A 144,179-nucleotide genomic window follows, 5' to 3' on the forward strand; every position below is an offset into this window, starting at 1 on the left:
GGATTGAGCTTGCTACTCTGCCCTTGCGTGCTGTCGGAGTTTAGACTGTTCCCCCAGGTGCATTTGTTGCGATTGGTAACCTTAGTGACCATTATCTTTAGGATTCTATCGAGGTGACGGTGGAGGGAAGGTCCCACTGTACCTGGAGCAGACGTCGGCTAGACTCACTTGGATTTTCTGGGGGGTTCACTTCACTCGAGACGGTTAAAGTGGAGGAACTTGGTCCAGTCTATTCATTAAGCAGGTTGTCGGGGTAACTGTTCCACCCGCCACTTCTGTACTGAATCCAGCGAGGTTGGGCTTCATCACCAACTAGCGCTTTCGGTCTGGAAGGCTACTACTTGTGTTTGGTTTGACGCCCTAGATTCTTTAGGCGTGTGATTCAAATTTGTTTGGTTCTTTAGAGACTTTAGGTGGTTTGATTTGAAATTTTATTTTGTTTTCGTGTGTAGTAGTTAAAAGTTTTTAGCTGTGGCAGAATTACCGAGACAGTCCCGTAGACTTCGGGGCAAGTCACCTGAAATTGTTACCGGAACAGATTTGTTAAGAAAACTCCGTAGATCACGGGGTGGATCTCCTGAAGACGTTCTGGGTCAGTACGAAGGGTTGAAGGTCCTTGTAACTCCTCCTAGTGGCAGTAGAGTAGGTTCACCTGAAGAAGGAGAATCTTCCTTGGTGGTCCATCCAGATTACCAAAGTTTAGAGACAGGTTATAATCCCGAAGCTGTTACAGTTTCTGAGCTGGTTGGTAGTTTTTCGTCTGCTAGTGATACAGGTGAAGAACCAGAAATATCTGAACCTGTTACTCTGACTTCTAGTGTTCCTGATTCACCGAGAATAGAAAGAATTATCACCGAAAATCTTCCTACTGGTTTGATTGCTATTGAAGAACTTGCTCCAGAGGAAGAAATAGGCGTCTCTAACCTTGAAGATCAACTTACTATTGATCTAAGAGAGCGTGAATCTATCTTTTACAGTCCTCCTAGAAGTACTACTTGGTACCTTTCGTTAACCAATTATTTAGACAACTTTGGGTTACGTTTTTCCACACCTCGTACTCCTTTTCCACCTGGAGGTATTCATACTCCTGTAAATATGTCTGGTCAGTCGTCCGTGTTTACACAAAGTCCTGAATCTTTCTTACACGGCGGTCCTTCTGTTCCCACTGGGTATCAATCTCTTTCTGGTACCTTTGCGGGGGCATCTCCTCAACCCGTTGATCAAGGGTTATTAGTTGGAAACAATGGTAATATACCATTGGGTGTAGGATACATTTACATGATGTCAGGTTCAGTTCCCGTTTCCCAACCTCAAGGTGGCCAATTACCGCCTGGGGGGCAGCCTCAGTTAATGCCTGGGGGGCAACCTCAAGGTACATCATTTGTCTCTGGGGGCAACCTCAAGGTCAGTACGCGCCTATGGCGCAATACATGCCTCAAGGTCAACCCCAGCCTCAATATGTACCCCAAGGTCAACCTCAGTATCAATATCAACCTCAAGGATGGCAACCTCAAGGATGGCAACCCCAAGGGTATCAACCCCAAGGGTATCAACCTCAAGGGTACCAACCTCAAGGTCAAGGTCAACCCCAGTACCCATATTTACCTCAAGGTTATCAACCTCAAGGTCAATACTCAGGTCAAGGTTATCAACCACCTCAAGGTCAATCATATGGTCAAGGTATGGGAACTGCACCTTACAGTTATCAATCCTATCCTCAATCCGGCTATGGATCTCAGTATCCTCAACCTGTTATGGGTCAATACCCTGGAATGTTAGTGTGGGATCCGTCACAGGGTCAACAGGTGTTGCAGCCAAGTATACAGTCGGTACCTCAAGCTGGACAACCCGTAGTTTCTGGTCCACCCCAGCAACCGCAACCTGTCCAGTCAAGTGTTCAAACTTCTGTAACTTCGGTAGTTACTCAGCCGCCAATTGCACCTAGTACTCCATCTCAAACGGCTGCTGCAACTACCGCCACATCTACCATACTTACTTCTGGAGTATCGACGGCTCCGGTTTCTACTGTCTCTGTAACCACTCCTCAGACATCTTTACCGTTGTCTGGATCTACGATTCAAACCACGGTCCAGATGCCTGTAGGCCAGCCTGGTATAAGTACGGTTGTCACTACTCAACCTCAATTTGTTCAACCTCCGTACCAGGGACAGTACCAACCTGGGCAAGCTGTCCAACAACCGGTTTACCAGTATCAACCGTATCCTGGGTACACTTATCAACAACCCCAGCAACCCCAGTACGGTCCGGTTAATCCTGGTTTTCCAGGAGGATATAATATCCCAAATGCAACTCCTGTTCCTAGTTATCCTGGATATCCTCCTCCTGGGGCCGGTATTGTGACCCAGAGTTTTAGAGATCCTAACCGGCAGTTACCGTTTATCGCAACTTTGGATTTACCAGACTTGACGCGCCTAACGAACGATCCAATTCAATATCTTCCGTTCTGGCCGCCAATGCCAAATAAGTTGCCCAGCGATATACCCAAGTTCGAAGGTAAGTCTGGAGAGGATCCGTCCAATCACGTGATGACTTACCACCTCTGGTGTGCTTCAAATTCTATCTCGGATGATTCGATCCGCTTACGTCTTTTCCAGCGTACACTCATTGGTCTCGCAGCCAAGTGGTACATTGAGTTACCACGGGCCTCTTTTTACAATTTTAGCCAGTTAGCTACCTCGTTCTTAACTCACTTTCAGTTGCCGGTCAGATACGATAACGGCACGTAGTTATTAACTTCACTAAAACAATCAACGTCCACGTATATTTCTGATCACATTCATGAGTGGAGACGTCGAAGAAGGCTAGTGAAAGTTTTTATCCCGGACCAAATCTTAGCTGAATGGTTTGTTAAATCATTATTACCGAAGATTACTGAAGATGTAGCTAAGGCCAGAGTAGTTACTGAGGAGCAAGTCATTGCTCAGGCACAATACCTTGACTTAGTTTACACTCAGTCGGGTACATTACACGAGAAGATTCCGGATCTTCCAAAGTCGAATCAAATCGCTGCTGCTCCTTCGGGATCTCATGCCGCTGATGGTATGATTGGTATCGTGAATACAAAGAGCAAGAAGAAGTCTTCCAAGGCTTCAACTACTCCTATTATCACTTTGCCCGATTCCCCGACAGGAGAGTCTTCTCCTGAACTTACCGCCGATATTCACGTTGTAGAGTCATCTACGGCCAAATCAAAAAACGGCGGAAAGAAGAAGGCTAAAGCAGACAAGGCTCCGAAGGAGAAAACCGAAAATTCGGAAACCAATGACGAAAAGCGCAAACCTCGATATCCTTGTCTTATTTGTGAAGAGGATCATTTTACGAGAGATTGCCCTCATCAGGCCGAGGTTGTGAAAATAGTCAAAGGTTCTCCCACTCCTGCTGTGTTAAAAAATCCATTTCCGGAGCAGGAAAAGAAGATGATAGGTTCTTCCTCAAATGCCAGTGAAGAACCCATTTTGATGATGTCTCATGTGAGGATTGCGACTCGATCGCAAGATTATGGTAGTAAGAATCCTGTTGATGGTAAGGAAGCAGAATCTTCTCACTCTAACCCATCAACCTCAACTCCTGGTTCCGATCCACTACAGATCGAGAAACCTAACCCGGACTTAGTAATTAAACCGCCCGCCAAGGGTGTACTTCGAAGGTCTGCTTTCAATCCACATGCGAGAGCAGCCCAGAATTACAACATTGTTGAGGACTTAGCTGTTTCACCCTCAGCAATGTCGGCGTTAGAAGTGCTGCAATCATGCCCAGCACAACAAAAATTGCTTTTGTCGGCTATAGGAGCTGTTGATGTTCAGGACCCGAATCTAATAATCTTCGATCTAGAAAATAGTACACCGCGTCTCCCCCATCAAATGGCTTTCCAAATTCCAGTGATAGTCAAAAACAGGCCTATTCATAGGACTGTGATTGATGAGGGAGCTTCTACGTGTATTATGTCGATTCAATGTTGGAGATCCCTTGGTTCTCCTTCGTTGAACCAATCCCCCACCATTCTTAAGGCCTTTGATGGCCATGGGTTCCGTCCATTTGGTATTCTACAGGAATTGCCTATAGGGGTAGAAGGTAAAACCGTTAGTCTGGATGTGGAAGTGGTTGATGCCCCTCTAGACTACAACCTTCTTTTGGGTCGAAGTTGGTCATATGCTATGACGGCAGTCGTTTCATCGGTCTTCAGAGTAATTAAATTTCCACATAACGGTAAGATCGTGACTATTGATCAGCTAACATACTTTTCATCCGACCCAGCCTCTTCAGAGAGTATCCAGCATGTCGGTAAGACGACAATCCCTTATAGGGACGTTGGTGTAGGTTTAGTTAAGGATTCCGGTTTACTGGGAACTTTTCCTCTCCCTCCACTCAGCGTAGAACCTTCATTTGCAACAATTCATATGATTACATCAGAAAACATTATTTATGATGATCCTTGGATTGTCCCATCTGACTCTGAGATAGACTCATTCGGTGATGCTATGCCCTTGAGTCCATATGAAATTGCTTATGAAGCTCTCATGTCTTTTACCGACTCTCATTCAACCGAGATCAACCAAATGAATGTGGTCAGTGAAGAATCACTTTTCACCTCAACCTTAGAACGGTTATCGTTTCCCGAAGTCGTGTCATCTGACGAACAACTTCGCGAAATCCTAAGTGTAGACGATCTACCATGGGAGGATCTCCATCACAGATCTTCGTTTTTACCTAAGGATGAAGCATTTGAAAATGATTTTTCATCTATCTTTACCGCTGAATATGTCAAAGACGCTCAGGATCCAACGAAACATTCTGATTCAGAGTTGAATTTAGGGAATATTTCTCATACTATTCCCATTGATATTTCAGTGAAGCCCGGAATTGAGGAGAACATTCATATAGGTGCCGCATGTACAGACGATAAAATCCAAACTTACAAGGCCCTATTCCAAGAATTCCGCGATGTGTTTGCCTGGTCTTACGAGGAAATGCCGGGAATCGATCCTGCCATTGTTGTTCATGAAATAAAAACCTACCCGGATGCTAAACCCTTCCGGCAACGGTTGCGTCAGATTCACCCTCGAAAAGCGGCTGCGATTAAAGCAGAAGTCGAAAAGTTGTTGAAAGCAGGTTTCATTTATCCGATCCCGTTAACGGATTGGGTATCGAATATTGTTCCGGTCAATAAGAAACAAGGAACAATAAGAATCTGTATCGACTATAGGGATATCAATCGAGCTTGTCCAAAAGACAACTATCCTACGCCTTATATCGATCAAATTATTGATGATTGTGGCGGAAGTGAAATGTTTTCCTTCATGGATGGTTTTTCGGGCTATAATCAAATCAATATTCTACCTGCCGACCAACCAAAAATGGCATTCATTTGTCCATGGGGGACATTTGCTTATTGCAAATTACCTTTTGGGCTTAAGAATGCCGGGGCCACTTTTCAACGGGCGATGTCTTACGCATTTCATGACATCAAGCACATTGTGCAACCGTATCTCGATGATTTGCCTGCTCATTCATTACATCGAGCTGATCACCTTGTCCACCTACGAGCAATCTTTATGAGGTGTAGGCATTATCGAATTCGGTTGAATCCCCACAAATGTGTTTTCTGTATAGAAACAGGTCGATTGCTGGGATTTGTTGTTTCAAAAGCCGACATTCGCGTCGATCCCTCGAAAGTCGAGGCTATCATCAAATTGCCTCCTCCTTCGAGTTTGCGCCAACTCCAAAGTTTGCAAGGGAAAGCGAACTTTTTACGCCGATTCATCCCAAACTACGCCGAGGTCACTAAAGGTTTTACACGGTTGTTGAAACAGAACGTTCAATTCTTTTGGGACGAGATTGCCCAACAATCTTTTGATGCAATTAAACACGCGTTGACCCATGCACCGTTGTTGCATCCTCCCAACTACAACCAGGACTACTTCTTATACCTCGCAGCTTCGCATTCCACCATTGGAATGGTGTTAGTTCAAGAAGATGAATTCGGAGCGGAGCATGTGATATATTATCTCAGTAGGACCTTAAATCCCACTGAGCTAAAATATTCGCATGTGGAGAAATTGGCCCTGGCAGCCGTTCAAGCTGTCCAGCGTTTTCGTCACTACATTCTTCTCCGTAAAACTACAGTTATTTCGGATTGCAACACTATGATTTACATTTTGACAAAACAACTGCTAGGGGGCAAGTACTCTAAATGGATCGTTATCCTGCAAGAGTTCGACTTGGAGTTTGAGAAGTCCAAGTCTAAGAAATCCTTAGTTTTTGCGGAATTGATGTGTGACTTCCCGCGTACTGACACAGAGACTGTGGCGGAGGAGTCCATTGCGGACAAATCTTTGTTTCTTATCAGTACTTTAGATCCGTGGTACGGGGATATAATCATCTATCTCCAAACCCAAACCTTTCGGCCTGAAGCTTCAAAGGCAGAACGTCGAAAAATTCGGTTTCAATCCCAGCAATACAAAATTATTGGAGATACACTTTATCGCCGGGGGGCAGACTTAGTTTTTCGACGTTGTTTAACTCACGAAGAGGCTGAGAGGGTTTTGAATGATTGTCACTCTGGAGCATGTGGCGGTCATATGTCTGGGTATGCCACAGCTCAGAAGGTGTTGCGCGCTGGTTACTTCTGGCCATCTATGTTTAAGGATTGTATCATTGCAGTCCGGAAGTGCCACAACTGCCAAGTGTTTGATCGAAAGATGCACACACCACCTGCTCCTCTCCACCCTATAATTGCCGTTGGTCCATTCGCCAAATGGGGTATCGACTTTATTACTTGTAACCCTCACTCGGCCGGGGGGCATGCGTATATCATCCTCGCGGTTGATTATTTCACTAAATGGGCCGAAGCGATGCCTACATTCGACGCAAGCGGCAAAACAGCTGCAGTTTTCGTATTCAATCATATTATAACTAGGTTTGGTGTCCCACAAGCAATCATTACTGACCATGGGAGCCATTTTCGAAACATCATGATGACTGAGCTTACAAGCCAGCTTGGTTTGCGCCACGATAGCTCCACTCCTTATTATCCGCAAGCCAACGATTTGGTTGAGTCTATCAACAAAGTTCTAGTTATCATGATCCGACGAACCATTGGTATTCATCGGTCGAATTGGCACAACATGTTATTTTTAGCGCTATGGGCATACCAAACCTCAGTGAAAACCTCAACAGGGTTCACTCCTTTCCAGCTAGTTTATGGCTTGGAAGCTGTGTTACCCATTGAATGCGAAATCCCATCACTTCAAATGGATGTCGAATTACTTCCAGCTACTTCCGAAGAGGAGAAACGTTTATTGTACTTAGCTAAATTAGATGAGACTCGACGTGACGCTGCATTGGCAATCGAGACTCACGCAAAGCGAATGAAAGCTCAGTATGATAGAAATGTGACCCCTCGAAGTTTTTCGGAGGGAGATCTAGTGCTTTTATATGATCAAGCTAACGATAAGCTAGGTGCTGGAAAATTCATTCCTATGTGGCATGGACCCTATATTGTAAAGCGAAAACTAGCAAAAGGGGCTTATGAGCTGGTAGATTTTGATGGGGACTCTTTGGGTAAACCCAGAAATGGACTTTACTTAAAGAGGTATTATGCTTAAATGGTGGGTATGGAGAAGTTTTAGTTAGGTTAGGTTTTCTTTCTAGCTAGTATGTTTGTTAGTTAGTCAGTGTGCTTAGCTTAGCGAGTGTGTTTTTTTGTCGTTATTTTGGCTTATCTTGGTTTTACTCTTGATATTGCAGATGTCGACGACTCTCCAAACATACATTGGATTTGCTGATGGTGCTTGTCGTAGTACACGGAATATCTCTTCCACAGCTTGGGTTATCTATTCACCCTCTGACGAGTTAGTTTCTATGCATGGGGTAAGCCTCGGTCAAACAACGAACAACATTGCAGAATACAGTGCAGTGGTTGAATTATTATCCGAATCTATTTCATTTGGAATTCGACGTTTGATAGTGAGGTTAGATTCTGAACTTGTTGTATTACAGCTTAATAGAGTTTATGCCATTAGAAATCCTGTGTTATTAAGGTTGTTTTTGAGAGTGCGTCTCTTGGAACGGGAATTTGATTGCATTGAATATCAGCATATTCCAAGGTCTTTAAATACATTAGCAGATGCATTTGCTTCTCGAGTGTTGGACAGACATTTACGATAATCATGCAAGTAAATTTAAAAACATTTCATCATACATTTTAAACAAGATAAGTCGGTAATAGTGATATATATAGATAGGAGTGTGTCAAAAAATATACATCGTCTTCGATCATAGGTTGAAAAACACTTTATGATCGGCAAAAATGATAAAGTACAAAAAGTCAAAAATGTCACATGTGTCTACAAAGTGACTAGCCAATCACTGGTGGTGCTCCCTATATGACACCACTGCACGGGCTACCTTACGCAAAAATCTCCTAAACGGTCCAGGGACCGCGACTACATAGCGCTGAAGTCTGATAGGAATATCATCCATAGTAGTCTCAGGCATATCCGCCGTCAGACGCTCTAGATCATGCTCCAACTCAGCTAGTACCTCTGCAGCCGCCGCGTCCTGTGGGGCCGGTACCGGTGCAACTGGATGTCTTCTCTCAAAAGGCCGGAGGTTGGCTGGCCGCTGTGGACCAACATCTGCATTTTGAAAATTTTACTATCAGTTTTGAGACGATATATATAAAAAACAAAAAAATGCATAATTTGAAAACTTGTGAAAAATAAAGTACCTTTGTCATCCCATTGTTCTCCCTGTGGAAGAACCATGTCCGGATCACCTCGAAAATCTACTCCGGCATACGGAAAGTCCTGGATCAAGAAAACCTGGTCCTCCAACCAGTGAAAGTAACTATCAGAAAATCGAACAACTGCCGCGCCCTCGTCAGGATGCCGGGCCATCACCGCAACCCATCGTATCAGCTTTGGCTCCCGAGGACCCAAGATATCAACAGTGAGTTGCTGAGGGATCAGCATCGGAACTCTCTCTAAGGCAAAGCTCACGACTAAAGGCCCATATCCAAAAGTTTTCAGTCGTCCGTTCTTTGCCTTAGTCAGTTGGCTCTTCACGTTAGCCGACACAACATCACACCAGTTGAAAATGGTGCCTTGGTAACAGTCAATTGCCATCCGCATTTGGGACCCGGAAGCAATGTGTAAAGCGGCCGCGCCGCAAATTCTGGTAACCGTGAACGCTATAACTTTGAGTTCGCGCAGAGAGATGTGTTTGATCTCCACGCCTTTCGAATGGTGTGCACCAATCTTCCCGGAGACTAACAAGGGATTGGCCACCCGGCCTAGTCCCGGCTAGATTGAGTTGCTCACCTCTGTTTGGCAAGCCAGTGAGAAAGTATACATCCGAGGGCTCTATCTCGAGCTGGTGCCCTCCTATGTAAAAGCATTGTTCTTGAACGTTCCATCTCTCAACCAGCCATTCTAAGAATCTTACCTGAGCCCTCATGCCAGGTATGGCCCAATATTTATATAGCCCGCATTCTTTTAGGGCATCAATGGAAGGTTGATGTTCAATTGTAGCTAAATCAACGTCTTCATGCTCTCTTTCTCTCCAATCCAACATGGTGAGTGCCCTACACACCAAGAAACAATGCTTAGAACTGATTTGGGGAAATTTGAATGGTTATTTGTAGAGATTGGGATTTTAAAATCTGCCTTTCACGGAGGACGCACCCCGCGTTTAAAACACAGGGCGTCCGGACGCAGGTGGGCTGCGTCCCCCGACCATTTTCCTGTATAAGAAAAAGTCGGGGGACGCAGGTCACCCGAAGGGCACCTGCGTCCACCGAGGGGCGCATTCTAAAACCTAAACCCCCCCAAAAACCAAAACTAAAACCTAAAAATCAACTTTAATCGGATGAAATCGAAGAGTAGGATGTTGTAAAATACCTGGAAGAGACGGCGTTCGATTCTGACGGTTGGATTTTCCGCAGCGACCATGGGAAGTTTCTTGCCAAAAGCTCTTTTTTCAACCTCAACAGTCAAACGGTAAAAATGACATGGTAAAAAGTCTTTTTATAGGTTTTTTGGATGAATTTGTTCATTTTTCACCATGGACAGATGTTTTTCGATGTATTTTTGCCTATCTTAAACAGGTATGAGTAATGTATTGCTTTTGTGCAGGACAAAGGGACTTAGAGAAAAAATTGTCATTTTTCACGAACCAAAATATCAGAGTCATCTTTTAAGCCCTTTTCTGACTCCTAAAAAATGAAAAGATTGCCGAGCGTTTCTTTTACACTCGTTAAAACGGAATTAAAAGACGGTCCCCTTATAGCTCTTTTCTGACCGTAAAATCAGGAAAAGATTGTCGGGTTTTTGTCGTTTCAAACTCGATACGGAAATAAAACGACGTGTTTTTGATCGCTTTTTACTTTTCAGGTCAGTGACACTAATTATGAAAGTACTCCTTGGTCGCAAGATCAAGCGGTTCCCCCAGGTATTATTTTATACTTTTTCGGGCTTGAGGGACACAAATCTACGAAAACGTTCAACTTGGAGTCTTCTTAAGTTTTTCAGACTCTCTAAAATTGAAAAACGCCGAGTTTCTCCTATACTGGGCTCGTTAAACATTTCATAGTAAAGGACCTGTTCAATTACAAACAGGAACGAACCACTCCTTCCTAGGGTTCGAATCAAAACTAGGTTGGACTCATCCGAAGGATGAGCTTATAATCAAGCATATGTTATCCTCCTCAAGCTTGTTAAAAATAAAGAGGTACTTGCCAGAAATGGTGGGGGAAAAGAGAGAAGAATGAGCCTATTTTTTACCTTTTGTCTCAGAAGAAACTTTATTACTACTCTTGAATACGACACTCTTTCACCTGGGTTGGGAAATCCTTTACCTCACAGTTGATCAAACCACTTTGAAAGTCTTCAGTCGGGTTCCGGGGATTAACTTTGAGTTATTCAGCACCAAGCCATCTGTCGTGTCGTTATGTGTTCAAGAGGTCTGCAAGCAAAACTTTCATCTGCAAAATACTTGTCATCCATTTGACCTTCCCTGAGTCAGTCCTTACAACAACATTTCTTCAACTTGAACAATGATTTCGTGTTGTGGGCTTGCCTGCAACGGGTCGCTTTCTATCGACATCAGCACATTATCTAGAGAGATGACTTAGAAATCTTCAGTACCTTGAAGTCTGCATGCATCAATGGCAGGTTTCTCGCCTTTGACATCAGTTTACATCATTGACTTTCGATCGAAGGATTCCGTGAAATGTTCGACATCAACTCATTCATTCACATCTCATGGATTGTACTGGGTACTTTGAGAACCATTGACATTACTGGTGGTCTCTCTCACGCTTGTTAACAGTTCACATCATCGACTGGTAATCAAGTGGTTTCTACCATGTTCGACATCAACTCATTTATTCGCATGGCTAGAATCGTACCAATTTGAGAAGTAGAAATGAAGACCCTGGATCGAGTCTTTACCATCCAGGCTGCGAGGAGTTTTGTATTCATTATCTAAGTAGACTAATCATAAACAGATGGTTGCGTCCATACTGTGTCTACAAAAGTCTATGATTATGATGTACTGCAAAATCATTCCTGTATCAAAGTAGTTAGTCTGTTAGTTAAAGTTTTAATCTGAGTATGGGAATGCCTACCTCAGTGATGATATAATCTTATACATGTATTTTGTGTTGAAAATTGCAGGTTCTGACCAGGCTCTCCACGAGATAATCCTTGAAATGATAAAGCGCTTCACCCTTCCTAGATAATACAAAACCCTAATCTATTCCAGGCTTCGCACTTTAGGGGGCAATCTGTTACACTAAAAAATGTCACCATGACTATTTACAGTTAGGATGACTCTATCAACAGTCATACTACCCTCTTAGGCAAGTCTTATGCCTCTGCTCTCCATTTCAAACTCCAAAAAAGAGAGAAAGTCTTTCTAAATGTATTTATCTCTGGGGACGCAGGTTCTCTCAACCTTACCTGCGGGGACGCACCCAAGGTTCACAAAAGCTGCGTCTTTGGACGCTCTGTATGTAAAGGTGCAGGTGCGTCCCCCTGAAAAGGTTAAAATGCACAAGTTTCATCTTTAAAAAGTCACTTGTGGTCATTTCTAGAGCATTCTAGAAGGTTGTTCGACGTGTATTGAGCGCCTCCATATGGTTCATGCACTCCTACCAAAGAGGAACTTATCCCATCAATAGGGGAGCTATCCCAACCAAAGAGGGGATTATCCCATTGATGGTGGACCTGATTAACTTCCTGTTGAACACTATAAATACAGGCATTGGGCCAGAAGGAGGGGAGGTTGAAAGCTATACATTTCTAAGGGTAAATGCTGCAGGAATTAGGACCCCCATTTAGAAGCTTGTGAGGAGAGATTGTCATCTTTGCTTGTTCTATTTGGAAGTGGGTGAGCTTTGTCAAAGTAAAGGAGAACTCTTGTGGACCCTGGAAGGAGCTTGCACAACACCAAGGCTCAGGTTGTAATGGTTCCTTTTGATTACCTTTAATGCAAATTAGTCCATTCTTCTCAATAACTTGTTGTTTATGAGTTATTTCATGTACTCCTTGGTCTATATGTTGAATATGCTTTGTTTTATGTTATAATCAGGTGCTATTTAATGGTTTGACTGTTGGTGATTGCAGGTTTTGGAGAAAAGGAGGAGCTCATCCAGATCAACAAAGCTTGGAATTCTACAACAGCGTTTGGACAAAGGTAAGAACAAAACACTTGATTTCTCATATCATAATGCATGTTTAGAGAAGGATAGCTCTAGTTTGTTTTGTTTGTCATTAGAATGTCTTAGACTTCTAGGAAGGTCGGTTGTGTCCGCACTATTGACTGATTCCGTGTGACAGCGAACACAACTCAAACACAACCTTCAACATCACCAGTATGAGGTTGCAAGCATGACATATCAATCAACATGCAGAAGATGACAGTTGGTCGAACAAGTGAAAAGAAGCAAGATGTGTAGAAGAAACACATGAGATGACTTTTCGCATTTGCACACATGCATGTTATTGAGGACATGATGATATGAAAATGACAAGCAGTCTTGCAAACTCAACTAAGAGGCGTATTTCGGAAGATGTTTTTTACTTACCATACTTACCCTCAAGATGATCATGCATCTAGTGGAGTTCGCATGCGGTCTTGATCTTTTCCATTACCTGGTTCCTTGGTCCTTCTCCTCAACTCCTTGGAAGCGATTTTAGCATGTCACCTTTTCCTGTAGTCATTGAGAGGTAGATCTACATGATTTTAGCAGACAATGGCTGCTTCTGGAATGGGGCCCTGGGAAGCCTGTTTGCACAGTTTTTGCATGCAAGACAAACAAGACAACTTGGAAAACACTGTGTAGTTTTGAGGCTCAAGGCACTGTTGCAGGAGAGGAGTCCTGGGAGGACACCTTTGTGCAATTTCTGAGTGTAGTGCAGGCTAGGGCCTCTATGGACTGTGGGGTTTCAGCAGGCAAGGGAGGTTGGTGTCTATGTGTACTGTGGGGTTTCAACAGATAAGGGAGGAGATTGATGGTTGTAGAAGAAAAGCGCATAGTTCCGGGAAGCTGGATGAGGCTAGGTTGATTGGGAAAATGGCTAAGTGTGAGATCATTGAAACATATGCAAACATTGATAGGACTTGACTGTGATCACACACTGACACTTAGTGACACAATGTAGACCATCCAGAATACACAAGACATACTTTGCTTGATGCAACAAATTTCATGACATGAGTGCATGAGGTGAGTCTGAAACATGTTTATGTGATGACAACCACTCATATGAACACAATTCCCTTGAAGCAGGACAAGATTCCCTTTACATGACAAAAAACATCCCCTATGCTAAAATTCGACACATGTTGCATGAAGATGAGAACATAGACAACTCTTGAGATCAAGGAGGGGAGCTTGAAATCATCAACTTACCAACAAGCGGCCAACGACAATCGATCATAGGATCCGAGGTAGGCTCCGAAATTTGCATGCGAGACAAAAGTTTGGAGGGTGTTTGTAGCCGCTACAACACTTGGCGACAAACTGGTAGAACTCTAGCTCTCTGAATGGACCTTGTTTCATGAAAAGCGAGTCTAACCCTTTCGGAAGTATTGTTTGATTCTTTGATCATCATGGCTTCCACACTAGATTGATTGAAAGATGTAGTCCCTACCATTCTCTTGATCAATCAGTACACATTCCAAGCCAAGTCAACTTAGTTGTTTCGATTGGGGATGAGGGGTATATTGGTGCACAAGTAATAAGACAGTCAGAGTTTAAGTTTCATCTCTCGTGTTTCTCCGTTGCCAGTAGGCCTGGACAGTACCCCAGCAGAGTCAAGTAGGAACACAAGCATTGCTCTGTTGCCACTGAGCCTGGTCAATACCCGACGGAGTTACTTGCATCACCTCTCTGCACAGGAATCCTTTCTCTTCTTTCGCCTTATTCATTTTTTTCAGAATTTTCATGTTTTCATTTTTTTCATTTTTCAAAGAACTGTGCATAAGCACTTATTTATTTCAGAGGCGAAAGAGGGATCCTAACTTATTGAGAGCATAATAGGTTGTTCCTTCAGAGAAGTATGTTATGTATACCTCTGACATACTTGTTAAGGATTTCCCCCTCACCTTTCTCTACTTGACTGAGCTGACAATGGTTAAACCAAAACAACCGACTAGAGTAGGTGGTGCTAATTAGAGCGCAAGCATTGTGTTTTCACCAAGACTCACTTTGAACAGAACCTATTTTTCATCAAGGCATCATCGACCAAAGACAACAAGTTCTTCATAAGGGAGAGGACAACAGATAACCAAATGTTGATAGTTGTACAAGTGCTTTTATATTCGTCAAAATTGTCTCAGGAGCCAACACGGTTTCACAAGAGGTTAACCTACAGGTACAAGCAAGCGAAGAAAGAAAAAAGGAAAAAGTAGAAGTAAAGGGAAGGAAAAACAAGTAAGTAAAGCAAGCAAACAAACACACAAACAAGAAAGAAAACATGCATGCAACCAAACACTACTCCTACTCCTAAGCTAAAGAGTGCATGGGCCTATTTATGTTAAGTGATACTTCCAATGCAGCCACCGACACATTGGTCGACCCATGTTGGTGAAGGCATGGTTCACGAGAAGCACAATCAAGTGAACTAGCAAACACAAAAGATATAACAATGAAGACCAACACATTCTGAGTTTAAACGCATCCATAGAGAAAAGATGAGTGTAAGCGCATGACATGCAATCCATGGACTTACCATGGTTCTATGCGAAAATGCGTGCAGATGTTAAGCATACGCATAGTCTTGACTGTGACATGCAAGCAAACGAGAGAAACAAAGACAACTTGTGCCGTGCACATGTGCTTTCTTTGTAAGATCATTCCAATGCATGAGCGATGGGATCGTGTGGTTTGAGTGGAGGAAGTGAAACCTCAGTGTTGGATTGATCTTCAATGTATACATATGAGTGATGAGGAGCCTTGAGTGTTTCTCAAATTTTCTGAATAGAAGTGGAACTAACCTCAGGACAGCGAGGGCCTAACATAACCATCATCTTAGGCTGAAGTGCCTCAACAACCTGTGGGGTTCCCACTTTGTCAATAGATAGATCATCGAAGACCAGTGTCTTAGACAGATTAATAACGAGTGAATCAACATCGTGATTAGATGAAGAAGTACAGAGATAACGACAACCAAGATCAAAAAATTCAGGATGTTTGTCGGCATCCTCATGATTTGATGAATCACATAGAGGGGCAGATGGGAAGCAAGAATGTTCACCCTCTGCGTTTCCAGAAAAAGCAGATGAAAAATCGAGTGGATGTTCAATGAATGATTTTTCCTCTTCGCTGTCAATGATGGACTGACATCTGGTGTGTTATGAAAATAATAAACAATGAGTGCATCCGTATATGGAGATACACATGAAAATCAGGGATAACAAAATCATCGAAGAATTCAGGAAAAAGAAGTGGAGGCACGGATAGAAGGGGATCATCCTTTGTCACAGGTTGATGTTCAGGTTCCTAGTCATACTCTTCATGAATGAGAGCGCATGTTGGTTGTGCAACACCAACTCCGTTAATGGCTTGATCCTCGCTCACAATTTGTGTAGAGTTCGGAATGGAAGAACACAAGACAATGCAATCTGGAGGATCAGCAGAACACGAAGACGGAGGTTGAGGTAACAAGTGAATGTGACAACTCATGGGCTTCGCAACCAAATCTGCGCGAAAAAATGGGAGGAGTGATGTTGGGAGGATATGACAGTTGAATAGATACGTGTGCATGTTCTCCTAGATCACTCTGCAGTGGTGAAGTTGTTTGATGAGGGGACAACGGACAATCACTTGTGATAATGATTGTGTCCATTTGTGATTGTATAGCTCCATCACCGAAGTATGCTGAGCAGGGTTTGAACTTCAACTTCATCTTGGGATTGAGAGATTTTTTAAGAAAATATTTGAATCTGTCCCAAAGATATTGAAACTTCATCTGGATTTTTGGAGCTTCAAACTGCAATACACGGAAGTGCTGCCAAAAATCCATAGGAGATTCTTGCGGAGTCTTCCATTGTTTTAACAATTTTTTTTCAAGAGGTTCTAGATCAAAATGATGGAAAGTATATTCAATGAGATCACATAACTGGTCAAGTGAGTGCACACTGTCGGGAGGTGGGTTGTGGCACCATCATTGTGGGGATTCGTGAAGTGTGTGTGAAAGAAGCAAGTTGGCCTCTTCATCAGAGAAGTCATCTGCATCATCAATAAATGCATAGAAGTCTTGTAAGTATGCAGGCCAGGCTACTTTGCCTTCACCATCATACATGAATTCTGACAAGAGATCAAAAAACTCCCTTGTGATGTCCACAGGTTTAGCATAAGACATTGAAAATAAATCACAAATCCATATAACCATATGCACAACAAATTAACACACAAAAATTAAACTGGCAGAGAGCCATCATATGGTCTCTCATATTCATGTAATTCTCATTATTCAAATAATTTAATAATACATTTAAATACATGATTAAGTGGTCTTAAGATAGTGCGTCTATCTTAGACTCACTTGGTTGAGACAATTTCTCAACTTACACACTAATTTAGGAGAGCTAGTTGGAGAGAATTTCTCACCCAAACTAGAATCCTTGGTTTGAGGAATTCTCATGATTTTATTTATTTAATTTAATAATTGGATTTATTACTGACTTTTAAGAGAGTGAGGCTAACATTCCCCGCCTCAATGATAAATCCAAAACGAGCAAGGAACCATCTTCCAAGTTCTCAAGTTGATCCTCAAAAAACATTTTCCTGAAAAACGACCAAAGCTGGATGTTGAAGAAACTACAATATGAAGATACCATGAGTCATCTGCATGACTGATTCATCTCTAAATGTCTCTTGACAACTCCATCATGTGCTAAGCCACAAAAGGATCCAACTGTCCTTTGCTTGAAAACAATATCCGGTGTCTACTGACACAATTTTATGAATGCCCACTGGCATATTTGTTGATGATGATCGCCCATTGGCTGATGAAGATGCCCACTGGCTGCTTCGTTGATGTTGTCGAGACTTTCAATATGAAAACCATTTGTTGATTTCATTGACATTTTCCCCCCTTTGTCAGCTGAAAGGAGAGGCAATCTTCTCCAAATTATATCTGAACTCTGAACTCCCCCGCTTCAAGTGTAGGAGAGTTTCACTGTTGTACTCCCCCATTCAACTGTATGAGAGTACCATCTTCATTTGACTGTTGGCTGCAATATGTGTGAGTGAATCTGATTGTCAAACTTGTACAATCTTCTGGCTGTGGATGACCATTCCCAGGGATCAATCCATGAATAATTTATACTCAATCTGCTTGATTGGTGTTGTTTGTTGCATTGTGTTGATGAATGATTTGACTTGCCATAATGGTGACAAGGATGGAGATCAAAACAATGATTTTCCATATGACTAGTTCTTTGACAATGAAGGCATTTTGCTTCGACTGCAACTTCAGTTTGTGCACATGGTTTTTTGTCTGCAACTTTCTCATGGCTTGTTGATTGTATTTGGTCAAGAAACCCTGCACTGATGAACTTGATCGGCCTAGAATAATCAGGGATATGCAAGTTGTTTTCATCTTGGTCATATCCTAATCCTCGTCGATTTTTGTTACTTTGGATTTCTTCCCATGGCTTGATGATTGGTTTGGAAGAAAGTTGAACTGGATCAGGGACCACTTTGACACTTGAAGTTGGTTGGATGAATGAAGTCGAATGATCAGCTGTCTCTGGATTGGTCAAAGACTTGGAAGCAACACGCTTCTCTTGCAACTCATTTCTCTACAGTTGCGACTCCAGTTGAAGGAACTCAATTGTTTCATGTGCTTGTTGCAGATTCAATGAAATATCAACAAGAGTTGATTTTCTGATTTGTACCATGTCTTCAGCAGTTGAGAGGATCAAATTGTTAAGAATATTTAACAAATGAATGCTTTTCGCCATGTGAACGGAATTCATGCTCACTTTCTTTTAATACTTGTTGGATAGAACTCGCTCGCTTGATGTTTGGTTGATTGCACATTCACTTTCTTTCACACTTGCTTGCTTTGATGGTTTGAATGATGATTGCTTTAAACACTGGCTTGATTTGATGCTCACTTGAACTTGCTTGATTGATTACTGACACTTGTGATTTCTTAAAAATACTCACTGAATGTGACAATTTGTAAAAAAAGTAAAGGGTGTCGAACACTGTCGAAAATGCACCCAAGATACAAATGACAAGTGAAATCTTGATGACTCAATTGAAGACTTACTTGACTTAATGTATTGACCTTAACAATTCAAATTAGGGTGTCGGTTATGTTATGCCCCTATACCAATAGGTGTCATATATCATGATTGACTTGATGAGCTATGTAATATGTTCATACCTTTACTTGTAGCAAAGGTTTTCCATATTTGTAAAAAATCAAAAAAATTAAAAAATGTAAAGAGGGTATACCCTAGAAAAAGAATAAAAGGGTAAAAATAATAAAGAAAAGGTCAAAAAATGAAAAGAAAATAAATGAACTCAAACAAAAAGAAAAGACCATGAAAGTGTGCAAGTCTAAATGCCACTACTATTTACTTGTTGTGTAATAAAGATTGTGTGCAGCTTGTCACCTATGCCACAATCCATGGTAACCGAACAATTTAAACTTGGTTATTTCATGTTTCGAATTTCATGTTTTAGAAATAGAGAATAAAGATCTGACCAAACAGTGTAAACTTGGCAGATAAGTAGATAGGTAGAGTGAAAAAGGAGCTCAACAGTTTAATCTGAGCCCTTGGATGTAATAAGTGTAGACTTAGATAGGCATTACCATGTAAAAGAAAAGAAAGTTTGATAAGGGTTTGCTAGTCTAAGTGCACCCTAATAAAGCAGTAAAAATGTTAGGTTAAGTAGGTAGGGTAAGTAGATGATGGTTGCAGAATAACATATGATGAATGATAAGTTTAAATGTGTAAATCTTTTACTTTCATCACAAGGAAAATGACATGTAGCACATGGAAGACATATCAAGCAAGAAAAGTCAAAGTAATTAACTTCCCTACTCATTTCCCCTAAACTTTTACTAATTTCCCCTAAGTGCCAACGTATTTATCAAATTAGAGGGGCTCAGAGTATTTCACTGACTTTTGGAGGGACCGGACCCTCGGCCCAATAATTTATAATGCCTAAGTGCTTAAGCCCATTTGTCAATCATCACACCCCTTCATAAATCATTCATTCCCTTTATAAATTTTTTCCTAAGTAAAATCTTATTTTACTTAGGGAAATTAAAACATTTTCCATAAGAACCCTCATTTTTCACTTAGCATAAGTTTTAAATATATACATGAAAATGCTTTAGAATTAGCGCTTACTTCACTTGGTCATATTAACTACTAACTTATATTACTATATATTTCCCCAATAAAGATTTCCCACTCCCGTATTACTTTAACTATGTAAAAACCCCAAAATCTTATATATCCCGCCCCTCGGTTAAAATATAACCATAATACATTTTTAAATGGGATTAATTAGTTAATCCGTAACTAATTAAGAACCCCGACCCCTGCAACATTAAAAAGGATTAATTAACCCCCATGGTTAATTAATAACTTTCTCGACTAATCCCGTTGCTGCCGATATGATTAAAAAATTTTTAATTATGTTGGGCCTGCCCTCATTAAACTCCGGCTATCTCACCTCCCCAATAGTCATTCGATCAAGCCTCCCAGATCCAACGGCTATCGTGCATATCGCACGACCCTCCACGACTGAACGTTAGCATGCGATCACGGGTTTTGTGAAGAATTCCCTCACCACGCGTCACTCATTCTATGGAATTGCTCGCTCAAGCCCAAATACCGCCCCCCCTCCATAAGCGATGCGATAGAAACTGCTTACCGCCTCCCACTAAATGAAAAAACATTGAATCCTCCCACTGACACCACCTATCCAAATCCCGAAACCTGCAAAATTCTTGACTTTGTATAAAATGCAAAAGAAATCATTTCATCATTCTATTCTACAAACTTGTACATCCATGCAAACATAACGACGAGGTCAACCAGCTTGTGCTCCCAGCTACCAACCAACTTCAAACTTTCCAGTCGACACTATCCAAAGTCCTCCATTCATATTTAGTGTACCTACATTCTGTTGCTCGTCCCTAAAAGCAGGTATTTACCAATTTCCCGTCAAGAATCCCTCTGAATACTTGCTTTCGCTGCAAATTTAATTGAAAAGAATCCCAATTCACCATAATTCAGTTACCATATTTGAAATTCAAGTTCCCGGACTTGCTATTTCATCATTTTCACTTAAAAAATCTCAGTTTCCTATCTGAATCCACAAGAACCAGAATGGAAACTCTGTTAGCCCTAAATATTGCACCCATTACCACCTCTCACCATGATTTAGACTATCTGCCCCTAGCAGATGAGGATTTTCAAATAAAAGTTATAATCACTAATAAAGACCATCTGAAATTTTTTTGCCAATGCCTAGATAATCACTTGAGTGGCTATGATGCCATAGGACTGTGGGAATCCAATATCCCAATGTAATTTCTACACTTTGTGCACGTTTTTCCTAACATAATCTATCAGTGCCATGAAAATTATGATCCCAACCTCAGAGCAATTATGTCTCCCAATCAAACAATCCTCTTCACAATAACTGTTGACTCAATCAATGAGATGCTGCAATTTCATCCTCGTCAAGCCCTCACCCCCATTTCCCTTGGAAATTTGCTTGAGAAATCAACTAAATTATCCCAATCTGAACTCAATCGCGTCTGCCAAACTTTCACATTAAAAGAGCATCAACCTAAAGATACCCCTCCTTATATGTAATTTTTCTTCATGGATACAGGCAAAATCATAGTTGATATGATATCTGCAGTCATGGGATTCAACACTAGTGAGTATGTCGATGAATTGACCCCAGTGTTAATGTCCATCTTTACCCTTGGCCAGCCCCCTACTGTCAAGTACGATTATGCTTCATTTATTGCTGAGAAAATCCATGATTAGTTCATGAGACTGGAGAACGAAAAGGTTTTCAAGTATTCCACCTTCATATATCACCTCATCCTCTACTATCAGTCTAACAAGTTCCCATTTTCTGTCAAGAAACTTGATACAAAGGGTAATCCAAGGTCTGTCATCTTTTGGACTTCTATCTTCCATGAATCTTTTGCTTGCCCTTATTCATATAGTGAGTTCATTGACCAGTTTGTCCACCCAGCGACCACCTTGCTGACAGGAAATCCTCCTCCTAGAATTAATGATGAAATCAAAAGGATCCTTCAGCTATCAAAACAGTATAGGGTAGGTGATTGGTACTTGTACCAGAATCACACAGAGATCAGGGTATATGGGTGTGAGCTTTCCCCATTCAAGCTACCTAAATATGTTCCAATGAGGTTGTTTGCATTGGAGTATTATAGACAAATGATATACTCATATCTGATTCATTTTACTAAGGCCAAGAAGAAAGCACAACTGAGGATCAAGGATTACTTAGGCCTATTTGTCTGCAACAATAGGGAAGCGTGGAGAGTAGAACAAATCCTAGAAGACCACATGAAATTAAACAAAAGTTTTATTTGGACTCCATATGACCCCCATAGTTTCATCTGTGATAGGAGAATGAAAAATAGGCTATCACCATATTCTCATCACAGAATTCCAGAGATTGAGCAATATGCTAACATGGATGAATGGAGGGAAGGGACTCTGGTAGAAATGGATAGTGATTAGGTCAATGTAGAAAATGTAATGAAAGATCTAGAAAAGACACTTGACCTGGATTCTTTTGGACAGGTGCAATTTGAGACTTCTCACAAGCCAGCATCAGGGACTAGTGCCTCAACAGCTGATACCTCACAAAGGAACTCACAGGAGACTAGTGCACCACTTGCAGAAACATCACAGGGAAGAGAACAAGATACCAACACTCCAGCAACAGAGCAATCAAGCATGTCAAAGCAGCCTCAAACCTCTCAAGAAAAGGCTTAAACATAGGCCCACCCAACTCAAGTTAACATGGGAGATCCACCAGTTTTATAGACTCCTCTGAATGAGGAAAATAGCTTAAAGAGATACAGAGAAGTAGCTACCCCTGCCACTGGCCTTTCAGATTAGCCTAGTGCTAAGAGGCACAGGCTAAGTCCACATTCTGAAGAGGAATTTTTTGAAGAAACTACAGAGAGTCAGAGAAAAGAAGGTGCAGACAGTCAACATACTTTGCCAGCAGGTGGGACACCTTCTAGCTCACAAAGACAAAAGCTGGAAAGACAACAAAGTGCTGAAGTATCATCCTTCAGGCCTTCAGCTAATAAGAACCTAGACATTAAAGAGAAATTCAAAGAAATAAAGGCCAGAAATGAACCACTAAGGGTCCAGGTCTACAATCAATATTTGAAGATGGTTCCCACAAATCAGAATAGGTTGATGTCAGCCTATGACATCAAGGAAGGTAAAATCCAGATGAGCTTCTTTAAGCCCAAAGTACAACAACCTCAGTCAATTGCATACTACCTCAAAATTGATTTTGAGGTCACGGCCAAGGACATTCACCCCCTAGATCAGATTGAATTACATAAGCAGACAAGGGAAATGGTGTATTCAACATTGACAACTAAAGCTATGATGGCCCAAAGATTGGAAAACTCATTAAACAATACCACTGCTCAACTACAGCTAGAAAGAGCCTCCTCACAGGCTAAGGATAATAGAATCAAATCATTGGAGGAGTTGGTTATTGGATTGGGTCATAAACCAAAAGATGTAAAGGCTGCAGAGGCCTTGATAAAGAAGAAAGATGAAGACATAGCTGCTTTGAGAAAGCAGTTAAAGTTGCCTCCATCAAGGCATCCATAAACTGCTGAAGTTATTCAAAAGAAATCTGAAGAAGAGCTTATGGACTTAGTCCTCAAGCTAAATGAATAGTTGAAGGAGACTGAGCAGGAATTAGAAAAATCACTAAAGAGCAGGCAAAGTGAGTCGACCTCTCAACCTCAGAATGTGATACCAGTGGTCTCCATGGCAGTCCCTTCAACACTTGCAACAGCTTTGGCACCAAATGTCCCCTTGGTCACAGCAGAGACAATTACAGGTACAAGCACAGGTACAGTACAGGCAGAAACTTCAGGTCAAAGCACTGAACAATTAATCAAGTCAATGGAGGAAATGAAACTACAAGTTTCTGAACTCCAGAAGGTAAAAGAGAAATTTGTCACCTTAGAGCAAAAATATGATGTTTCAAAGATTAATTTTGCTGAAGAGGTAAGGAAGAATAAAGGCTTGGCTCAGCGGGTAAAAACATTGGAAAAAGATCTCACTTTTGAAAAGCCCTTAACATACATTAGGAAAATTCTATGGACCAACATCACTCAATCAATAAATGATGTTTGGTCATCCATACAAATTATTTTTGAACAGATTGACTTGGTGAAAGTGGCTCTTCAAGAGATTCAAAAAACTAAGGAAGAGCTAGGGGGAAAGCCTGAGGAAGCTATTAGGCTAATAAACTTTTTGAATAGTAAAAATAAGTACCAGCTAGAAGAGCTGAATATTGAGGATAGAACTGGGACTATCCTAGAAATCAAGAAGGTATTGACCAAAAGGTCTCTGATGCAGAACTTAGAAAGAAAATGTTAGAACATGCAAGAGGACATTGATGATTTTATGGGAAAGTTTGGCATTTTACAGCACAAAGGATTTCCCAGTCCTCTAGTGATTAATGATAAATTGATGAGGCATAAAGATTATGTCAACAAATTAGGTCAGTATATGAATAACCAGGTCATTTCATCAGCTAGTGCATCTGCACCCAAGGCACTACCTACAGGCAGAGTTCTCTATGACAGTCTAGAGAACCTTTTCTATGTTGAACATGAATTAAAACATTTGTTTCCAGTTCAGCCTAATTTTGTAAAATACACAGAGGCTGATGAAATCTTCAGGAAGCTTCAAAGGACCAGGATACCAAAGGAAGATTGGTGGACAAATATGACAGAAATTTTATAATTTACCTTGGTAAAAAAGTAAATTTTTAGTATTTACCATAGTCAATTTTGGTAAAAGAAGGTGAATAAGGATAAAGCAAGTAAAGAGTATCAGAACAGGTCAAAGAGTATCAGTAAGAAGATGAAAATCAAACAGCCAACATAGAATTACGAGGAAGACAGCAAGATGCTCAATCATAGGGCCTACCTCCAGCTCATTCACAAAAAACAGGGACAACAAGCCATCAGTTCATTCTTAGCTGCTATCTTCGAGACCATCTGTTTCTATTTTAAGTAAAATGTAGTTAGTCATCCTAGATTATATCTCTCTCAGTTATGAGATATTTTATTGTAATTTTTTGTATAATTACTTCCTCATTCGGAGTACTTACTGTGGATTCTTAGACATTTCTGTAGACTTATTCTTTTGGAATAGAAGTGTTGTTGAACAACTCTTGTATGGCTGGCCGGATGAAGAAATAAAGCAAAGGACTTTTTACAGGATTCATTTGTCAAACATTGGAAAAATAAGTATTCTATATCTCATGTGTTATTGTTTTCTGGTTTAATATTTCACTTGTGTTACATATCTGAATAATAAAAGAAAAAGTATATTTCAGAAAGTGCTTTATTGCAATCTGTCTTTTTATTCTAAATGTTTTCTTCTAAGCTATCATAGGTAGGGAATACTTAACTGCTCCTTGCTTCTTAGTTTATCATTGTGGTCATTTAATAAGAAATTCTTAATTGCTTTTTATTAGTGATCATTCACTTTCCCTCCTCTTAAAATTTGTTGAATGATTTTTAACTGCCCTTCTTCCCTTTTAAGACCATTCCACCCTTTCAAGTTACCATTTGTCTCATGTTTAGCTCTCTTTCCCTGTAAATTCCTCCTTTGTTGAATCAGCCTAATCCAGTTAATCCAGCTGCAGTTGACTCCATAGCCCAATGGCCTGAGATACTCTGTTCTATCCATCTGCTCCTAAATTCCACCACCAAACACAATCAAAACCCCAAAGCTTTCATAACTAGCCTAATATCTTATAAAACAAAGCTAAATCTTAAAGAGAGAGCCCTCTCTGAGTATAGATTGGCTAGATTCTATACTTAAAAGTTGGTTTGTGGTTACCTCGGACCCCTTTCCTTCTTCTTACAACTTCAAGGAAAATCTGAGTGATAACATAGTGGCAACTCCACTGGGGAAACCAATTCCTCAGTCATAATAAATCTTTAAGAAAGTTTAAATCCTAAATCTAAAGCATCTTAAAGAAATCATAGAAGTTGTTTGTTGATATCAATTAAGAAAAACCAAAAACAAAACCTAAAAACCTAGCTTCAGAAAGGACTCGTTACACTAGAGCTAATCCTGATCCCAATCCACCACAAGTGTTTGAGAACCCCAATCTGATCCCCAGAATTCTTAGGAGACAAGAAAGTCAAGAAAGTTCTGCTAGTTCTTGGCCCACCTTTAGATCATCATCCTGTCCTGTTAGGTGGATTTATCTTGAAGACCAACCCTTTGACGAGTACTTTGAGACCTCTTTGTTTAGGACTTCATCCGATTCTGAATTAATTGACCTAGTCCCAGACCTAGTATTCATCGAAGAATTACAACTTCAAGCTGTCAATTTGTCAATTGATAGACATTTGCAGAACTCAATAAAATCTAATCTTACCACTAAAGGAACACCCAATCCCTCTGTAATCACTTCTGCCTCTGCAAGCTCATCACCATTTCCTCATACATCTCAACCTCAAACCACTCCACATCAGACCACCCCTTCTAGCCCTCCATCCACAACTCAAACACCCATTGTTATCCAAACCCCAGTTGTTGTTTCATCATTACCTACAACAATGGCAAATAGATATACCCCTCTGGTACTACCAGCAAACTTAGGTGCCATGCCCCAGGATTACCAAAGTAAGATCACTCCATTTGACAGTGCTAGTACCTATACAGCTCAGCAACACACCAAAAAGATGACTGGTTACTTTGAAATTTATGAAATAGATGCTGATGATGTGCGAATGAGAATATTTGTTCAAAGTATAACTAGGGAAGTAAAAACATGGTTTAGAGCTCTAGCAGTAAACGGTAAAGATAGTGTAGAAACTCTCTATAGACAATTCCTGAACCGATGGGAGAAAAAGAAAGATCCTCTTCAAATTCTATCTGAGTATGAAAACCTAAAGAGAGGAACTCAAGAAACTGTGCAAGATTATTGCACTAGATTCAACAATGTCTATAAAGCCATCCCTCAAAACCTCAAACCCCCACCTAATTTAGCCTTAATCAAATTCCTAGATGGATTTGATTCTGATATGGCTTTTCAGCTGAGGGAACGAGCCCCTCATACTTTGGAAGATATGCAAAGTATAGCTGTTAGTGTTGAAGCCAACCTGATGTCTAAAAGAGCCAAGGTTAGGAGAGAAAGGAGAATACCATTAAAGGAAGAATCCTCACCCTTTGAACAGAAGCTATATGCCATAATTAAAGGGATGGATAGACTAGGAGACAGAGTGGAGAAAATCGAGAAAAACACTCCTTGGGATGGTCAGCCAACCAACACAGGGAAAAATCCTAATTTTAGAGAAAACCAAAACCAGAACACTGGGAAGACTGGTCCAGACCAAAACATTAGACCCTCTTTCTAGGAGAATTATGCAGAAACTTCCAACTCTGAAGATCCAGTAGAAGACACTCAAATAAATTTGATGGGACTCAGTAATGAAAGAGAAGTTTTCTTGACCCCAGAGGATCAAGAGGCCCACATTCTTAAACAGTTTCAGACTCAGTCAGGTGAATCATTCGAAAGGATATGACACAGCCATCTATGAGGTGCATAAGCAATACAACTTAAGAAGTAGGAGAATTGATGTTCCTGAAGCAAACAAACAAAAGGTTCCAAAACAGCCCATAAAAGGTAAGACAGTCACCACACCTGTACATATTCTTTCTAGATCAAACAATAATCCTTCTAACCCCATAATTGAAGATGTCTCTGATAATCAACCAAACATTCAACAACCCTCCACTTCTCTTCCTTCCAAGGGAAATGTGGAAGAACCTCCAGAAGTTGATTTAGGAGAATCAATGAATCATAACCCCACTCCTGAAAAGGAGAAAAATACAAAAAACACAGAAAACAGAGAGAATATTGTTGTTCGAAATCCAAAATCCCAAGTAGAAAAACCCTTTAATTTGGAAACTGAAGTAGGTAAGCTAAAAAAATTTGTTCCATTATTTGAATTAGCTAAACATGATGCCTACCAAACTCAGATCAATATATCACTGAAAAGTACTAGAACTGAAGATTTAGTTAATGTTTTCGATGACCAGCCAGAATTAATCTTTGGTCCATAAGTGAATGGAAAACCATTAGAAGGAGGGATTCCTCCCTTCTATGTGAGCTTAAACATACATGATAAGATTCTTCACAATCCCATGTTTGATTCTGGGGCATCTCACAACCTCATGCCCAAGTTTGTAATGGAAAAACTAGACCTAGACATCACTAAACCATACAAAGATCTCTTTTCTTTTGATTCTAGTCAGGTGAGATGTTTAGGATTGATAAAAGAATTGTGTGTCTCATTGGTTCAATACCTTGCAAAAACAATCTTAAGGGATATAGTGGTAGCATATATACCACCCAAGTATGGTATGTTATTGTCCAGATCTTGGGGTGCTAAGCTTTAGGGATCTCTTCAATTGGATATGTTATATGCTACTATCTCGATTTTCAGCCAACCAAAGAAACTATACAGAGAAACATTGATGAAATATGTAGTAAGTAGTCAGGAAAAACCCCAAAATTTCCCCATCTACTCAATACACTCTGATATAGACTCATTCATTCTTTACAATGTAGAAACCAATCCTTCCAATACTTTAGAATTTTTAGCAGCAGAACCAAAAGAAATTAAAAAAGAAAAATCAAGTGTTCAGATTCAGGAAATATCAGATACCAAAGAAAAACCAGATGAGAATGAAAAACCAGATCCCACTGTTAAACAAATTCCTACCACCCCAGACACCAATTATGAGCATGAGATTCTTTGGCATTTAGAATTTGATGGCTCAGTCAATAAACTAGGGGCAGGAGCAGGAGTTTGGGTGTACAATTTAGAAAATGATCATGCTGAAGGCCATGCCTACAGATTAAATTTTAAGTGCACCAATAATATGGCAGAGTATGAGGCTCTCTTGCTGGGTCTTAAACTTGTTAAAAGATTAGGAGAAATCAAAGTATTTGTGGTAGGAGATTCAGAATTAATCATCAAACAGATCAAAGGAAAATACTTTACCAGGGATCCTAGATTAGGATATTACAGAGGAACAGTCATAGAGATTCTCAACACTTTTTTGGAAACTCAGCTTGCTACAATCCCTAGAAAACACAACTTGCAAGCCCATAGCCTGGCCATGTTTGCCAGCACCTGCAAATTATCTTTCGAACCTAATCATCAGTTTACCACTGAAATTAGGCATAGACCAGCCATCCCTGATAATCTGAAGAACTGGCAGGTTTTTGATAGTGATGAGTAGATTAATAACTTTTTAACTCTAGATGAAGAGTTTTCTAACAGTCACATAGATGTTGATACAATTTTTAATTCTAATCAAATAGATGACATAGAAACAAACATTTTAAAAGAAAGTTCAATAAATATGCTTCATCCCACGAAATTCACACAAAAAGAAGTTCAAGACCTGAAACAAATGGACCTTGATGAGATAATTGAAGAAGAAACAGAGGTTATCAACTTAAAAGACAATCATTTACCAAAAGGATTGACTCCTCTAGAAGATCTATTTGATTCCAATGACATTCCCAAGAAACCTAAAATGGAACCATTAAAAGCAGATATTGAGGAATACAACTTAGGTACAGAGGACAATCCAAAAATGATAAAACTATCAAAATCTCTACCTCTTGATCAGAAGTTAAAATATGTTGAACTTATGAGGGAATTCCAGGATGTCTTTGCTTGGAGTTACGAGGATTTGAAATCATATGACACCTCCATAATACAACATACTATACCTTTGAAAGAAAATCAAAAGACCTTTAAACAAAAACTCAAAAGAATCAACCCTATATTATTACCACTGATTGAAAAAGAAATTAAACGCATGTATGAAGTAGGGATTATTGCCCCTATTAGATTTTCAGAGTGGGTGTCTAATTTGGTACCTACTAGGAAGAAAACGGGGGAAATAAGATTATGTGTTGATTTGAGAAATGTGAATAAGGTTTCCCTAAAAGATAACTATCCTTTACCCAAGATGGACCATATTTTGCAAAGGGTAGTGGGTTCTTCTAGAATTTCACTTTTACATGGGTTTTCAGGATATAACCAGATCCTAGTTCATCCTGATGACCAAGAGAAAATTGATTTTACAACACCATGGGGCACTTTTATGTACATTAAAATTCCATTTGGAATTAAAAATGCAGGAGCAACCTTCCAAAGGGAAATGGACATTGCATTTGCCAAAGAAATTCATGATTTTCTTGTTATATATCTGGATAATCTAATTTTTTTTTCTAAATCAAATCAACAGCACTTGGACCATCTCAGAAAATTCTTTTTAAAATGCAGAAAATATGGTATTTCTTTGAATCCAAAGAAGTCCTTGTTCAGTCTGGAGGAAGGTAAATTTTTAGGTCACATCATATCCAAGGATGGCATTCGAATTGACCCTACCAGAAAAGAAGCTATTCTACAGATACCTCATCCAAGAAGTATTAAAGAACTTCAAGCTTTCCTAGGGAAGATAATTTTTTTGAGAAGATTCATTTCTAACTTAGTAGAACTCATTAGATTACTAAATAACATGCTTAAAAAGGATTCAAGTATCAAATGGACAATAGATGCAAAGCAATCATTTGAAGAAATCAAAATGGCCTTAACCAGAACACTGGTCCTCACCAGTCCACAATTTGATAGGGACTTCATCATTTTTTTTTTTGCATCAGAACACACCATAACAGCAGTTTTATTACAAAAGGATGATCAAGGATGTGAGAAACCTATAGCCTTTTTTAGTAAAGCACTCAAAGATGCATCATTAAAATACAAAATAATGGAGAAACAAGCTTTTGCACTGGTAAAAGCCATTAAAGACTTCAGAGTCTACATATTATACTCTCATGTGATAGCCTATGTGCCTAATGCAGTTGTCAAAGACATCCTAACTCAGGATGGAATTGAGGGCAAAAGAGGTAAGTGGATTGCTACCATCTTAGAGTATGATATAGAGATAAAACCTACAAAACTGATAAAAAGACAGGGATTGGCCAAACTCATCGTAGAAACTAATTGCCAAGCCCTGGATATAAATGAACTAGATGACGAATAGGAGATGGCGACTCCACAAATCAGCCAGGCCTTTTCATACTCACCTTGGTATGCTGATGTAATTTATGTTTTACAAAACCTGCAGGCTCCTCCAGGGTTATCCAGAACAAACAATAGGTTTTTAAAAATGAAAACTTCAAAGTTTTGTATCTTAGATAATAATCTTTTTTTGAAAAATCATGAAGGAATTTTATTGAATTGTTTATTAAAAGATGAAGTTGACAAATCTCTCTAAGAATTTCATGTAGGAGACTGTGGTGGACACCTCTATTGGAAGTCAACTGTAGATAAAATCCTAAGGGCTGGATTCTATTAGCCAACCTTGTTTGCAGATGTGAAGAAATTTGTAACTTCTTGCCATAAATGTCAAATTTTTGAAGGCAAGAGAAAGTTGTTACCTTTACCCTTGAAACCCATTTCCACCGAGAAACCTTTTCAACAATGGGGTCTTGACTTCATTGGAGAAATCCATCCACCCTCTTTTGGCCAACACAAATGGATACTCACTACCACTGACTATTTTACCAATTGGATAGAGGCTATTCCTTCCAGACAGGCCAATGACACAGTGATCATAGGTTTCCTAGAGACCAATATATTGTCCAGATTTGGTTGCCCTACTAAAATCATTACTGATAATGCTACATCTTTCAAATCAAAGAAAATGATAAGTTTCTATAACAAGTACCACACTACACTAGGCCATTCCACAGCCTATTACCCTCAAGGGAATGGACTGGCCGAATCTTCCAACAAGAGCCTCATTAATATCATCAAAAAACTGTTGGAAGAAAATAAGAAGACTTGGAATAAGAAACTGATAAATGCATTGTGGGCAGACAGACTTACAACCAAAAAATCCATTGGAACCAGTCCTTATGAGTTAGTATATGGCATGGAGGTTGTTTTTCCCTCATCATTAGGAGTTCCTGTTATGAAAATACTCCAAGAAGCTCAAGTGGAACCTAATGATATTCAAAAAAGGATAAACTAGACCATCAATTTACAGCAGACCAGAGAGGAGGTGTACCAAAGATCCCAAGTGTTGCAGGAGAAGCTTAAGAAGATATTTGAAAAAAGAACCAAGGCAGAAGATTTCTACCTTGGAGATAAAGTGTTAAGATGGGATTCCAGAAGAGAGGATAAGGGGAAACATGGGAAGTTTGACTTCCTATGGAAAGGACCATACATCATCTATGCTTTCAAAGGGAACAATGCATATTTTCTTAAAGAGTTAGATGGTACAGAAGCAGAAGAAGGACTAGTTAATGGTCAGATGTTAAAGCATTACTTTGATCCTACTTACTAGTGTTACAATACTCTTAACATGTACATATTATATCCTTTGTAATGTCACAATTTTGATTGGACAATCAAATTTTGGAGTTGAAGCCCGAAGAGAAGGCCCTAAGCTTCAGAAGTATCACTGTCATACATACAATAAAGCAGCAAGCAGAAGAAGATTGCAAAGAACAGTCAAAGTCATTCAGAGGCCTCTGATCTACTGTTCTTGACTTTCCACTAGGAAAAGCCATCCCCAAGTGGAGCCACTGTTATGCCCCTATACAAATAGGTGTCATATATCATGATTGACTTGATGAGCTATGTAATATGTTCATACCTTTACTTGTTGCAAAGGTTTTCCATATTTGTAAAAAATCAAAAAATTTAAAAAATGTAAAGAGGGTATACCCTAGAAAAAGAATAAAAGGGTAAAAATAATAAAGAAAAGGTCAAAAAATGAAAAGAAAATGAACCCCAACAAAAATAAAAGACCATGAAAGTGTGCAAGTCTAAATGCCACTACTATTTACTTGTTGTGTAATAAAGATTGTGTGTAGCTTGTCACCTATGCCACAATCCATGGTAACCAAACAATTTAAACTTGGTTATTTCATGTTTTCAATTTCATGTTTTAGAAATAGAGAATAAAGATCTGACCAAACAGTGTAAACTTGGCAGATAAGTAGATAGGTAGAGTGAAAAAGGAGCTCAATAGTTTAATCTGAGCCCTTGGATGTAATAAGTGTAGACTTAGATAGGAATTACCATGTAAAAGAAAAGAAAGTTTGATAAGGGTTTGTCAGTCTACGTGCACCCTAATAAAGAAGTAAAAATTCTAGGTTAAGTAGGTAGGGTAAGTAGATGATGGTTGCAGAATAACATATGATGAATGATAAGTTTAAATGTGTAAATCTTTTACTTTCATCACAAGGCAAATGACATGTAGCACATGGAAGACATATCAAGCAAGAAAAGTCAAAATAATTAACTTCCCTACTCATTTCCCCTAAATGTTTACTAATTTCCCCTAAGTGACAAGGTATCTATAAAATTAGAGGGACTAAGAGCATTTCTCTAATTTTTGGAGGGACCGGACCCTCGGCCCAATAATTTATAATGCCTAAGTACTTAAGCCCATTCGTCAATCATCACAACCCTTCATAAATCATTCATTCCCTTTATAAAGTTTTTCCTAAGTAAAATCCTATTTTACTTAGGGAAATTAAAACATTTTCCATAAGAACCCTTATTTTTCACTTAGCCTAAGTTTTAAATATATACATGAAAATGTTTTAGACTTAGCACTTACTTCACTTGGTCATATTAACTACTAACTTATATTATTATATAGTTCCCCTATAAAGATTTCCCGCTCCCGTATTACTTTAACTATGTAAAAACCCCAAAATCTTATATATCCCGCCCCTCGGTTAAAATATAACCATAATACATTTTTAAATGGGATTAATTAGTTAATCCGTAACTAATTAAGAACCCTGACCCCAGCCACATTAAAAAAGATTAATTAACCCCCATGGTTAATTAATAACTTTCTCGACCAATCCCGTTGCTCCCAATATGATTAAAAAATCTTTAATTATGTTGGGCCCGCCCTCTTTAAACTCCCGCTACCTCACCTCCCCGATAGCCATCTGATCAAGCCTCCAAGATCCAACGGCTGTCGTGCATATTGCACGACCCTCTGCGAACGAATGTTAGCGCGTGATCACGAAGCGGTTTTGTGAACAGTGCCCTCGCCATGCGTTGCTCATTCTATGGAATCGCTTGCTTAAGCCCAAATACGCCCCCCCTCCATAAGGGGTGCGATAGAAACCGCTTATCACCTCCCACTAAACGACAAAACATCAAATCCTCCTGTTGATGCCACCTGTCCAAATCCCGAAACCTGCCAAATTCTTGACTTTGTATAAAAAACAAAAGAAATCATTTTGTCGTTCTATTCTGTGAACCTGTACATCCATGAAAACTTAACGACAAGGTCAACCAGCTTGTGCTCCTAACTGCCAACCAACTTCAAACTTTGCAGTCAACACCATCCAAAGTCCTCCATTCACACCTAGTGTACCTGCATTCTATTGCCTGTCCCTAAAAGCAGGTATTTACCAATTTCCCATCAAGAAACCCTCTGAATACTTGCTTTCGCTACAAATTTAATTGAAAAGAATCCCAATTCACCATAATTCAGTTACCATACTTGAAATTCAAGTTCCCAGACCTGCTATTTCATCATTTTCACTTAAAAAAACTCAGTTTCCTATCTGAATCCACAAGAACCAGAATGGAAACTCTAGTAGCCCTAAATATTGCACCCATTACCACCCCTCACCGTGATTTAGACTATCTGCCCCTGGCAGATAAGGATTTTCAAATAAAAGACCTAATCACTGATAAAGACCATCTGAAATTTTTTTGCCAATGCCGAGATAATCACTTGAATGGCTATGATGCCATAGGACTGTAGAAATCCAATCTCCCAATGTACTTTTTACCCTCTGTGCACTTTTCCTGACATAATCCATCAGTGCCATGCAAATTATGACCCCAACCTCAGAGCAGTGATGTCTCCCAATCAAACAGTCCTCTTCACAATAACTGCTGACTCAATCAATGAGATGTTGCAATTTCATCCTAGTCAAGCCCTCACCCCCATTTCCCTTGGAAATTTGCTTGAGAAATCAACTAAATTATCCCAATCTGAACTCAATCGCCTCTGCCAGACTTTCATATTAAAAGAGCATCAACCTAAAGATCCCCCTCCTTATATGTCAGTTTTCTTCACAGATACAGGCAAAATCATAGTTGATATGATATCTGCAGTCATGGGATTCAACACTAGTGAGTATGTAGATGAATTGACCCTAGTGTTAATGTCCATCTTTACCCCTGGCCAACCCCCTACTGTCAAGTACGATTATGCTTCATTTATTGCTGAGAAAATCCATGACCAGTTCATGAGACTGGAGAATGAAAAGGTTTTCAACTATTCCACCTTCATATATCACCTCATCCTCTACTATCAGTCTAAGAAGTTCACATTTTTTGTCAAGAAACTTGATACAAAGGGTAATCAAAGATCTGCCATCTTTTGGACTTCTATCTTCCATGAATCTTTTGCTTGCCCTTATTCATATAGTGAGTTCATTGACCAGTTTGTCCACCCAGCGACCACCTTGCTGACAGGAAATCTTCCTCCTAGAATTAATGATGAAATCAAAAGGATCTGTCAGCTATCAAAATAGTACAGGGTAGGTGACTAGTACTTATACCAGAATCACACAGAGATCAGGGTATATGGGTGTGAGCTTTCCCCATTCAAGCTTCCTAAATATGTTCCAATGAGGTTGTTTGCATTGGCGTATTATAGACAAATGATATACTCAGATCTGATTCATTTTACTAAGGCCAAGAAGAAAGCACAACTGAGGATCAAGGATCACTTAGGCCCATTTGTCTGCAACAATAGGGAAGCATGGAGAGCAGCAGAACAAATCCTAGAAGACCACATGAAATTAAACAAAAGTTTTAGTTGGACTCCATATGACCCCCATAGTTTCATCTGTGATAGGAGAATGAAAAATAGACTATCACCATATTTTCATCACAGAATTCCAGAGATTGAGCAATATGCTAACATGGATGAACGAAGGGAAGGGACTCTGGTAGAAATGGATAGTGATCAGGTCAATGTAGAAATGTAATGAAAGATCTAGAAAAGACACTTGACCTGGATTCTTTTGGACAGGTGAAATTTGAGACTTCTCACAAGCCAGCATCAGGGACTAGTGCCTCAACAGCTGATACCTCACAAAGGCACTCACAGAAGATTAGTGCACCACTTGTAGAGACATCACAGGGAAGAGAACAAGAGACCAACACTCCAGCAACAGAGCAATCAAGCATGTAAAAACAACCTCAAACCTCTCAAGAAAAGGCTCAAACACAGGCCCACCCAACTCAAGTTAACATGGGAGATCCACCAGTTTTACAGACTCCTCTGAATGAGGAAAAGAGCTTAAAGAGAGACAGGGAAGTAGCTACCCTTGCCACTGGCCTTTCAGATCATCCTAGTGCTAAGAGGCACAGGCTAAGTCCCCATTCTAAAGAGGAATTTTTTGAAGAAACTACAGAGAGTCAGAGAAAAGAAGGTGCAGACAGTCAGCATACTTTTCCAACAGGTGGGACACCTTCTAGCTCACAAAGACAGAAGCTGGAAAGACAACAAAGTGCTGAAGTATTATCCTTCAGGCCTTCAGCTAATAAGAACCTAGACATTAAAGAGAAATTCAAATAAATAAAGGCGAGAAATGAACCACTAAGGGTCCAGGTCTACAATCAATATTTGAAGATGGTTCCCACAAATCAGAATAGGTTGATATCAGCCTATGACATCAAGGAACGTAAAATGCAGATGAGCTTCTTTAAGCCCAAAGTACAACAACCTTAGTCAATTGCATACTACCTCAAAACTGATTTTGAGGTCATGGCCAAGGACATTCACCCCCTAGATCAGATTGAATTACATAAGCAGACAAGGGAAATGGTGTATTCAACATTGACAACTAAAGCTATGATGGCCCAAATACTGGAAAACTCATTAAACAATACCACTGCTCAACTATAGCTAGAAAGAGCCTCCTCACAGGCTAAGGATAATAGAATCAAATCCTTGGAGGAGTTGGTTATTGGATTGGGTCATAACCCAAAGGATGTAAAGGCTGCAGAGGCCTTGATAAAGAAGAAAGATGAAAACATATCTGCCTTGAGAAAGCAGTTAAGTTGCCTCCATCAAGGCATCCACAAATTGCTGAAGTTATTCAAAAGAAATCTGAAGAAGAGCTTATGGAATTAGTCCTCAAGCTAAATGAACAGTTGAAGGAGACTGAGCAGGAATTAGAAAAATCACTAAAGAGCAGCCAGAGTGAGTTGACCTCTCAGCCTCAAAATGTGATACCAGTGGTCTCCATGGCAGTCCCTTCAACACTTGCAACAACTCTAGCACCAAATGTCCCCTTGGTCACAGTAGAGACAATTATAGGTACAAGCACAGGTACAATACAAGCGGAAACTTCAGGTCAAAGAACTGAGCAATTAATCAAGTCAATGGAGGAAATAAAACTACAAGTTTCTTAAGTCCAGAAGGTAAAAGAGAAATTTGTCACCTTAGAGAAAAACATGATGTTTCGAAGATTATTTTTGCTGAAGAGGTAAGGAAGAATAAAGGCTTGGCTTAGCAGGTAAAAACATTGGAAAAATACCTCACCTTTGAAAAGCCAATAATAGACATTAGGAAAATTCTATGGACCAACATCACTCAAAAGATAAATGATGTTTGGTCATCCATACAAATTATTTTTGAACAGATCGACTTGGTGAAAGTGGCTCTTCAAGAGATTCAAAAAACTAAGGAAGAGCTAGGGGGAAAGCCTGAGGAAGCTATCAGGCTAATAAACTTTTTGAATAGTAGAAATAAGTACCAGCTAGAAGAACTGAATATTGAAGATAGAACTGGGACTATCCTAGAAATCAAGAAGGTATTGACCAAAAGGTCTCTGATGCAGAACTTAGAAAGAAAATGTCAGAACATGCAAGAGGACATTAATGATTTTATGGAAAAGTTTGGCATTTTACAACGCAAAGGACTTCCCAGTCCTCTAGTGATTAATGATAAATTAATGAGGCATGAAGATTATGTCAACAAATTGGGTCAGTATGCAAATAACTAGGCCAGTTCATCAGCTAGTGCATCTACACCCAAGGCACTACCTACAGGCAGAGTTCTCTATGACAGTCTAGAGAACCTTTTCTATGTTGAACATGAATTAAAACATTTGTTTCTAGTTCAGCCTAATTTTGTAAAATACACAGAGGCTAATGAAATCTTTAGGAAGCTTCAAAGGACCAAGATACCAAAGGAAGATTGGTGGACAAATATGACAAAATTTTTATAATTTACCTTGGTAAAAAAGTAAATTTTTAGTATTTACCATAGTCAATTTTGGTAAAAGAAGGTGAATAAGGATAAAGCAGGTAAAGAGTATCAGAATAGGTCAAAGAGTATCAATAAGAAGATGAAAAGCAAATAGCCAGCACAGAATTATGAGGAATAAACAAGATGCTCAATCATAGGGCCTGCCTCCAGTTCACTCACAAAAAACAAGGACATCAAGCCATCAGTCCATTCTTAGCTGCTATCTTCGAGACCATCTGTCTCTACTTTTATGTAAAATGTAGTTAGTCATCCTAGATTATATCTCTCTTAGTTATGAGATATTTTATTGTAAATTTTTGTATAAGTACTTCCTCATTCGAAGTACTTAGTGTGGATTCTTAGACATTTCTGTAGACTTATTATTTTGGAATAGAAGTGTTGTTGAACAACTCTTGTATGGCTGGCTAGATGAAGAAATAAAGCAAAGGACTTTTTACAGGATTCATGTGTCAAACATTGGACAAATAAGTATTCTATATCTCATGTGTTATTGTTTTCTGGTTTAATATTTCACTTGTGTTTCATATCTGAATAATAAACGAAAAAGTATATTTCAGAAAGTGCTTTATTGCAATCTGTCTTTAAAATCATTTTTATTCTAAATGTTTTCTTCTAAGCTATCATAGGCAGGGAATTCTTAACTACTCCTTTCTTCTTAGTTTATCATTGTGGTCATTTAATAAGAAATTCTTAATTGCTTTTTATTAGTGATCATTCACTTTCCCTCCCCTTAAAATTTGTTGAAGGATTCTTAACTTCCCTTCTTCCCTTTAAAGACCATTCCACGCTTTCAAGTTACCATTTGTCTCCTGTGTAGCTATCTTGCTCTGTGAAGTCCTCCTTTGTTGAATCAACCTAATCCAGTTAAGCCATTTGCAGTGTTAGAAAATTTATATTACGGAGAAATTGTACACATAAAATATTGCAGAAATATAAACACAGAAAATGCATAAAACAAGAGCGACAAAGATATACGTGGTTCACCTAGTTTGGGCTACGTCCACCCCGAACTGCCAGTCCTTCCTTTCTATTATCCAACAAAATGAAGAGACACAAACCTACAGCAAATCTGCTGTAATATCCTCTTTTTTCTCTCACAGTCTCACCTCTATACTTCTCGCTCGGAGAATACACATCTATTACACAGCCTCAAATACGATGCCCTCATACAAAGAGAGGGGTTTCCTTCTAGGGAAAAAAACCCTAAACTAAAAATAAGTTCTACCGTCAGATCATCCGCCTAATGAATAGCCCAGATTGACTAGAATTTACTATACTTTTACAAGGACATTTTACATCTGTTTTTAGCTTTGGGGGTGTTGCCCCCGAAACCCCTGTCGAGGGACCGCTGGCCCCCAGACCCCCCAGCCAGGGGGGATCGGTCCCCCCGGACCCCCATGGGGAGGGACAAGTCCCCCCTACACCCCCCCACGTGGATGGGTGTACAAACTTCCTAGGGTATACATCCGGCTGAAACAAAGACCTCTAAACAATCATGCTCCATACTCAACAATCTCCCACTTGGAGAATGATTGTAGCAACTCCATCGTTGCTTCATTTGCTAGACAATGACTCCTCTTTGAACTTGGTTGTTTCTCATCTTCATCGTCATCCTTGAAGACCAATTGAAATTAAGCATATTCTCAGTTTCTCCCTGGTTACAACTTTTGTTAGCATATCTGCAGGATTCTAGCTAGTGTGTATCTTTTCCAGCTTCAACTCTCCATCTTCCAACACTGATCCTATATGTGTTTAGTCCTGGAATGAAATGTTGAGTTCTTTGCAAGATGAATGGCACTTTGACTATCACTATATAACGTGCCCATATCATGCTCCTTACCCAATTCACCCATAAAACTTTGTAACCAAATGATTTCTTTACTAGCCTCTGTAGTAGCAACATACTCTGCTTCTGTTGTTGAAAGTGCAACAACACTTTGGATTTTTGAAACCCAATTGACAACTGCTCCACCAACAGTAAATACATATCCTGTAGTGCTCCTCCTGTTATCTCTGTCACCTACCATATCTGCATCAACATATCCCTGTAGAGAAATGTTTGAACCACCAAAGCATAATGCTTGATTTGTGGTACCTTTCAAATATCTGAGAATCCATTTCACTGCCATCCAATGTTCCTTTCCTGGATTTTTCATGTACCTGCTTACAACTCCCACTACATGTGAAATATAAGGCCTTGTGCAGACCATTGCATACATTAAGCTTCCAACTGTTGATGCATATGGAACTTTAGACATATAATCCATGTCTTCTTGGGTCTTTGGGCACATTTCCTTACTAAGTTTGAAATGGCTAGCAAAAGGTGTACTAACTAGTTTTGCATTTTGCATATTAAATCTTTTCAACACCTTTTGTATGTACTCATTCTGATACAATGTTAATTTACGATTTTTCGTCTCTAGTTATTCTCATACCAAGGATTTGTTTTGAAGCTCCCAAATCCTTCATTGCAAATGAATTTGCCAATTTTCTTTTGAGCACATTTATTTCCTACATGTTAGACCCTGCAACAAGCATGTCATCTACATGCAATAACAATATAATATAGCTGCCATCATTTTTCTTTTTCAGATAAACATAATGATCAGAGTGACATCTAGTATAACCTTGTTCAAACATAAACTTGTCAAATTTTAGATACCACTGCCTTGGAGCCTATTTTAAGCCATTAAAGCTCTTCTTCAACCTGCACACTAGTTTCTCCTTCCCTTTTACTTCATATCCTTATGGCTGCTGCATATATATCTCTTCCTCCAAATCCCCATGGAGAAAGGTTGTCTTTACATCTAACTGCTCAAGATGAAAATCTTCAACTGCTACTAGACTTAAAATAGTTCTGATTGAAGTCATTTTAACAACAGGAGAAAATATTTCATTAAAATCAATACCTTTCTTCTGTGCAAACCCCTTCACCACAAGTCTAGCTTTGTACCTCTGTTTTCCTCCATCTTCTTCCTTTAGCCTGTAAACCCATTTATTCTTCAATGTAGTTTTTCCTGCAGGCAACCTGACTAATTCCCAAGTCTGATTATGCATTAAGGAGTCCATCTCTTCTTCCATGGCTACCTCCCAATTCTTCCTGCTTTCAACCTGCATTGCTTCTTCATAACATTCGGGTTCACCAGAATCAATCAACAATAAATAATATAATGAAGGAGAGTATCGTTCAAGGGGTCTACTTATCCTGGTAGATCTTGCAACACCAATTTCAGTTGTTTGGGGTGCCTGTTGCTGTTGTGGTGGTTGTTGTTGTTGTGGTTGTTGATTATTATTATTTTCAGGCACCTTTACTTTTTCAGTGATTTCATCAAGAACTGCATATTCCTCATTTTCTTTTTCCTGTTTCTTTTCCTGCAACTGATTCTTATACAAGACATGTTCATTGAATATTACATCTCTGCTCCTAATGATTCTGTGATTTTCGTAATCATATAAGCGATACCCAAAATCATTAACACCATATCCAATAAAGGTACATTTCTTTGATTTTGCCTCAAGCTTTGTTCTCTTTTCTTTATCAATATGGACAAAGGCCTCACAACCAAAAGGCTTTAAAAAAGAGTATTTTACCTTTTTACCTGTCCATGCTTCCTCTGGAACACCACCATCCAAGGAACTTGAAGGCCCTCTGTTTATTAGATAAACAACAGTATCTACATCATCTACCCAAAACTGTAAAGGAAATCCTGCATGCAATCTCATGAACCTTGCACGCTCCATGATTGTTCTGTTCATCCTTTCTGACACACCATTTTCTTGTGGTTTACTTGGAACTATCTTCTCTCTTCGAATTCCATGCTCTGAAAAGTACCTATCAAACTCTTGCTGTAATATTCACCTCCATTGTCTGATCTAAGACACTTCAATTTCTTTCCTGTCTCAATCTCAACCAAAGCTTTCCAATTCTTGAAAGTATCAAATACATCAGATTTATTTTTAATACAATAAATCCAAGTTTTTCTAGTTGCATCATCAATAAAAGTAACATAATAATGAGAGCCACCGAGAGATGATACCTGAGTAGGTCTCCATACATCTGTATCCACAAGTTCTAATTTTTCGCTCTTCTTTTCTTTCCCAACTCTGAGAAATCTGACTCTCTTCTGTTCCATAAATGCAATTCTCACAGAAGTCCAAATCAACATTCTTCAAACCAAACAACAAATTCCTTGAGTGAAGAATCTTCATCCCCTTTTCACTCATGTGTCCGAGCCTATGATGCCATAATGCTGCATCTGCTCCTTTGGACAGTAAAGCATTAACAGAGTTAGAAATACCATTGCATAAATACATTGTACCAACCTTTTCGCCTTTTGCTATCAACAGCGCTCCTTCAGTGACCTTCCAAGCTTTATCTATGAAAGTTGTCACACAACCTTCACCAACTAACTGCCCTGTTGAAATCATATTTTTCTTTAGATTTGGAACATGCCTTACCTCCTTTAGTATCCATTGGTTTCCATTTTGCTGTTTTACAAGAACCTTACCCATTCCAACAATTTTACAGGGTTTATCATCACCCAAACGAACTTGTCCAAAATCTTCTTGAACATAGTCATGAAAGTATTTCTTATCAGGTGTGGCATGGAATGAGACCCCTGAATCTACCACCCAGGAATCAGTAATATTTCGAAAGAAAGAATCAAAGCATCTTGTAACACCTCACCTGTCACATTTTCTTCATGATTGTTTTCTTGTTGTGCATCTCCTTCTTTTCCCTTTCGAGATCTACAGTCTTTCTTTAGGTGTCCTTTCTTTCCGCATTTCCAGCACACTATCCCCGATCTGGACTTGGATTTGCCTTTCCTTGATTTACTGCGATATCCTGAGCTCTTTCCTCTTTCCATTTCTCTTCCCCTAGACTCTGCACTCAAAGAATTACCCGATGTCTCACCGGAGCTTTTCCATCGCATTTCCTCGCTAAGGATAGCACCGACAACATCATCAAACTTTAAAGTACTAGATCCAGAAACAAAGTTACTAATGGCCATTACTAAACCATTCCAACTTTTTGGTAATGAGCACAAGAATAACAGAGCTCTAACTTCATAATCAAAGTTTACCCCTACAGAACATAACTGACTTGTAACAGTATTAAAATCATTTAAATGGTCTGCAACAGGTCCACCTTCCAACATATTCATATTAAATAATCGTTTCATAAGAAATACCTTGTTTGAGATCGAGGGTTTTTCATATAGTTTCTCCAACGCCTTAATCAAAACCTCTGTCATTGTTTCCTTCGAAATGTTGAAGGCGACCGACACTGCGAGGCACAACCGTACTGTTCCGAGTGCCTTTCTTTCAAGAAGGTTCCATTCTTCATCTGTCATACCCATCAGCATCTTTGTTTTTCCGCCGAATGGTAGGTATAGATATTTCTTATACAGATAATCTTCCATCTACATCTTCCACAGTGAGAAGTTTTGGCCGTTAAATTTCTCGACCCTAAACTTACCATCTTCCGCCATTGCTCCCACTCGAATGAGGAACCCTTCTTTCCTGCGAGTTTATCAGCCAAATAGACCTTCGGCTCTGATACCAGTTGTTAGAAAATTATATATTATGGAGCAATGGAACACATAAAATATTGCAGAAATATAAACACAAAAAATGAATAAAACAAGAGAGACACAGATATACGTGGTTCACCCAGTTTGGGCTACGTCCACCCCGAACAGCCAGTCATTCCTTTCTATTATCCAACAAAATGAAGAGACACAACCTACAACAAATCCGCTGTAATATCCTCAATTTTCTCTCACAGTCTCACCTCTCTACTTCTCGCTCGGAGAATACACATCTATTACACAGCCTCAAATACAATGCCCTCATACAAAGAGAGGGGTTGCCTTCTAGGGCAAAAAACCCTAAACTAAACATAAGTTCTACTGTGAGATCATCCACTTAATGAACGGCCCAGATTGACTAGAAATTACTATACTTTTACAAGGAAAATTTACATGTGTTTGTAGCTTCGGGGGCGTTTCCCCTGAAACCCCCGTCGGGGGACCGCTAGCCCCCGGACCCCTGCGGGGGGGACAAGTCCCCCCCGCATCCCCCCGCGTGGAGGGTGTACAAACTTCATGGGGTATACATCCGGCTGAAACAAAGACCTCTAAACAATCATGCTCCATACTCAACGTGCAGTTGACTCCATAGCCCAATGGCCTGAGATACTCTGTTCTATCCATCTGCTCCTGAATTCCACCACCAAACACAATGAAAACCCCAAAGCTTTCATAACTAGCCTAATATCTTATAAAACAAAGCTAAATCTTAAAGAGAGAGCCCTCTCTGAGTACAGATTGGCTAGATTTTGTACTTAAAAGTTGGTTTGTGGTTACCTCGGACCCCTTTCCTTCTTCTAACAACTTCAAGGAAAATCTGAGTGATAACAGGTTACAACCGAGAATGCACCCATACAATTCAGTTAAAAAATGTTTATCTGCAAGTGATACAAAAAGTGTTGATGATGTTGATGTCGTCTTGGGTTGAAATTCTTGATTTTGTAGCGTCCTTAACTTGATTTCTTTGATTACATGATGTGAAATTTTCTTGCTTGGAAGATCATCTTATCTAGTTGATGATGTGATGCTTTGTGCTTATGAAATTAATCTTGATTATAGGAGCTTGAATAAGCATTCTTATACTTAATCTTACTTATGTACATGTAGTTGTTTTGTTTAAGCATAATAAAGAGAGTGTTTTACAAATTCGACTCAAATCATGCAAGCACATTCATGACACAGAGTGTACCTATGATCCCCTTATTCAATTTCGAGTGGATCTAGGACACGATCACCACAAAAAGATATGTTTTTATTAACCTTCAAGATACATCATCATGACAATGTCTTTAGTGAGGCATCTCAAGCACAGGCTGAGAACTCCTTGGCGTCAAATTTCCTTCAAAAACTGACTCTAAAACAATGATAATGCCAAGCTCTAGCCCTTTGAAGCAACTTGTCTTCAAAAAAATGACTCAACCTTCTAGAAATAAAAAAATATTCACTTATCTCTCCAAATACAAAATACTTATAACTCCAAAATGACAAAATATACTCCTTATTTCTCCATTACAAATAAATGATTGTATCCACTTCTTATGTCTCCTAAAAAAAATCACTCATTTAAAAATATACCCTCTCCTTCTTTTTTTCAAAAAGAAACACTTTATCATCGCTTTTAGATACTCCCCTTTTTAAAATTTCATTAAAAAATGAAAAAGTTTTATGAAATCACTTTAAAAAAAAAAAAATTGTCGTTTCAAATTTAAAGCACATAGATTTAAATCACACCTTAAAAAATTTCGTGGGAATGTAAAAAGTCACATAATTTCTAGCATGACCAACCAATTGCACCCTATCTTTGCAGAACTCCATTGTCCTTTCACGCCTTCACTCTATGCATCATTCTTCGCACAGGTCTTCATCATTCGATGAGCAATAACGATCCACAAAGAGTGCAAACCCGAATACTTCAACTGTATTTTTTTATTCTGGGGACAAATACTTTTCAACGCTCACGTCAACCTAGACATTCATCCCCAAAAGAAACCTGATGTCGTAGCGGCATCAAGAGCTGCGACTCTCTTTCGATTATTGATGGCACAACTCGTTCACTTGCTAGTTGGTTTACAGGTCCATAAGCAACAATTGCATTATTTGTTTTCCTGAGAGTTGCACATATCCTACATAAGCAGCACACAACGCCACGCTACACTCATTCTGTTGATTAAAATAGGTCGCAACCTGCACATACATTCGGATGCCAATTTATTCTCTCGCCGATTCATCTGTATTCTAGCCACATACGAGATTTGCTCAGATCCATAGAAACATGCCTAGTATGATGATGATTTGTTGGTCGAGAGGAACAGTGTTCAAAGCAATTCTAAAACGCAACCAAAATGGTACAAGCGTGTAGTCAGTAAGATAATGTCATGCAAAGAGATAGGAATGGGATCTGGAATGAAATCCCAACAAATGGATAACCAGATAGCACATACCATCAAAGAAAGAAGAAAAAATGGCTCCAAAGGCGAAGGCAAAGCCTAAATCCACCAGTCAAGTAGCTGCTCAAGATTCTCGACCCGCAACCGAGGCAGAGGTTGATGCCAGGACATCTATTACTTTTGATGATCTGTTCAAATTACTTATGTCAGGCAGTAATGGTTTTCATCGCACGGCTTTCGGGCACTAAGTGGTAAAAGCCCGGGACCGAGCGATTCCATTCAATGATCGACACGTAGCAACGGATGAGAGAGAAAAACCGCTCTCATCGCGTGCTATCGCTCGATCAAGTTGTTGGCGCGATGTATGCGAAAACCATTGGATTGGGCGAAGATGCATCTCACGGTGGAAAATGGTCGAGCAGGTCACCTTTATCGGGTGTGACAGGAGCCGTTGGATCGGCAGGGAATGATCGACAGCAGGAAAGCGGTGAGGGATTCATGAGCGCATGAGGCTGTATGAGCGAGGTTTTATGGTGGGTTTGGGCCTTGCACTTAGGACTGGGGCTAAAAGGGACTTTGTCAGATTTTGGAAGGCTTACTCAGGGAATGGGAAAGGTTTAGAAGTGAGTGGGGTGGAGGAAAAAGGGAAAAATGACCAAATGTGAGCCCCCTTTTGGACACAACCAAACAAACCAGAACTCCTTCCTGAACTTAGAAAGTCAGCGCTGCATAGCAGAGCTAACAAGTCTCTCATACTCATGTAATTATCATTATTCAAATAATTTAATAATACATTTCAATATATGAGTAAGTGGTCTTAAGATAGTGCGTCTATCTTAGACTCACTTGGTTGAGACAATTTCTCAACTTACACACTAATTTAGGAGAGCTAGTTAGAGAGAATCTCTCATCCAAACTAGAATCCTTGGTTTGAGGAATTCTCATGATTTTATTTATTTAATTTAATAATTGGATTTATTATTGATTTTTAAGAGATTGAGGCTAACAGACATACATCGCAGAAGGATGAGTCTAATGATATCCATGAGAGATATGCGAAGGTTCAAAAAAAGATGTAAGGGCTTAGCTTTTCATCTGGACCTCCTTATAGTGTGAGAATGCTGACAGTGCTAGACCCGCCAACATCAGGGGATCTCCTCGGTATGAAGTCTCAACTAGACCTCACACCATTTGGTGTAGGAGTCCCATCCTGTATGATGGCTCGGTTTCCATTATCTTAAATGTTTTCCTTAGCTCTTTCTTGTCAGCACGAGAGAGTGGTCTGCTTTATCTTTTAACAACGATGCTCGTGTGCCTGGTCAATTCTAGTGTTACTTGTGTCAAGTTTGTTTCACAACAGAGAGAGAGGGAGGGGTCAGTCTCAAGTCGGATGGGAGGACGTCCCAACTCTTTTGGAGACACCCAACACAACAGGACATGCACAACTTCTGAAAGAGTAATCCACATGGATGCGGTAATCACAACACACAAAGGAAGATAGCATGTACGACACCGAGCGGGCAGTCCGCACGAGTGCGATAGTCATTATAGAAGGTTTCGTAAAAGGTTATGTCTGATGTCAAGGAGGTAATCAACACGGGTAGGACAACGTTAAAAACTTATACAACACATTTTCATAAATATATGTATTAGAACAACTAAATGAGTTCAATTGTTTAACACAGGTTAAAGCAATATGTATTACAAGTGTTCAAGATTAATTTTTACAAACAGTTACAACACATGTGAGAAAATGTGTTGGCCTGTGAGCAGGCTTCTCAATTAAGAGAAATTTCCAAGACACATCGATACGCCATACATCACTAACGTTGTGGGCGGGGCGTTGGAGCCACTACTTTCTCCTCAAATAAAATATTACAAACTCTCAAGGCTATGTGGGAGGAGCCAAGGTGAAAAGTCTAATTGCATGTACAAATGAGGGGGTATTTGTAACTAAGGGTGAAACTAGCCCTTGTGACTGTTCGACTTCCCTCATGATTGTTTGACTTTCATGACTTCTCAGATTACATTACTCTTCAGATTACGAGTGTGTCTCTTGGACTTCCAATTTATATTACATTCATTGACAACAATATAGCCCATAGTAGTGATGTGGCCGACATGACTCATGACATGACCATGCTGGTATGTTCATGTTGTTGATGGTGTGCATGTCGAGCTACAATGTTGTTGAATGATGGATGTCTCTTGGTGTATTGCAGCTTCGCCTCCACATGGCAAGGTGTGCAGAGTCCTCGATGGTCATTGGGTTCGCTTGATGTTGCATGTGCACATTGCTCATTTGTTTCTACTTTGGCATGCTTGATGTCTAGTCAATTTAACGTCTTAAATTTCTCTACATAAATTATCAATCCGGGTATCTAAACTGATGAAGTGTGGTGCACCATACGTGCTTAGTTAACCTTTTTCTTACTTCGTTGTTTTATAGATTTTATTTTGTTTTGGGGTTTTGTTTTTGTTGGTTTCCTAAAGTGTCTAATGCAAATGGAAATCCTATTCTAAGGTCTTAAGAATACTTTTAAAGGATAAGTATGGATAGAGATTTCAAGACAAGGCCTATGTCCCTAATGGTAACTTCCAAAACTTAGCACTTCAAAAGATCTCAAAACATGTTATTGGTGAAATTAGTACTTGAACAAAAGTGTAAATATGCAGCTACTTCAATCAAAATGGAATGCAACAACCAATCAATGAGCTAGTGACTATGAAACCCAGTATCCTTGTTGTTGTATGAAAAAGAAAGTAAAAACTGAACTTAAAGCAACTCAAAGACTGAAAGCAAAGCAACTAATTCATCACACTACTTCAACTCTTCTGATCCTTTACCCTTCAGCTCAATCTACCTTATGGGAAGCAATCATGAACAAGTTAATTAATATTATATCTAAATTGCAAGAAATTAAATTGCATAAAGGAAACTAATCACACTACTTCAACTCTTCTGATCCTTTACCCTTCAGCTCAATCTACCTTATGGGAAGAAATCATGAACAAGTTAAGAAATATGATATCTAAATTGCAAGAAATTAAATTACATAAAGGAAACTAATCACACTACTTCAACTCTTCTGATCCTTTACCCTTCAGCTCAATCTACCTTATGGGAAGCAATCATGAACAAGTTAAGCAATATGATATCTAAATTGCAAGAAATTAAATTGCATAAAGGAAACTAATCACACTACTTCAACTCTTCTGATCCTTTACCCTTCAGCTCAATCTACCTTATGGGAAGCAATCATGAACAAGTTAAGCAATATGATATCTAAATTTCAGGAAAGTAAATGAGCAAAACAAAACTGATTGAAATAACAATGCTGGAATTAGAACTCAAAAAAAATGAAAATTAGCAGGAAGGACAAGATGATTCCGTCATGTCATTAGTCATTAAAAAGCTATGTGCATTACTAACCTACAAGAAACTGGTTGAGCACACTTGCATGAATTAAAATTGCATGAATGAAAAATCTAATCTATCAACTTGAAAGCAATCAAATGACATAATGAAATCAAAGCAAAATTACAAAATGAAATCTACTCTACCTTACATTCTAATGTGCTCCATGACATCTACTTCACATCTCCTTCCATGTTGAGAACATCAAAGCTTTATTCAAATTCTTCAAATTTACAAAGTACAACAAAGCTCTCCAAAGCTTTCAAAAGCCATCAAGGAAGAACTACAAACTCCAAGCTAAAGAACTCACAAGCTAAAAGACTAACAAGCTAAACTCCAAGCTAACAAATGAAGGAGAGAGATCTCCTATTTATACAAAAAGATGAGAAGCCATCTCATTAATGAGAGTCCATGAATCCCCTCTACCTCTAGAGTCCTATTCAAAATAGGAACTGATAAGACACATGTCTTCTTAGAGTTACAATACAATTAGGAGATGTGACACATATCCTCATGATCCTATGGTTCTTTCCACTCAAATTCGAATTTGGCCTTGGGGTGCCACATAAGGGTCTTCTAGAAGCCTCCTTTCAACCTACACATGTCAACAATCTCAACCCATTTGTTAGGTATAAGAATATGCACATTATTTTCTAATGTTTAACCACAAATTCACGTAAAAGGCTTAGAAATAATAAAGATTGGAAAAACATAAAGGTGACCCAATGATAATGAAAGTGGGATGAATGTGGTGACATAGTAGTGAAATGGAGGTGAAATGGAGGTGATATAATGGACATAATAGTGAAAGTGTAATGGAAATGAATGACATTTTCAAGACTCAACACTTGACATGTTTTTCTGTTCATGAAACTGTCTCTTTGCATGTTTTTTCCGTTCGCAAACACACCCCTTTGCATGTACTCTCCTTATTCATCCCATTCGTCATCGCGTCATGTTTATTCATGTACCTGTATCTACAATCAATCATGACGAGACGACATCAAATCCATAAACCTCCTAGTCTCCCATGATGCATGATCATTCGCTTTTGGATGCAGGTGACTATGAGAGAGGAAAAGGTTGCGAAATTGCGCCAGGAAAGTTTCGAGCTGGGATGCGAGCTCCGGGTATTGCTGGTGAAAATTGCGTAGAGGTCACTGGGAGACTAAGATGGAAAATATCAGCAGTGACTATCTACAGGATCTGGCTGAGCTGGAGGGAAAATCTGTGTAATTTCTGGGGTGAAGTTGTTTGTGCAGCAAAGGGCCTTGGCAGAAAAAGTTGCGCAATTCCTCGAGGGAACTGGCAACGGGATACGAGGTTTTCTAGAGACAAAAACTGCCAGTTGCTTGAAGGCTGACCTGTTGATCACCTTTGTGCAGTTTCTGAGCTAAGAGGGATGTTGGGCTGCTAAGGGGCTTGCTTAGAAATCTGCACAGTTTTCTGTGTCAGCAGTCGGTCGGCTTAATGGTGACTGGCTGGAAAAACTACGCAGTCCTGGAGGGGAGTGTTGGAAATAATACTGAGAGGGGGGGTGAATCAGTATTATCAAATCAAACACTTTTTCATTTTCATACTCAGATATATATATATATATATATATATATATATATATATATATATATATATATATAGATATATATATACATATATATATATATATATACATATATATATATATACATATACATATATATATATACATATATATATATACATATATTATATATATATATATATATATATATATATATATATATATATATACGCTGCTTCAGTTATGGGAACCCGCGTATATACGCAACTGTGTCTAAAGAAACTAGCGTATATCTAGTAAACTTATGATTCAGTTAATCCATTAAATGTTGATATTTAATCAGTGCATCAGAACTTCATTAACCATAAGAACAGTAAACAAGTGTAGTAAAATAGAACAGATCATCACACACATGAACACAAGATATAAGGTGGAAACCCAATGTGGGTGAAAACCACCTGTAGCAATTTGTCTCTATCTTCTTTTAATAAGAAACTTCTTTTTACAATATTTCTGCACTGGAGCAGTCTTATACCAGTACGCAGGCTTCTACATGCAGAAGGCTACAACCTTCTCTCATTCTCCAGCTTCTCCTGGAAGGGAGCTACAACCCCCTTAGCTCTTGTACTAGCTGATGTACTAGTACATAGGTGCTGACCTACAGAAGGCTACAACCTTCTCTTTTCTTCCAGGGACCACATTTCATAAATTTTCAGACTCGATCCATCAATAACATCAATCAGGCATCAAATATATCTGTATTAACCAATCCCCTTTGTACCAACCACAACTTAATCAATCAATCACTTCTCTGAATGTTGCAACCAGAATACAGTAACAGTAACCAGACACCAATCCTGAACCCAGAATACTGAAGCAATAAATAGAAGTAGCTAAAACATATTCTAAGAGACATACGCTACTTCAAGATGAAGAACCTGCATGCATACACTTCTATATTAAGGCAAACCAGCGTATACATTGTTTTGAATTACTGAACCAGCGTGTATACGCGCCTTTGTTGTGCCGAACCTGCGTACAGATCTATAAAATACAATTTTCCCTTTTCAAATATTCAGACATCCGTTATGCCCAGATTTATAGATCAAGTCATGCGCCAAATATAACAGATCAAAATCACACAAAGATACTACTATTCAAGCCTTAAGATCTTGACCCATCAATAGTACTTATCCTTCTTCTAGTGCTCAGGTTCCTCCTTGGTTCAGATCCAGCTATGCACCATAACCCAATGACCAGTATTCTAGATCTTGCTCTTCATAAGATATTCAATCCTTGAGTGAATGCTTTTGCCTAATGATCTCCTTCCCCTTTTATAGTCTTAGGCCTTACTCAATACCATGGTCCAAAACCTCTTAGAACCAATACCTAGGTCCAAATACGTGGGTTTTACACTTCGGACGAGATACCATGGTCCAAAACCATAGGTCCAAATACCAAGGACGAAATACCATGGACTAAAAATAAGTTTTCCCACATGTACGCGCTTTTTCGTGCATGAAAGTGCGTGCATACGCATACGTGACTTTTGATCGGTGATCCCGCATGTATACTCGGCTTGGTTAAGAGGAACCTGCATATATCTCTTTTTCCTTCATTCTGAGAGCCTGAACTGTGATCTGTCATCTGAGTGAGTTGCCATCAAGGACAACATCTGTGTCATAGTTCCAAACATGTGTCATAATGCCAACAATCTCCCCCTTTGGACTTGATGGCAACTCCAAGTCACTCAAAGTCATTCTCCTCCTTTGACATCAAGGGCAAAGGGTTATGCTCCCCCTGAGTACATGCCGAAATATTTTTCTCTGTTGTGTTGTCCATGCTCCCCCTGACTGTAGGCAAGGTCTGCAAAAATATGTTCTACAAGAAAGAACATGACTCTATACATTATAAATGACCTTCCTATCACCAAAGACTCATACATACATCCATCTCCCAACCAAGTGGGGATATACCAATATTGACTCATCCACCCAACCAAGTGGGGATACACCAAAAGTTTACACATGATAAAACAAGAACATTACATCATCCATCCCAGGCATAGTGGGGAAACCGAAATAGGTCGTTACATGACCTTGATATATCATAGAGACTAAATATCTAAGACAAGACTATGATAGTCATCAGCAACTATCATCAGCACCATCTGTCAATCATCATTCAGACCACCAACCATGTTCTCACTCTGCACCTGTTCCACCTGAAACTAAAAACAACTGTGAAATTGAACCGAGTTCTTCTAAGATAATGCCAACAATGCATTATTAGAAGTATATGCTCCCCCTAAACCTGTGCCAGATGGTCTCTGTTAGACCCATATCAGACTCTTTTCATCCTGAGCCTGGCCCACTGTTTTTCTTCAAATCAACATATACGCGATTGTATCCATAGAAACAGGCGTATGTACGCGGATGCTCCTCATGAAACTTGTGTACAACCACTTTTCTCTGAAACAAATAAGTTTCAACAGCAAGATGATGCATCAACTACTCCCAGCTTCTGTCTGAGGTATTCAAATGTCTCCCTGGGCAGTGGTTTGGTGAATATATCAGCAACATGTTCCTTGGAGGGAACATACTCCAATTTGACCTTTTGTTCAAGCACTTATTCTCGGAGAAAGTGATATTTGATAGGTATGTGCTTGGTATTTGAATGCATAACTGGATTCTTTGAAATACTGATTGCACTTGTATTATCACATAAAATGGAGATAGGTGAAGTACAAGTGATTTGAAAGTCTTGCAATATTTGCATCATCCAAATGAGTTGTGTGCAGCAAGATGCAGCAGCCACATATTCTGCTTCAGATGTAGATAATGCAATTGAACTTTGTTTCTTGCTGAACCAAGATACTAATCTGGAACCCATAAAGAATTCACCACCACTAGTGCTTTTTATGTCATCCACTCTTCCTGCCCAATATGCATCTGTATATGCATGAAGTGTGAGATCTGTATTTCTAGGATACCATAAGCCATATTTTCGTGTTCCTTGAAGATATTTGAAAATCCTTTTAACCGCCTAAAGGTCTGCTTCTTTTGGATTTTCCTGGAATCTTCCAACTATTCCCACTGCATGCATGATGTTTGGTCGGGTAACTGTCAGATAGAGCAGACTACCAATCATGGATCTATAGGTTGGTTGATGTACCGCTGTTGATTCATCATTTGCGCTGAGGCTGCATCCTATTACCATAGGGGTACATACTGGTTTCGAATCTCCCATGCCATATTTCTTCAAGATCTACTTGAGGTACTTGGTTTGTGATAGAAAGATACCGTCTTTGTTTTGTTGGAATTGTAAACCAAGAAAATATGTGAGCTCACCAAGCAAGGACATTTCAAACTCTTTCTGCATCACTAAAGAAAAGTTTTGACTCATGACTTCTTCATTGCTACCAAAGATGATATCATCAACATACACAACAAGTATTAGCGATTTATCATTATCAATTTTTATATATAGATTTCTATCTACTGATCCTTTTGAAAAAACTTGTTGATGGAGGTATTTGTCCAGATGATAATACCAAGCCCTTGGAGCCTGTTTAAGACCATAGAGTGCCTTTTTAAGTTTGCATACAAGTTTTGGATCATTTCCAAGGATGAATCCATCTAGTTTCTCAATATACAATTCTTCTTCTAAGTCTCCATTTAAAAAGGAAAATTTCACATCCATTTGATATACTTTGAACTTCTGAAAGCTAGAAAGAGCAAGGAACATTCTTATGGATTCACGTCTAGCAACCGGTGCAAAAGTTTCTTCAAAGTCTATACCTTCTTTTTGAGCATACCATTTACAAACAAGTTCGGCCTTGTTTCTAATAACATCTCCATTTTCATTCAACTTGTTTTTGAATATCCATTTGGTCCTTATGACATTCTTATAATTAGGTCTAGGAACCAATTCCCAAGTGTTATTCTTTTCAATCTGCTCAAGTTCTTCATTCATGGCCTTGACCCAGCATTCATCTTTGCATGCTTCACTTATATTTCTTAGTTCAACAGAGGAGCAATGCTAGATAGCTTGAAGCTTCTGTTATAGTTCTTCTTGTTTGAACACCTACCTCTTTTTGCCCCAAAATTTGAGTCTTTGGATGGTTCTTCTGAACATACCTGGATGGAGTCTTTTCTTCTATTCTTATCTGTTCTTCTAGTGCCTCATAAGTTTCTTCTTGAGCATTAGTCTGATCTGATGTTGAAGGATAGTCCTCTTCGTCTTTAAAATCTTCGGTTTTTATCTATTTTGAATTGTTGCCTTCTTGATTAACCACCACATCAATACTTTCAACAATTTTTCCAAGTCTTTTATTGTAACACTTATATCCTTTACTTCGGGAAGAGTAACTGAGGAGAATGCCTTCATCTGCTCTAGGTTCAAACTTGCCAAGATTTTCATCAATCCTTTTGATGTAACATTTTCTTCCAAAAACTTTGAAGTATTTAATAGTAGGAGTCTTACCATACCAAAGTTCATGAGGAGTTTGAGTGTTGTTTACCCGGACGTTTGTTTTGTTGAGAATAGTAATGGCAGCAAATGCATCTTCACCCCAGAAGGTTGCAGGAGTTCCATATTCATCAAGCATAGCACGAGCCATTTGTTGAACTATTATGTTCATCCTTTCCACTACTCCATTTTGCTGAGGAGTCCTTGCAGTAGAGAATTCCCTTCTTATTCCATGTTCTTCACAAAAGTTGAAAAATTCATCCGAGGTAAATTCCCCTCCTCGATCAGACCTGAGGCATTTGATTCTGCGATCTGATTCATTTTCAACCAAGGCTTTGAATGCTTTGAACTTTTTGAAAGCTTCGTCTTTATGCTTCAGAAGTCCTATCCAACACATCCTGGAAAAGTCGTCAATGAAAAATATAAAGTATTCTTCTCCTCGACGTGACTTTTTCCTTGATGGACCACATAAATCAGTATGGACAAGTTCAAGGGGCCTACTAGCTGATCCTTCCTTCTCAGGGAAATTAGTTATGGTTTGCTTACCAAACTAACATGATTTTCATATTGTATTGTCTGGAATTCTGATGTCAGGGAGATCACGAACCACCTGATATTTTCATGCTTTCCTTATCTGAGGGAAGCTAAGATGCCCCAATCTTCTGTGCCATAGCCAATGTTCATCATTTTTGCTTAGATATTATTGTTGTTGTCCTCCCTTGAGTATGTATAAATTATTTTGAGTTCTTATGCCTTTGATCATTGTTTCTCCTGTATCACGCTCACGAACAATACATCCATTTGATCGAAATATTACCTCATTTCCTTGATCACACATTTGACTAACACACAATAGATTATGCTTTAGGCCATCAACATACATAACATTTCCAACTTTGACTTTTTCTTTCAAAAGAACAGAACCTTTACCTTTTATGGGTGCAGGGGTGTCATTTCCAAATGAGACCTTCCTTTCCTTTTCTAAGGCACTATATGACTGAAATTTTTCTTTATCACCTGTCATATGTTTCGAGCATCCACTGTCGATTTACCACTGATATTCTTGTCCTTCCACATATAAGGCTATACCCCATCTTTGTGGTTGTGGTTCTTTCTTTCTCCATGTTTTGGGACCCAATGAAGGTTGCTCCTTCTGAGATGTTTGCCAAACCTTACTCCTACATTCAGAATCTTCATGACCGAAGTTACAAATAGAGCATTCTATTTCATTTTCAAGAGAAGAAAAGTTATTGTAGGTCCTCTTCATGATCCCAGTCATGCTTCTTTGATTTCGTGCTTCTCGAGTCATGATGGTCTTGTAGGCAACACATTGAGCAGCTTTGTGTCCAAAGTTATGACATGAAAAACATTGGCCATTAAAGAAATTCCTGCGATTATCAAATCTACCATCCAGGTGATTGTAGTTTCCATAGACATTCATTCTTGAGGAAAATTGAGAATGATTTACCTGCGGTTGGTTGTAGCTTTTGTTCATCCTTGAAGTAGATTGACCCCGATTTACTTGGTGATCTACTTTATGCCTTTGCTGACGATTGTCAACCTGTTCACTTCTCCTTGCTGCATCAAGATAACTTTTGGAGGTGGATGGATTCTATGCTTGAGATGCTTCTTCAGTATATCCAAGACCTGTCTTGATTAGAGGAGATCGTTTCACTTTGATAATCTCATCTAAAGTTTCAGATCCTTTTGCAAATCTAAGTTTAAGAACTTTTGTTTTCTCAATATCTTTTCTAAGTCCCATAATTTCACATTCTAATTTTTCATTATGTTTTTCTCTTTCAGCAAGTTGGAATGTCAGAGTATCTATGATCATACTCTTTTCTTCTAAACATATTTTAAGTTTAGAAATTTCTTCATAGAGATCATCTTCATCTATAGCATCCAATAAATCATCATCTTCAAAAGCCATCAAAAGTATATAATCATTACCATGTTCATCTTCATCACTATTTGAAAGTCCATCGTTGTCTTCATGTGTATAATAGCTCTTCCTACTTACATTCTGTTTTCTGTTCCATTTAGCTGGTTCCTTACCTTTATCAAGCTTATCTTTATGAGGACATTTGGCTGCATAGTGACCGACTCTCCCACAAGCAAAGCATTTGAAAGGTAGCTTACCTCTGAATCTTCCAGAGCCCCGTTGAAGGTTCTTGACAAAGTTTGATTCTTCCTCTCCTTCTGACGTATGCCCTGAATCATTGTATTCTCCTTTGAATGTGGCTTCTCTCATGTTTGATGGCCCCCCTTTTCTCATTTCGAAAGCAGTTAGGATTTCGTGCAGCTGTGACATAGTAATACTCTGAAGATTCTGCTTTTCGTCTATGGCAGAAACTTTTGATTCAAACTTAGAAGACAAGGATCTTAGAACCTTTTCAACTAAAGTAACTTATTTTGTCTCTCCACCCAAATTTTTAATGTGATTAACAATCTCATTTATTCGTAAGAAATAATTAGCCACACTTTCATCATTGTGCATTTTGAGAGTTTCATATTGAATTCTGAGAGATTGTAGTTTTGCACGTTTTACCTTATCGTCTCCTTCATAGCTTAGGATGATCTTATCCCATATTTCCTTTGAATTTTTGACTTGCATAACCTTGACGAATTCTGATTGAGATAGACTCCCCAATAAAGTATTGATAGCCTTTGCATTTGTTTCATACTACTTTTTACCAACCGTATCTGTAGGAGTTGCTGATGGAAATGTGTATCCTCCTTCCACGATATCCCAAACTTCTGCACCAAGAGATTGAAGATAGGTTGTGGTTCTTACCTTCCAATAGACAAAGTTGCTACCATGAAAGATTGGTGGCTTGATGGATGCCTCTTTTTCGTAGTTTCTCATGATGATAGATCTTCCTTCAAGCGATCAAGCTTCTTCTGAAGGACCTGCTCTGATTCCAATGGTTGGAAATAATACTAAGAGGGGGGGTGAATCAGTATTATCAAATCAAACACTTTTTCATTTTCATACTCAGATATATATATACGCTACTTCAGTTATGGGAACCCACGTATATATGCAACTGTGTCTAAAGCAACTAGCATATATCTAGTAAACTTATGATTTAGTTAATCCATTAAATGTTGATCTTTAATCAGTGCATCAGAACTTCATTAACCATAAGAACAGTAAATAGGTATATTAAAACAGAACATATCATTACACACATGAACACAAGATATAAGGTGGAAACCCAATGTGGGTGAAAAACACCTGTTGCAATTCGTCTCTATCTTCTTTTAATAAGAAACTTCTTTTTACAATATTTTTGTACTGGAGCAATCTTATACCAGTACGCAAGCTCCTACCTACAGAAGGCTACAACCTTCTCTCGTTCTCCAGCTTCTCCTAGAAGGGAGCTGCAACCCCCTTAGCTCTTGTACTAGATGATGTACTAGTACGTAAGTGCTGACCTACAGAAGGCTACAACCTTCTCTTTTCTTCCAGGGACCACGTTTCATAAATTTTCAGACTGGATCCATCAATAACATCAATCAAGCATCAAATATATATGTATCAACCAATCCCCTTTGCACCAACCACAACTGAATCAATCAATCACTTCTCTGAATGTTGTAACCAGAATACAGTAACAGTAACCAGACACCAATCCTGAACCCAGAATACTGAAGCAATAAACAGAAGTAGCTAAAACATATTCTAAGAGACGTACGCTACTTCAAGATGAAGAACCTGCGTGCATACGCTTCTGTATTAAGGCAAACCAGTGTATACACTGTTTTAAATTACTGAACCAGCATGTATACGCGCCTTTGTTGTGCCAAACCTGCGTACAGATCTATAAAAGACAATTTTCCCTTTTCAAATATTCAAACATCAGTTATGCCCAGAATTATAGATCAAGTCATGCGCCAAATATAACAAATCAAAATCACACAAAGATACTACTATTCAAGCCTTAAGATCTTGACCCATCAATAGTACTTATCCTTCTTCTCAGGTTCCTCCTTGGTTCAGATCCAGCTATGCACCATAACCCAATGACCAGTATTCTAGATCTTGCTCTTCATAAGATATTCAATCCTTGAGTGAATGCTTTTGCCTAATGATCTCCTTCCCCTTTTATAGTCTTAGGCCTTACTCAATACCATGGTCCAAAACCACTTAGAACCAATACCTGGGTCCAAATACCTGGGTTCTACACTTCAGACGAGATACCATGGTCCAAAACCATAGGTCCAAATACCAAGGACGAAATACCATGGACTAAAAATAAGTTTTCCCACATGTACGTGCTTTTTCGTGCATGAAAGTGCATGCATACGCATACACAACTTTTGATCGGTGATCCCGCGTGTATACGTGGCTTGGTTAAGAGGAACCTACATATATCTCTTTTTCCTTCATTCTAAGAGCCTGAACTGTGATCTGTCATCTGAGTGAGTTGCCATCAAGGACAACATCTGTGTCATAGTGCCAAACCTATGTCATAATTCCAACAAGGAGACAGAGATGGACTGTCGATGTTTGTCTAGCCTGTCTGCATAGTTTTCTTAATCAGCGAGGTGGGAAAGGTCTGCAGCTTCTGCGCAAATTTTGAGGGGAGTGAGTCCCGGGGTGACTGTCTCGATCAAACTCTCTGGTTGACCAACATGAGGGTTGGATGATTAACTTGCAGTAAGCGCAGATTGAAATGGATTTTTGGACACTTCTGCGTTGTTCTGGGTGATAGTTGATTGAGTCAATTGCAAGGTAGAGGTTTAGCTATTAGAGGGTGATCCACTCATCAGAACTTTAACAAAATGACTAAGTGTGTGAACAAGTGAATTTGTGCATATGCAAACATTGCGAACACACACTCAACATGACTTGATGACAAGATGCCTCAAACCATCGAGACAACATATGCTCAACATGACTGACCGAAGGTGTGAGCGACAAACGTGACACTTGTGATGGATATTTGAATGACTGCGATGACGCTTGTGCGACAGTGCATACAACATTGTGTGTGAGTGTGATACATGTGTACATGGAAAACACAACTCAAACACAACCTTCAACACCACCAAGATGATGTTGCAAGGATGACCTATCAATCAACATGCGGAAGATGATAGTTGGTCAAACAAGTGAAAAGAGGCAAGACCTGTAGAAGAAACACATGAGATGAATTTTCGCGTTTGTACGCAAGCATGTTACTAAGGACAGTATGATATGACAATGACAAGCAATCCTGCAAACTCAACTAAGAGGCATACGTCGGAAGATGTTCTTTACTTACCATACTTACCTTCAAGATGATCATGCATCCAGTGGAGTTCGCATGCGGTCTTGATCTTTTGCATTACCCGGTTCCTTGGTCCTTCTTCTCCTCAACTCCTTGGAAGCAATTTCAGGATGTCACCTTTTCTTGTAGTCACTGAGATGTAGATCTGCATGATTTCAGCGGAAAGTGACTGTTGTTGGAATGGGGCCCTAGGAGGCCCATCTGTGCAGTTTCTGCATGCAAGACAAACATGACAACTTGGAAAACACTGCACAGTTTTGAGGTTCAAGGCACTTCTGTGGGACAGGGGTCCTGGGAGGACACCTTTGCGCAATTTCTAAGTGCAGTGCAGGCTAGGGTCTCTATGGGCTGCGGGGTTTCAGTAGGCAAGAGAGGTTGGTGTCTACGCATACTGCGGGGTTTTAGCAGACAAGGGAGGAAGCTTGATGGTTGCAGAAGCAAAGTGAATAGTTCTAGGAAGCTAGATGAGGCTAGGTTGATTGGGAAAATGTCTAAGTATGAGATCAGTGAAACATATGCAAACATTGATAGGACTTGACTGTTATCACACACCGACACTTATTGACACAACGTAGACCATCCAGAATACACAAGACATACTTTGCTTGATGGAACAACCTTCGTGACGTGAGTGCGTGAGGTGAGTGTGAAACATGTTTATGTGATGAAAATCACTCATATGCACATAATTCCCTTGAAGAAAGATAACATTCCCTTTGCATGACAAACAACAACCCCTATGCCCAAATATGACACATGTTGCATGAAGATGAGAAAACAGAAAACTCTTGAGATCAAGGAGGGGAGCTTGAAATCATTAGCTTACCAAAAAGTGACCAAGGATAATCGATCGCAGGATCCGAGGTAGGCTCTAAAATTTGGATGCGAGCCAAAATTTTGGAGGGTGGTTGTAGCTACTACAACACACCCATCAAAACTATTTTTCCAACATTATGAGATTAATAAAAACAAAGAAAGTATTGTTTCTAAAATGATGGAGACCTTGAGGCATGTGGGGGTTTTTAGTTTTTGCATAGTCTTGGTTATCATTGTCGTTGTTAGACATGACTCCATCATTCGCAATGAAGGAAGACACAAGGTTGTCGTTTCCAAATGCTTGTTGCCACTTGCCAATGTTTGCAGATTGACTCAGTTGTTGGTGAATTGTATACCATTCTGCCACAAACACTCTAGTGACCACATGTTGATTTGTGTAGCTTGGGAGGTACTCCACAACCCTAAGAGTTGGGTTTGTCAGAAGTTTGATCATAAAAGGTTTTATGGGAAAAGTACCCAAGCGGTGGGGTTTTGAACCCAAGAAAGGGGTTTAAGGTCTAAAATAAATTAAAAGAAATTATTATTAATTCCTAAGGTCAAGAGGACTAAAACCCTAAGATATAGAGTGTTTCCAAGGGACTAAAGGAAATATTATTTAAAGAGGCCTAAGGATCAACCCTAGTAAAATCAAGTGATGTTTATCTTTTGATTGTAGAGGCTAGAGCCATGTAGCCCTAGGAGATGGCTGAGCTTGAAGGCCAAGTAGGGTTGCAAGGTAGGTCATTATCTTCATAAGAGAAATTCATCATAAGCAAGCTACACAAGAGGGCCACAAATCTCAAAAGGAATCAAATCAGCTAGAAGAGGAAGACATGCTTTTGTTGTTTGTCTTAAGTGCTAGTTGGCCGAGTTTGTAGGTCGCTCATGGATAATTTTGGGCTTAAAATATGAGCATGATTTATGTACCATAGTTGTATCAATTCATATTAGGAAAGTGTTGAAGCCTCAAAATTCGTTGCGACAACATGGGGGATCACCACTGAGTCGGGGACTTGAATACCGTCCCTTATCCGTTAGGTTTGGTGGCTCCGAATGGAATTATGGGACCGGTTTCCCAACTTGAAATATATTAGGATGGTGTATGCATTTGATTATCAAAGCTGATTTGGTAGATGAGGGTGGTTTTAATGGAAAAATCAAACTATATATATATATATATATATATATATATATATATATATATATATATATATATATATATAGATATATATATATATATATATATATATATATATATATATATAGATATATTACCCGGGCTTAAATCAATATTTGTGCGATCTAAATAAATGACTATCTTGAGTGATAATGAAGATTATTCACACAAGAAGTATAAAACTTTCATAAAAACAACTATTTTGATTAAATAGTTAATTGAAATGGTTGACTTTATCACATCAAATACTTAACAGAATTTTGTTTATCAAAAATAAAGAGGATGACAACTCAACTATATTTCAAAAGTGAAGGAATAATAGGTTGTATTCAAACATAATTAACAAACAATTTACATATAGAAGAAACAACTTAAAAGTTCATAAAATAATCACTATGCAATGATAAAAGTACCTGATGCAAGATTATTGATCCATACAATAATAAAACTGCAATCCATGCGTTTTCTCCAAGATCGATCACAAAAAAAGAGCAATTCTTAGAAAATTTTCTTAAGTAAACTTCATGGAATAGATCTTCAAAATTAAAGAAAGCGTTTAAAAGTACATAAGTGTATGTTTTTAAAGAGTCTCAAATAAAATTGTTAGACCCCTTTCTAAATACATAAAAGGGGTTTAAATAACAAAAATATTACAAAAATAACTAAGCGCCAAATTTTGAGGAGTGAAACGACTCTCCTTAGAATCGATGCCAGAAATGCAAAAATAAAATTGATTTAAAATTAAAAACTCTGATTTTGACTAGTGTTGGCTTCTAATATGTTTCCTCTTTCGTAGATATCTATCGCTGCTTGAACTCCGGGAGGCTGCCTAATGCTTATCTTCATTTGTCCCGCATAAACTGTATCTGATAATGATGGCATCATATGAATGATAGAGTTGGTTAAGCATCGTAGGGCCATCAATTGGTTGTGTAGTTTCACCAAGTATGACCAATAAGCTTCCCAATTCAAATGTGACAGATGTCTGATCCGTTTTTCTTTTGCTACATGATTTTCATGCCAACTTGATTGAAAATCCCTGATCTTGGGTAGATTTCCTGACGAACATTTTTGAATAAACCATGCATACCAAAGATTATCATTAACAATTTCTATCATATTGTTTATTGTTTCAATTGCGCTATAAATTGTCCTTTCATCTTGTTTTATTTGGATTTCCCAATGAGTAAAGAGAATGTCTTTGTGAGATTCTTTGATCTTTGGAAATTTTGATGTTTTTCTTGCCAAGTGATAAAGTTTGAAATATTTTCATCTATTTCCTCAAAGTTGATTTTAGCATCTGTGAATTGATTCACTAATGCATCAACTTCTCGGCATAGTGGACTAATTTCTACTAATTTCTTACAAAATATTGATTGTTGCTTTGATAACAACGAATTGATTTCCAATGTCTCTTTGATGAATTCATCAACTTTTGGGTAATCCTTCATTTGACCTACAGTAAATCGCAGTTGTGCGATTTTAGTGTCTTTGGCATTTAATTCTATTTGGCTTTGAAGTTTTAGGCTCTCGAAACTCTGTTGCAATTGCTCAAGCCGTGATTTAACATGTTCCTGTGCATTCACTTTTTCTCTTGTGAGTTGATCCTCCAACTGCCTTATTCTTTCCTCTTTTTCTCTGATCAAATTTCTCACTTCTTCTGCTTTTTCAATTGTTGCAAAAGCATAAGCTCCTGCAAACTGAGATAACTTGGTCAAGTTTTCAAATGGATCAATAGGTGTATCTTTCCAGACAACGCCCATTGGCTCGTTGATTGGAAAAATAGCAGTATGATCAATTTTCCTCTTTTTCCTTTGTCTCTTCATGAGTACCTGATGTTTGGGACTATATAAAATATCTAAAGGATGAATTTCCTCTTCTTTCAAAACAATCTCTAAAGAAGAAAAAGAAGGAATAACTTCGATTTCCTCTAAATTAGTGAGAGGATTTTCCGTAGATTTCTCGGGAGGCTTTGGCGTTTCGAGAAAGGTCTGCGTTTGATTCGTACCTCCCTGTGGTTCATTGATTATCTATTCAAACTATCCCCATTCTTTCTGCATTTTCTCTTGATCAAGTCCCTTCTCGGTATTCTTTTTATTGGAAGGTTCTTCCACCTTCTTCTCTGTACCAGAATCCTCTGGTGGTTCAACATCTTTGGATGCTTTCTTTGCATCCTTTCCTGAGACATTAGTAGAAACCCTTTCCTCCTGAGATTCCTGCGGGACTATTTGAAGTAGATTTAAAAGCACTTGTATTAACCTTTGATTTTTGTACTCCTTGAATTGTGCTAATTCAGTTGGATTCAGTCTGATTACAACTAAGCTCTGTACCTATGAAAATTGTTTAGCCGCTTCAAAAAGATTGTCAAAATGATCATCCTCATGAATAAACTCCTTGATTTTAACAAACGAGGTAAAATTATACATGACTTGATTAGGGTCTTACTGCCTTTCGCGAAACTCAATAAGATTTAAATGTGAATGTATTTGACTTCAACCTGTGCATGTTTTAAGTCTTGTAAACAATAAACAACACACCGAAGCGGAAAAATGGGCTAGAAAGACTTTTTAAACTCTTTGAGAGACCTGGTTACACCCTTGCTAACTATCTGGTATGAAATTTATCTGGCTAATAATTTACCAGGGACATACAATAGAAGTACATGTGGTGGAGCGATGCTTCCAAAAAATCTAATATATGTGAATAATTCCTCTCCAAACCATTTTGCCACAGGCTGAATATTGCCTTGGCTTCTTCAGATAATCTTGGAGCTTTCTTGTCAAAAACAGCCTGATGGATAGGGAGCATAACCCCCTGACAAATCTGATAGAAGTATTCATTGAAACAAGAATTCCAAAGGGCTTTATGATATACATGAATTGGTGTGGGATCTTGAGGTGTCCACTTCCATCCCATGATGGGAAAGGGAAAGATGAAACACATAGCGTCCATGATGTAGGCACACATAAAAAATGGAGGAATGGTTCTTGTGGTGACAAAATGATTGTTTCTATATTCTATGATGTGGTGGGCTAAATTATTTGACAATATTGTGGCCCAATCCATTATTATATAATTAGAAGCAACATCAATCAAAGGCACCCATTCAACTAAAAACTTGCTAGCATCTGCATATCCAAATAATCTACATAGCATTGTGGTGATCCATTGCAAAGAAGGTATTTACACTAGAGGATCTGAGCACAGAGCTCTCTACCCTCTACCTCAACAACCGAATAGTGGAATTAGAGCAGCAAGTTCATGACCTCGAGGCTTTGAACTAGGTCATGAAGGAGCAAAATTGGCAAAAGCAATGCGAGGTAGAGCAGCTTGCAGAAGTTAAGAAGCAGAAACAACAAGTGAAAGTATGGAAGTATCGAGCTTCCAAGTGCTACAAATGCCTCAAGAAGGTGACTAATCAGTTGAAAGGAGCCTGAGGTAAAAAGCCAAAGGTAGTGAATGTTGAAATGTGGCAACAAGAATATTTCAATTTAATTTGTCCTTGAATTAAATTGTGAATTAAAATCGAATTTAGTCTTAATAACTACTTGGAAATAATTAATTAACTTATTTCAAGCTAATTAGTTGGAGAAATTCAAGTTAGAAGTCTTTCTGAAGTCATGCAAGACTTATCCCTTAAATTAAGGAGATAAGATTGAGTTATATTTGAGTTGTAATTAGTTAACTCAGTTTACTAAGTTAAGTCCAGTTAAATTAGTTCCAAACTGTTTGAGGAACTAAGGGTGAGTTAACAATCAGTTGATGCATGCATGCACTCAACTAGTGTACTCCAGTTAACTGAAGATTCCCTCATCAGAAACTCATGCATTTATGCTCTGAGAAAGACCCAGTTGAGATTAAATACAAGGACAGTGTACTATCAGTTGCATGTGTTTTCTTATAAATAAAACTCATGCATGCAGTCAAGGTATCATTCCTTGAGGACTGCATAGTTCTGACAGTGCGTGAGATCAGAGTGTTCCACTTGGTTGAAGGTGAATCATCCCAGAGGAAGAACGCAAAGAAATAGGAGATTGGAGGGCAAAGAGGAAGGCTGGAGAGCAGCCAAGATTGCCTATGATTATCTGTGAGGATTGTACTGAGAGCTAGCTAGTTGTGAGAGCTAAGGCTTTGTATAATTCCTATGTATTTCCACCTTGTATGATAATACATATAGTGGGGTTTTTAGCCGAGGCTTTCCCCAAAGTATTTTCATGTGTATTGTGCATTGATTCTTCTTCTTCTGGTTATATTGTTCAACTCGATCTTTAAGCTTCCACAAATTGATAGTAGAAGTAGGTTATAGTATTCTCCTTTGACTTATATTGCATTATTTGGTTAACATACATTAGATTTTCTACATGGTATCAGAGCGGTATTTGTAGAGAATTTCTACAGTGAAAGCAGGGATAAGTATTGAAGTACAAGATTGAGAGTTGGCCACCCATTTTTGAAGATCTTTTGCAGAAGGTAAAATGTTGTGTGAAGACACACAACAACTTAGGGATGGGAGGATGTTGGTGTCCCAAATTTCTCTATTTTTACCCTATTCCCATAAGCCTTAACCTCTATTTTATCTCTATTTAACCCTCTCATTTCTGCACTAGTCCAAGATAATTATCTATTCCTACATATACTTCGTATTTCATAAATAAGATTTATTAAGTGCTTTATTAATTAATTTACATAGATTTCATACCTTTTAGTATCTCTTGTAACTTATGTTTAACTTTCCTAAAAGTAATTGAAGAACTAAGTGTTAATCATTATTTAGCGTGATCAGTGTAAGCAGATTCTTGCACCGCTAACGATTTGCTTCGTGATCTCCATTGTATTCCACGCGAGCGTTTTTTATCCATGACTCCTAGTTCGGTTGCGGACTATCTGAGGATGGACATTGGCGACGTATAGTAAGGGATGCTTTCCAAGAATATGATCTACGGCCAGCAAAGTTTGTGTCTTATTATAACCATTAGCTAGTTTTGCAATGTTGTTTGTTAGTCCGTTTGGCCGAAAGGCTTGAATAGGAAATGACAGTAATTAGCAGAATATGGCTAAGGTCGAGAGACTGTATATAATGTAGACTGTAGGTAGGGCCAAGCTAGTGATCTCTGAGTTGTAATTTCATTTACTTTGTAATTTTGTATCGCCTTCGGTTCTGGGCTAGACTCGCACTATCATGTATATTTGCTGATCAAGTTAATACAAGGAACGCGCCATGTTTCCTTCATGCTGTCTTTAATTTCTATTTCATGCGTGATTAAGTGTTGAACTGTTTTGTTTCCTAAATAGGAAACGAGCTGGTTGGCTAGGGCCCAACCAACCCAGCTTGTGTTCCCTTGTGCTTTCACCATTTAAAAAGTCTGTGTGAACATTTATTCATTTGCAGTTGCGTGGCTTGGATTGCTCTTATGTTTATTTCAGAAGTTCTGAGTTAAATTCATTTCGTAGTCAAGCGTGAACAGATCCGTAGTTTGGAAGTTTAATTAAGTTTATTTCTTTCTTGCAATTTCTTTCCTGCAAATTACTTTCTTGCAATTTTCCTCCCGCAATTATTTTCCTGCAATTTTTGTCTTAGTTTGCTTCCGCTCGAGTTGTGCAAGAAGATTCTTCCTGTACCAGTGCATGCAGTTTCCTGCACTCCAGTTTTACTTTACATCAAGTGTTATGTTCCTTTTCCTGCTTATAATTTCATTTATACCTAGAAGCAAACGTATTGTCAATTCAAGTAATCATTCTCAATGTTAAGAATTAAACTTCTGAAGGATCTTTACATGAATTAAGAAAGAAAGTTATTACAAACACCATACTTTATACTTGCAGTTTATGACTTAATTAAAAGGAACATAAATGTTATAAGTGAATTGCCAAAAGTTAGTTGATGCATGCAAATTGCTTTGACTGTTGCTTTTTTATTTCGAATTGTTTTTTCTTTATGAAGTTTGTTGTTGGCATTATGATTCTGGTTTGGCTCTATGGTACAGGTGTTGTACTTGATGGCAACTCACTCAAGTTGCAAAACTCTGTTCAAGCTCTCAAAATGATGGAAAATAAGAGGTTCGCGGGTGCATCATTCAAAAGGTGCGGACCCGCAACTTCGTTGTCCAGGAAGTGCGGACATACCCGCAAGTTCTCTGTTCATAAGGTGCAGTCCCCCAGTTCACTCACTCCAATGCAAAGAAGCGCGTTCACGTGGGGTTTCTTATGTTTGGCCCTTGGTATTCAGCCCGTCGATTCATGATTCTATGGTTTTGGCCCGTGCTATAGGATCTAAATTATTGAACCCTGGTTTGGATCCCTTGTATTGGTTTTTGATGGTTTTGTCCCATGGTGTGAATAAGGGATTGACTATAAAAAGGGAAGGAGATCACTTGGCTAAATACTTGTGAAATTTGAATATCTTAAGATCTAAAATTTTGGGTGATTGGTTTTACAAAGCTAGATCTAAATCAAGGAGAAAACTTAAGGCGAATCTATTGATAAGTTGTGATCTCTCGGGCGCATGATCAGATCTGTGGATCTGACTGTCTGTGACACATTGAAGGACTGTTAATTTGGCCCTAATCGTAGGTTCGCAGGCAATCCACGGCGTAAGTGCGGGGGTACGCAACGCAGGAGAAGACGCAGTGCGGAGGTACGCAGCGCAGCAGAAGGCGTAGTGCGAGGTACGCAGTGCAGGAGAAGACGCAGTGCAGGGGTACGCAGCGCAGCAGAAGGCGCAGTGCGAGGTACGCATCGCAGAAGAAGGCACAGGGCGGAGGTACGCAGGGAAACAGAAGAACCAGTTGCAGAGGTACGCTGTTAGGCGGACAGTGCAGGTGCGTATCTGAGCAGAGGTACGCAGGGCAGCAGAATGAGTGGTGCGGAGATACGCAGAGCAGAAGACTGACCAGGTGCGGATCTGCGTAGTTTAGACACAGAAGAGCTGCAGGTATTCGCAGGCCTCTATTGGTGAAGTTGTGGACCTATCTTGAAACATTTGTTGGATGTCTTTTATCTATTGTTGCAGAGTTCTGGGTTTAGATTTCTGGTATTACTTTTCTGTTTACAACATTCTGAGAAGTTGGGTGATTCATTGGTTGATTGTATAAGGAGATTGGGTGATTTGCATGTACTTGATGATTATTTGATCTTCTTGGATCTAGTTTGAAAATTAATGAAACGTGGTCCTTAAAGAAGTAAAAGAGCAAAGGGGGTTGTAGCTCCCTTCTAGGAGAGACTGGAAAACGAGAGAGAGTTGTAGCTCTCTGCAAGTTGCAGCCTGTGTACCGGTAAAGGACTACACCAGTACAAAATCATTGTAAAAGAAGTTTCTAATTGAAAGAATATAGAGACATATTGCAGCAGGTGGTTTTCACCTACATTGGGTTTCCACCTTATATCTGGTGTTCTTTGGTGTGACTATCTGTTTTTCTTGATCTTGCTCATTTTTATGATTCTCACATACAAGTTAATGATCAATATCTGAAGAATAAATTAAAGTATAAATCAGGAAGGTATATTGAAAAGAGTTTGATAATACTGATTCACCCCCCTCTCAGTATTATTTCCAACAATTGGTATTAGAGCAGGTTCTTCTGAAGAAGCTTGATCGCTTGAAGGAAGATCTTTCATCATGAGAAACTACGAGAGGGAAGCATCAATCAGGCCACCATTTTTTTATGGGACAAACTTCGTATATTGGAAGGTAAGAGTTACTGCCTATCTTCAATCTCTGGGTACAGAAGTCTGGGATATCATAGATACAGGGTATACTTTTCCAGCAGCAACTCCTACAGATCCGGCTAAGAAGAAGAAATATGAAACAAACATAAAGGCGGTCAATACTCTATTGGGATGTCTATCGCAATCAGAATTTGTTAAAGTTATGCAGTGTAAATCCGCAAAAGAAATATGGGACAAGATTGTTCTGAGCTATGAAGGAGATGATCAGGTAAAACGAGAAAAACTTCAAACCCTCAGAATTCAGTATGAAAACCTCAGAATGTACAATGATGAAAGTGTGGCTAACTATTTTCTTCGTGTAGATGAGATTGTTAATTGTATGTAAAATTTGGGTGAAGAAGTAAAAGAGGCTGTTGTGGTTGAAAAAGTACTAAGATCCTTGTCCCCTAGGTTTGAATCTAAAGTTTCTACAATAGAAGAAAAGGAGAATCTTCAAAACCTTAAAATGTCACAGCTGCATGGAATTCTAATTGCTTATGAAATGAGGAAAGGAGGACCATCAGACAGGAGAGAAGTTGCCTTCAAGGCTTCTAGCAAAGGAGACTACTATGAGTCAGGACACATATCAGAAGAAGAAGAAGAATCAAATTTTGTCAAAAATCTTCAATGGGGTGCTAGATGATTCCGAGGTAAGTTACCTTTCAAATTCTTTGCTTGTGGAAGAGTTGGTCACTATGCTGCCAAATGTCCTCATAAGGATAAGAATGACAAGGGGAAGGAACTTGTTAGATGGAACAAGAAATAGAATGCAAATAAGAAAAGCTATTACACTCATGAAGATAGTGATGGACTTTCAAGTAGTGACGAAGATGAACGAGGTAATGATTATAAAATTTTAATGGATTTTGAAGATGATGACTACATGGATGCTATAGATGTAGAAGGTTTTTATGAAGAAATATCTAATCTCAAAATTTGCTTAGAAGAGAAAAATGTGATTATTGATTCTCTGCAATGTCAACTAGCTGAAAGGGAAAAGCATCTTGAAAAATTTGTTGGCATTATGATTCAAGTGTTGTCCTTGATGGCAACTCACTCAGAGGATGGTACAGGTGCTCAGAGGTTGGTACAGGTGATGGCAACTTAATCAGAAGACAGATCTTAGTACAGCATGCCAAGGAAGTTCATATACGCAAGTTAGTTAAGCCCAAGTCGCGTGTACACGCAAGTTGGATTCAGAAAAAGCGCGTGTATGTGGAAAAGTATCTTTGGTCCATGGTGGTTAGACCTTGGAAGTTGTGCCTATGATTTCGGACCATTGTGTGTCGACGGGCGTGTCGATCCCTAGTTTTGAAGTTGATGGTATTGTGTTACTATGGTTTTGGCTCTTGGTATTGAGCTAGGCCTAAGACTATATAAGGAGAAGAAGATCATTAGGCAAGATCATCTTTTCGACAAGGCTTGAATATCGAAGAGAGAAAGAGATCTGATATGCAGGTTCTGGGTTGCTTGATCTAAGCCAAGGAGAGATCACATCGGTTGATGGAAGACTAGATCTAAGGATAGATCGGGATCTAATGGTTTGAAATGCACTATCATGATATGGTTGATTATGCGTATTTCTAGATCTGCATATTGTCGCAATGCTATGTTCTGGGTCTAACTAATGTCTGGTACAGCTGCAAATTGAGAAAGTTTATCTGTACGCAGGTTGGCTTCGGTAAAAGCGCGTATATACGCAGGTTTTGCTCATTGAAGTAGCGTATATCTTTTGAAGCTTGATTTTGGGTTTACAGTGGGGTCTGACTGTTATTGCAGAGTTCTGTAGTCTGCTCTGTGTTCTGGTAACTGGTGATTGACAGGGCTCAGTGTTTCAGTGTTTCAGTGATTCAAAGTTTGGTTGTTTTATGCTTCAATGATCTATTGTGGAAATTGAATGAATTGTGGTCTTCAGATTGTAATGTTGTGCTTCAGGAATATCCAAGTCTGAAAATGTATGAAAAGTGATACCTGAAAGAAAGAAGATTGTAGGTCAGCACCTACGTACTAGTATCTTGGCTAGTACAAGAGCAAAGGGGGTTGGAGCTCCCTTCCAAGGAAGTTTGGAGAACGAGAGAAGGTTGTAGCCTTCTGCAGGTTGTAGCCTGCGTACTGGTATAAGGCTGCACCAGTACAAAATATTGTAAACTGAAGTTTCATATTAAAGAAAGATAGAGACAACTTGCAGCAGGTGGTTTTCACCCACATTGGGTTTCCACCTTATATCATGGTGTTCATGTGTGTGGCTCTTTGTGATGTTCTGTTCTGTTATACTGCACCTGTTTACTGTTAATTGCTTAATAATGTCCTGATGCATTTACTGAAGATTAAGCTAACTGAATTATAAGATCTCTCTTATACGCTGTTGCATTAGTCACAGTAGCGTGTATACGCAGGTTCACTTATCTGAAGTCGCGTATATGTTTCTGAGTATGAAATTGAAAAGTTTTTATCTGATCTGATAATACTGATTCACCCCCCCTCTCAGTATTATTTCCAACAATTGGTATCAGAGCAGGTCCTTCAGAGAAGCTTGATCGCTTGAAGGTAGATCATTCATCATGAGCAACTACGAGAAAGAAGCATCAATCAGGCCACCGGTTTTTGATGGAACAAATTTCAATTATTGGAAGGTAAGAGTTACTGCATATCTTCAATCTCTTGGTACAGAAGTTTGGAACATTGTAGAAACAGGCTATGCTTTTCCTTCAGCTACTCCTACAGATCCAGCTGAGAAAAAGACATATGAAACAAATGCAAAAGCAGTCAGTACTCTATTAGGAAGTATATCCCAAACAGAATTCATGAAGGTCATGCACTTCAAATCAGCAAAAGAGATATGGGACAAAATGATCACTAGCTATGAAGGAGATGAACAGGTAAAGGAAGCTAAACTTCAAACTCTCAGGATTCAATATGAGACTCTCAAGATGTATAATGATGAAAGTGTGGCTAATTATTTTCTTCGGGTAGATGAGATTGTTAATTGTATGAAAAATTTGGGTGAAGAAATAAAAGAGACTATAGTAGTTCAAAAGATTCTAAGATCATTATCCCCCAAGTTTGAATCTAAAGTATCTGCAATAGAAGAAAAGGAAAATCTCAAAGTTCTCACTATGTCTCAGCTACATGGAATTCTAACTGCTTATGAAATGAGAAAGGGAGGTCCATCAGACAGAAGGGAAGCTGCTTTTAAGGCATCAGGAAAAGAAGATTACTATGAAGCAAGCCATGTTCCAGAAGAAGAGGAAGAAGAATCAAATTTTGTCAGAAATCTTCAAAGGGGTGCTGGAAGGTTCAGAGGTAAGCTACCTTTCAAATGCTTTGCTTGTGGAAGAGTAGGTCATTATGCTGCAAAATGTCCTTATAAGGATAAAGGAAAAGAACCTGCTAGATGGAACAAGAAACAAAGTGCAAATAAGAAAAGCTACTACACCCATGAAGATAGTGATGGCTTATCAAACAGTGATGAAGATGAACAAGGTAATAAATATAAGTTGTTAATGGCATTTGAAGATGATGATTATGAGGATGCTGTAGATGTGGATAATCTCTATAATGAAATTACTAGACTCAAGAGATGCATAGAAGAAAAGAGTGTGATCATTGATACTTTGCAATTTCAAATTGATGAAAAGGAAAAACATCTTGAAAAACTAGAAGGTGAAATTGTTGGTCTCAGAAAAGAAATTGAGAAAACAAAAGCTATTAATCTTAAGTTTGTCAAAGGATCTGAAACTTTGGATGAGATTATCAATGTGCAGCGGTCTCCTCTAAACAAGACAGGTTTGGGCTATAATGGAGAAACCTCTCAAGCATCCACCTCAAAAAGTTATCTTGATGCAGCAAGAAGAAATGAGCAGAAGAACAATGAAGATAATCAGGTAAAGCAGGGACGAATTACAAACAGAAACTATCAGGGACAATCCTTCTTAAGGGTGAACAAAAGCTACAACCAACCACAGGTAAAATCTTCTCAGTTTGGCACAAGAATAGATGAAAATAGAAATTACAATCAGTTGGCTGGTAGATTCAATAACCGCAGAAGCTTCTTCAATGGACAATGCTTTTCTTGCCATAACTTTGGTCACAAAGCAGCTCAATGTGTTGCATATAAAACAATCATGACTAGGGAAGCTCAAAAACAAAGAAGTATGACAGGGATTACAAAGAGGACCTATAACAACTTTTCGGTTCTTGAAAATGAAGTTGAATGTTCTATTTGCAATAATTTTGGTCATAAAGACTCTGAATGCAGGAGCAGGTTTCAGGAGAAAAAGGAACAAGCCACGAGCACCAAAACATGGAGAATAAAGGAACCTCAAACAGAAAGATGTGGGATAGCATTTTATGCAGAAGGACAGGAAAATCTATGGTACATTGACAGTGGATGTTCGAAACATATGACAGGTGATAAAGAAAAACTTGAATCTTATTCTACTTTAGAAAAGGGAAAGAAAGTTTCTTTTGGAAATGATACTCCTGCAACTATAAAAGGAAAAGGTATTGCTCCTTTGAAAGAAAAGGTCAAGGCTGGAAATGTTTTGTATGTTGATGGATTGAAGCATAATCTTCTAAGTGTCAGCCAGATGTGTGATCAAAAAACCGAGGTTATTTTCAGATCGAATGGATGTCTTGTTCGTGATCTTGATACAGGTAAAACAGTTCTCAAAGGCAAAAGAACTCCAAATAATCTGTACATATTTGAAGAAGGACAACAACAATGCTATCTTAGCAAGGATGAAGAGCACTGGTTATGGCATCGAAGGTTGGGACATCTAAGCTTCTCACAAATAAGGAAAGCATGCAAATATCAGGCAGTTCGCGATCTTCCAGATATCAAAATTCCAGACAACACCATATGCAAATCTTGTCAGTTTGGAAAGCAAACCAGAACTAACTTTCCAGAGAAGGAAGGATCAGCTAGCTTGCCTCTTGAGCTAGTCCATACAGATGTATGTGGTCCATTTAGGAAAAGGACACCTCGAGGAGAAGAATATCTGATATTATTCATTGATGATTTCTCAAGGTTTGTTTGGTTAGGGCTTATGAAGCACAAAGATGAAGCATTCGAAAAATTCAAATCCTTCAAAGCATTGGCTGAAAATGAATCAGGACACAAAATTAAGTGCCTCAGATCTGACAGAGGTGGGGAGTTCACATCAAATGAATTTTTCGATTTCTGCGATGAACATGGGATAAGAAGAGAATTCTCTACAGCTAGAACTCCTCAGCAAAATGGGGTTGTGGAAAGAATGAACAGAACTATCCAACAAATGGCTCGTGCTATGCTCGATGAATCAGGTACTCCTGCAACCTTCTGGGGTGAAGCTGCACATGCTGCTGTTATTATTCTTAACAAAACAAATGTCCGAGTAAACAGCACTCAAACACCTCATGAGCTTTGGAGTGGTAAAACTCCTTCCGTGAAGCACTTCAAAATCTTTGGGAGCAAATGTTATATTAAGAATACTGATGAGCAACTTGGCAAACTTGAACCAAGAGCAGATGAGGGCATTCTTCTTGGTTATTCTCCACATAGCAAAGCATACAAGTGCTACAATAAAAGACTTGGCAGAATTGTTGACAGTATTGATATAGTGGTTGATGAGAAGGGATATATTCCTAGGCAAGTTCATCATGAAGACATTGAAGAAGATGAAGGTTACTCTCAAAGGCGAAATGATGAAGAAGAAGAACCTCAAGAAGAAGAAGAATCTCAAGAAGAACCAGAGGAGCAGACAAGAATAGAAGAGAAGACTCCATCCAGATATGTTCAAAAGAATCATCCAGAAACTCAGATTGTGGGGCAGAAAGAAGCAGGAGTACAAACAAGAAGGACACTTGCAGAAGCTTCAAGCTACTTGGCACTACTCTCCTCCATTGAACCACAAAATGTGAAAGAGGCATGCAAAGATGAATGTTGGGTCAAAGCAATGGATGAAGAACTTGAGCAAATCGAAAAGAACAACACTTGGGAATTAGTTCCTAGACCAAAAGATAAGAATGTAATAGGAACAAAATGGGTCTTCAAGAATAAATTAAATGAAAATGGAGAAGTAATTAGAAACAAGGCCAGACTTGTTTGTAAAGGGTATGCACAGCAAGAAGGAATAGATTTTGAAGAGACCTTTGCTCCTGTGGCAAGACTAGAGGCCATCCGAATGTTCCTTGCTCTCTCAAGCTTTCAAAACTTCAAGGTATTTCAAATGGACGTGAAATCAGCCTTCCTGAATGGAGACTTAGAAGAAGAAGTATATATTGAGCAGCCAGATGGTTTCATTCTTGGGAATGATCCAAACCTTGTATGCAGATTGAAAAAGGCACTCTATGGGCTCAAACAAGCTCCAAGGGCTTGGTACTATCGGTTGGACAAATATCTTCACCAACAAGGCTTTTCAAAAGGATCAGCAGATAGCAATCTCTATATAAAAGTTGAAAATAACAAATTGCTAATTCTTGTTGTTTATGTAGATGATATTATTTTTGGCAGCAATGAAGAGACTATGAGTCAAAACTTTGCCTTGGTTATGCAGAAAGAATTCGAAATGTCACTTCTTGGAGAATTGACATATTTTCTTGGATTGCAAATCCAACAAAATGAAGGAGGTATCTTCTTGTCTCAAACCAAATACCTCAAGCAGATCTTGAAGAAGTATGGCATGGAAGAGTCAAAGCCAGTATGTACACCCATGGTTACAGGATGCAGCCTCAGTGCAAATGATGAATCAGCAGCAGTTCACCAACCCACTTATAGATCCATGATTGGGAGTTTGCTTTATTTGACAGGTACTCGACCAGATATTACACATGCAGTAGGAATGGTTGGAAGATTTCAAGCCAACCCAAAGGAAACTCATCTTCAAGCAGTCAAAAGAATCTTCAAATATCTTCAAGGGACCCAAAACTATGGCTTATGGTATCCTAGAAATAAGATCTCACTCTTCATGCTTACACAGATGCAGATTGGGCTGGAAGTGTGGATGATAGGAAAAGCACAAGTGGAGGTGCTTTCTTCATGGGTTCCAGATTAGTATCTTGGTTCAGCAAGAAACAAAGTTCGATTGCCTTATCTACAGCTGAAGCAGAATATGTGGCTGCAGCATCTTGTTGCACACAACTTCTTTGGATGATGCAGACCTTGCAGGACTTTCAAATCACTTGCACTCCACCTGTCTCTATCTTATGTGATAATACAAGTGCAATCAGCATTTCAAAGAATCCAGTCATGCACTCAAAGACCAAGCACATACCAATCAAGTACCATTTTCTTCGGGAACAAGTGCTTGAGCAGAAGGTCAAGTTGGAGTATGTTCCTTCTAAGGAGCAAGTTGCTGATATTCTCACAAAGCCACTGCCCAGGGAAACTTTTGAATATCTCAGACAAAAGCTGGGAGTAGTTGATGCTTCATCCTGTTGTTGAAGTTTGTTTGTTCTACAGAAAAGATGGTATACGCAGGTTACGGAAGGGATATGCGCGTATATACGCGGATTCATGCTGGGTAAGTCGCGTGTATGTTGGACGCTTGTTGCAGAAATAATATCCGCGTACATACGCTGTTTTATACAGGAGAAATCGCGTATATGAAGTTCTGAACAGCAAGGGAAAACTCTGAAGTTCTGAACAGCAATGGGAATGTCAGAATTCTTCAGGCACAGTTTCAGGGAGTGCAACAGGCACAGGTTCAGGGGGAGCAGCTTAAAAGTCTCATTCAGAAGTTTTTGGTTGTTGGTTTCAGGAGAAGGAGCTCAGAAAGAAATCCTGGTTGCTGATCTAACAAGATGCTGCTGGTGCCTTTCCTAAGTCTTGGTCTAGATCTGTTGTCTCTATGTCATGTATCTCTCTTTTCATATCTCTTTTATAATGTCAAGGTCATGTAACGGCCTATGTTGGTTTCCCCACTATGCCTGGGATGAATGCTGTAATATAATTGGTTGTTTCTGATATGTCCCCTCTTGGTAGGGAGTATGGATGTATGTATTGAGTCTTTTTGGTGATAGGAAGGTCCCTTATGGTGTATAAGTCTTGGTTCTTGTTGAAGAACATCTTTTGCAGATCTGGCCTACTGTCAGGGGGAGGACGAGTCAGCACAGCCAAGTAGAGGTATCAGCATGTCCTCAGGGGGAGCACAGCCCTTTGCCCTTGATGTCAAAGGGGGAGAGTGACTTGGTGTGGTGGTTGCCATCAAGTCCAAAGGGGGAGATTGTTGGCATTATGATTCAAGTGTTGTCCTTGATGGCAACTCACTCAGAGGATGGTACAGGTGCTCAGAGGTTGGTACAGGTGATGGCAACTTAATCAGAAGACAGATCTTAGTACAGCATGCCAAGGAAGTTCATATACGCAAGTTAGTTAAGCCCAAGTCGCGTGTACACGCAAGTTGGATTCAGAAAAAGCGCGTGTATGTGGAAAAGTATCTTTGGTCCATGGTGGTTAGACCTTGGAAGTTGTGCCTATGATTTCGGACCATTGTGTCTCGACGGGCGTGTCGATCCCTAGTTTTGAAGTTGATGGTATTGTGTTACTATGGTTTTGGCTCTTGGTATTGAGCTAGGCCTAAGACTATATAAGGAGAAGAAGATCATTAGGCAAGATCATCTTTTCGACAAGGCTTGAATATCTAAGAGAGAAAGAGATCTGATATGCAGGTTCTGGGTTGCTTGATCTAAGCCAAGGAGAGATCACATCGGTTGATGGAAGACTAGATCTAAGGATAGATCGGGATCTAATGGTTTGAAATGCACTATCATGATATGGTTGATTATGCGTATTTCTAGATCTGCATATTGTCGCAATGCTATGTTCTGGGTCTAACTAATGTCTGGTACAGCTGCAAATTGAGAAAGTTTATCTGTACGCAGGTTGGCTTCGGTAAAAGCGCGTATATACGCGGGTTTTGCTCATTGAAGTAGCGTATATCTTTTGAAGCTTGATTTTGGGTTTACAGTGGGGTCTGACTGTTATTGCAGAGTTCTGTAGTCTGCTCTGTGTTCTGGTAACTGGTGATTGACAGGGCTCAGTGTTTCAGTGTTTCAGTGATTCAAAGTTTGGTTGTTTTATGCTTCAATGATCTATTGTGGAAATTGAATGAATTGTGGTCTTCAGATTGTAATGTTGTGCTTCAGGAATATCCAAGTCTGAAAATGTATGAAAAGTGATACCTGAAAGAAAGAAGATTGTAGGTCAGCACCTACGTACTAGTATCTTGGCTAGTACAAGAGCAAAGGGGGTTGGAGCTCCCTTCCAAGGAAGTTTGGAGAACGAGAGAAGGTTGTAGCCTTCTGCAGGTTGTAGCCTGCGTACTGGTATAAGGCTGCACCAGTACAAAATATTGTAAACTGAAGTTTCATATTAAAGAAAGATAGAGACAACTTGCAGCAGGTGGTTTTCACCCACATTGGGTTTCCACCTTATATCATGGTGTTCATGTGTGTGGCTCTTGTGTGATGTTCTGTTCTGTTATACTGCGCCTGTTTACTGTTAAATTGCTTAATAATGTTCTGATGCATTTACTGAAGATTAAGCTAACTGAATTATAAGATCTCTGGGTATACGCTAGTTGCATTAGACACAGTCGCGTGTATACGCAGGTTCACTTATCTGAAGTCGCGTATATGTTTCTGAGTATGAAATTGAAAAGTTTTTATCTGATCTGATAATACTGATTCACCCCCCCTCTCAGTATTATTTCCAACAAAATTGGAATGTGAAATTGTTGGTCTTAGAAAAGAGATTGAGAAAACAAAAGCTCTTAATCTTAAATTTGTTAAAGGATCTATAAATCTGGATGAGATCATCAATGTGCAGCGTTCTCCACTAATCAAGATAGGCCCGGGATATAATGGAGAAGCATCTCAAGCATCCATCTCCAAAAGTTATCTTGATGCAGCAAGGAGGAGCGAGCAAAGGCCTAATAGAAATCATCATGTAAATCAGGGACAATTTACCTCAAGAACGAACAAAGACTATCAAGAAAATCGGGGGCAAGCTACCTTAAGGACAAACAGAAGCTACAACCAGCCACAGGTAAAATCTTCCCAATTTGCCTGAAGAATGGATGTCAGTAGAAACTACAATCGGTTGGATGATAGATTTGATAATCGCAGGAGTTTCTTCAATGGCCAATGTTTCTCTTGCCATAACTTTGGTCACAAAGTAGCTCAATGTGTTGCCTATAAGACAATCATGACTAGAGAAGCTCAAAAACAAAGAAGTATGTCTGGAATCACGAAGAGGACCTATAACAACTTTTCCGCCCTTGAAAGTGAAATTGAATGTTCTATTTGTAATAACTTTGGTCATGAAGATTCTGAATGCAGGAGTAGGTTTTGGAAGACAAAGGAACAAGCCTCAAGTACCAGAACATGGAGAATAAAGGAACCAAAACCAAAAAGATGTGGGATAGCTTTTTATGAAAAATAACAGGAAAATTTATGGTATATCGACAGCGGATGTTCGAAGCATATGACAGGTGATAAAGAAAAACTTGAATCATATACTGCTTTAGAAAAGGGAAAGAAGGTTTCTTTTGGAAATGATACCCCTGCAGCCATAAAAGGAAAAGGCACTGCTCAGTTGAAAGAAAAGGTCAAGGCTGGAAATGTTTTGTATGTTGATGGCTTGAAGCATAATCTACTGAGTGTCAGTAAGATGTGCGATCAAGGAACAGAGGTAATATTTCGATCAAATGGATGTAGTGTTCGTGATCTTGATACAGGAAAAACAGTGATCAAAGGCAGAAGAACTCTAAATAATCTATACATATTTGAAGAAGGACAACAACAATGCTATTTGAGCAAGGATGATGAACACTGGTTATGGCACCGGAGGTTGGGGCACCTAAGCTTTTCACAAATAAGGAAAGCATGCAAATACCAGGCAGTTCGTGGAATTCCGGATATCAAAATTCCAAACAACACCACATGCAAATCATGTCAGTTTGGTAAGCAAACCAGAACAACTTCCCTGAGAAGGAAGGATCAGCCAGCAGGCCTCTTGAACTAGTCCATACAGATGTATGTGGTCCATTTAGGACAAGGTCACCTCGAGGAGAAGAATACTTCATATTATTCATTGATGACTTCTCCAGGATGGTTTGGTTGGGACTTATGAAACACAAGGATGAAGCATTCGAAAAATTCAAATCTTTCAAAGCCTTGGCTGAAAACGAATCAGATTACAAAATTAAGTGCCTCAGCTCTGACAGAGGAGGGGAGTTTACCTCAAATGAATTTTTCAATTTCTGTGAAGAGAATCCTCAGCAAAATGGAGTGCTGGAAAGGATAAACAAAACGGTTCAACAAATGGCTCGTGCTATGCTTGATGAGTCTGGAACTCCCGCAACCTTCTAGGGTGAAGCTGAATTTGTTGCAATTGTTATTCTCAACAAAACAAATGTCTGAGTGAACAACACTCAAACTTCGCATGAGCTCTGTTATGGTGAGACTCCTTCGGTAAAGAATTTCAAAAATTTTGGGAGCAAATGCTATATTAAGAATACTGATGAACAGCTTGGCAAACTTGAACCTAGAGCAGATGAAGGCATTCTCCTTGGTTACTCTCCCCACAGCAAAGCATATAAGTGTTACAATAAAACACTTGGAAGAATTGTTGACAGCATTGATGTAGTGGTTGATGAAAAAGGATACATACCTAGGCAAGTAAATCATGAAAATATCGAAGAGAATGAAGACTACTCTCCAAATCAGACAGATGATGAAGAAGAACCTCAAGAGGCACTAGAGGAACAGATATGGATAGAAGAGAAGACTCCATCCAAGTATGTTAAGAAGAATCATCCAAAATCTCAGATTTTGGGGTAGAAAGAAGCAGGTGTACAAACAAGAAGAACAATTGCAGAAGCCTCAAGCTATTTGGCATTGCTCTCCTCCACTGAACCACAAAATGTAAGAGAGGCATGCAAAGATGAATGCTGGGTCAAGGCAATGGATGAAGAACTTGAGCAGATCGAAAAGAACAACACTTGGGAGTTGTTTCCTAGACCAAAAGATAAGAATGTCATAGGGACAAAATGGATCTTCAAATATAAGTTGAATGAAAATGGGGAAGTAATTAGAAACAAGGCCAGACTTGTTTGTAAAGGGTATGCTCAACAAGAAGGAATAGAATTTGAAGAAACTTTTTCTCCCATTGCTAGACTTGAGGCCATCCGAATGTTCCTTGCTCTCTCAAGCTTTCAGAAGTTCAAAGTATTTCAAATGGACATGAAATCAACCTTTCTGAATGGAGACTTAGAAGAAGAAGTGTACATTGAGCAACCCGATGGTTTCATCCTTGGGAATGATCCAAATCTTGTATGCATACTAAAAAAGGCTCTCTATGGTCTTAAACAGGCTCCAAGGGCTTGGTACTACCGGTTGGACAAATATCTTCATCAACAAGGTTTCTCAAAGGGAGCAGCAGATAGCAATCTTTATATAAAAATTGAAAATGAAAAATTGCTAATACATGTTGTGTGTGTAGATGATATTATCTTTGGCAGCAATGAAGAAGCTATGAGTCAAAGCTTTGCCTTGGTGATGCAGAAATAATTCGAAATGTCTTTGCTTGGAGAAATGACATATTTTCTTGGATTGCAAATCCAACAAAATGAAGACGGTATCTTCTTGTCTCAAACCAAGTATCTCAAGCAGATTTTGAATAAATATGGCATGGAAGATGCAAAACCAGTATGTACCCCCATGGTCACAGGATGCAGCCTCAGTGCAAATGATGAATTAGCAGCAGTGCATCAACCAACCTACAGATCTATGATTGGAAGTCTACTTTATTTGACAGGTACCCGACCAAACGTCATGCATGCAGTGGGAATAGTTGGAAGATTTCAGGCAAATCCAAAGGAAAGTCATCTTCAGGCAGTCAAGAGAATCTTCAAGTACCTTCAAGGAACTCAAAACTATGGCTTATTGTATCCTAGAGACACAAATCTCACACTTCATGCTTACACAGATGCAGATTGGGATGGAAGCGTGGATGACAGGAAGAGCACAAGTGGTGGTGCATTCTTTATGGGTTCCAGATTAGTATCTTGGTTCAGCAAGAAACAGAGTTCGATTGCTTTATCTACAGCTGAAGCGGAATATGTGGCTGCTGCATCTTGCTGCACTCAACTTCTTTGGATGATGTAGAACTTGCAGGATTTTCAAATCACTTGTACACCACCTATCTCCATCTTATCTGATAATACAAGTGCAATCAACATTTCAAAGAACCCAGTCACGCATTCAAAGACCAAGCACATGCCGATCAAGTATCACTTTCTCAGGGAACAAGTGCTTGAACAAAAGGTCAAGTTGGAGTATGTTCCTTCTAAGGAACAAGTTGTTGATATACTCACCAAACCATTGCCCAGGTAGACCTTTGAATACCTCAAGCAAAAGCTGGGGGTAGTTGATGCATCATCTTGTTGTTGAATCTCATCTGTTTCAGAGATTGTTGGTTGTACGCAAGTTTCATATGGGGTATACGCGTACATTTGCTGGGTTGCGGATTGGTCGAAGATTGAATGGCAGAGTCAGGGGGAGCATGATCAGCAAAGCAAAGGCCTAAGCATGTTCTCAGGGGGAGAATAACCCTTTGCCCTTGATGTCAAAGGGGGAGAATGATGTTGAGGATCTTGAGGTTGCCATCAAGTCCAAAGGGGGAGATTGTTGGCATTATGATTCTGGTTTGGCTCTATGGTACAAGTGTTGTACTTGATGGCAAGTCACTCAAGTGGCAAAACTCTGTTCAGGCTCTCAAAATGATGGAAAATAAGAGGTTTACGAGTGCATCGTTCAAAAGGTGCAGACCCGCAGGTTCGCCATCCAGGAAATGCGGACATACCCGCAGGTTCTCCGTTCATAAGGTGCGGTCCCCCAGTTCACTCACTCCAATGCAGAGAAGCGTGCTCACGTGGGGTTTCTTATGTTTGGCCCTTGGTATTTAGCCTGTCGATTCATGATTCTATGGTTTTGGCCCGTGGTATAGGATCTAAATTATTGAACCCCGGTTTGGATCCCTTGTATTGGTTTTTGATGGTTTTGTCCCATGGTGTGAATAAGGGATTGAATATAAAAAGGGAAGGAGATCACTTGGCTAGATACTTGTGAAATTTGAATATCTTAAGATCTGAAATTTTTGGTGATTGGTTTTACAAAGCTAGATCTAAATCAAGGAGAAAACTTAAGGCGAATCTATTGATAAGTCGTGATCTCTCGGGTGCATGATCAGATCTGTGGATCTAACTGTCTGTGACACATTGGAGGACTGTTAATTTGGCCCTAATCAGAGGTTCGCAGGCGATCCACAGCGTAAGTGCAGGGGTACGCAGCGCAGGAGAAGACGCAGTGCGGGGGTACACAGCGTAGCAGAAGGCGCAGTGTGAGGTACGCAGTGCGAGGGTACGCAGCGCAGTAGAAGGCGGAGTGTGAGGTACGCATCGCAGAAGAAGGCACATGGCGGAGGTACGCAGGGAAACAGAAGAACCAGTTGCAGAGGTATGCTGTCAGTCAGACAGTGCAGGTGTGTATCTGAGCAAAGGTACGCAGGACAGCAGAACGAGTGGTGTGGAGATACGCAGAGCAGAAGACCGACCAGGTGCGGATCTGCATAGTTTAGACACAGAAGAGCTGTGGGTATTCGTAGGCCTCTATTGGTGAAGTTGCGGACCTATCTTGAAACATTTGTTGGCTGTCTTTTATCTATTGCTGCAGAGTTCTGGGTTTAGATTTGTGGTATTACTTTTCTGTTTACAGCATTATGAGAAGTTGGGTGATTCATTGGTTGATTGTATAAGGAGATTGGGTGATTTGCATGTACTTGATGATTATTTGATCTTCTTGGATCCAATTTGAAAATTAATGAAACGTGGTCCTTAAAGGATTAAAAGAGCAAAGGGGGTTGTAGCTCCCTTCTAGGAGAGACTGGAAAATGAGAGAGAGTTGTAGCTCTCTGCAGGTTGCAGCCTGCGTACTGGTAAAGGACTGCACCAGTACAAAATCATTGTAAAAGAAGTTTCTAATTGAAAGAAGATAGAGACATATTGCAGCAGGTGGTTTTCACCCACATTGGGTTTCCACCTTATATCTGGTGTTTTTTGGTGTGACTATCTATTTTTCTTGATCTTGCTCATTTTTATGATTCTCACATATAAGTTAATGATCAATATCTGAAGAATAAATTAAAGTATAAATCAGGAAGGTATATTCAAAAGAGTTTGATAATACTGATTCACCCCGCCTTCTCAGTATTATTTCCAACATTTACTTTCATTGCAAAGTTTAGTTAATTAAAGCATCTTTTTTCACATGTAATTTATCTCAGAATCTAGCTTGAAATTGCAATTCTTTTCAACACGTCTTTTAATTCTTTCGAAAGTAAATTGGAAACCTTGGTGAAGGAAGCTCTGTCTTGGTGCAAGAGCTGGTCTCTTGTCATAGGAACAGAGTGCTCTAAGCCTTGAGGCTTAGAGCACCTCCATAAAGACATAAGTCTTAAGTAAAGAAGGTAAAATATATTTTTTCACATAAGTACTATACCTGCACTAGTGCAAGCAGATTGCAACAATACAAGAACAGGTTGCTTGGTGTAGAAGGAAGATCAATTGGGAAACAGATCTGTGCAAGGGCCCACTTGTTAAATTGTTAGCCATCTATATTGAAGATAAACATAGTATTTCATTTCAGCATTTAAGATTGCCTCCAGTTGTGTGAAAGTTCCCTTACTTGATTTCCTCAGAAATTATTCTTTTAAATTCCAACACTAGAGTTGCTTTGATGTCGATTGTCTTTAAGATTGGGTTCTATATGATTCTGCAACATTTCATTTAAGAAGTAGGATTAGGAATAGGAAAATTTCATACCACTTCTGGCATTTCCTGTGCTTCGTCTCTAAGTTTACGAAACCCCTGGGTTGACAATTAAGTGTTGAGGAGTTTGCTTCAATGCAATTCGACCTGCACCCAACAACTGTGCCTTGCGTAGTCTTGGCAGTCAGTCTCCCGACCTCTCGACCAAAATTGCGCAACCTTCATGATCAATCACATAGGTATGTTGCAAGTAAGTTCTCAAGTTCATTTTGGTTTTCGACTAAGTGTTGCCATTTCTCCAGGTATTGTAGGTGTTCATTTGCCTCTTAGAAGTGCAGGTACAATGGTTTCAAGAGAGAAGAGTCGAAGACACTATTCAGAGCACACTTGGGGATGCAATTGATCAAGTGTCTATGAACTTGCTTACCCACGAATACATCAGGTTGTTCGTAGACGGGGACATCAAGATACGACGGCAACAACATTAGAGCGAGCAACATCATGAACAATAGATGAAGGAAGCATACCGAATGCAACGAATGCAAGAGGAAGGTTGTTGATAACACAGAGGCGGAACAAAGTTGCAAGCTCATCCAGATCCACTGATGATGAAAGAAACTTTGGGGACTCAGGCTATGAGGTGACACACAACATGAATATCGCGCGAAGATAGAGAATGGAACAAAGAAGGAGTTGCATGTGTTGAAGCAACAACTCAAGGAAGTAATATATATATATTACAAATAATCAGGAGAATAAAAATTAGTAATCTAATTTTAATATTACTTTAATATTAAAAAAATGTAAAAAGTTAAAAAAAAAATAATAATCTAACCTTATCATAGTTATCGATGTAAAAAGCTAAAAACTAACCTAAGCTTATAATAATTACATCACCACATCCTAAACATTTCCAATTTCTCACTCAAAAAAATTATAATAAAATTAGCTCTAATAACTTTTTCAGTTATCCGAAACTCATTTTCCCAATTATAACTCATGAAATCCTACATTTCAAAATTTTTTAACAAATATATCTCATAAAAATTATTTTTTTTGGGGTGTATGTTTCCACTAATTTTCTGCTATTAATTTTTCGTTATTTTCGGTTATTTTTTGTCCTTTTTTTTACTGTTACCAAATTATTAGTAAGAACTCATATTTTACCGAAATATTTGACATTACTTTTTAGAATAAAATAAAACAAAAGTCACTAAACACTATTTAAATGATTCTAAAATTTTCTGAAATCTAATTAAATATAAATTATTTGATAAGAAAAACATAATAATAGGATGTATATTGAAAAAGTTTTTGGCATATCAAAATTTATTTCTCCAGGGATTTCTCGGTGTCCTGCATGCAGTGTCGTGCATCCTGCAAGTGCCAGTTGTTTGCATATGCAGAGACGTCCACGGTGGTTTACAAATGACTTGTCCGGAGTCCCGGTGGTTTACAAATGCCTTGTCTTGAATCTGGAGTAAGTTCAGAGCAGAGAGTGTCGAGCAGCTAATTCTCTGGAGTAAGGTCACAGCAGAGACTGTGGAGCAGCTAGTTTGAGGAGTAAAGGAGCAGAGAGCTTCGAGCTAAGGTTCACCTTTACAACTTGTAAGTTCCATTTTACAGTGACTTAATATTACTTTCCAAGATTACAACAGTTCCACCATTACAATAGTTGTTTTTGTTCATGCCATTTCTTCGTCTAGTCCAAAGTTCAGCCACTCGTCTTCAATAGTTAGTTAGTTCCTTAAGTTGAATATATTAGTTCCATTTCCATTTTAATTTTGGGATTTGTAAGTTAGTTCCTTAAGTTGAATATATTAGTTCCATTTCCATTTTAATTTTGGGATTTGTAGATGGTGTTTATATTAGTTCCATTTCCATTTTAATTTTGGGATTTGTAGATGGTGTTTAAGGGCTTTTTTAATTACGAAAAACTCTATTTGTTAGGATCATCCATAACTCACATTCATGGAATTTACAACAATAGACTCTTACAGTGACTTATATATTGTGTTTCGTACCTTTATTAGAACATCTTTTTATCATAGAACCCAACACAAGGGAAGGCGAGGTCACAAGTTGAGATCTTCCCTATGATATGTTGTTTTGCAGGTTCTTTGTAGTGGCGAATGCAATTGCATGTGGGTACACATTGTTTTCATTCATCTTCTCCGCAAATTTTCCTCCTCTACACTGTCAACCTTTCTTCTCTCTGTCACTGATTTGGTAATGCCTTTTTCTTCTTCTTTACTATGAAGGTGTGAAAGTTGCGTTATAAATGTTGTTCAAATCTCGAATTGAATTTCATAACTGTGTGCAGGTGATGGTGGCGCTGGTATCGGCGGGGTCTCTGCAACGACTGCCATTGCTTACGTCGGGTACAAAGGAAATTCTCATACTCACTGGGGAAAACTCTGCGGTATATATGATTGCTTCTGCCACTCCATTAAAATTCAATATGCTGTAAGATATATCCGAAGGGTTGTTATACATGAATATCAAGTGGGAGACGGCAGCAAAATAGGCAACCAGAAGCAAAGTAGAAATAATAAGGGTGATAATTGAGAAGCTCATTCTCTCCAACCCAATCTAACAGACAGAAGATAAACAAAGAAGTGAGTTTATGAGCGAAAATAGAGATTCATTTATATATATATGCTTAAATAATTTGTTATAAAAAGTTGTTGATTCAGGATCTGTTAGATTTTTTTTAATTATTTGAATATTCATAGTGGTATTTGAAACGTGGACAAGGTTAGCAAACGTGACGCGAGCACGCATGGTGTGTTTTAGAATATAAATTCGAGTGTAGCCCATGAAGCTTTCTCATCAAATAGTTAATGACTTTCGTTCGCAAACGATGGTTCTGAGTGGCTCAACATTTGTTTATTTGTTTTAATTCTTTTATTATAAATTATGACGAGTATATAAATTTAGTTCTTAAATAAAGTTAAGAAAATAACATTTTATAAATTAATATTATTAATTATAAAAGTAATAGTTAGATATCTACATTTAAAGGGATTTGCTAGAAAAATTTTAATAGTGGAGATTATTCATCAATTTATTATATTTATTTCATAAATAAAATTATTTAAAATATTATTCGTAAATATTATATTTTATTAATATTATTTTTAATTTATAAATAAGCTTGCTTAAAATATTATGAGTCAATATCATACTTTATTAATATTAGGTGAGAAAAAATTATGATTCATTTCACATTTAATATATTGTAGATAAATGTCCTAACATATGACTAATATTAGCAAGGAACTAATATTTCGATATTTATGGTTCTTATGCTGCATTTTACTATTTATAGTTCCCTATCTCTTTATTACTATTTAAAATTTTCCTATATTATGATTTATTTTGTTTAACATAATTATTATAAATATACTCTTAACATTTTCTTTTTCTTTTTACATAAATCATATTTTATAACAATTTCTTAATTCTTTATCTTTATTCATTTTTTGCAATATTATAAATTTATTTAATATATTTAAAATTATTAAATACACTCTTAACTACTTTATAAATATATAATATCTTTATAGCAATTCTTAACCCTATCCTTTATAAATCTATTAAAATTTTGTTATTATAATTAGTTTATTTAATATAATGAAAACCTCCAACAACTACTTTATATTAAATATACTAATTCTTATTTTTTAGAGTTATTTTTTAATTAATTATATTATTTTTTTAATTAAACTGAAAAGTAAAAAACTTTTAAATTACTAAAATATTTTATCAATATTTTGTAAAATTCAACTCTTTATTATTTATCTATAATTATAATTATTGATAATTAATTAAAATTTAAAAATTTATATTTTAATTTTTTTTATACATTAAAATATTTGAAAAATAATTTTTTTTATATTAAATTATTTATCAAATAAATTATATATATATATATATATATATATATATATATATATATATATATATATATAATTTAGAGTTAAAAATTTATTTAAATAAAAATAATAAAGAAAAATATAATAAATTTATTAATTTTTAATTAATGAAAGTAAACTATTCCCATATACTTATTTGAATATACCTACAATATTTTTTTACTCGTACCGTTTCATACGCTCTTATGTGAAAACCATGTTCTAGGGATTTCGAAAAATTTAAGTTATTGAGTAATAGGCCTAAACTACAAGGAAATATTATAACAATAAAATCACCTTCGTGAATGTTAGTTTTTCTATTATCATAAAACCATCTATTTTTATGTCTTTCATTATGAACATCCACTTCAACATCTTATATCATGTATTCCAGAACATCTTACATCATGTATTCCAGAATGAACGAGTTATGAATAACAAGTTCAACGTCTTATATCATGTATTTTAGAATGAACGAATTATGAATAACAACTTCAGTGTCTTATATCATGTATTTTAGAGTGAACAATTAATTCAGTAATTACATCGTGTATTTCATAATGACCAACAGTTCAATGTCTTATATAGTGTATTGTGTTTCAGAATGAACAATTAATTCAATAACCATATTGGATTTCCCATTCATGGTTATACCACCACTGCTTTGCCAACAATAGACAAGACATATTTGTTAAAAAATAAAAAAAATTACTTCCCTTAGGATTTCAACATTGTACTCTGACCAATACAATTTGTTTAAAAACAAATCTGCAAAAATAATTTGAAAACAATTTCGACCCACATCTTTTTATTACAAAATAAAAAATTACTCTTACGATTTCAGTATCGTACTATGAGTAACACAAATCATTTAAAAATAATTTCGAAAAAATTTCGGCGGGTATGCCATCTGCAACGTAAACCTTTTAGCAGACCCCGCAAGGACTACCGGCTGCATGCAGCCCTTGTTAATATTATCTGGCGACAAGTAACTACCATTTGAAATCGAAGTAGCAAAAAGTAACGACCGTGCGAAATTGAACCCGATCTTGCAACAAATAACTACTATTTGAAATTGAGGAACACCCTTTTGGTGATGCCTGTTGGATCAGGTGCACAGCAAAATTAAATAAACACAGAATTAACACAGCAGAAGATCAAACACATAGAACACAGCTTTTAACGTGGTTCACCCAACCAATTTGGGCTACGTCCACCAAACAGGTATCGGCAATTCTCATTAATCAAATTTGGAGATTACATCAATGAAACTCTCACACTCACACCCAGCTATCCGTATGACAACCTATTTTATAGCAGAGAGAACCTAACTGCTCTCACATCAAATTTAGGATGCATTAATTTGCTCCCAACAACCTGGAGATAATCCAGCAACAGATTTTCTATTGTTGTCACACACTGGGATTTTGTCTATTTTGTCTAAAACAGAAAAATCTCAACAATCTCCACCTTGACAACAATTAGCCTGATGCCCTGTTTGTTATTCTTTTATCTTTTCTGCAAGCCAAGAGAAGCCAAACACCAGCGTAGCTTCTCCAACAAAACTGGTTTCGTGAACATGTCTGCACAGTTCTCCTTTGTATGCACCTTTTCAAGAGAAACTCCCCTTTCAGTGATAACCTGTCTTACAAAATGATATTTGATTGGAATATGCTTTGACTTACTATGATAGGCCGGATTCTTAGCCAAATGTATTGCACTTTGACTGTCACAAAGTAACCTGATGTTATCCTGTAACCTACCAAACTCACCAAGCAAACCTTTCAACCAAACCGCCTCTTTGCAAGCATGAGAAGCAGAAATGTATTCTGCTTCAGTAGTAGACAAAGCAACAATGCTCTGTAGCTTTGACATCCAGCTTATAGCTCCACCTGCAAGAGTAAAGACATACCCTGAAGTTGACCTTCTCTTATCCAAGTCACCTGCAAAATCGGAATCAACATATCCGCAAACATATTCACTACTCTTATTGTAAGAAATACAATAACTACTTGTGCCTCTCAAGTACCGAAGCACCCATTTCACTGCTGACCAGTGTTCTTTACCCGGATTTGCCATGTATCTGCTGACAACCCCAACTGCATGAGAAATATCTGGTCGCGTACACACCATCGCATACATCAAACATCCTACTACATTGGCATAAGGAATTCGAGACATATAATCCTTTTCTTCATCGGTATTAGGACATAAACTCGAAGAAAGCTTAAAATGGGAAGCTAAAGGGATCGACACAGGCTTCACATTGTTCATACCAAACCTCAAAAGTATTTTCTCAACATACTTCTGTTGTGATAGCCAGAGCTTACCATTGCTCCTGTCTCTGAAAATCTCCATGCCCAAAATCTGTCTTGCGGCTCCTAGATCTTTCATATCAAACGTCCTTGCCATCTGAGTCTTCAACCTGTTGATTTCTTCAATGCTTTTGCTTGCTAAAAGCATATCATCAACATACAACACTAAGATAATGAACATGCCATTATTTAACTGTTTGAAATAAACACAATGATCATATTCACTTCTTACATATTTCTGACTCAACATGAAAGAATCAAACTTCTTATACCACTGCCGAGGCGACTGCTTCAGGCCATATAATGACTTCTTGAGCCTGCAGACAAATTTCGCATTGCGATGCTGAACAAACCCTTCCGGTTGTTCCATATATATTTCCTCATCTAAATCACCATGTAGAAATGCAGTCTTAACATCTAACTGTTGCAACTCCAAATCAAACAAAGCCACTAATGCTAACACAATTCTAATTGAAACAATTTTAACCACTGGTGAAAATATCTCATGAAAGTCTATGCCAGCTTTCTGAGAAAACCCTTTTGCAACCAGCCGAGCTTTGTACCTGTCTTCCGTATCATTCACACCTCGTTTCAGCTTGAAGACCCACTTGCATCCCACAGTTTTCCTGCCTTTGGGAAGTTCAACCAGATCCCACGTGCCATTCTTACCTAAGGCCATCATTTCTTCCTTCATGGCTGCTTTCCATTTGTCACTATCTGAACCTTCTACAGCGTCCTGATAACACAAAGGTTCATCATCATTAGCGATCAAAGCAACTGAATCATCATACCTTCTCGGACGGCGTTTGATCCTTGTAGACCTCCTTAAGAATGTTTCTGGTGCTTCCACAATGGGCTGTCTATCAACTGTAGGAATTTCTTCATGATCGCCATCTGAGACCTGTTCATGTCCTCCATCTGAACCCTGTTCATAATCTAATTCTGAAACCTGTTCATGACTAGAATCTGAACTATGGTCGTTATGACTATCATTAGAAATGCTGTCAAACTGAATATGCTGGAAATCAGATACATCATCCTGTTTCAATCTTCTATCTACATCTAACTGTACAAGAGAGGATTCATTAAACCTTACATCTCTGTTGATGATGATTTTGCGGGTAGTAGGATCCCACAATCTAAATCCCTTTGTTCCATCACCATACCCAACAAAGATATACCTTTTAGACTTTGGATCTAATTTAGTTCGCTGATGTTTAGGCACTAGAGCATATGCATCACAACCAAACACTCTGAGTTTAGAATAGTCACAAGGGTGTCCTGTCCATACCTCTTGCGGAACCTTGCAGTCTATTGCCGTTGATGGAGATCGGTTTATCACATAACAAGCAGTTGCCACTGCTTCCGTCCATAACTCCTTCGGCAACCCGACGTTACTCAGCATACACCTTGCTCTTTCTAGAAGAGTCCTGTTCATGCGTTCAGCAACTCCATTCTGCTGAGGAGTATAAACCGTGGTCTTATGTCTTTCGATCCCTGCATCCTTGCAATAGCTGTCAAACTCCTTGGAGGAAAACTCACCACCATTGTCAGTTCTTAAACATTTTATAGTTCTACCAGTGCTGTTTTCTACCAATGCTCTAAACTGCTTGAAAACTGTAAAAACATCAGACTTCTTTTTCAACATAAAGACCCAAACTTTCCGAGAAAAGTCATCAATGAATGATACAAAATAAGATGAACCACCATATGAAGCTGTAGGGGCTGGACCCCAAACATCTGAATGAATATAATCAAGTATCCCTTTACTAGTATGTTTGCCTGTTTTAAACTTTTGTTTACTTTGTTTACCAAACAGACAATGTTTACAGAAATCCAATTTTCCAGATCTTAGATTAGGAAGTAACTTCCGGTCAGCCAAAATTTTCAATCCTCTTTCACTCATATGCCCCAATCTTTGATGCCATAAGTGAATGGAACTACTGTCATGTTCAGACACAGACACATGATCTGACCCAGTTCTACCTTCTAACTGAAATAGATTTCCTACTTTCTTAGCTTTCATCACTAGTAAGATACCTTTATAGATTTTCATAACTCCACCTTGAATTACAGTTTTATATCCATTTGAATCAAGTGCTCCTAATGAAATCAAATTTTTTCGTAAATCTGGTACATGCCTCACATCAGTTAATATTCTAGTTGTCCCATCAAACATTTGTAGTTGTATGCTCCCAATCCCAACAATATTACATGTTACATCATTACCCATGTACACAACACCATCATCAATTGATCTATATGTTTTAAACCAATCTCTATGTATACACATGTGATTAGATGCCCCGGAATCTAACAACCAATGTTGATCATGTTTTGAAACATTAACTGACAATACCTCATCACTCATACCTGAACCTGATAATGAACCTGTATCCGTGGTGTTGGCTTCCTTCTTTTCTGTCGAAGAGCCTTCTTTAGTAGCCTGCTTTCGTTTCCAGCAATCCTTTTTCAGATGTCCAGCCTTGCCACAATGCCAGCACTTCACCTTGGGCTTCTTACCTTTGGATTTTGAACGAGAGGCGCTATGCTTTTCCCCGGAGTGTCTCTCTCGTGAGCGACCTCTGGCCATCATTACCTCAGATGTAGAGGTGTCTGCTTTTGACCTCTTCCTCGTCTCCTCAGCCAACAAGGCTCCAACAACATCGTCAAACTCAAGGATATCTGATGTACTAAGGGCACTTTGAGTTTTCGCCATTTGTATCAACAAAAAACATAATAATCTCCAATATCCAACCAGCAGTTAAAAAACAAACAAACTGCTTATGCCTTTGTTTTTACACAACCAAAAAACTGCCTTTGCCTTTTAAAACAAAAAATAATATTCTTGTGTGAATTACCAATGAAAGATTGATCCGCTCCACCATATGCTTTCACCCACTTTAATATTAATTCACCATTAACAAATGTGCACACTTTCCACTTGAATATTAATCCACCATTAAAATGTGCACACTTTCCACTTTACGTTAACATGGTTTATATAATGTGTAACATATGGTTTTTAACATATGCTTTTCAACCTTTTTTCTTTTTAAACATATATATGTCCACTCAGTTTGAATAACATATAATAACTCCACGCTTCAGCACCACTCAATTCCAATATGCACCCGCCATTCAATTCAAATAGGCACCAGCAATATAAAAAAAACAGCGCATAGACACGCAGCAACTGTCTATAACATATATATTCATGCCATTTTCCAATATACATATACGCTGGTGTAAAACACATCAAATCCACATAATTACGCTGGTTCCATTATTTATATACGCTGTTGGAAAAATCAGTCACGCTGTTTTAAACAACATACCCACGCTATTTTGAAACACCACATCCACGCTGCTTTAAAAAATATATCAATGCCGTTTTAATATATATCAATTTTTTTTCAACGCAGATATCACCGATGATGCAGCAAATAATTTGTATGTCATACCAAAAAAAAATAACAACAATTTTATTTGCCAGATTCTGGTTACAGTACCTCACTTCAACGTTCCACGCACCAGCACCACCAGATCGGTTTTAATGTAGCCAGCGCTCCACGTTATGCAGATTACTTACACGCACCATTTAATACCGCAATACGCCAGTGCAGCAAACAGCGCTCCATGCAGTACCTCCAGGCATCCGCTCCACGCATCAGCAATTAAAATACCACGCACCAGAAATTTAAATACCAGGTACGCACGCAGGCAGGCAGCAATCAATTAGCAGGTTCACGCACCAGGTATATCAGTGCGCTGCTCCTCACCACGCCAGGGCTGCCCAACAAACGCACCAGCATTCACCTCAGCGGCTGCTCCTCACCACGCACAGCAAAGACACCAGCAGCGCAGTCCGCACGCATCAGCAGTCACGCACAGCGCCTCCAGTCAGCTTCTCCAGCACCTCACCTCCAACTAGCTCTGATACCAATTGTTGGATCAGGTGCACAGCAAAATTAAATAAACACAGAATTAACACAGCAGAAGATCAAACACATAGAACACAGCTTTTAACGTGGTTCACCCAACCAATCTGGCCTACGTCCACCAAACAGGTATCGGCAATTCTCATTAATCAAATTTGGAGATTACATCAATGAAACTCTCACACTCACACCCAGCTATCCGTATGACAACCTATTTTATAGCAGAGAGAACCTAACTGCTCTCACATCAAATTTAGGATGCATTAATTTGCTCCCAACAACCTGGAGATAATCCAGCAACAGATTTTCTATTGTTGTCACACACTGGGATTTTGTCTATTTTGTCTAAAACAGAAAAATCTCAACAATGCCATTAAGCCTCATCAGTATTTTGTTTTGTGAAACACAGTGGAGCTTCCGAAATATTTCCAACTGGAGTTTTCCTCAGGCCAACTTCCCATTAAAAAACACCTTCGATGTAATGAAACAACTTGAATTCACTGCGGGGGTCTTTATGTGCATGTGGACGACATGTAGTGCTGCTTATATCTCACTCTAATCTTAATGGATCCATCGGTTGTATTTTCATATTTCCTCCTCACAACAGATCAGAAGGCTGGTTAACAGAGCACAGCAGGTCGTTGGCATGCTATGAGCAATGCAGCTTTTTCTTTGTCCTACATATTGCTGCAGTAATTTCTGTCCAAGCATGGTGGGCATCCAGGAAGTTGTCCAACAACTTCTCATGAGAACTCTTTCAGTGTTTTACTTGACATTCCATTCTCTGTTTTCAGTTTTCAAACTTGTCAAAACAGTTTTATCATGTGTTGTTTGCCAATAAGATACATTTTAGGTGACTTTCGACTGAATTCTGAACTCAAAAAGGCCAGGGTAAATAGATTGTCATTTTAACCACAACTTTCAAAAACATGATAAAAAGTACACGGATAAATATAAACCCCCACTGTTCCACAAATAATTAATAGTAAAAAAGTATGATAGAAGGATTATATGAATGTCAATTAGTAGCTAAAAGTGGCTAATGGGATTGTGAAGGTACATTGTAATACTACATCTATTTCAGATTCAGCATAGAAGTTAACAAATTAGTGCCTAAATCAGCTATGAGATGATGAAGGATTAGTGCCTAAATCAGCCCAAGCCATCAGTCTTCCTAAAGAGTACATACTAATCTCCCAAGATTCACTCAAGAATAACTGCAATCTATGAAGAATAATTATCAAAAATAAACAAGCATGAAGCATAGTACCATAGATCATGCTTTGGAATTCAACTTATAGTATCTTTAAACTTGCAATGATTGATTCAATCTAGTTGAACATAATCAACCATTACCTTACATTATTGTGACACTTGGAATCTCTGAGCGTAACACAATACAAGAATCAAAGGACATGGTAAGTCTGTCATTATTAGTCAAATTATGGTTAGTTGCTTGTTTAAACTGAATCACCAGTAATCCCTGCAAGAACATAATCCATCCCTGAACTGATGGAAGCGATTTGCGTCCCTCACTTTAATTTGTCATTTCAAAAATCATGGAGATGAACTCATTGGCACTGTGGCAGTCATCACACAGACGGAGGTTTTCTGTGATTTGGTTAGGAGTATCAGGGTTTGTACTAATAGATCCAAAGGCAATGGTTAGCTCCTCACTGTGACTGCCAAGCATTTGTCCCTTTTCCTCCTCCACATTGTGCAGAACAGCATCCGTGTTAGCTGAATACCCTGCCTCCTTCATCTGCCCAGCCAAGCTCTCCAACATTGCGTAAATTTCCTCAGAACGAGGGTGCGATCTATCTCCTACATAAAATGTATGATAGTTGTGCTTTACCTCTATGAAGCTCCATCCTGATGGCATTTTCAAACCCCTAGCTTTCATCATTCTTTTTCAAACTTGTTGAAAATTAAAATTTTAATTCAGCAAAATCAATGAGCAGTTCCCAACCAACCCTGAAAATATATACTGAAAATAAGGCTTGTGTATCCATTGAGATGCAGTTGCTCTGGCCTGCCTTTTCCCGCGTTATTTCCAGGTGAGACAACCTATATCGGCCCAACTTTTCCAATGTATTTGAAGGCGATCTGGCAACAAGCAACTACAAGTTGAAATTGACGCCGGTCTGGCAGTGAATCTTCATTGAATGTATTTTGTTTTTCTTTTTTAAACATTGCACCTTCCGAAATATTTTCAACTGCAGTTTTCGTATTGTTGGGTAAAATAGGAGGTGGATGTTGCGCTCACATGCGAAAAACGCACCTATTTAGATTTGACATGGAGATTGCAGTATGAACCAAATTTCTTCTAGTAATATCATAGATTCCATTACGAAATGAAGTAGATAGAGATAAAGAATGAGATTAAAATTATTTGCACGCTTCGTACTTGCCAGGGCTGATTGTCATGTATAATAAAGTCACACAGTAAACAGATATAGGAAAATGTCTACAGTAAACATGAACATTGTGGCATAAAAGAGTCTGGATAGTAAAACTTGTGCTTTAACCAAGAATATCGATCTTTAGCTTGTTTTTATATTAATATCATGGAATCCAAAAATATATGTTCAAGAAGTAACAGGATACCATTTGGAATACAACCTTCTTGTAGCAGAGCAACCGTTCCAAACTAATGTTCAAATGATTGGCAATAGAATGCATGGAAACCATTTTTTTATTCTTGCATATTCAACGCATGGTCATTAATGTTGATCAATTTATTGACAAATAAATGCACGGAAGCCATATTTTTTTCCACATATTCAACGCACAGGATGACTGAACCGAAGTGTAATCCAACCAACAAAAAGAACTTTATGAAGCGGATCAGTTGCCACCTGAGCAGAACTTGTTTTCTTATTGCAATAAAAAAGATGAGAATGTAAATCACAAACCAAAATATAATTTCTTTTAGAACTTTATTCATATCAATTTTACATGCAACAACAGCTATGGACAAAAATACCATAAGAATGGAAGCAACTGTACTATGCAGGGTATCTGTACAATCCATATACAGGTTTTGTCTTGGGAGGCAACAACCAATGTCGGACTTTTTTGCATATAACAATCACACTTATAACTCCACTAAATCCAATTCCCACTCCCAATGCCAATGCAACCAATGAGACTTTTTCATCCACCCTACTGACCCATTTGTGAAAGGTGCTAACTCTTTTAACTGGACTTTTCTTCTGCTTTCCTGTTTTTTTGCATGGTTGTAAAGGATTACCACATAGGCATTTATTCATTTGAAATGAAGTCGTGCTGAAAGTATCAAATTGTGTTGCTGTTGGGATTTTTCCACAAAGTTTGTTAGCTGAAACATTTAAAAATGCCAGCTCAAATAATAGAGATAGCTCTTGAGGAATCTCTCCACTCAAATTATTTTGAGACAAGTCTAATTGTTCCAAAGTAGATATTCTACTAAAAGATACAGGTATTTGACCATCTAGTCGATTCCTAGATAAATTTAACAATCTCAAGCCAGTCAAACTTCCAATGCTAGTTGGTATTTCTCCAACAAGATTATTGTTCGACAAGTCAAATATTGTGTTTGTCAACAACACATATGTGATATTATACTCATATTTTTTCATAACAACCCTTATATCCTCATGCAATATATTACCACTGATTTGATCTTCCAAGGATTTAGATAGTGTATCACTATCAACTTGGAAAGTTCGAAAACTTCCAGATAGTGCATCATCACTAGCCTGGGAAAACCTATGAATTTTGAATCCCTGAAGCCTCCCAAGATTGGATGGTATTCTTCCAATGAAATTATTGTTGGATAAATCCAACCACTGCAAATTGATGAGACTTGTGATCCATTGAGGAATGCTGCCGTGGAGCTTATTATAAGCAACACTTAAAACTCTTAATTGTTGAAAAAATGCAAGGTAATGTGGAAGCTCACCTGCAAGGTAATGTGGAAGCTCACCTGTCAGCACATTTTTAGCTTATTATAAGCAACACTTAAAACTCTTAATTGTTGAAAAAATGCAAGGTAATGTGGAAGCTCACCTGTCAACACATTTTTCCTTAAATCCAGTAGCCGTAACTTGGTACAGTGAGCCAAAGATTCTGACAATGTCCCAGATAAGTTGTTAGAGTAACCAGAGAGAACTTCCAAAGAGGCTGGAAATCCTGTGCCCAAATCTCCACTAAGTTCGTTCTCCGACACCTTTAATCTCCTTAAGGCTGTGCAATTTCTCAAAGATGCTGGAATAGTTCCATTTAGCTTGTTTTGAGACAAAACCAATTGCTCTAGTGCCACACATTTACCAATACCATGAGGGATTGGTCCCTCTAGTTGATTTTGAGAGAGATCTAATTTTTGAAGTAAAAGCAAACCACTGATACTTTTAGGAATGGTTCCATAAAAACTATTATTAAATATGGCAAGTTCAATGAGGGAGTTCAGTTTTCCTATGCTACCTGGGATAAGTCCACTTAGATTGTTTGAAAACAAAAACAAGACTCTAAGGAATTGAAGTTTTCCTATAGTTTTTGGAATTCTCCCTGTGAAATTGTTGTTATTGAGGTAAAGGTATTGAAGAAGTATTAAATTGGAAATGCTTTCAGGTATTTCTCCGGTTAACCTATTTTCACCAAGATTGAGGAATAACAATTCAGTCAAGTTGGTAATGGATTTAAGTATGTCACCTGTGAACCTATTTGCAACCAGACTTAGGTGGGTTAACTGACTCAAATTGGCAATGGCTTCGGGAATGCTATCAATAAACTCATTGGCACCAAGATTCAACTCTTTTAATCGACTCAAATTTCCAATGGTTTCAGGTATGCCACCAGTAAAATTATTGGTATCGAGGTATAGGTATTCAAGCTTGTTCAGATTAGTAATACCTATAGGTATTCTACCGGTTAACATGTTTGTACCAAGATTGAGGAAGGTCAACTGACTTAATTTGGAAATAGCTTCGGGAATGCTATCAATAAACTCATTGACACCAAGATTCAACTCTTTTAATCGACTCAAATTTCCAATGGTTTCAGGTATGCCACCAGTAAAATTATTGGTATCGAGGTATAGGTATTCAAGCTTGTTCAGATTAGTAATACCTATAGGTATTCTACCGGTTAACATGTTTGTACCAAGATTGAGGAAGGTCAACTGACTTAATTTGGAAATGGCTTCAGGTATGCCACCTATCAACCTATTTAAACCCAAATTTAAAGAAGTCAATTGACTCAAATTACCAATGATTTCAGTGATGCAACTAGTGAAATTGTTGGCTTGCAAGTTAAGGTTTACTAGCTTCTTCAAATTTACAATGCCCTTAGGTATTGCACCAGTGATATTGTTGTAACTAAGGTCTAGGGAGGTCAACTTACTTAAATTGCCAATTGCTTCAGGTATGCCACCACTGAGATTGTTGCGATCCAGGGCGAGATTTTGCAGCTTCATCAAATGGCCAATGGTTGTAGGCATCGCACCACTGAAACTGTTAGAACTCAGAGTGAGTTCATTCAGCTCCCTCAAATTGCCAATTGCTTCAGGTATGCCACCACTGAGATTGTTGCCATCTAGGGCAAGTTTTTTCAGCTTTATCAAGTGACCAATGGTTGCAGGTATCGCACCACTGAAATTGTTAGAACTCATGGTGAGTACTTTCAGCTCCCTCCAATTGCCAATTGCCTCAGGTATGCCACCAATGAAATTGTTGTCATCCAGGGAAAGTTTTTCCAGCTTCGTCCAATTGCCAATGCCTTCAGGTATCGCACCACTGAAACTGTTAAAACTCATGGTGAGTACTTTCAGCTCCCTCCAATTGCCAATCGCTTCAGGTAAGCCACCACTGAAACTGTTGCCATCGCAGAAAAGCTTTTCGAGCTTTGTCCAATTGCCAATGCCTTCAGATATCGCACCACTGAAACTGTTAAGACTCATGGTGAGTACTTTCAGCTCCCTCCAATTGCCAATTGCTTCAGGTATGCCACCACCAAAATTGTTACCATCGAGGGAAAGCTTTTCGAGCTTTCTCCAATTGCCAATGGTTTCAGGTATGGCACCACTGAAACTGGTATCACTCAAGGTGAGTACTTTGAGCTCCCTCAAATTGCCAATTGCTTCAGGTATGCCACCATTGAAATTGTTGCCATCCAGGGAAAGTTTTTCCAGCTTCGTCCAATTGCCAATGCCTTCAGGTATCGCACCACTGAAACTGTTAAAACTCATGGTGAGTACTTTCAGCTCCCTCCAATTGCCAATTGCTTCAGGTATGCCACCACCAAAATTGTTGCCATCGAGGGAAAGCTTTTCGAGCTTTCTCAAATTGCCAATGGCTTCAGGTATCGTACCACTAAATTTGTGATTACTCAGAGTGAGTTCTTTCAGCTCCCGCAAATTGCCCATTGCTTCAGGTATTTTACCACTGAAACTGCCTCCTAGGGAAAGCTTTTCGAGCTTTCTCAAATTGCCGATGGCTTCAGGTATCGGGCCGCTGAAATTATTGTAACTCAGGGTAAGTACTTTCAGCTCGCTCAAGTTGCCAATTGCTTCAGGTATGCCACCAGTGAAATTATTGTAACTCAGGGTAAGTACTTTCAGCTCGCTCAAGTTGCCAATTGCTTCAGGTATGCCACCAGTGAAATTATTGTAACTCAGGGTAAGTACTTTCAGCTCGCTCAAGTTGCCAATTGCTTCAGGTATGCCACCAGTGAAATTATTGTAACTCAGGGTAAGTACTTTCAGCTCGCTCAAGTTGCCAATTGCTTCAGGTATGCCACCACCAAAATTGTTGCCATCGAGGGAAAGCTTTTCGAGCTTTCTCAAATTGCCAATGGCTTCAGGTATCGTACCACTAAATTTGTTATAACTCAGAGTGAGTTCTTTCAGCTCCCGCAAATTGCCCATTGCTTCAGGTATTTTACCACTGAAACTGCCTCCTAGGGAAAGCTTTTCGAGCTTTCTCAAATTGCCGATGGCTTCAGGTATCGGGCCGCTGAAAATATTGTAACTTAGGGTAAGTACTTTCAGTTCGCTCAAGTTGCCAATTGCTTCAGGTATGCCACCAGTGAAATAGTTGTTATCCAGGGAAAGGTACTCGAGCTTACTCAAAGTGGCAATGCCCTCGGGGATGGTACCTTCCAACATATATCCCGGGATGGTACCTTCCAACATATATCGCCCAAGATCTATTTGAGCCACTCTGTTGTCTTTACAAACAATCCCGTACCACCGCAAGCAAACGTTCTTTGAGTTCCCAACCGTCCAGTTGGACAGCAGTTCAAATGGATCCGATGTGATTGCCTTTCTCAATGACAAAAGACCCTCCACGTCCGCTTTGTCGTAGCCCGCCACGTCGATGGATGCAGCTGATGAGAATAGAGGAGCTGAATCCTGAAGCACGCGTTCTCTGGAAACAGAACCACTTCCACTTCCACCCGGCGTGTGGCCATAGAGGCGATGAATAGAGGAGGAGCAAAATGGCTTCCCCGAGTTAGCAACAGGTGCGGCATTTACGGCTGTTGTGGTTTCCAGAGTCAGAAAGCAGAGAAAAATCAGAATAATAATGGACATCACAGATTTATCCATTTCTCTCTTCAAAATGGACATAACAGATTTATCCATTTCTCTCCCCGCCAAAATCCTTAATACGTTTCCTTGCCTTTCTTTGCTTTGGTGTGTTGATGAATAAATAGGGCTGTCATATATAAAGTGAAAGTTGAAGGGTCTAAAGAGGCCGGATAGGAAAAAATTAAAACAAGAGCATTGGATTATTCACTGCGACGTAGATGAGACGTCGAACAAAATTAGTGGTGAGTGGAACTGACCGAATTCATCGGCGGTCATGGAGAGAATATGTTTCAAAATTGGACAGACCGAATTCATCGCTTGCAATAATTAATAACAATTAGCGTGTAATTTAGTGATCGAATTCATCGCTTTGCAATAATTAGTATTTTGTTGGTGTTAAGTCCACGACGTGTCTGACGCGATTTTTGAGGTTTGTGTTTCTTTTCCAACCGTCTCACGCACGGACTAGACTATTTGGAAATTAGTTGGTGCATAAAGTCCAAGTGATTACATTCAACAGATTTATTTTTTTCCTTCTATTCCCACATCCAAAACAACCATTTTGAATTCTGTTTTTAACTCAGCAAATTGTTTTTTCGTCGCAGGACATGAGATCAATTTTGAATTCTGTTTTTGACTCAGCAAATTGTTTTTGAGTTGTTTTTAGTAAGATTTTTTGAAGCTTTTTCGGTGGGTTTTCCGGTCAAATTTCTCTAAAATCCGGCCGCAATTTATTGAAATCGCAAGTTTGATAGCTAATTTCTGCACAATCAAATCGTCCTCGGGGTTTTTCAGGGTGCTGAATCCAAATATGCAGTTCAAAAACCATTTTAAATTATACAAATCAAGATTTAACCTCAATTTTTTCCGCCGGATTCCGTCACCGGAATCTCCAGAAAATCGCACTAAAGACAACTCCATTGTTTTTCATTGCAGGACATGGGATTAATTCTAAGCCAATACCGTTATTTATCTTTCTCTCCATAGATCAATTCAAGAAATAGGGATTGAACCTTAGATTTTTTGGTTTACACGATTTCACATCACTTAGATCACCAATTGAACTACCTTGAATTTTAAATACTATTAGTATAGTTTTAATATAATTAAAATATAAATATATTTTACTTTAGATTTACTAATTTTGTATAAAATTACTAAAAAAAACACTATGAATTAAAATGTCTTTTAAAACACTTTAAAAACCTAGCCATCCTTTAATTAGGAAAAAGAAATGGAAAAAACTAATTGATATCAAATTAATTTAGTGTATGATACTACAAATAAAGATGATTTTTTCTAACATGTGAGATGAAATGTACAACCTTGAATTTGGAACACTCTAGATTCTCTTTTGGAAATGTTGTGGTTTTCCATGTAGAAATAACTTGAAATTTGTCTGCTAAAAAAATCACACTAAGATCAATAAACACAAACTTTTTCTACTAAATTCCACGGAAGGAAAACTGACAATAGAAACACATGCAATCGTTCAATCATAATGCACAAAGTTTTTTACTGGGGAACCCCACTGGGAAAAACCCCTCGTCTATTTGTATTATATCATATGAGAACAATGATCAATTACAATGACTGCTTCAATGTTTGAAGCTCAATTTGCACTGCAATTTTGATCTCTCTCGACTCTACTCTAGCCAATACTTAGCCAAAATAGGCTTCTTGCTTCCTCTTATTTCCTTGCGCAATTCCTGCTCCTAAAGAATAGGGAAATATCACATTTTCATGTGCATTCCCAAGAGAATAAGCTCACTTGCATGCACAAACTTTGTACACTCGAAATAGTATACAATACAATTACAATTGTGCATTTTCCCTCCACTTCACTAAGCCATTCAAATTGCATGCATGACTAGGGATATTTTTAGTAATTTGACTAGTTAATTGAGAGTTCAATGAGTTAACAACAGTTACACTACTCAACTGAACTCATACTGAAACGTTACTTTTGACCATCCAAGTCTGACCCTCAATTAACCTTTGAGTGGTACTTTACTCAACCGTCAATAAACTTTGGTTAATTCTATACCCCACGCATAATAACCAAACTCCACTCTTTAACTTTGGTTATATTAGAACTTTAACCCATAAAACCTTTATCCGCTTTATTTCTATTATAATTCTTATATAATAGAAATACTCCACAAACACATGTAAGCCTTACCTTTCCACCAATCCATGGCCTTTGCACATTTTCTGATGCTCACCTTTATCCGTTCAATCTTCCACCGTCGATTTCACTTCCTCAGATCAACAGTTGTTGCATGATTTCATTCACCCTCCGAAACTCAAATAAACTTCACTCTAGTCCATAAACTTCTCAGGTCTGCTCAGTCCCAAGCCTTATCGGCTTCAATCTTCGCCATTGATCGCACCTTTCAATCCGACGGTTGATGATATCCCCCAACATTGCACATTGCAAATCGCATTTTCTTAAGGCCAAGGTTCATCCACTCATGAAATATTGCGATGCGAAACTAATTGGCGATCCTCCACCATTTGATCAAGGCACGCTTGATCTAATGGTCAGTAGCGATATCACACGGGAATCTTGCACGACGTTTACTCGCCCTTACGGAGCCGATAAGGATTATAAATCCTTAATCTATAAATGTTCGGGTCCATTCTGAGATTAACGTCTGATCACTTTATGACCCGATATCCATTGGATATAAGAGGCCATCAAATCTACGGGTTTGCGGGACTTCAACTAGCACACAGATAAAAAAACAGCTTAACCCCCACAGTTGACTATGACATAAGACGTTGAATATGAGATCGACGGCTAGGAGTGAGTGCGGGACTTCAACCACGATCAAGGAAATCCGTACTCTCCTACCCTCGTAGTTGTTGATCACCGTCGATTTGACGATCCAGATCTATTCCTCTGCCATTCTTCTTCCGCCATGATCTGAAATGGGGCACTAAAGGATTCTTGTCAACTTACAAGAACCCCCCCCACTCCAAAGCTTAACAATTTTCCAAGATCTAGCTTATGATTGATAATTTTCAGAATTAATGGAACTCGAAATAGGTGTATGCTTGAGTTTGCCTTTAAATGTGAAGTGCTTTAAGTTGATTTGCTTAAACTGATATAAAAACATATAACAACAAATAATGCAAATAATAACCAACACACATAACAACAATATAATTAGGAGTTCACCCAAACCTCTTGGGCTACGTCTCCATGAGCTCTAGTCAACTCAACTAGGCTCTTTGGAATTATGGCTTAAATTATTTTACAAGTTTCACACTCAACTCCATAGGTTTAAAATTGAACCAATGGGCTTAGAATGCCATCTTTATCCTCGGTTGTCCTTACTCTGTAGACAGATCTAGGCTTCTCTAGACTAGACTCCTTCAATTAGTGCTCTGAGCTATCTTAGCTCTAGCTTGCACCAACTCCCTCAGAATTCTGTTAACTGTCTCTGGAACTCCTTCTTCTGTCTTCAGCACACATCGGACATCAGCAATAGCTTGATAATTTGATCTCTTTTTTGTTCTCTGGCTCTCGGCTCTCGGCTTTGGCTCTCAGTTATTGGCTCTCAGCTCTGGCTCTCGGCTCTGGCTCTCGGAAGTCTGCTTTGAGCTCTTTGGCTCTGAGGCTCTGCCTCCAACCTCTGGTGGCTCTCTGCGAATCCTCGGCTCTACGACTCTCTGCAGCTATCGACCCTCTAGTTCTGCACAGCTATCTTGCTCTTTGGCTCTACGCAACTATCTTGAGCTCTAGCTGTCTGGCTCTGCCTCTGCTCAGTCCTCTGGCTATGAAGCTCTCTAGATTTCTGGCTCTCCAGCACTCAAGCTCTTTGGCTCTGTCTGGCTCTCTGGCTCAGCGAATCTCTAGCTCTTCGGCCTTCTGTGCTATTGCTTCTGAGTCCTTCTGAGAGCTCTTCGGAAGAAGAAAGAGAAAAAAGGCTTTGTTACAATTGTGATAGCAAATACATTAAAGGTCATAAGTGTGCTGAGAAGAAATTATTTTACATTGAATGCGGAGAGGAGGAAGAAAAGGATCAAGAAATGTCAAAAGAAGAGTATATACACCAGGAACCAACCCCAGAGTAAGAAGAAATGAATCCGACCATATCTTGTAATGCATTGGCCGAAATTACCACTCCTCAAAATATCAAGATAGAAGGACATATCAAGAAGAAAAATGTTCAAAAAGTGAAAAATCACATCGAGCATCAAGAAATGAATCTGACCATATCTTGTAAATCCTTGGAAGAAATTACCACTCCTCAAACTCTAAAGATAGAAGGACATATCAAGAAGAAAAAGGTTCAAGTTGTGAAAGATCACATCAAGCATCAACAAGAAGTTCTCCAACTTTTAAAGGATAATGCCACCTTGGTGCAGAATCGAATGAAACAACAGGGAGATCAACATCACAGTGAAAAATGTTTTGATGTAGGTGATTGGGTAATTTTACGACTACATCTCAAGCAAGCTATTTATGAGAAGGAAATGTTGGCAATACTACATGCACGTAAGAAATGGCGACCTTACCCAATGGGAAGACACTTCAAGGTAAAAATGGATCATGATAGTCTTAGATACTTTTTAGAACAAATATTATCTTTAGAAGAACAGAAAAAATGGGTCACAAATATGTTGGATTATGACTTTGACATCATCTATAGAAAATGGAAGCAAAATTTTGTTGCAGATGCACTCTCAAGAAAGGATGAGGACGTGGAAGCATTGTTTTGTTCTATTTCTATTATCCAACCAGATTCGATAAACGAAGCAAGGGATGAATGGAAGAAGGACGAAGAAGTGTGGCCACTCATTCAAAAGTTGTAGAAGACCCCAATTCAAACAATATTGCCAGAACTTGAAGAGGAAGGAAAAATCATATTGGAACTTGGAGCAGTCACAGAATCAAGAACCTGACAGCTATGAAATCGACCAATTTCAGAGTATCTCATCAAGTGGAAGAACTTACCTGCTGAAGATTCCACATGGGAGGACAAGAATTTTATACAAAAGCATCAAGAACTACTCAAGCGTTGAGGACAACACTTTTTGAAGGAGAGGTGCATGTTAAGCCCCTATACTACTATTGTAACCCCTTATTGTTATTAGTACAACCCCGTTATTATATTTTTGTACCCATGTAGTCCCCATATTGTTATTATTGTGCCCCATAGAAGCTCACTATTGCTATTATTGTGCCCTTACATTATTATTGTTATGTTGGCTCTGATTATATTATGACCCCTTATACTCCTATATATAGAAAGGCTATCTTGTCATTTGTATCATCCAAGAATTGTTCATTTGTGTAATGTAAAGGAGGTTGCCCCCTCGAAGAGGCTGAATTCTAAGGCGTTCAACTATCTTTTCTATCTTTTTGTGCGCTGGTTTCATAACAGAGTGCTACAAATATTTGTTTCATGTTGTACCAAGAAACTGTTATTGACCCAACACTGAAGACTGCTCCCAATGTTCTCTCCTTATCTGAGGGACTCCCTGCCCAATCTGCATATGTTAAGCCTTGGAGCTTCACTCCATTAGTTATATTGTACCATAAACCAAAATTTGTTGTGCCTCTTGTTAAATTTCCACAATCTTGGGTCTAGATTATAATCTTAAAATCTCTGACGCTACCAAACCAAAAATCTCAACAAGAACTACTTTTCACAGTGGAAAATATAAAGCAGTGAATCAGATAATCAAAAGTATACACAATTTTTAAGAAATATTGTATAATAATGTACAACCCAATCTTCGTTATATTAAACCAAATATAAATAATACAATAGTCTATGGTATACAAGATACAATGGAAAACATGTTGCACAAACTCGATGCTGTATCTTGTCTTGCCGGTCCTTTTCTCTTGTACTGCTCACTAGCTGCCCCTTAGTCCTTCAAAGGACAACCCATTGAGACTCCAGGAGGGCTGCCACCTAACACTCGTGCAAGTCACTTATGTAGTGTTTACACGTGTTGATCCAATCTTCTCTCTGGGTTGGCGACTTCCTGAGCTCCAAACTTCTAGGCTAGTAGTCACCTTAGTCCATTAAGGTACTCCACTTTGGCACCAAACTTCACCCAACCTTTAGCTCCTCTTTGTCACTTCAAGATAGCTCATCTAGGGCTACTTTGGGCTATCAACACGCTGCCCTCCACCAGACCAATGATGCCCAATTCTTCACTATAATTTCTGCTCCTAATTGAGGTCTCCAACTGCCCAAGTTGACCTCAATACATGGCACTAATAGGCTACAATAATTCTGATCCAAAACTAACCCAAAAATGAGGATCCAACACACATCAAAACAAAGGTCTAAGTCCATGTTTGTTGTTGTTCCTCACTGTGATTGGTTAGGGCACCCACACGCTGCAACAACCCTTAAACCATTCACAAAACAACCTTTGAATGACTAGAACCTCTCCTAGTATGAGTCTTCTCTTCCACGCTGAAGGTAAGGGCACAAAACAACCCTTAATACTGCCCATGCTAACCCTTGTTGTGGTGGTATGGTTTGCGGCCTACCACACAACCCTGTTGTATCTCATGACACCCTTCAAACAAGGTTCCAATTCATACAAAAATCCTTAAAACAAACTTGTGTTCATCTCCTTAAGGCCTCGACCTTCCAACAAGTACCCTTTGCCTCCTTCTCTATCTTTTCAGACCCATGAACCAACCCTAAAATAGTCCTTAACTTGACCTCGACCTTCCTATACTTGTCCTCTCCTTGCTACGGCTAAGACAGAGCTTCCCTTGCCTCCAACGAGTTCCTTTCTGTTATATGTGTTGCACTTTTGGATGGTTTAAAAGACCTCCACTCACCTTCTATTTATACACAAATAGAAGTGCTCCATGAATTAATGAAGGTTCATGTCTATTTGACAAATTCTTCTCAAGCCTACATGATTTGATTGTCCAAACATTAATGACAACCACAAAAATTCATAACTTCATTTCTAGAGCTCCGATTTGGGTGATCTTCAAAGCATTAGAATCAGCACGCCAAGCTCTATCACCTCAAATTTTCTCATGCTCAAATTCTTCATGGTTTTGGTCCAAATCCCGATGGGTTAAAAACCCCAACCTTGGGTTCCAAGCCCATAAGTGACCCTTGTGGTGCTTCCCTCCAAACCCTGAACCCTAGGGCTTGGAGTACCTCCCAAGCTACTAAAAAAGAATCACTCCCTCTTAGCGAGGGAGGTACTTCCAAGACTATGAAGTAACTCACCATCATCATCACTACTCGCAACACTAGCCCAACTTTTGGCACTCACAATTGCAGCAATCCCTGTTCCATGAACTATGTCTCTCTCAAAAGTGTCACTGTCACTACTGGAAGCACCCTGCTTCTTCTTATTTTCCTATATCACTTTCCAATCCTTCCATGATTCCATCTTGGAAGTTGTAGGAGCACTCTTGTTCCCCACTGACCACACACTCTTCTTGGGCTGCAAAGTCTCCCTCTGAACCTGCAAGCTCCCTCTCAAACTTAACTCCCTCTCAGTCTCTGGAACCTGGACCTTCTTCTCGAGAACTTGTACTTGCTCCTCTGAAGCCTGCAACTGCACCTACTTCTATGGAACCTGCACCTACTCCACCAACTTCTTATGATCCTTAGGCTTACCTGTAAGCCTCTACAGACCATGCTCTCTAACTCCAAGAATGATACTAGTAGAGCTAGAGCCTCTAGGCTTGAGTCTTGCCTTCCCATGCTAGAACAAGACCTCAAACGCCTTCTTCTCGATCATCGAGAAATAGACCACGCCATATCTGAGTCCTGGTACAAATAGTACATATTGGACCCGCATCACACGTCTTATCTCCATCCTAAATGGCACAACTCCCAATCCTCGGATCTACAACTAACTCTTGTCGCCCAACACCACATGAAACTTTTAGTCCCATTCAGCTAGAGTATCAAAAACCTCTTGTGACCATGTCATATGTTTCATCGCACCAATGTCCATGTACCATCCATTCTCATCGATAGTACCCTATGAGAAATGAGAGATCATAGCAAAGTCCTCCTCCTCCAATCTCCTTGTGAGATCATCTATCTCAGCCGAGGTGGCAACATCGACAACCTGCTTTCCTTTCTTCTTCTCATCATCTCCCTTCTTCTTCATCGGACATCTCAACAAAAAATGAACCATCTCACCACAGTTGAAACACTTGACTTTACTCAAGTCCTTCTTATTCTTACTTTTCATTTCTGCTGCAAGTGCCATATCATCATCGAAAGTCTTCTTATTTGAATGAAGATCCTTGTCTCACAACTCTTCCTGAATGAAGTCGTCCCACAACCTATTCAATTCTGGGAACTGTTGGCATTATGATACATGTTTTGTCCTTGATGGCAACTCACATAGATGACAGTTCACAGTGTAACAAGTTAACAACAAAGGATTACAAAGATTGAAGAAAGAGAGTGGTTTAAGAAGTATACATTGGTTCACTTTGTCCAAGTAGCGTGTACATGTAGGTCCATAGAACAAGTAGAGCGTGTACGTATACATGCACTCTCACAAGAGGAAAAGAGCGTACAGGTTGGAAAATCAAGGAAATTCAAGAGGAGACAATACTAGGGGTCAATACCATGGTATTAGCTCACAATATTGAGCGCAGTAATGACTATCCCAAGAATACCATGGGTCCTAAGTGGTTTTGGTCCGAGGTATTGAGAAAGGCCAAAAACTATATAAGGAGGAGAAGATCATTAGGCCACTATTTTCAAGTGAGAGGGTTTCTGAGGAATACCTCTATCTGAAGTATATGTTATGTTGTAAGGGCTATGATTATGAGATGACCTTAAATATTTTGTGCCCCTTGGATACAATGTTAGATTAAGATCATAAGAACTGCAATGACTTATCATCACATGATCTGATGTTGATTGGGCTAGATCTGATTGCTTAAGCATGTTTTATTCTGTAAATGTTATGATATGGGTATGACTGAAGTCTGGAATAGCTGTGAAGTTTTAAGTTAGTATTTGTAGATCTATACGCTAGTTCACTTCGGTAAAAGCGCATATACACGTTGGTTTGGCACATCAAAGTAGCGTATACATTATGAAATATGATGTTTGAAGTTGCAGTTGGTTCTGGTTGTTGATGCCGAGTTCTGGGTTCTACTCTGTGTTCTGGTGACTATGTTCTGGTGTTAGTGTTCTGAATGTTCAGATTGAGTGATTGTGATTTCCTTCAGTGATGATGGGTTTTCATTCATTGGTTGTATTGCAGTGGTGATTGATTTTGAGCTTCAATGTTGCTGATGGGTCTAGTACGAAAATTGGATGAAACGTGGCCTTCAGATAGTGGTGTTGTGTTCCAGGAGTATCCAACCTGAAAATTTATGAAACGTGGTCCCTAGAGGAAAAGAGAAGGTCGTAGCCTTCTGTAGGCCATACGTACTGGTAAACATATCACTAGTACAAGAGCTAGGGGGTTGGAGCTCCCTTCCAGTAGCAGATGGAAAATGAGTGAAGGTTGGAGCCTTCTGTAGGACGGTGCCTACGTACTAGTAAATGGATCAGCTAGTACAAGAGCTAGGGGGTTGTAGCTCTCTTCCAGTAGAAGCTGGAGAATGAGAGAAGGTTGTAGCATTCTACAGGTGGGTGCCTCCGTACTGGTATGAGTCTACACCAGTACAAGATTGTAAACAGGTTTTTCTTATATTAAAAAAAGACAACAGCAGGTGGTTTTTGTCCCACATTGGGTTTCCACCTTAATTCTTGGTGTTCATGTGTGCTGCTTATGTGTGATGGTTTATTCTATTATTACTGCACATGGTTACGGGGAATATAATACCTCATGTGACGGGGAATAAGAATTCCTTTGAGATGTGAGCATCCTTAACCAAGTTATACCAGAGTACAAACAAAAACAAAAAAAATTGTGCTGAAAGAGAAACTGAGAAATGCCAAGATGTCTGAAACTTTCAAAGTTGCATCACACCTAACCAAGATCACATAGATTAGCAGTGGGAAAAACTATTGATAATGAAGAGTTGGTTATATAAACCTTGAGTGGATTTCCTTTAAAATGGGATGTCTTTTTTGATGGGATTGTTCTATGGTAGAATCTTCCCAATTGGGATAGATTGTGGGATGATTTCGTACAGGAAAAAACAAAGAGATGTTCCAAAACCACAGGCCAATAAAGGGAAGTGGGGGATCTACTTTAGGGAAATACATGAGCAAAGTGGAATTCTTTGCATGTTACAAGACTGGTCACTATACAAGTTATTTTCCATATAGGAAGAAGAATAAAAAGGAGAATCAGGTGGCTACAACATCATCAACTGAAATCCATGAATTTAAAGAGAAATTTCAGAAATAATTTTCTCTTGTTTCCTGTATTTCAAATAATAATACTTGTTTTGTATGAGGACAGTTAGTTATGGCTAGTGGATAGTAGAGATTCTAATAACATGATTGGGATGAGGTTAGTGTTTTCCAAAATTCCAAATATGGGCTCAAGTTGCAGTGTGTTTAGTGGGACTAGTACCATACATGCAATGAAGGGGTTTGGATGTGTCAGATTCCAGCTAGAGTCAGGAGGATTTCTGGAGGTGACAAGGATATTGTTTGTTCTAGGGATGATGGTATGCGCTCTCTCAGTATCAAACTTAGAGCATGTTGGATATATAGTTTTGTTCCAAGATGGATAGGTGTATCTATATTTAGAGGGAGTGACCGTGGATGGAACTGTAGTGCTTGGCATCAAACAGGGGTAGTCATACAGGTTGTCGAGACAACTTATGGGTGTATTTGAGGGGATCTTTAATATAGGTAAAATGTCAGTTACTAAGAGGGGAAAACTAAATAGGAAGAGTTATTCTTCGTGGACTACCTAAAGCCTTAGGTGGTATGATATGACATTGTTAGATGCTGATGAGTGTGATAGTACTCCTTGGAGCATGGCTAGCTGTCACAGGTTCTCAGCTCAAGATTCATGCTAGGTACCAAGACATGATTTGAGGTGAGATGGAGAAACTACAGATACTGAAGACAAATCCATGTGGAGGAGGTTCCTAGATAAGTACCTCCATCACTAAGAGGGAGTGTTGAAGTTTGTAGCTCGAGCAGGTACTACTACACAATCCCTATGTCTAGGTGTGTAGAAGTCACCAACAAATCACCTTAGTTTATTTGCTAATGTAATTGTTGATGGTGCTAGAAATTTTTCAATTAAGGGGGTCTCCCCTCTATGAAGTCCCAATTACACCTCACATTGTTTGGAGTACAAGCACCTTCCAGAGTATCAACCTGACCACCATGATTCAAAAATTTTCCTTGACTTCAACTATCAACATAAAATATTATATGAACAATCTTTGAATAATAAATTAAATTAACATTATGAGGTATACAGTTTCAATGTATATAAGGTGCTTTCATGGCTAGAAAAGAGAGAGTGAGCCTCTAGTAGAAAAGTAATAGTACCATCCTAAAAGAGACACACGAGAGCATGGAAGAATCATTAGTTAACCTGCAAAGTAGTTCAAAAGATAAAAACAAACATAAAAGCAAGTAACAATTCACATTCAACAAGATGCATACTAAAGCCAATGAAATAATTCATTTTCATTAGTATGTGTTAACATAAACACACATCGCAAACAATGAAAGAATAGTAACACAATCATCAATGAAATATGAAAGAAAGTGTGTTAGCTTTGAGAGCTTCATATATTAAGTGAAAGTCCCAAGATACAAAATTATAATATTGTCACACTAGTCCCAATAGTGGAACATTAAGTCACTACTTGATCCTCCAAAGAAAGATCTTATCTCCTAGGCCAAGCTAGAGAAGCCAAGGTGAAGAGTTCAAGTCCTAAAATTCCCTTTGCTTGAGTTATGAGGGTGTATTTGTAACAAATGAGGTGACTTTCCACCTCCCATGTGACTCTTGAGATTATGCTACGACTTTTCGAATTCTTATGTGACCTTTGAGCTTTTAATGACTTTAGAGATTTCTAGTCTCTTCATATTGCATGTGGGACCCTTGGTCTTCCACACATTTTACATTTTCTCATTCCTAAAAATACAATAATTACATTCCACAAATGATGTGGCAAGACACATTGACACATATGACTTTATGATGACACTTGGACAAGACATGACTTGGCATTGATGGAATGTAACTTCAATGTGATGTGTCTAGGCCAAGCCTTTCTCCCTACTGCTATGAATTTGACTTCTTGATGATGCATATTTGCTTTTCCTTCATCTTCACCTTCCAAAGGATCTTAGATGAGTGTCGGAACCTTCAAAGTCATCATGGGTTCCCATCCTTTTGTCTTGATCCAAGATTCGTTCATATCCCTCATGATGGTTCTTCCTTTTGCTCCTTCTTTACAAGTGTTCTTTTGTAGCCTCTCCTTGATAACCTCCCTTGTACCTTCATGATCATTTTTTCATGTGTTTAATCTTCATCCCCCCAAAGATTAGATGATATGGAGTCTCCCTTGTGATTTTGACCTTCAATCTTTCGTTGTGATCTAGTGTCCCTTCAACTTCTTGCTTGATAGTCCCTTCATGGTTCCAGCTTCACAAGTGTCTTACTTCATGATATTTTGGGCATCCTCCTTGAGCATCATCATGTCTTGTTAAGATAATAGTACTTGAAAATAGGATTCACTCTTGACAGCTCGACATCATTCCCAAAATCTCCAAGTTTATTCTGTTTCACGCTACATGTTGATTACGCTGGGACAAAGTGTAGGATTGAGGAGGAAGCTCAGGAATTGTGCATTGCACAAGAGAAAGAGGTAGTGGTGAGGGTCTAGTCACTGTGATTACGCAGTGCATATTAATTGAGGGACAAGGAAGAAGAATTGGGCAGTTGAGGGAATCAATGAGGCAAGGGGGAAGGCTTGATCACTATGATTGAAAAGTGTGCAATTCTGGAAGGCAAGAGAGAGAGGACTGCAAATTTTAACAACTCAGTGAGATAGTGAGAAATGATTGCTCACTATGTTTGTGCAATGCACAGTGGTTAAGGGACTAGAGGATAGAACTACGCAGTTGAGGAAGATAATGATGCAATGAGGAAGGATTTCTCACTGGGATTTCATAATGAAAAGTTTAGGTAAGATTGAGCCAGGTGATTACCCAATTGCATAGGTGAGGGAGATAATGAGCCTTGACTATTGACTGAGACAATGTAGTGCACAGTGGAAGACTCACTAGGAGAGAGAATTGTGTATCTTTGAGGGACAAGAGGAAGAGACTATGCACTGTGATTGCGCAATGCGTAGTCCTTAGAGACAGTGACTGTGAAATGTGTAGTTCTAGAAGGAAAGGGTTCTTCACTATGAGATAATACTACGCAATGTGAAGTTCCAAGGGGCAAAAATATCGGTCGAATATTGAGAAAGTTACAAAGACAGTGAAAGCTCCAAAAATGGCAAAGTGTGGGATCAATGAGACTAGAGAGAACAAACAAGCCCTGACATTATTATCTCACTCCTGGATAACATCAACACATGCCACAAAACTCAAAATCCATGTGCATACCCTGAAGTGACAATAGAGAAACACTTATTTCTAAGTGCGATAGCTAAAATGTCACTATGCGACACTTGAATACAAGTTACGACAAGAGTGTCTATTATGACCAAAAAGTGCACTAAGTTGTGGGAGAGTGTCTAGTTCTTATTCTTATGATATATGTGATTCGCTAATAAAGAAGAGTGTGCTAAAATTGCATCTAGTAGTGCGCTAAGGTGCGGCACATGCAGGAGTGAAAACAACCAAAAGTGACACTTGTGACTGTTATGAAACCAGCTCAAGAAAAAGATGGAAAAGATAGATCAACGCCTTAAAATTCAGCCTCTTCGAGGGGGAAACCTCCTTTAAATTACATAAATGAACAATTCTTGGAACATTCAAATGACAAAACCTCCTTTCTGTATTTAGGAGTCTAAGGAGTCACAATATAACCCAGCCGACCTAACAATAATAATGTAAGGGCACAATAATAACAATAGTGGGCTTCTATGTGGCACAATAGTAACAATATGGGCACTACATGGGTACATCAATATAATAAGTGGGTTGTACTAATAACAATAAGGGGTTACACTAGTAGTATAGGGGCCTAACATGCCCCTCTCCTTCAAAAAGCGTTGTCCTCAATGCTTGAGTAGTTCTTGATGCTTCTGTATAAAATTCTTGTCCTCCTATGTGGAATCTTCAGTGCGTAAGTTCTTCCACTTGATGAGATACTCTGAAATTGATCAATTTCATAGCTGTCAGGTTCTTGTTTCTGTGACTGCTCCAGGTTCCAATATGATTTTTCCTTTTCAATTTCTGGCAATATTGTTTGAATTGGGATCTTTTGCAACTTTTGAATAAGTGGCCATACTTCTTCGTCCTTATTCCATTCATCCCTTGCTTTGTTTATCCAATCTCGTTGGATAACAGAAATAGCACAAGATGGAGTATTGCCAACATTTCCTTCTCATAAATAGCTTTGTGTAAAAACTTTCCCTTGATTGGACGACTTTCAAAAGAAATGGGTCTTTCATCTTGCATTAAAACAGCACCAATTCCATTTCCTGAAGCATCACATTCCACAACAAAGGTTTTTGTGAAGTCCGATGTAGCTAAGACAGGTGCTTGGCACATTGCCTCTTTAAGATGTTCAAAGGCCTTTGTTGCTTCTGGAGTCCATGAAAATGCATCTTTCTTCAATAGTGTTGTTAGAAGTGCTACTATTCTCCCATAATTCTTAACAAACTTGCGATAATACCCTGTCAACCCGAGAAATCCTCGCAGATGCTTTATGGATGTGGGGATTTTCCATTCCTTAATGGCTTTAATTTTGCTAGGGTCTACCTTAACTCCTTCATGAGATACAATATGACCCAGATATTCCACCTCTTTTACTCCAAAGAAACATTTGGATCTTTTTGCATATAATTGTTTCTCCTCTAATAGTTGTAGCACCCTGTCAACATGTTCAACATGATCCTTCCAAGACTTGCTGTAGATTAGTATATCATCAAAAAATACTAACACAAATTTTCTAAGGAATGGTTTGAAAATTGAATTCATCAAACCTTGAAATGTTGAAGGTGCATTGGTAAGGCCAAAAGGCATGACCAAAAATTCATAATGACCCTCATGAGTTCTAAATGTTGTTTTCGGAATGTCTTCAGTCTTCATTCTGATTTGATGATATCCTAAACGAAGATCCAACTTGGTGAAGTAAATTGATCCATGCAATTCATCCAGTAATTCATCAATGACAGGAATGGGAAACTTATCTTTAATAGTGAGCTTGTTGAGCTCCCTATAATCCGGACACATGTGCCATGATCCATCCTTCTTGTGCACCAATACTACTGGAGCAGAGAAAGAACTTTGACTCGGTTGAATTATACCAGCCTCTAGCATTTCTGCAACCATACGTTCAATTTCACTCTTTTGGGCATAGGGATATCTGTACAGCCTGATGTTTGGAGGAACACTTTCTGGAATCAGATGAATAGCATGATCATGATCACGAATAGGTGGGAGACCTTTGGGAGTCTCAAATACCTTGGAATGATTGTCCAAGACTTTTTGGAGATTTGGAGAAATAGATGATTCCAATGTGGAAACATCTAGCGAACATAATTGTGAAATTACACCTTTTCGTTCCTTTTTTAGAAGCTTTGTCATACCATTAGAGCTGATTATCTTTCCCAGTTTCCCTGCAATACCCCTTAATTCAACTTCCTTTCCTTCCACAGAAAATTTCATGAAAATTTCTTGAAAATTAAAAGCTATTGTACCCAAGGATTGTAGCCATTGGACTCCTAATACAACATCAGCACCTCCCATTGGAATGGAAAGCATTGGGCTAGTCAATACATATTCTCCCATGGATAGCTTGATATTATGGCACTTTCCAGAGCAATTTATTGTTCCTCCATTTGCAACCATCACTTGACACTCTGGTGCTGGATATAAGAAGCAATTCAATTCTTTTGCTACCTTACAATGAATAAAATTGTGGGTACTTCCTGAATCAATCAACACTATTACCTTTTTCTTCTTGATTTGTCCTTCTATCTTGATGGTTTGAGGAGTGGTAATTCCCGCCAATGCATTACAAGATATGGTCGGATTCATTTGTTCTTCATCTAGGCTTTGTTCCTGGAGTATATCCTCTTCTTTTGACCTTTCTTGCTCCTTTTCTTCTTCCTCTTCACAATCTATGTAGAATAATTTCTTCTCAGCACACTTATGACCTTTAGTGTATTTGCTATCACAACTGTAACAAAGCCCTTTTGCTCTTTTTTCTTCCAATTGTTGTGGTGTCAACCTTATAGGTTGTGGAAGACTAGCGGCAACAACACTTCCGTCTTTATAGTTGTGAGTGGTATGCTTCCTGGTTGCCATAAATTTGCTTTCCATTTTTCTTGCTAACCTGAATGCCTTCTCTAATGAATCAGGTTCCCAAAGGCGAACATCATGTTGGATATTATCTTTTAAAGACCCTATGAACACATCAATCCTATGCTCCTCTGGAATATTTTTTACCCTTATGTTCAATTTTTGGAACTCCTCAATGTGCTCCATTATTGAACCCTTTTGTTTGAGACTTATCAATTGGCTAAAAAATGTGTTGCTTTTTGTATCCTCATAATGTGCTATCAATTCTTCCGTAAAAATTTCCCAAGTGATAAATTGTTTACGAGAGCAAAGCCATTGATACCATACAAACTGATTTGGTTCCAAATATAAAGTTGCAATACGTACCTTTTGTGTGTTTTGCACATTATTGAGATCGAAAAATTGCTCCATCTGTAATATCCATGTTGCGGGATCCTTGCCATCAAACTTCCTCATATCGATTTTTGGAATATGGTGCGTCTTCGATCCAACATTAGAGTCTATGAAATCATGATTAACATTTCCTTTGTTTGCATCATGAGTTTCCTTTCCTCCCCTTTCACCATTAGTAAGTATTTCTTGTAGAAAATTTGTCAAATCTGCCTTCAAATCTATATTCAAATCGTCAATCTTGGCTTCCACGCCATTTATCTTAGATTCCACTCCATTTATCTTAGCTTTTGTTAGCTTTTGTGAGAGTGAAATTTGTTGCACTTGGTCTTGTAATTTTGATATATCATGTAGCATTTCTTCCTCTTCTTCATGAGTCATGCTAGAGCTTTCAGATTTATTACTAGGTGTTTGCATTTTCTTTCCTCAGGGCATCAGTTACCGATACTAATTCTCTACTATGCCCTTTGAATTCCTTCAAAATAATTTTTCAAACCAAGCTTAAGCAAAAATTTAAAAAATCTACACACCTTTTTTCACTTTGTAGGAGCTTGATATTGCCTCTGATGTATCTCTGTAATTTCGGACCATCCAATTCTAAAATTGCGACCAGTGGTAGCACTCTGTGTCCTCTTTCCAATGCCACCAATCTGACCCCAATTGGATTCTCTAATGAAGAGTTATGCCAAATCTCCCACAGTGACCTGATTATAGACTAATTCAGCAGAGCGAACTTGTACAACGTGCCACGTGTCCCTGTTTTGACCTTTGGCTCTGAAAAATATACAAAAGAAACTACAGTCCATCCTCTTTCTGTACCTTCTTACAAAATTTCAATCCGATGCTCAGAGAGAAAGTTATGATGATTTTCCCTAGGTCACCTGTTTGGAATGTAATTCAGGAGTCTGCAAAAAGACCAACTTCCTCAGATCATATCTCCGCAAATATAGTGCAAAAAACTCTGAAATTCAGACCCGAGCTTCAGCGTGATGTCTTCTCAAATGGGTTTTTTTTTAGCTTCTGAAACGTCGCAGAAAAAAAGTTATAGCGAAAATGCCACGATGACCTGTTTGGAGCAGCGAAACCCTAGAATCCAAAGCTCTGATTCCAAAGGTTATGAAACCAGCTCAAGAAAAAGATGGAAAAGATAGATCAACGCCTTAAAATTCAGCCTCTTCGAGGGGGCAACCTCCTTTACATTACATAAATGAACAATTCTTGGATGATTCAAATGACAAAACCTCCTTTCTATATATAGGAGTCTAAGGAGTCACAATATAACCTAGCCGACATAACAATAATAATGTAAGGGCACAATAATAACAATAGTGGGCTTCTATGTGGCACAATAGTAACAATATGGGCACTACATGGGTACATCAATATAATAAGTGGGTTGTACTAATAACAAGAAGGGGTTACACTAGTAGTATAGGGGCCTAACAGTAACAATAAGAAAAGGTGAAAATGACACTTTAAAAAGCTAAATAAAGTTAAAGAGACATGTGTTATAGTGAAGAGGAAGCAAAAGAACCACTTGCAAAAGTGAAAGAAAGCAAAAACAATAGTCCCAAAAGTGAAAACAACACTTATGTCCCGGGAAGTCCTGGTTATCGGGTGCAAGCCCCATAAGTGATGATTGATACTATGTGATTCATTTCATTGGTTTCAATCCCACTTCTTCACCCCTGTGAGCATCACCCAATGCAATGAGTATTAAGTGGACTATTCAAAAATCATGAGAAATTAGTCAGTTATGACTACCTCTCATGGAAATGGTCATAAATGAATGACTTACTTAATGTAGTTGAATCCCAAAAATGATATCTAATATAATGCACTACGAAAGCCCCTCAATACTTAAATACAAAAGAGTGGAGGGAACTCTACATGAATGGTTCATGAGGCACAATAATTGCTAAGGTTTTGAAAATGGGGTAGAAAGTTAAGTGGGCTTAATTGTGGGGAAAACTCCACAATTAAGCACGCTTGAGCCAAAGGCGATCTGGGATGGGTGACCTCCCGGGAAGTCTTGGTTATCAGGTGAAAGCCTCGTAAATGATGATTGACACTATGTGATCCATTTCATTGGTTTCAATCCCACTTCTTCACCCCTGTGAGCATCACTCGATGTAATGAGTGTTAAGTGGACTATTAAAAAATCATGAGAAATTAGTTAGATATGAATACCTCTCATGGAAATGGTCATAGATGAATGACTTACTTAACACAGTTGAATCCCAAAAATGATATCTAACATTTATGAAGGAAAAAGCGTGCAAAAGCGATAGTTGAGAAAACTCACTGGGATGATGGTACACATGAAACTAACAGTGAGAGGGATATCAACTTAGGATTGCACACTGACTGTCAACAATAATTGCACAACCACTATATTTATGAACTGCACAATCACTGTTGATCCAGGTTTCTCAATAACTATGACCGGGAGTTGCGCAGTCACTCTCACTGGGCACTACACAGTCACTATATCTAGGGACTGCACAAGCACTACTCTCAGAGATTGCGTAGTGACTACTCTCAGGGATTGTGCAATGCCTATCTATAAGGGTAAACATTGACCATTGATCTTGCAAGAAGAGGGTGCACTTGAGAATGCATCAAAAGGATAAGCATGCGTAAGCAAGTGAGTTTGATAGTTAAAATATCATAAAAGATTAAATGACCATGAAATGACCACAAACAACTTGATGGGACAGATCATGGGATCATAAGTAGGCTCCAAAATTCAAGTGTAGGAAACTTTTTGGAGGGTGTTTATCGCAACGACAACAATAACTTAAAGCACATAATTAAATGTTGCCTTTTTGAGCTAAATAAACTTAGATAAAGTAAATTATTTACTTTAGTGATTAAGTTTTGATCTTAGGCGTCGATCTCAAGTGAGGTGAGATCTAATCTCGATTGTCCATCACTTTGAGATTAGGTTTATAGTTAGGATTAGGGTTTTGGCTCTATGTAAGTAACAAAAGAAAGTATAAGGTGATAAGAAGACACATAACAACAACACAAATTTGAGAATGACATCTCAGTGAGTGTGTTCTGGGTTTGAGAGAGTGCAAAGGGGTTGGATATCCAAATATACTAGATTAGATATGACATACTGCAATATGTAATTTCTTAGTTGGGCCATTATCCCACGATGGGAGCCCAAGTAAGTTCCCAGTTTTTATTAATGAAGAATGATTTGTTGGGTGGAAATCTATTTGTAATTCATGTGAACATAATTTGCTTCCATTGAATTTTTATGTGTTAGGAACTCAACTGTGTATTTATTCAATAATTAATTACTTGGAATTAAATATCGAGTGGTTGGTTTTGGTAAATTCTAACATTTAATTTCTATAGTAGTATGGCTTTTCTACTCTTTCCATGAGCGTTGGCACTATGAACAAACCTTCTTTCAATAATATCATAGATTCAAATATGAAATGAAGTAGACAAAGATAAATATTGAGATTGAACTTATGTGTAGACTTCCAACTTGCCTAGACTACTTATCATTTACAGTAAAGTCAGAGAGTACAAAGATAGACAAATGCTAACATTAAATATGAAAATTGTGGCATAAAAAAAATTGGATAGTAAAATTTGTGTGTTAACCAAGAATGTTAACCTTTAACTTAATTCCACAATAGTGCTATCATTTTAGAGTCAAAAACATATATTTAAAAAAGTATTGGATGCCATTTGGAATAGAACCTAGTTGTAGCAAACTAACCAATGGTTAATTTATTGACAATAGAATACATGGAAGCCATTTTCTTCCAACATACTCAACACATAGCGTGAGTGAATTGAGGCATAATCCATACAAATACAAGAAAATATATGGAGTGGATCATTAACCATAAAGAAATTAAACTTGTATTTTTATTGCAATATCATATCATGTAAAATAAAAAAAACATTCACCAACAAAAGTGGCAATATTTAACAAAACTGTATTCATATAATTCTTACATATAAAAAGTACCATAACTTAATAGGATGGAAGCAACTCTACTATTTCGGCTATTTGTACACTCCATATTGAGGGGCACAAACAACCTTATGATATTATTGCATATAACTATCACACTTATAACTCCACCAAATCTATTCCCTACTTCTAATTCCAATGCTATCAATGAGAATTTTTCATTCACCCAACTAATCTATTTGTAAATGGTGATGCCACTTTTAACTAGACTATTCTTCTACTTTTTTGTTTTATTGCATGGTTGTTAATCATTACTACATAGGAATTTAATCAATTGAGAAGTCATGCTATAAAATTATCTAATTGTGTCCATGTTGGGATCCGCCCATCAAATTTGTTTACTAAAACTTTTAGAAATGCCAACTCAGATAATATAGAGATCTCTTGAGGAATCTCTCCACTCAATTTTTTTTGGACAAGCCTAATTGTTTTAAAGTAGATATCCTACTATGAGATAAAGACATATGGCCATCTAGCCGATTTCCAGGTAATTTTAGTAATCACAGACTAAAACTTATGATGATTGTTGGTATTTCTCCAACAAGATTATTGCTAGAGAAGTCAAATATTGTATTTTTTTATAACACATGTGATATTATACTCATATTTTTTTTATGACAACTAGGCTTATATCATCATACAATATATTACCACTAATTTGATGTTTGAGGACTTAGTTAATGTTGCAATATCAACTTGGAAATCTCTAAAACTCCTAGACATTGCATCATCACTAGTGTAGAATGTTAGACCAAACAATGCGCAGCAGAAATAAAAATAAACAAACATACACAGCACATTCAAAATCACAAAACCATAACACACAGATTTAACGTGGTTCACCCAACCAATCTGGGCTACATCCACCAGAACAGAGGCATCGACAATCTTATTATTCAACAGGAGATTACAACAATTATTAATTCTTCACACATACTCTCAACTCTCCCTATTTTCTCTACACACTCACAATCCTCTACGGGATTACATTTCTTATTATAGCTGGAGTATAAAACTGAATCATAAATTCCCTCACAACAAATATAGGATGCATTAACTCCTCCTCAAAAAATATTGGAGCTAATATAGCAACTAATCCTATTGTTGTCACATACATGAGATTTTTTCCAAAATTAATTAACAGAAAAATCTCAACAATCTCCACCTTGACAACAATTAGCCTGATACCTTGTTCATTTATTATTTTTATCTTTTCTGCAAGCCAAGAGAAGCCAGACACCAACGTATCTTCTCTAACAAAACTGGTTTCATGAACAAGTCTGCACAGTTTTCCTTCGTATGCACTTTTTCAAGAGAAACACCCCTTTCAGTGATAACCTGTCTTACAAAATGGTACTTGATAGGTATATGCTTAGATTTACTATGATAGGCCGGATTCTTAGCCGAATGAATTGCACTTTGACTATCACAAAATAACTTGATGTTGTCCTGTAACCTACCAAACTCACCAATCAAACCTTTCAACCAAACCGCTTCTTTGCAAGCATGCGAAGCAGCTATGTATTCTGCTTCAGTAGTGGATAAAGCAACAATATTCTGTAGCTTTGACATCCAGCTAATAGCTCCACCTGCAAGAGTAAAGACATACCCTGAAGTTGACCTTCTCTTATCCAAATCACCTGCAAAATCGGAATCAACATATCCACAAACAAATTCACTACTTCTGTTATAAGTGATACAATAATCACTTGTGCCTCTCAAATACCGAAGCACCCATTTCACTGCTGACCAGTGTTCTTTTCCTGGATTTGCCATATACCTGCTGACAACCCCAACTGCATGTGAAATATCTGGTCGAGTACAAACCATCGCATACATCAAACAACCTACTACATTGGCATATGGAATTCGAGACATATATTCCTTTTCTTCATTTGTATTAGGACATAAACTTGAAGAAAGCTTAAAATGGGAAGCTAAAGGGACTGAAACAGGCTTCACATTGTTCATACCAAACCTCAAGAGTATCTTCTCAATATACTTCTATTGTGATAGCCACAGCTTACCATTGCTCCTGTCTCTGAAAATCTCCATGCCCAAAATTTGTCTTGCTACTCCTAGATCTTTCATATCAAATGTCCTAGCCATCTGAGCCTTTAACCTGTTGATATCTACTATGCTTTTTCTTGCTAAAAGCATATCATCAACATATAACACTAAGATAATGAACATGCCATTACTTAATTTCTTAAAGTAAACACAATGATCATATTCACTTCTTATATAATTTTGACTCAACATGAAAGAATCAAATTTCTTGTACCATTGTCGAGGCGACTGCTTCAGACCATACAATGATTTCTTGAGCCTGCAGACAAATTTCTTGTTGCGATCTTGAACAAACCCTTCCGGTTGTTCCATGTAAATTTCCTCATCTAAATCTCCATGTAAAAATGCAGTTTTAACATCTAGTTGTTGTAATTCTAAATCAAGTAAGGAAACTAATGCTAATACAATTCGAATTGAAACAATTTTTACAACTGGTGAAAATATCTCATGAAAATCAACGCCTGCTTTCTGAGAAAAACCTTTCGCGACCAGCCTTGCTTTGTACTTGTCCTTTGTACCATCAACACCCCTTTTCAATTTGTAAACCCATTTACATCCCACAGTTTTTCTGTCTTTAGGAAGTTCTACCAGATCCCATGTGTCATTTTTGTCTAATGCCATCATTTCGTCCTTCATAGCTTCTTTCCACTTTTCACTTTTAGAACCTTCTACATCTTCCTGATAGCACAAAGGTTCATCATCGTTAGCGGTTAAAGCAACTGAAGTAACATAATCATCACACCTTCTAGGAGGACGTTTAATTCTCGTGGACCTCCTTAAAGATGTTTCTGGTACTTCCACAATTTGCTGATTATTATATGTAGGAACTTCTTCATGATATGCATCTGAAACATGTTCATGACCTGCATCTGAAACTTGTTCATGACTTACATCTGAACCATGTTCATCTTGATCATCATCAGAATCTGAACTGGTTTCAAACTGAATGTGTTGAAGCTTAGATACATTATCCTATTTCATTTTATCATCTACATCTGAATTTTCAAGTGATGATTCATTAAATTTAACATCTCTGTTAATGATGATCTTGTGAGTAGTAGGATCCTACAATCTGTATCCCTTAGTCCCATCACCATATCCAACAAAGATATATCTTTTTGACTTAGGATCTAATTTAGAATGCTGATGTTTTGGAACTAGAGCATATGCATCACAACCAAAAACTTTCAGTTTAGAATAATCACAAGGATGACCTTTCCATACCTCTTGAGGAATTTTGCATCCTATTGCAGTTGATGGTGATCGATTTATCAAATAGCAAGTTGTAGCAACCACTTCTGTCCACAATTCCTTTTGCAAATTAGCGTTACTTAGCATACTTCGTGCTCTCTCTAAAAGAGTCATGTTCATGCGTTCAGCAACTCCATTTTGCTGAGCAGTGTATACATTGGTTTTATATCTTTCGATCCCAGCTTCCTTGAAATAATTATCAAATTCCTTTGAAGTAAGCTCACCACCATTGTCAATTCTTAAACATTTAATAGTTCTTCCAGTGACGTTTTCAACCAATGCTCTAAACTGTTTGAAAACTGTAAACACATCAGACTTCTTATTTAACATGTAGACCCACACTTTTCTAGAGAAATCATCAATAAAAGTTACAAAATATGACGATCCGCCATATGAGGTTATAGGAGATGGACCTCAAACATCAGAATGGATATAATCAAGGATTCCCTTACTAGTATGTTTTCCAATTTTAAACTTCTTCTTGCTTTGTTTCCCAAACAGACAATGTTTGCAGAAATCTAACTTAACAGACTTTAGATTAGGAAGTAACTTACGATCAAATAAAATCTTTAAACCTCTTTCGCTCATATGGCCCAACCTTTGATGCCATAAACGAATAGAATTACTGTCATTTTCAGACACTGTAGAGACATGATCTGACTATGTTCTTCCTTCTAACTGAAAAAGATTTCCAACCTTCTTTGCTTTCATTACTAGTAAAATTCCTTTATAAACTTTCATTACTCCACCTTGAATAAAGGTTTTATATCCATTAGTGTCTAGTACTCCTAATGAAATGAGATTTTTCCTTAGTTCAGGTACATGTCTTACATCAGTTAAAATTTTATTTGTCCCATCAAACATTTTAAGCTGAATGCTTCCAATTCCCACAATGTTACATGTGACATCATTTCCCATGTAAACTACTCCATCATTGATTGGTTTATAAGTTTTAAACCATTCCCTATGAATACACATGTGATTTGATGCACGAGAATCTAACAGCTAATGTTGATCATGACTAGACAAATCAACTGATAACACTTCATCACTCATACCTGTCTTGGATGCCGAACTTGTATTTGTCGTGTTTGCTTCTTTCTTCTCTGTTGAAGAGTCTTCTTTGGATGCTTGTTGTCTCTTCCAACAGTCCTTATTCAAATGTCTCGATTTGCCACAAAACCAGCACTTTACCTTACTCTTCTTCCCTTTCGATTTTGAACGCGATTCGCTGTGCTTACCGGAGCGTCTTTCTCTAGAACGACCTCTAGCCATCATTTCTTCTGATGTAGAGGTTTATGAATTTGATCTCTTCCTTGTCTCTTTGAACAACAAAGCTCCAACAACATCATCAAATTCAAGGGTTTCTGATATACTTAGACTTATAAAAGTAACAAAATGATCCCATGACTCGGGCAACGAGCATAATAAAGTTATAGCTTTATCTTCTGATTCAAATTTTACTTCTATACTTTCTAATTGCACCAGAAGAGTATTAAAGACATTCAAATTATCAGTGATAGTTGTACCTTCCTTCATGCGCAGACTGTATAATTGTCGCTTTAGAAGAATCCTATTGGTCAAGGATTTTGTCATGTACAGCTTCTCAAGCTTTGTCTAGAAACCAGCAGCAATTTTCTCTGACACGATGTTAAACAAAACATCATCTGCCAAACACAGTCGAATACCGCTCAGGGCTCTTCCATCCAATTCATTCCATTCATCATCTGTCATGGTGTAAGGTTGTTTGGATTTTCCCAACAGCGCCTTCGCCACGCCTTTTTGCACAAGTAAATCATGCATCTTCACTTTCCAGATTTCGAAGTTATTTTTTCCATTGAACTTCTCGATCTCAAAACGAGCACTTTGAGTTTTTGCCATGTTGTAACAAACAAGATCTCCAATTCCAAATTAAAAATTGCCTTTGTCGTACCGTGTAATTACAATTTGAAAAGAAAAACAAAAAATTGCAGGTTTACCAGAGGGAAAAAACTCCCTGGCACTCCTTGACAGCGGAAAACCCGCGCCCGAAATACAATCCACTGCCTGGCGCTCCTTAACAGCAGAAGACCCGCGCCCAAAATAAAATACATGCAAGGCAGGAAATTGGCGCGATTAATCCTTGCGTTTTCGCGCCAATGGCCCTTTCTGGCACGCTGGCGCGACTGTTCCTAACTTTTACCGCGCCAGAACAAACAACGGTGTTAGTGAAAAAAATAGCGCGCTTAAACTCGTCGATTCCGCGCCAATCAGGATACTAGCGCTCTGGTGCGAGTATTAAACTCGGATCTGCGCCAATGCTCTCTGGCACGAGTATTAAACTCTGATCCGCGCCAATGCTCTCTGGCACGAGTATTAAACTCTGATCCTCTACGGGATTACATTTCTTATAGCTGGAGTATAAAACTGAATCATAAATTCCCTCACAACAAATATAGGATGCATTAACTCCTCCTCAAAAAATACTGGAGCTAATATAGCAACTAATCCTATTGTTGTCACATACATGAGATTTTTTCCAAAATTAATTAACAGAAAAATCTCAACATAGAAAACCCATGAATTTTGAATCCTTGAAACCTTTGAAGATTGGATGGTGTCCTTCCAATGAAATTATTGTTGGATGGATCCAACCATTGCAAATTGGTGAGATTTGCAATCCATTTAGGAATGCTACAATGAAACTTATTATGACCAACATTTAAAACTCATAATTGTTGAAAAAATGCAAGGTAATAAGGAAGTTCACTTATCAATACATTTTTCATTAAATCCAATAACAATTTTTTAAATATAAAACTTACCAGTCTCTGCAATTTTCTAATTCTAACTTTGCTTTCTTGCTACCTTGATGGATAATTCTTTGCTAAACATAATAAATTTATAATTTAACTCTGCTTTGTCGCTACATGAACGAAGACGTTTTTCTTGAATAAAATCAATTTTTAAATCTAACTCCGCTTTACCATTACATTGACCTAAAATTCTTTGTTGAACAAAATAAAGTTGGAAAATGTATGCAACATTCCACATTTCTTGTCATTTGTGAAAAGTTACTAGAAAAATTAGGATTAATTGATAAACTAGTTTCATTGCAATTTTTTAAATATAAAAATTATCATTCTCTACCATAATTTAATATAGAATTTATATGTTTTACAATTGCAAATTGCAAATTAGAATGTCCACTCACAGATTAAGAATATCGACACCATATATAAAATTAACTATTTTCTATAAAAAAATTATATAAAAATTATTATTTTTTCATTTTTTTAATACAGAATTTCTTACTATTAAAATTTCGTACATATTTTTTTTACTGTATGGTGAATTGGTAACTGCCAGACCTAATTTAAGGAAGGCTTGGGATCAATTCTCGTAGCTGACACTATAACACCAAAAGTATATCCAACAATCTACATGTCAATATACTAATTTCTTATGATTTTGGCAAGAGCCAAGATTTCCTACCCAATTTTATTACACAAATAGAATCAAATAAAAAAAACGAATTTCCGAATTCTTTGGGTCAGTTCGCCCGAATTCGATAGCTATGATGTAAAAGCAAAATAAGGAAAAATTAAAAAGCATCTTTGGATGTATACTTAGTTACCTATTGTTTTTGATAGTGGTTAGTCTATTGGTATTGAGACTTAGTCTTCTCTGAACAGTAGTTTGTGTCACTATATTGTCTTCTATTCTGCGCAATGCATATGAAAATTATGAAACTTGATACACTAATACATAAAATAAAAACTAGCGTTTTTTTCCTCCTTAAAAAAGAGAGAAAAATTAAAAGCAAGAGTAGTGACTGATTCACTGCTCGATGGTTGAGATGTCCAATAAAATTAATTGTTGGCAATTTAATGAAGTCCACGACGTGTCTGAGGGTGGACGCGTTGGTGGGTGCCACTGACCGAATTATTTAGTATAATTACTGACCGAATTCATCGCTTGCAATAATTAGTATGTATTATGGAAATTAGTTCAATAATTAGTGTGTGTTATGGAAATTGGTTGGCGTTAAGTCCACGACGTGTTTTAGTGTGTGTTATGGAAATTAGTTGGCTTTAAGTCCACAACGACTCGGTAGGTGCAACCACTATCTAATATCTGCATATATTTTGTGGGATGAGATTATCCAATAAAATTAATTATTGGTAATTTAGTGAAGTCCACGAAGTGTTTGAGGGGATGAGATTGTCCAATAAAATTAATTGTTGGTAATTTAGTGAAGTCCACGACGTGTTTGAGGGGATGAGATTGTCCAATAAAATTATTTGTTGGTAATTTAGTGAAGTCAACGACGTGTTTGAGGGGATGAGATTATCCAATAAAATTATTTGTTGGTGTTTTATTTGTTGGTATTAAGTTGATTGTAGATTTCCGGAATATTCCGAGATCCAACAAACATGGAGAGGGTTATGGAATCTGCAATCGACTTAAGGATGCCCCGACCAGGACGTTTTAGTGAAATCCACAACGTGTTTGAGGGTGGACGCGTTGGTGGGTGCAACTGACCGAATTCATCGCTGGGCATTGAAAGAATATGAGGAAAGTTAAAATGTCATTCAACATTGTACTGACCGAATTCAATAATTAGTACGTGTTATGGAAAATAATTCAATAATTAGTATGTATTATGGAAATTAGTTGGGGTTAAGTCCACGGCGGGTCTGACAGTGGACGACTCGGTTGATGCAACGACTGTTTAATATCTGCATACATTTCGTGGGATTCGTTTTTCTTTTCCAACACGGAGTAGACTTCGAAATGACAAAAATGGCCAATATAATTGAAAAACCTATTGAATGGTATCTGGTAATTAGTTTGCACATAAGGTCCAAGTTTTACATTCAACCATACGTTACTTCTATATGAAGTCATTGAAAGAACATGATAACCATTTACTAAAGTCACTAAATTAATATAAATATCCATTTGGCTTCCATTAATTCAACGTCAAATCATTAAACGAACCAGCGTAACTTGAATGTTACGATGATACTTTAATTTAAAGTCATCGAAGGTACGGAGTAACTTCCTCCATAGAGGAATTCTATGTCCGAAATTTTAGTGAAAAAGAGCAGTTAAGAACACACAATTTTGTATAGAAACTGGTGTAAATTATGTTATTATTTTGATAAAAATTTGGTAAATTTTTTAGGAAATTTGAGTTACAGTGGTTAAGTTTAAAGATTTTGAATGCGGCAAAGTTTTTGATGGCCTTTCAGAATTTTGAGTGCCGTGAAACTTTTTGATGAATTCGAATCTATTTCTATCCTAAAAACAATTCAAATACTCTTATACTTATACTCTTTATTATCATATTAAAAAAAATAATAATAAATAAAAATGGCGTGACAAAATTATGACCCAAGTAAACAACGCTTTAGTGGAAATGTAATGTCAATACATTTAAAGCCATTGAAGGTACAAACTATGTTCCTCCTGTCGTTGTACTCTAAGTGAAATTGTATGAATTTAATCATGAGTGATGATGTCCAAAGATCAACAGTATGTTGACTTAACTCATTTCACGAATGTAGACATGTCCAAAGATCAATGGGGTATGGACCTAAACATGGAGGACAAAGATATAATACTTGGGTTAATTTATAAATGTAGATATGTCCAAAGGTCAATGGCGTATGGACCTAATCATGGAGGACAAAGATATAATACTGGGAATTTGGATTATAATTTTAAATTAATTTATAATTGTAATTGTGTTTGTAAATGTTGATATTTACAATATAAATAATATTTAAATGTTATTTTATTAATTTTATTTAAAATTATTGAAGAATGTTTGAAAGTTAAAGAAAAAATTATATATATAATTGTAATTTATAAATAGAGTTAAAAGGAGAAAATGTGATATTTTTATTTAGAATTTGATTAATATAAAATTAAAATTAAAAGTGAAAATATTCATAATTATTGTTGTTGTTTTAATATAATTAAAATAAAAATATATTTTATTTCAGATTTAATAATTTTATATAAAATTATTAAAAGTACATAATGCATTAACATGTTTTTGAAAACTAATGAAAAAACTCAATCATCATTTAATTAGAATAGAGATGGAAAAGTCTAATTCATATCAAATCAATTTAGTAGAATTGAATTTGGAATATTTTTGGATCCTCGTGAAATGTATATATTTGAATTGGAACATTTTGGATCCTAATGAAATGTACAAATTTGATCTTGGAATACTCTAGTTCTTCATGAAATATATAAATTTGAATTTGGAACACTTTGGATTTTATTTTGGAACTATGGTGCATTTCCATGGCATAAGCGTCCTATGTTAAGTTGGATCCCAAGTGAAATTCATATTTTTTTTAGTCCAAACTTGTGAGTACAATGGATCTAAGGTGCTCCACATAGATGGATTCATTTTGTGGTTAGCATTGAGCAAGTAATCTTCTTCAAGAAGAATTGGAGGAATAATATGTTATATAAAAATGAACACCTCTCCTCGCAATTCAACTTCATAAGATAGACCCCTGAAAATGGCAAATTTGGACTGAAATATCTAACATTAACATTAAGAGGATTTATATCACAATTTGTTATTTCATGTCTATCAATTGTATCTTTTATGAGAAAAACAATCTATAAAATAATTTCCCTTACAATACCTTAGAACGAGACATTCATAGTCTAAGGAATGAAGGTAATATCCTCTTGTTAGGAGACCTTAATGCTAGAACCACAACTAATCAAGCTATTCTTCTAAGTAATAATTCAAACCCTACTCCTCTTTAGCTACATGAGGAACTTGATTTAGCTAGTACATTCAAAAGAAACTCTAAAGACCTGTCTAAGAATTTATTTGGTACCAAGTTAGTCAAATTCTACAATTCTCAAGACCTTATAATTTGCAAGTGTGTAATCAAGTGGCCAAACTCTAGATGACTTGGATTCATGGGCTTGGTAATAGTGTCATGGACTATGTGATATTTGGTATCTGTGTTTGCAACCAAATTGTAAATTTTGGCATCTTAAATGACTATGGCCCTGACTCTAATCATACAAGTTTAACCTTAACATTGAACATTTCCACGCACAATAACAACATGCAAGAGAATTGTGAGAATCAAAGGAATTTTCCTATTGAAAAAAGTAAAATACATATCTTCTTAAAGGATTTTAATAGGTATTTACACCTTTTAACTTATAAGGATAACATTTATCATAATTTTATCAAAATCATATTTGCTACCATTAACAAGTTATCTACTATGGTTTCATATAAAAAGAATAATAAAACTACCAACCCTTGGTATGAGAATGATTGTGAAATTTCTATAAAAGCGATTAGGGATACACCTAACAAAACCTTAAAACTTCATAAAATAAGCGCATATAAAACTCTTATTAAAAGGAATAAAATATACTATATAAATAGAAATCTAGAGCAGTTACTTCACGTTTGTAAATTGGATCCTAGAAAGTTTTATAGGAAAATTTTGATTCATAAAACTAAAGAAAGTAATGTGATTCCCTTAACGAGCTAGAATATTTACCTTAAAAACCTTTTTAATCTATTGGTGTACTGACTCTCATCACTTCTACTATTTTATATGGATGTGTGTTTCAAGGTGACAGTATATCTAGAGAGTTGTGCAAGAAGGCTAAATAGATCCAAAAACAATGTATAACCTACAACCTCAAGATTCAAGGTTACCCTCCCTACTTTATCCTCTTGACTAAGGAAAACCTTACCCCCATTGAACTGAGATATGATCAGTTAAATTAGTTCTACCTGTTTGTGGAACTAATAGAGGATTAACTGTTAGTCGACGAATTGGTGCATCCACAAGTGTTAATCCAGTTAACTAAAGATTCCCTCATGAGAAACTCATGCATGTTAGTTCTGAGAAAGACCCAATTGAGACTAGAGTGCAGGGAGTGTACTATCAATTGTATGATTTACTGAGTTGTAAATATCATGCATGCAATCAGAGAATGACCTATGTTTGGTTTTTGCAGTATTGGAAGCACGAATCCCTTAAATACAGGTTATTCATCCTAGGAATTGTGCAAGGAAATAGGGGCTTGGAGAGCTGTAGAATAGGCTAAGGATTTGGCTTGAGCTAGCTTGTGAGCTGAGAGTTGAGTATACCTGTGCATGGATTGTTCTTGTGAGAACAAGCATTGTATTCTCATCTTGGATTTCTGATTAATGCAATATAGATAGCAGGGTTTTTGAGCTGTGGATTTGCCCGGATAAATATTGTGTTATGTGCCATTGATTTATCTTCTTCTTGTTCATATTGTTTTCATTGATCTATTGGCTTACGATGGTTGAAAGTAGAAGTAGATTCTTGTCCTGTGGTTTAGTACATTGCATGAGCTTGTGAATCTACAGGAAATTCTACATGCTATCAGGGGTGAGAGAAGTATACTAGAGGAGATTTTGAGTTTAGGGTTACAGGTGAAATTCAAATTTGTATTATATACTTCAAGATCAACAGATGACGTTCTATGGTTTGTGGCTTGAGTATGCCTTGGATGGTAGCTCAAATTATATAGCCTAGAAGGACAGGATGGAGGTTGCATTAGAGGATACTGGCCTAAAGGAATTCACTGGTCAAGATATTCCTAAGCCACCATCATCAGATTCTAAAGACCTGGCCGAATGGAAGAAGTGTGTGGCAAGGGCGAGGCAGATAATCATTAAGGGAGTTCGAGATCACATTGTCTCGAGTCTCCATGAGAAGGAAACTCCGCATGTTATGTGGAAAGCATTGACAAACCTGTTTCAGAATAGAAGTGACCATAGGAAGTTGGCACTGAAGGATAAACTTTGAAAAATCAAGATGGAGGTAGGAGATTCAATTCTAAATTACTTGACTAGGTTCACTCATTGTCAAGATGAGCTTAGAAGTGTTGGAATCACTGTTTTCGAGGATGATATGGTGAGTCGAGATCTTCTAGGACTTCCCAAGAGTTGGCAGAGTTATCAAGACTCTGTCAATGGGAGGGAGAAGCTTGCAGATTGGGAACGACTGTGGTTAGATTTGGTACAATACGAGTTTCGACAGAACACCAGAGACAGGACCTCTTCCAAGGAAGTAGAAGAGGATTTTTCCTTAGCAAGGCAAAGAAGGCCAAGGGAAAGAAGTCCCAAGGTGAGGAGGGAATAAATAAGATGGACTTGATGAAATTCAAGTGTTTTGGCTGTCACGAGCACAAGAACTATGCCAAGAACTACCCACAGAAGAAAGAAATCAAGAAGGAGTCAACAATAGTGGCAGCAGATGAAGCTCTAGCATCACAATTCGAACTTGATTTCACTCTTATTGCATGCATGGCAAACATTGTCATGGGAGGTGTGTGGTATCTTGACAGAGATGCCTCATTCCATATGATAAGGAATAGAGATATCTTTAGTGATTTTGAGGAGAAAGACCTCAAACAGAACATAGAGTTTGTAGATGACGAGAGGTATAATGCTACAGGATTGGGCGCAATTACTTTCCAAAGGGAGTCTGGATCCCCTCTCAGGATCACAGATGTAATGTATGTTCTAGGACTAAAGAAGAATCTTGTTCCAGTCATGGTATTGGAAGACCGTGGCTATGATGTGGTTTTTAGTAAGGGAAATGTTTTCCTTAGACACATCACCACGAGATAGGTGAAACAGATGCTCAAGAACCTGTATGCTCTTGAGGTACAAGATGCATTCAAAGCCTTGAGGAGAAAGGAAAAGGTTGAGACTTGGTGATTGAGAGGGAGAGTAAATTACCTCTCAACATGTAGCCCTAGAAGAAGTCACCTTAGAAGCAGTCTCAGACAATTGTGGAGCAGCCACAATTGGAGAAGCAGAGAGGAGACTAAGTGGAGGCATCCACTCATGCAAAGACCTCCATTAGGGGGGGAATTTCAAGACAAGTGGGCAGAGGGAGCACATGCAGCCATACCTCCAAGTATGAGGTGGGGTGATGTCAAGTGATAGTCCCAAGAAGGCTAAAATTGGGCAGGGTCCATTGAGAGGTTTTATCTCATGGATCGTACCTTGCTACGATAGCCCAAAGTACATAGTAGTGGGAGGAATCAGTAGTGATTGATGCAGTTAGAGATCAGAGTGACAAAGGCTAGAGCATTCAGATACTAAAGAGCGCAGAGAAGTGTTGACAACAGTGTAGAAAGGTAGAGTCAGCAAAAGCGCAGAGTTTCCAGTCGATAGAGGCAATAATAGTCAGAGACTTTGATGACAGATGCATCATATTGATTCAAGTTGGATGTTTTTTGTTTATGTAGTTGTTGTAGAAACAACACTAGAGAGAATTGTTGCATGCAGAACATTCCAAAGGTTCAGGATCGGGATCGAGTTGAATTCATTTCTTGTTGAGAGGGAGTGTTGAAAATAGCAACAAGAAATGTTAAAAATAGAATCCAGAAATTCCAATTTAATTTGTCCTTGAATTAAATTGTGAATTAAAATTGTAATTATTTTCTCATAGCAACTTGAAATAGTTAACTAAGTTAAGTTGAATTAGTTAACTTAGGAATTTCGAGTTGGAAGTCTATCTGAAGTCATGTAAGTGTGATCCCTAAGTTTCAAGGGTCCATGATGAGTTTATTTGAGTTGTAATTAGATAACTTAGTTTGACTAAATTATGGTCAGTTAAATTAGTTCTAAATGTTTGTGGAACTAATAGAGGATTAACTGTCAGTTGGTGCATTGGTGCATCCAAAAGTGTTACTCCAGTTAACTGGAGATTCCCTCATGAGAAACTCATGCATGTCAGTTCTGAGAAAGACCCAGTTGAGACTAGAGTGCAGGGACAATGTACTATGAGTTGTATGATTTACTGAGTTGTAAATATCATGCATGCAATCAGAGAAGGACCTATGTTTGGATTGCACAGTTTTGGAAGCATGAATTCCCTTTAATTACAGGCTATTCATCCTAGGAATTGTGCAAGGAAATAGGGGCTTGGAGAGCTGCAGAATAGGCTAAGGATTTGGCTTGAGCTAGATTGTGAGCTGAGAGTTGAGTATACTTGTGCATGCATTGTTCTTGTAAGAACAAGCATTGTATTCTCATCTTGGATTTCTACTTTATGCAATATAGATAGTAGGGGTTTTGAGCTGTGTCTTTCCGCGAATACATATTTTGTTTTGTACCATTGACTTCTTCTTCTTGTTCATATTGTTTTCATTGATCTATTGGATTCCGTTGGTTGAAAGTACAAGTAGATGCTTGTCCCGTGCTTTAGTACATTGCATGAGCTTGTGAATCTATAGGAAATTCTATAGAGGGTGCACTTGAGAATGCATCAAAAGGTTAAGAATGTGTAAGCAAGTGAGTTAGACAGTCAAAATCTCAGGAAACATCAACTGACCATGAAATGACCACAAACAACTTGAGGTGATAGATCATGGGATCATAAGTAGGCTCCGAAATTCAAATGTAGGAAAAATTTTGGAGGGTGTTTGTCACAGTGACAACAGTAACTTGAAGCACATAATTAAATGCTTGGCTTTTTGAGCTAGATAGACTTAGATAAAGTAAATTATTTACTTTAGTGATTAAGTTTTGATCTTAGTTATCGATCTCAAATGAGGTGAGATCTAATATCGACTGTCCATCACTTTGAGATTAGGTTTATAGTTAGGATTATGGTTTTGGCTCCATGCACGTTATAAAAGAAAGTATAAGGTCACGAGAAGACACATAATAACAACACAAGCTTGAGAATGACATCTCAGTGAGTGTGTTCTAGGTTTGAGAGAGTGCAAAGGGGTTGGAGATCCAAGTCTACTAGATTAGATCCGACATATTGTAATATGTAATTTCTCAGTTGGGTCATTATTCCACAATGGGAGCCTAAGTAAGTTCTCAATTTCTATTAATGAAGAATGATTTATTGGGTGGAACTCTGTTTGTAATTCACATGAACATAATTTGCTTCCACTAAATTTTTATGTGTTAGGAACTCAAATGTGTATTTGTTCAGTAATTAAGTACTTGGAATTAAATACCGAGTGGTTGGTTTAGGTAAATTCTAACATTTAATTACTATAGCAGTATGGTTTTTCTCCTCTATCCATGAGAGTTGGCACTATGAACAAAATTTCTTTCAATAATATCATATATTCAAGTATGAAATGAAGTAGACAAAGATAAATATTGAAATTAAAATTATGTGTAGAATTCCAACATGCCTAGACTACTTACCATTTACAATAAAGTGAGAAAGTACAAAAACATAAAAATGTTAACATTAAATATGAAAATTGTGGCATAAAAAAATTTGGATAGTAAAATTTGTGTGTTAACCAGGAATGTTGACCTTTAACTTATTTCCACAATAGTGCTATCATTTTAGAGTCAAAAAAATATATTTAAAAAAGTATTGGATGTCATTTGGAATAGAACCTTATTGTAGAAATGATCCAGGGGGATATTGGTGGCAACCTACCAAGTCCACTTGGACCCCCACCATTGTTTCTTTTAGCTTTTCAGTTTCCCTAATTGTAGCACAATTTACTATTTTTAGCAGTTTTTCGGGTCCTAAACTTCCGGAGTCGTTTTGAGGCCCTAAAGACGTTTTTTGGGAAAACTAAGAGCAACATGGGTCCATGGACTGATGTTTCTCTTCCCAAAGTTGTAATTCTCGGATAGATCTTTCTAAAGAGATATTATGCGAGTCAAATGGAGATCGTATGCCAAAGTTACGACCCCGGGAAATTGATGTACCAATTTACCCAAATGGGGCCCACAGTTTGGTGTTTCATCTTCTAGGGTTAGGTTTTTGGATGTTTAGGGTTTTCCATTGTTTCTCAACAATAAATAGGCATTTGAGCCTCATTGTAACACAGTTCAGAGGCATGTAGCCACCACATCTCTTCTCAGAGATAAGCTACCATTGCCCTAGCTGGTTTATTTCCATTTCTATTTGTAAGCATATTTCAGTATTTTACATTAATGAAATGAAGTATTATTTCCGCTACATCTCTATGTTTATGGTTATCTCTATAATTTGTTGCGATCCTCTTTAAATCCGAATCAGTGGTATTAGAGAGGTCTGTTTTTTCTCTGTTTTTCTTTGCATGTCCACAACGAGGTTGGGATATAAGGAGTTAGGGCTTGAACTGGTCGAACCTTTGCAAGACCAGCCTTGCAAGTCCCGATGGCCTCCCATGGCAGATGAAAAGAAAGATGAGGGGGCAGGAGATCTTATCAAAATCTTGCTCGAAGAGGGCCTCAAGCGACAAAGGAATGCGATGATGGACAACTTTGCCCATATCCTTCAATGGCTACCCAGAGGCGACGCATCGGCTTCCAACAACTATTCTGGAAATGCCACACACTTTAAGGTACAAGTTAATTTTGAAGTGCCCATCTTCGAGGGTAAAATAGACGCAGATGCCGTAGATAAATGGTTAAATCTGCTAGAAGGGTATTTTTCTGTTCATGATTTTTCCAGTCAGGAAAAGATTATTTTTTCTCTTTTCAAAGCAGCCCCCCACGTCAAGGACTGGTGGGAAACCTACTGCGCGCAGAAGGATGAAAGTACGAGCTCACTATTTTCAGTCACATCCACTTGAAATTCATTCCGGTATGCCATCAAGGAGTAGTACTACCTTGTCAAAAGCTATGAGGACAAATGCATAAAGTGGACCATGCTGCGGCAGGGAAGGGACCAAGATGTGTCAGAGTTCACAAACATTTTTCATACCCTTCGCACACAGTTGGGTATCAAGGATTCTGAGATGCATTTGGTACTCAAATACCGCGCTTGCCTACATAGATACATCCAGGATGAGATGGAGTTCCTGAACATATCCTTGCTCGGCACGACGTATCGATACACTGTCAAAATTGAGCAGAAGTTTAAATAGAAGAAGCAAGACTTTGGATCTACGAATCCAAAGACCAAAGGACAAAGCCAAGGCGGGGTGACCTAAGACAACCCGTCGAAGCCACAAGAAAAGAACAACGCCACGAAGTCGAAGAAGGACATGGGAAAGTGGTGTGAGTTCTATCAGAGCCCCACTCACAACACAAGTGAGTTTAGGACCAAGCAGTCGCTAGTGGCCTAGTTGTAGGCTTCCGAATCAAATGCCTGTTTCAACCCTGAGTCATAACTCGACAAGGGGAATGACAAAGGGAATCAGATCATTGATGTGGAGCCCAGCGCCACTGTTGCCACCACCAAGATCCAGAAGAATGAGCCCAAAGATCAAGAGGAGGGGGAGCATCTTTTCCACTCACACATGTGGGTGAAGGGTTTGCCGCTGCAATTCATTGTTGACAGTGGGAGCCAAAAGAACCTCATTTCAGCAGAGGTCATGAAGCGGTTGGGCCTATCGACTACACCACACCCCCAGCCGTACAGTATCGGGTGAATTCACCAAGGACGAGATCTCCGAGTTCGCTAGTAGTGTCTCCTTCCCTACAACATCAAACCCTTCACAGACGAGGTATTGTGTGATGTTTCACCTCTGGATGTTTGTGATGTATTATTAGGCCAACCATACTTGTCGAGGCGACATGATGTGTATGAGTCAAGGCCTCGCGCTGTCATTATTTCTTTGTGTAATTCATTATACATGATACTGGAGGTAGCCCCACCTACCGCCACCTCTTTGATCATTGCTAAGAAATGTAGCAAGCTCATCTCCCAGACCAGGAAATTCATTTTCTGTCTGGTTTGATCCCAAAGTAAGGGGAAGATCGTCATCACATCCATGACCCCCACGCAGGGTTCCTCCACGCAGCAGTAGCAGTTGAGGGATACGGTCATCTTCTCCTCACCTACAGGGGTACTGTTGCACTATCAGGTCAAGCATTCGTCTAATCTGACTTTTGGAGCACCTCTACCCAACGGGCTGATCTATCACCACTCCATTTTGGAAAATGCCAAGTAGAAGCAACAACATGATCAACATCAGGTACCACACAAGTTTCAGGTTGGGAACAAAGTTTGGTTACATCTGCAGAAAGAACGTCTTACAAGAGCTCATCAGAAGCTCAGACCACTCCGACATGGTCCTTAAAACATTACCAAGGTTGTGTGAAACAATTATTTGGAGCACAACATTCCTCCATTCCTTCGTTTGCACCGAGTGTTCAATGTGGACCACCTTTGGCCATATTTTCCACCATTACTAGACACATCCGACATTGCAGAACAACTCACACCCACAGAGTTAAATCCAGATTGCATGGAACAAGCTACAACTGATCGGATCATGGACACACAAGTCAAGCACACTTTCCAGTAGAATATCCAACTATGTCGAGTTGTCAAAGCAGGCCAACTCCTTCACCAGGGCAAGTGGCTCCCCAGGGACCAAGTTCAGCAGAAGTTTCCTCATCTCATGGAGGAACTCAACGCAATCGGGTCCATTTCTTCCTAAGGGGGGAGGAATGATCCAGGTGGGGTCCATTTCTTCCTAAGGGGGGAGGAATGATCCAGGTGGGGTCCATTTCTTCCTAAGGGGGGAGGAATGATCCAGGTGGATATTGGTGGCCACCTGCCAAGTCCACTTGGACCCCCACCATTGTTTCTTTCAGCTTTTCAGTTTCCTTAATTGTAGCACAATTTACTATTTTTAGCAGTTTTTCGGGTCCTGAACTTCTAGAATCATTTTAAGGCCCTAAATGACGTTTTTTGGGAAAACTGGGAGCAACATGGGTCCATGGACCGATGTTTCTCTTCCCAAAGTTGTAATTCTTGGATAGATCTTTCTAATGAGATATTGTGCACATCAAACGAAGATCGTATGCCAAAGTTACGACCCCGGGAAATTGATGTACCAATTTACCCAAACAGGGCCGACAGTTTGGGGTTTCATCTTCTAAGGTTAGGTTTTTGGATGTTTAGGATTTTCCATTGTTTCTCAACAATAAATAGGCCTTTGAGCCTCATTGTAACACAGTTCAGAGGCATGTAGCTGCCACA

The sequence above is a fragment of the Pinus tabuliformis genome, chromosome 3_1, assembly GCF_031772625.1.
Source record: "Pinus tabuliformis cultivar Carrire ecotype Pingquan chromosome 3_1, CPIR1, whole genome shotgun sequence".
Classification (NCBI taxonomy): domain Eukaryota; kingdom Viridiplantae; phylum Streptophyta; class Pinopsida; order Pinales; family Pinaceae; genus Pinus; species Pinus tabuliformis.